The sequence below is a fragment of the Globicephala melas genome, chromosome X (assembly GCF_963455315.2).
Source record: "Globicephala melas chromosome X, mGloMel1.2, whole genome shotgun sequence".
NCBI classification, from domain to species: domain Eukaryota; kingdom Metazoa; phylum Chordata; class Mammalia; order Artiodactyla; family Delphinidae; genus Globicephala; species Globicephala melas.
Window position 1 is genome coordinate 36536853 of NC_083335.1, and position 144179 is coordinate 36681031.

Consider the following 144179-nt stretch of genomic DNA (forward strand, 5'->3'; position numbering starts at 1 on the left):
AATTCCAAATTTTTGTCTTTTATATTTTAACCCTCTTGCCTTTGGGCTATAGTTCCTAGTCGCTTTGCTAGCTGCCACCCTTGACTGGCCTGCTTCGCTTCACATTGCATGCCCCCTTTAGTAACTCTGATTAAAGTATGTCCAAGCCCAGCTCGGGGGTGGGGGTGGGGGTGGGGGTGGATCTCCTAACCCTCCCAGGCTCCTCCTACAGGCCAGATGTTTAACAGCAAGTCAGCTTACATCTGGCCCTATCCTGACTTTAACCACTAGGTTCCAGCACTGGGATTTTCTTTGTTCTTCCTTAATTCCCACCTTCTGGCCCAATCACTGAAACTGAATGTGCCGTGTTTCCTTGGGCCTTATACTTTCATTCTTTAGTCTTCCTGACTGTATCTTCCTCCTGAAACCAAAGTCTTCATGATTGGATCTCGATTTCCAGATGCTCCGGATCCTCCCTGCCCAAATCTCTACCCACTACATAATTAATTTCCCCTAAGTCATTTAGACAATTCCAGTAACCCATGACCTTTTTCCTTTTAATCTTCCCCCAATTCAAACTCCAGTGAGAGACAATCAAGAACTCATGAATACATATATATTTATTTAATTCATAATATAGCATTTTGAATGGGCTGGGATATTTTTTTTAGAGGGATGAGGCTGTGTAATCCACAGATGCTCAGATTTCTGTCACTAGGAGAGACACTATTGGTCCAGAGCTCCCAGTACAAACAAGCCTGGGATAAAATATTTGATAAAAAATAGTCCAATAATAGTCTAATAAATATTCTAGCTGAGAACAACAACATAGCATATGTCTGAAGCTGGCAGACCAGACTGTAAAAGGCAGTTTCACCTGATCTAATGGCGGTCAACCTGGCCAACCTGTAATACACAAAGTACAGCCCAATGGCTCTGAGGCTGCAGTTGGCTTCAGGAATTAAAATAAGTGTGGAAGTAGTTCTCATCTGTCAGCCTCACATTCTCCATTCTGTAGAAGAAAGGGTATCAAATATTTGCACTTATCAAAAAGTCCATCTGTGGATTGCTCCAACCAGGTAGTCATATATAAATATGTAAACCATGGAAGCTTAGAAAATTCACCTAGCGTATTTTAGCCGAAAAGAACATAGAAGTGATTTTGCTGCAATTTGAAATTCACTGCATCCAAAGTTTACACAATGGAATTGTATGATAAAAATACATACAGATGCAGTTACTCTTACTTACAAGTAGCCAGAACTCCAATGTGGCATTAAAATTTCTTTCATATTCTCAAAACATGTTTAACTTTATTGTTGATTATTTTTGTGCTTTCTTCAATAAGACGATATAAAAAGTGAAAATAAGCATAAATTGCAGACAGAAAGAATAATGTGCTGGCAGAAAGGATTGTACGAGAACAGACTGAGGAGAGCAACAGTGAAAACTTATGGAGTCTCCTTCCTTGAAGATGTTAAATACAGGTCCTATTCCCTTTGTCCAACTGGGTTTAGCTAGAGGTAGTCAATGACTTCTCTTAAGGTACCTGGCATTGACAGTATTCTATGAAAGTCTTAAGTTTACTGAAGTATCTGGGACTCACCACACCCCCACTGAATACTTTGCCACCATGTTTTTTCTTGGAAAGCACTTTTAATTATTCGGCTCAGAAACTTCATTGCTTACCCCAAACCCAGTTTATTTTCCTACTTTATTCAGTAGACTTAGCTCTGAGTGATTTTGGGCTATGACCAAAACTGAAATCCACATTCAAAGTTTGAAAAGACTGAAAGGTTATGGAAAAGAATGGTGCCACATGCTCCAGACAATTCCCCAAGTCAACTGCCAAAAGAGCTTTTGAGGAAGACAATACTCACTTATATGTATGAGTCCTAGGACATTTGCAAAATAATATCAATACAGCCCAAATGGAGAAGAGGCCAAGCATTTCTGCCCAGAAAACAACAAACACCAATATGGATATCAGAGTACAACAGGGAAACTTTGATTATTCATTTGTTCACTCATACATTCATGCAATTAACATTAGCCAGGCAACTACTCTCTGTTCCACACCCTGTGTCAGGTGTTGAAAATACAACAACAAAACCAAAAGACACAGTCTTTGCCCTCAAGGTATTCACAGTCTAGTGGGGAAGACGATTCTTATATGTTAAACCTTTGTGTGCATCAGAATTACCTGGGGGAGCTTGTTAAAAATGTAAAATTCCACTTATGTGCCCAGACGTTTTAATTAAGATCGAGGGTGAGGTCTAGGAATCAATTGTTTTAACAAACACCAAAAATGATTCTAACAGGTGGTCTGAGGACCACACTTTGAAAAACACTGCTATACAATGTGATTATTGCTGAGAGGGGGTAGTGCTCAGGGTGCCATGGGAGCTGGAGAACATAATCCAGCCTAGGGGTTCAGGAGTTAATCTAGTCTAGTGGGGTAGAGGTGGGGAAAGCAAGTCCAGGCTAGAGTCAAAAGTAGGGTGGAGAAACTGAAGCTTTGTCTCAGGTCAGTAAAATCTAAAAGGCACAAAAATGAATGGCATGGGAGTCCCAAGGCCAAGGTAAAGAAAATCGGACTGGGGTGAAGGTGGAGTGTTCTGCACTTACAGCATTTTCACACTATTCCCTTAATTTAAGAACAATTCCTACTGTTTACTCTGGGCATCAAAATTGTTACTAACATCTCTATTCCAGGCCCAGAGAACAACTTGTGAAAATCGTTAAGTTTGGCTAGAGTAATCAGTGTGAGGGGGAAGGTGGCAAAAGATGAAGCTGGGAAAGCAAATAGGGACTTGAAAAGCCAAAGTGGGTAAGTAACTGGGACTTTCTACTGAATGCTATGGGAGCCAGTGAAAGATTTTATGAAGGGGTTAAAATCATCTGTTTTGTTTAAGAATTTGGAGATAGGCTCTAGAGGAGAGACTTAGAGTAACTTAGAAATGAAAGACATCCATTTTAAAGCACTGCTACACTGTACTGGGCCTGGGGCTGAGCGGAGGAGATTAATATTTGTTGCATACTTAACTAAATGCCATGCTTAATGGTTAAGTATGCCATACTAATGCCATACTTAACTAAATGCCGGGTGTGTGCTAAGCAGTTTCAATGTGCTATCTTCTTTTCATCTTTGCAACAGCCTTGTGAGGTAGGTATTATTGTACAGAAGAGGAAACAGCGGCTCAGAGAAGTGAAGTACTTGCCCTGGGTCACACAGCTAGTAAATGGCAGAGGAAATAGATTATTTTAGTCTGAAGGCTATGATGAGCTTTCCATCACTGCAAGCTATTTCCCAGCACTGCTGAATCTTACCGAGGTTGCTCATTTCCTGATTAGCAGTAAGTACGTAGGGTTTTTAAAACCAAAAAACCTTACTTTGCCACTAGATGGGTAAGTTTGAGCCTGCCATCTGTAGCTGCATCAGTCTTGCTTTCCATGTTAGGTGTACAAACAATACGAAACTGTTCCTTAGGGGATCTGTATAGATACTTTGTCTCTCCTACAGAATAATAAGCCATTTGACAGCAGGGGCTGTGGATTACCAATAGGTCAGCTTCAGCGTGGTACCTGGCATCTAATAGTTGGTTGAATGAATTAATGAATGAACGTCCACCAAAGGCTGTGGAAAGGAAGAGGGGGAGAAGTTTTGGCATTGTTTCAAGGCTCCGATCTGGGGACTTGTTACAACTAACACGTTGTTCAACAACAATATTTTCACGACTCCCAATTAGTAGACTCCTTAAAGCCGGCTCAGCTCCTGAAAGGAGAAAGCTCTGGTGCTGACACTCCCAATCCCAGCAGCGGAACTGACAGAAGCACAGACCATAAAGCTTGATTCCCTTCCACGATAGTGATTAAGGACTGGGTTGAAGCTTACATCCGCATTTGCCATGAAGGGTTGGCTAAGCAAATGAATAGTGTAAATAAGATTGCGGGAAGAATGATTATTTAACCTGTTTAAGAAAACAAACTATTCTCAGGCATTCTTAAGCACTTCAGAAGTGTTTTATCTGAAAATATAAGTACATTTATATGTAAATAGTTGTTGCATCTACAACACTCCATTCTTACTGAGTAAGTAAATAAAGAAGGTTCCTAAAGAACCTCCATTATGCAAGTCTTTTTTAAAGCCTAATTCTAGTAACTGTATGTACTTGAGAGTAAGAAAACTGTACTTCTTTGAAATATTCTGTGACAGAATTTTCAAGAATTCGGACAAACCTCCTCCATTAGGTAGCATCGATGAAACTGTGCTACATATAACAGATCTACCTGGATCAATTTCCTATCCAGCAATAGCATCTCTTGTGCAGTCTTGTCTCCCTATCTCTCCTGATCCAACCTAGAGCTCTTCCCACCATCTATGTCATTATTGCATGTGCATGTGTGTGTGTGACGGGAGGGAGGAAGGGAGGGATGAATGGAGGGGGGGAGAAATGTTGACTGATTTTGATGTTCCCTTTAGGGGACAAAAATGGATGGTATAATTTATTTTCCCTTCCAGTATATTTCTCACGCAAATGACTAAATTAAAAAGTTTATTATGTATATATAATTATAAAATGAATATATAATATATATTATTTATTCATTTTATATATATATTATATATACACAGACATGTTTTCTTCATAATAAACCATTGATTGTAGGTTTTCTCATAAAAAGCTACATATAATATGGGATCATTTGACACTTTAAAATTCTACTTGGCCTAATTGGCCAGTACTAGCAAGGCTGACACACCCCTGCTCTCCAGCTGGCTAGCCCCTTGTGCAGAGCATCTTTCTACATTATTTACCTAGAATGACCCTAATCCCTTCCAATATCATTTATACTCCTAAATCACTGGGAATTTTAATTTTAATTTTAATTCTCCAATGACAAGAGAAGCATTCTTCAAATTTCTTCTCCAATGGCTTGAACCCAGACTACTCAGATAATTTGTTCTGAGAAACTCAATACATTAATTCAAATACAAGCTTTAATGCACAAAAATTAAATCTATAATATCTAGTTATTTTGGATGCTTCAAATGAACTTTATTTTTGTATCTTGTATATTGGACACTAACTGAGGTTTAGGAGGGGAAGAACTGCTGAACTGGAGAGCCAGTGAATTATACGCTCTCTTGAAATTTAATGGCAAGCTTTCATCCCAGAAACATAAGGGGATTCTTGAGGCCTGCAGTTGCATTCCTGCCGCTCGGGGTAATCAATAAAATCTGGGGCAGGCAAGCCAGACAGGATCATCAGGGATTTGTTCCAGATTGTGAATGTTGGACAAACTGGAAGAATGAAGGTCACATCAAAAGTATGAAGATGGAGAGAGTTAGCTGGGTCATAGAAAGACAGCATGTTGTTGTCATAATCCAGAAGGACACCCAGACGCTTCAACTGTGGTGGCACATCCACCAGCATTTCCTTGTTGTTATGTCTGACTACGAAGTTACTATTGCATCGAGAGAAGACCCATGAGGAGGCGTTCTTGCCAATCCATTCATTCTTGGGAGCTGATTTGTAGGCAATGCCAATTGCATACCTGTGAGACAGTAGAAAGGAGAAAGAAATAAACATTTATTAATGATCTGAGTTATGCTAGACACCATACAGAATATCTAAGAAATAGAATACATGTTTCTTCTTTAAATAGTTTACATTTAGATCCATAATACTGACAGCACTAGAGTTTGTTTTTGTTTTTTTGTTGTTTTTTTTTTGCGGTACGCGGGCCTCTCACTGTTGTGGCCTCTCCCGTTGCGGAGCACAGGCTCCGGACGCGCAGGCTCAGCGGCCATGGCTCACGGGCCCAGCCGCTCCGCGGCATGTGGGATCTTCCCGGACCGGGGTACGAACCCGTGTCCCCTGCATCGGCAGGCGGACTCTCAACCACTGCGCCACCAGGGAAGCCCATCACTAGAGCCTTAAAAATAGTTAGCAATTAGAGTGCTGTAATTTTCAACTCCTAGCTCAGTATATTTTCCCTAATTTTATTTTTTAAAAACGCAAATTTTTCTAGCAGTGGTTTCCATCACATGCCTTTTAACCTTGACTTACTGGTATTACGTTTGTGCTATAGAACTGAATCTCCCAGGGACCTAACAACAGGGGAGAGAGGAGAAAAGAAAAGTGGGATCCACTTACCACGTTGAGGAACCCATGACCACCTCCCAGTAGTGGCAGCCACTGTCAATGAATATATTTCCTGCTGCCCCATAGCATCCTGTGCCACTAAACCTCTCTGGGGTATGGCTCTTCTTCAGAGAGCTTTCATCCTTCTCCATCTGCAGTCCATCATTGGAGATCTTCAACTTCTTGTGAGTCATTTTGGGATCCAGTTTAAAGGGTTGGCCTGAAAAAAGTAGAAAAAAGAAAATGCATGAGGAAGTATTTAAGAATTCTATCTTTGTCCTCCAGGACCATCACTATCAGAGGAGCCTCGACAAGATAATCATTCTTGAGTCAGTGAAAGTTGACTGGTGTTTGGATTATATTAAGGAAACAGGCCAGAAGCCACTGTTTTCAATAAAATAAAAATAAGCTGTGCCCCCTTCACAGACTATCAAGTTAAAAGGGGGCTCTCGGGCTTCCCTGGTGGCGCAGTGGTTGAGAGCCTGCCTGCCGATGCAGGGGACACGGGTTATGGCCCCGGTCCGGGAAGATCCCACATGCCGCGGAGCGGCTGGGCCCGTGAGCCATGGCCGCTGAGCCTACGTGTCCGGAGCCTGTGCTCCACAACGGGAGAGGCCACAACAGTGAGAGGCCCGCGTACCGCAAAAAAAAAAAACAAAAAAAAGGGGGGGTGCTCTCAGGGTCTCATGTCCTCAAATAAGTTTTGCACTTTGCTTTATTTCAGTGGGTGGTTTGGGCTTTGAGTAGATTTTAGGGGAAGGAGTATTTGAGGTGAGACAAAGTGAGGGAATAGACGAGATAACTGCTGCTTGGTGGCAGAACAAATAAACCTGAGAATAACTCAACTACGGGACAAATTGTTTGCCCTCTAACTACTGGGATGTAAATAACACATAATTAGGTAACTTTGTTAGAGTGACTTTTGCATCATCAATAATTAGAAAAAATATTTGTTGTGCAGGATCATTCCCAACAAATTACTCCTTACAGTCCTAGACAGAACCAGTTAGTTACTAGAAGCCAACAGCTGGGTATGGCAATACCAACGCCTCTGGCAGACACTGTTGGCGAACGTAACACCCACCCCCTACTTTTTCTCTCTTACCCACTTTTACTGTAGAGGTCAGAAAAGCTAAACACTCAAGCTCCTAGCCTCCCTCGCTGCTAGGGTTGACTAAGAAGATGGAAGCAGAAGTCAGAGAGGATGGAGGAAACTTCTAGGAAAGTGTCTGCTTTCTTGATGAAAGGGACAGCCATCACGTGTACCAACACTTTCCCCCTTCTTTCTATCTTGAAAGGAAATATGACGTCTAGAGGTTGCAGTGGTCATGTTGTGACCATGTGGCAATAAGCCAACACACAAAAGGAGAAGGGTGCCTGGGTCTCTTACGACATCACAGAACTGCTGCACCATCCCTGAACCGCCTAAACTTCGAGCTTCTTGCTATGCGAAAGAGAGAGAAAAACACTATTTGTTTAAGCTGCTAAAAAATACTATTTGTTAAGCTAAATTAGTTGGATTTTTCTGTCACTTTTAGTCAAAAGCATTCCTAGCAGGTATGGCTTCTCAGCAGGAGGATTTTACCAGATTATCACAAACAGTACTCTTTTACTCAATTGTCCCCAAAGCATGGAGGCAGAGTGCAGAGAAAAACTCTTCACTAACATCCTCCCACGCCACCAGCTGTTTTATGTGTATCTCTGTGTCCACATACCTCCCAAGGACACAAATAACCCCCCTGCCCAAAGCACAGACTCCAACAGTACAGCTCCTCTACCCAGTGCCACTGCCCTCTTACACTGCTGTGGGTGCCAGTGTCAGGCTAAGTGTACTTGCTGGCACTGAGGGCAAAACTGCTCTCTCCTTTTGGAATCACCACAACGTACTGTTTGTTTTGAGTCGGGTAGGCTCACTGTTCCGGCTGCCTGCTTGGTTTATGGCTTTAACAATGAAGATGTAGCGTGTCCCACTCTGAAGTCCGTGAACTGTGTAATGGTTCTGTTTGATGTTGGGCACAATCATCCAGCTATCCACGGAATTATACAGGCCTGTAACGTGGGGAAAGGAAGGATGTTAAGGTCATAGAGGTAGGATGATGAGAAGCACACTGAAAATTCATCATAAGCCCCCCCCAAAAGTGAATTTCATTTTGTTTTCTTTTGAATCGTGGAAGACATAGTGAGATGAACCTCCTCTGCTTCTTTTCTCCCACGGAGCTAAGCTTACGCCAGGCTCCTTGCTTCTGGTAACTGAATGTAACCACTAGTGAAAGTTAGGTTACTCCGATTTGCTGCCAAATAATACAGGAAAACGTCTATACAAAATCACAGAATCATCTCTTTTATGGAGTCTCTAGGTCTTTATCCCAAAGGTCCAATCCTCTGAGATCTGAGTCTGACCTCGAATGGGTGGAGCAGAGCACAGTAACATGGAATCTCAGAGCCAAAATGACAACTAGGCACTATATTTCCCTCATTTTACAAATAGGAAACAGACAGAGAGAAGAAAAGTGACTTGCCCAAGGCCACAGATAGCTGGGGATGGTGCTGAGAGTAGAACTCTGGTCTCTTTAATCCTAGTCCAGGGTTCTCTCCACTACATCGCAATTCATGGAGCAAACAGTAATGTTCCTTAGTCTCTGCAAGGTAGCGAAGCTTTCAGGGCTTATGATTCAACTCTCCCACACCATCCTCACCCTTACTTCCAATCTTGGTGGACTCCAAGGTGTCATAGGGAAGCCAAGGAGATGACATAACAGTCAAAGCAGAATATCATCTCCTCACTTGACACTACCCAGTTCTACCCCTTCCTGGTTCTGATTCCAATACTCATTTGAGGTTGGGTGGTCCAGGAACACATTGTTGTCTGGAATCTCCTTCCCTCCCAAGTAGGGAAAGGGATCAGAGATCTAGGTTTCTGCTTTTGAAACTCTTTAGACCATAAACATTGACTTAAACAGAGAAAATGTACATAATTAAAAACATGTATTTGGCTAACTTTTAGTAAAAGAGGGATCAACATTCTAGCCTGTGAATTTAGGCTTATCTCTTCTGTTATCTGCTTTTCAGTCAGGTTACCACTTTTTAACCATAATTCTACCAGAGGATAGAAAAGAAAGGGCAGGGAAAATGAGTGGTGAATTTAGTCATTTCTATGCAGCTCTAGCAAAGGATTTAGTGAGGTTAAAAACTGGAAATAATAGTAAGTGATTTGAAAGAGATATGATCAGAAGGGTTTTATAATTAATTTGGGGAGCAGTAGAAGAAGTCTAAATTAAAACTAGAAAAAAGAAGCATAATGGGGTGCAAACAGATATGCTATAGAAAGAAGAATAATCGGTGGCGATGTTCAGTGATTCGCATGAAAAGACACAAGGATAAGGGCAAGGAAAAATGTTTGAGGGCTTGGCTGCCTATGTATCAATGCACAGTATGAATCATAAACTACACATTAAATTTTACTACTAAGAGGGAAATATATGATCTTCCAGATATACTGCTAACAATACAAAACCAAAACTAACTTCATAATGAAGTACTATGCAGCTATAAAAAAGAAGGTGGAAGATCTCTATGAACTGATAACGGAGTGATTTCCAAGATATACTGTTAATTTAAAAAAGAAAATTGCAAAAGAGTTTATGTAGTATGCTACCTTTTTTTTTTTTGCGAGAAAGAAAGGCAAATAAGAAAACATACATATATTTGCTTAGATTTACAAAACAATAATAGCAACAAGAAGGAAAAACCAGAAAATAATGAAGCTGGTTGCCTACAGGGGATGGAGGTGGGGGAAGAAAATGAAAAGGATACAGGAGAGAATGACACTTCTCTGAGTACACCTTTTTTGTATAGTTTTCCCTTTTGGAAACATGGTTGTTTTACAAGTTCAAAAAATTTAAATGCTGTCAATATGAATGGGAAGAGTGGGGTCTAAAACTGAAGGCAAACTGAAACAAATGAAGCCACCTGCATTTCAAATGTAAACAATCACAGCAAAGGGCAAGAGGAGAACTGTAAGCAAATCCTCACTATTGTTTGTGTTTGCAGCGGGATGGGCAACGCCATCCTGAAACTATTTCTGATGTGTTATTGAGCAAATGAGTATCCGTGTCGATGTTGCTGGGACCAGGCTTCTCATTGTGGAAGTAGGAACATACAAATATGAAATGGGGGAAGGTAAGAAAGAACCTGTGGGGATGGACTGGAATTGGAGATATTGGTATAAACTCATGATTTCTAAAATATGTATTTGTATGTGCATACATATTGCACATATGTTAAGTATGTGTGTACATATATTATGTGTGAATATGTATATGTACATGGGTGTATGTGTGTACTTCTAGTACCCAGGTTTTGGTCTATAATAACATTCTCCTACTAAAAGGGACCAGCGTTCCTTGGAAAAATGGCTGACTTCAGGGCTGGGGCAGGATATGGTCAAAATGAGCGTACAACCTTTTGTTGTGCTGAAAAGTAAGGAAGCACTGGAGAAAATGATGGAAGACTATAAGGACCCAGGAGTCAGCTTAAAAGGCTCCCACTGGCTAAATTTGGGCAATCTGAGCACCAAAATAAATAAGGGCAGTAAAGAATTATAAACCATCGAAAAAAGAGAATTCATAAGTCCATACTGAGAAGTAAAAAAAATAAATAAACAAATGAAGGATGAGTCTCTTGCTTACAGTAGAATGCAGAGTGGCAACTTGTAAATGTGGAAGTGGATGCTCAGTTGGAAAATCATTATTTTGCCATCATCAGAGTAAAGATTGGATCAGGTGAGAATTATTGATTGATGCTAAAACAGGGATGGGGTGGGATGGGTTTGATGAGGAAGCAGGATATTTTCATGGTCTTAAAGTATCATGGCACAGATTGCTTATTAGTTGCAAAAGGAAAAATAGTAACTATGCAAAGAAGAAATCAGGCAACACCTTTGATCAAGTGATCAAAATGAGCATCACCAATGAAGGGCAAGTACACATCGTGTGTCTCCAGTTGTGATGTCCCAAGGAGAACACGTCTCTTATGTAGCCTTCCAGCCATAAATGTGTAATCTGAATATAATCGTGAGGAAACATCAGACAAACTCAAAATAAGGAACAGCATAATAAACAAATTAAAAGGGCACTTTAAAAAATATCTATGTATGGGCTTCCCTGGTGGCGCAGTAGTTGAGAGTCTGCCTGCCGATGCAGGCGACACGGGTTCGTGCCCTGGTCCGGGAGGATCCCACATGCCACGGAGCGGCTGGGCCCGTGAGCCATGGTTGCTGAGCCTGCGCGTCCGGAGCCTGTACTGCGCAACGGGAGAGGCCGCGGCAGTGAGAGGCCCACATACCACACACACACACACAAAATATATATATATATATCAATGTCATTAAAGACAAAGAAAGGCTGAGAAAATGTTCCAGATTAAAGGATGCTAGAAATATGACAATTAAGTCCAATGCCTGATCCTAGACTATATAGGACAACATTGGGTCCTTAATATGTCATAAAGTATATTATTGGGTCAACCGTCAAGATTGGAATATGAATGGTGGATTAGTTAAAAGTACTGCATCAACGTCATACCTCTTAAAGTTGATAACTGTACTGTGGATACATAAGAGAATTTCTTTATTCTTAGGAAACACACACTGAAGAATTTAGGGGTGAAAGGCCATGATGTATGCCAGTTACTCTCAAATGGTTCAGAAAAAATGGACAGAAACAGAATGTTAGCAAATGATAAAGGAAATGGGATAAAACATTAACAATAGGTGAATCTGGGTAAAGAGTATATGGGCATTCTTTGTGCTGGTCTTGCAAGTTTTCTGTAATTTTGAAATCATTTCTAAATTTTAAAAAGGTAAATATATGATCCTCTGGGTATCACTGAGACTTAATGAGATGGGATTTATCATTGAATTATGGTAATGGAAGTATAAACCGTGTTCAAAATGGAAAGACCACAATATGGAAATTCATGAACCTGAGTGTAAATGTGTGTGGAGAGCATTTGCATGAGAATGAAAATGAGGGGAAATAGAAGTTACATCTTTGTGGCAGTATGTTACAGACTGCCTGGCCAGGGAGAGTTATAGCCAGTGCTTTCATAATACAAAACGCAAAGCTGAAACAGAGGAAAGATATACAGTAATGGGGAAGACCATTATCTAAACATCTGTTGGAATTCTCATTCAGCTAACAGCATCATCTGAAACATTATTGGCTTGTGACAATTTCAAATCTTACATAAAGTGGGGAGAAAGTTTAAAATAAAGGAGGAAAGTTGAAAAAATAAGGAGAAGTACTTCTCCAGACAAAATTCTAACCAGCAAGGAAGAAATTTCTGGTTAAAGAAAATGTGGAGTTTGACTATTTTAAGATTCTTCATGTAAGTGGTATCATGTAGTATTTGTCCTTCTGTGTCTGGTTTATTTCACTTAGCATAATGCCCTCCAGGTTCATCCATGTTATTGCATGTGGCAGGATTTCCTTCTTTTTAAAGGCTTAATAATATTCCATTTTATGTATATACCACATTTTCTTTATCCATTTCTTTATCCATGTCATCTGTTGATGGACAACTTTTTGTATGTCAATTATACCTCAATAAAGTGGTTTTAAAAAAGAGAAAATATAGGAAAACCTCAAGGGAAAGTAGCTCTCACAACCAGGGTTCAGTCAACAGTGGCAGGCCAGACCAGCATGTAGGACTGGAATCTTCATGAATATTTTTTACTAGTAAAATAGTTTCAACTTATCTGCCCATTGCCATCCAAAATTTTGCTTCAGGGCTCTGCCTTTGTTCCTGTCCTATTCTACTTTTCTATCAATGGTCGAAGGAGGAAGACATAGAAGGCACGCTGGAAGGGAAAGTAAATATATTGAAAGGCAGAAACTACATACAAAGGAATTTTGGTAGGCTGGAATAAGGAGTCAGAACTAACCAGATAAAATGTCATAGGAATAAATTCAAGATGTTGTATTTCAGTTTAGAAATTCAATTGTATAGGAATAGGATTTGGAATGCCTGGGGATTTCAGCTGACTATATGCTCAGTCAACACAACAGTCAACATGGCTGCTGGAAAAAAGGTACAGGACAAGGGGGCATCAGCTAACACACAAGAGCAATAATACAGCTATCCTCAGTGGACTAGGAAGAATTGGTAGCTGGTTTAATTCAAGGAGCATTAACCTTGAAGTCTGACAGGCTTGGGTTCAGATAATGACTCCATCAGTTTGTAGCTCTGTGACCTTGGACAACTCATTTAACTTGAGCCTCAGTTTCTATGTCTATAAAATAGAATTACTATCATCTACTTCATAAGGCTAAGGGAGAAGTTATGAGGACCAAATGACATAACATATATGGGAGTGTTTGTAAATGGAAAAGCATAATACGTATCCAAATTGTTATTATTCACTAGGAGGAAGTCTTAGGCCTTTTATAAGGAAGCACTAACAATTATTTATAGCTGCACAACAATTGAATGGGCTGTTTTGCTAGAATTCAGCTGCCCATCACTGGAAATGTTTGAGCAGAGACAGGACAATCACCTACAGGGTTTCTGGCAGAAGGCAAGAAGATTTGACAAGATGACGTCTGAGGTCCCTTCCAATTCTAAGATGCTATGGTCCTATCACTATTAAGAATTATCCTCTAAGCTTTTCTTTACAAAGGACTATGTACCCTTGAAAACAGAGGTGACAGCCTTTTGATCTTTGTCACTTCTTAGACTTATTCTCAACTCCCAGGAGACCACTGCTCTCCCCATATCAGGAAAGAGAAGCACAGTTACTGGCTTTAAGACTTTCCCGAGCAGGAAAGACAACTGCAAACAAGTATGTTGGGGAGGCCTTAGCGCTTTTCGACTTCACAACCTGAAGAAACACCCAGGAAAGCAGCTACCAGGGCCAAGTGGCTTAGGATGGAGCTGCACGAGGCAAGTGTTTTTTAGAGTTTGAGCCCAAATGTCCTCTCACCTCCCCATCCCATCATGTGGCCCTAAATTGTCACAAGATGGGAAAAGGAAGCCTATTGGGACGGTTTCGTTGGAAAAACTCCTCTCATGCGGGTCTGTGAAGTCAGACACAGAAGCACAAACACAAAGTAAAAAGAAAATACTAATCTGCAGCTATGCAGATGCAACCTTAGGGTGCAAATCAGTTCCAATCTTGAGTCCACTTTTAATTCTGCTTTCATTTCCATTTTCCCCAGCACATTGAGGGGAACTTGCAGCTCTAGTTAAGATCCTACTGCCTTGTCTTGCTCCAATTCATCAGAAGGTGAAACCATAACATGTAGGCTAAATGACTGTTTTGCGAACGTCTTTCATTTGATGGCCCACTGATGGGCCATTTTATATTTGGTGTAATTCTTGGAGGAAAGGGAGAAGGGGTAGAGGGAAGAGTGACAGAGGCAGGAGGCTTGTCACTTCACTTATTCACTGATACAAATAGGTGTGGTAAAGGAAGTGGTAGTCTTTGAATGTAATGTATTTTACCATGATAATGAAGTGGAAGAAGAGTCAAGGAGAGAGATGTTCACACACAAAGAATCAGCAATGATGGTGGCTTAGCTACTCAGGAATGAATTCTGAGCTGTGTTCTGATTTGGGAGAGTGGAGTGACATGGATTAACTGAGGAAAAGCTAAGGATTACATAAACAAATGGGAGTGGCCCCAGTGACTGCCCAGCAAGGAAATACACAACTTGCTTGTCACCCATCAGTAAGGTCTTTGCAATGCCCTGGGGGAGCTTGCACTGTCTACAAAACACTATACTAAACAACCTAACATGTCTTACAAACACTTGCCTCGTGGCGCCCCGGCCAATCTTGAGCAGCTTACTGCTTCCTTACATTTCCTTATCTCTGGCCACAGGCCCCAACTACACCATGACTTACTGATGAAGTTAGCCTGGCCAGTGAATATGGTGTACTGAAGCTCATAGGAGCTGATGCTGAACTCATCATCCGAGATCCAGTGGACTGTAATGGTGTCATGGGAAGCAGTACAGAGTTCCTCTCGGATAGATGGTGGGTTTGGGGCTGTAAGGAAAGGTGGAAAAGAAGGTAAGGCAAGCATACTCTCTGTTCTGGAATTTTACAATCGTTACTCTTGCTGCCCAACCCAACATCTCATGGAAAGGTGGTTTTCTAATAAGAAGCTTTAGATTGCATGTACCATACAACCTGAATCCAAGTGCTGAAACCTCAAGTTCCCCCAAACCACTTTTGCTTCAATGGTAAAGCTATTTTAGGCAAAGATCTAAGGCTAAGTTATTGAGATGATTGATTGCCCATCGTCTACTCTGCCTGCACTAACACATATGTAGATATTAGAGCAAAGTGGTCACATGTTTCCTTATTACATGACCTTTGACCTCTTTCTTTTTTTTCAAAGTAAATTGTATTATATATTTTTGGCAGTATTAATAGGGGTTAATTGTGCAAATTAATATGAGTTCCCTCATCTGTAAAATGGGGATGATAATTACCTCACAGATTCGTTGTAAGGATCATGATATAAAATTAATATATAGTGTCTGGTATAAAGTAGATGTTCAATAAATGACAACTATTTTAACATAGTAACAAAGATAACTACAAACACAAAGTTATTGTGTGTGTATATTTTTCTCATGGAATGATCATTCAACAATCCTGAAGGTAGTCAGTATTTTTAACAGATTGGTTGTTTCCCTCATCTTCTAAAATTCTCTGCAACTCAGATATTTTTCTTCCTAATCTGCTAATCCCTAAATTTCCTTAAAATCATTTGGGTGGTACCTATATCCATGTGAGACATTCTCTAATATTCTTTAATTACCACCCGAGTTCTACCCCTTATAACAAGTGACATTATATTACTGACAGGCTCATAAGGAGAAAACCATCAGCAACTTCTTGTTTTTTACCTTTAAGTAAGGATGGTATGTATACCCATTCTGTCCCCGGAGACACTGACAACTCATTTCTCTTTTCTGTTACATGAACTAAAATATATTCTATGTAAAAAGATACATGTATCATTTTAAAGATTATAAAAGCATTTTCATGATCAATATTGCCCTTTACAGATTATTTTAAAGTCAAAGCACACCAAAAGAAAAGGACTAAAATGGAAAGGAAAGCACAGTATTTTCACACCTGTTAAATAATCTAGCCCCTCCAGCAGTTTCTTTTCTCTGGAAAAATCTAAAGCAAAGTTTTCAAAGGCATCATTAAAATTGATGTCTGGAATCAGAACTTGAGAAGATGCAGTTGCCATAGCGACCCTGGAAGAGAGAAAAGTACATCAATATACATCAAAATAGGTTTGCAACCTTTATCCAATGTTTGATTTCTGGTTAAACAAGGTGAAAATAAATGACTGCTAGAGCTTGATTCATTTAGTGAAAAATATCATATCTGTGCTTTTCCAATGGAAACCATTTAAATTTTAATCATCAGGAACCAATTAAGGGTTATACCATATTTATTCACATATGTTCACCCCTCAAACACACTCCCCCATCCTGTCTTAATTAGGAGAAGTAAATACAGGATTCTTTCCCCTCTGCATCATTTTCCATCTGGCAGGCAGCATCAAAACTAGACCTCTGAAGGCTTGGTAAGAGCAGTTTGAGAGAATTTTTTCTCCCCCTCTATTTTTTTAATGCTAATCAACAAGCCAGCATGCTGGGGCTTGGTTAAAACCTTCCCTTAAATCCTGTACTTTGTTTGACCTTTGACAACATTTACATTTAATTTTATTATTCTCTAATTGTATAATGCTATGCTAGTTTTATCTCCCCAACTAATTCTAAGAGTCTCAAGAGGAGGATCCATATTTTGTACCTCTTATAATCTTCCATGGTCCCTAACACAGTGTTGGACACATAATGAATAAATAATTGTTGAATGAATAACTGAATGACTAACAACAACACAAATGCTAACCTTATTGAGCATTTAGTACATGTAAGACACCACGCATGCACTCTACATACATTAAGTTACTCCTTACTATCGCCCTGCGTAGCAAAGGTTATTTCCATTTTGTAAATGAGACATAGAAAGGTTAAGGAACTTGCTCAAGGTCACACAAGGATCAGAAAAAAATATATAACTGAACCCATGTTCATTGGATTCTAAACTTTATACCCTTAACCATGTAGACTGTTCCTGTTTTTTAAAAAAATAAGGTATATTTTTACATACTTCAGCAATTCTAAACCATTGTTCCACATCAGATTTATCTCTGAGCTTTGATCAAAATATGCATGTTTAGGTCCTGTGCCAGACCTGAATCGGAGCCAATGAAGATCCTTGAGCATGCAAATAACAGGATGGAAAGAAACATTAACTTGGCAACAATATGCATGTTAGAGTGGAGAGAAGAGGCATTGAATGCAGGAAGAGCAGAGAGGAAACTTGTATGGTGAACTAGTTGTAAGGGGATGAGGAGTTAAACAAATACATATCCTTATGCATGGATACCCTGTTACACATCTACCTACAATAGCTTTTGGCTGTTTCTGGAAATTGCGATGTTTCAGGAATAAAATTCAGGTCAGGATAAACAAATGAAAGACTAATACAATGAGAGCCACTGAAGCTTTTGAGGCAAAGGAGTGATGTGCTCAAATTTATGTTTCAAGGACAACACTCCAGGGCTTCCCTGGTAGCGCAGTGGTTAAGAATCCGCCTGCCAACGCAGGGGACACAGGTTCGAGCCCTGGTCCAGGAAGATCCCACACGCCTCAGAGCAACTAAGCCCGTGTGCCACAACTACTGGGCCCGCGTGCCACGACTACGGAAGCCCATGCGCCTAGAGCCCATGCTCCACAACAAAAGAAGCCACCGCAATGAGAAGCCCGTGCACCACAACGAAGAGTAGCCCCCGCTCGCCGCAACTAAAGAAAGCCTGCGCACAGCAACGAAGACCCAAGGCAGTCAAAAAATAAAAAATATTTTTTAAAATAAATTAAAAAAATAAGAACAATACTCCAGCTGCAGTGGATGGACTGGAAGGGGTCAAAACTAGAGGCGGATCAGATTTTAAGGTGTCTGGGAATGAGCAGAAAGTAAAGTGGTGACAGGAGAAGTGCAGACAAATAAAACAGAAAGTTAATTCATAACACATGAAAATAGCCAACAAATATATTAAAAAGCCCAACTACAGGAAAAATCAAAGAAATGTAAATTAAAATGAGATAGCGTTTATGATTATAAAGACATCATAGGAGCTTTTTATGTCTATATTAAATAATGCCTACATGTTTTTATTAGGACTGAAAATGATTCAAATTTTGGAGGCCAAATTTAGCATTACATATCAAAATAGCTTAAAATGTAAATATTCTCTGACATCACAGTTCTACTTCATAAAATGTTTTTGATCTGTGATTTTGGTTTTAATTCTTAAGACTTATGATCACATAATGTACAAAATTTGTGCTGATGGTATATCTCCTCTATTTTAATCCTTCTAATGAGTTGGGAAAAGCACCATTACCAATCACACATATACAGTAGTTCTTCAGTTGTATGTGTTTTTGGATAGCTGTTTAAAAGACAATCCTGAATTATAACTTGGTCTGACTTAGTGAAGAATTCCCCAGCAAAATTTGCTACTGTATCTTGTCATGCTGAATTTTAAAAACATCCGACCTTATAGATTATCTATAAAAATGTGAGAAGTGGGCTTCCCTGGTGGCGCAGTGGTTGAGAATCTGCCTGCCAATGCAGGGGACACGGGTTCGAGCCCTGGTCTGGGAAGATCCCACATGCCGCGGAGCAACTAGGCCCGTGAGCCACAACTACTGAGCCTGCGCATCTGGAGCCTGTGCTCCTCAACAAGAGAGGCCGCGACAGTGAGAGGCCCGCACGCCACGATGAAGAGTGGCCCCCGCTCGCTGCAATTGGAGAAAGCCCTCGCACAGAAACGAAGACCCAACACAGCCAAAAATAAATAAATAAATTTATTTTTTTAAAATGTGAGAAGTATTAAATACTCTTTATTTGGCATTATACCTAAACCAGACTAAAATGCCTTTCATTAAGTAAAAGGCAACATTTTAGATACAGAGAATTTTGATTAAATTGGCACAGTTAAGACCAAAAAGAGAAAGTGGACATTGCCAGCTTATCATTAGTCCTGGCCTTAACGGGCTAATGAACACACCCTGAAGCACAGGTGAGCCTTACTCTGTTCAATGAGACAGTGAAGGGATCTTCTCAGTATTTAAATATATTAATACCACCAGTTATATAAACCTAAATATAAACACAGTCTCCTATAGGTTTTGAGATGGCATTCACCACCTCTGTGCAAAGTTGAACATTATTAATCAAGTCCAATCATATCTTTTTTTAAATAAATTTATTTTTGCGTTGGGTCTTCGTTGCTGTACGAGGGCTTTCTCTCTAGTTGTGGTGAGCGGGGGCTACTCTTCATTTCAGTGCGCGGGTTTCTCATTGTGGTGGCTTCCCTTGTTGCGGAGCACGGGCTCTAGGCATGTGGGCTTCAGTAGTTGTGGCTCACGGGCTCTACAGTGCAGGCTCAGTAGTTGTGGCGCACGGGCTTAGTTGCTCCGCGGCATGTGGGATCTTCCCGGACCAGGGATCGAACCCTTGTCCCCTGCATTGGCAGGTGGATTCTTAACCACTGTGCCACCAGGGAAGTCCCCCAATCATATCTATAGAAGGGGAAAATAGTGATGGCACTTGCTGAACTGGAATTACTATCAAAATTCAGAAAGCTGATCATACTCATTTATCCACAAGCCAATCTTCTTTAAGTCATGACTATCCAACAGAAATATCCTATCAGCCATTCATGATCTGAATTCTGGTGTATGAGATCAATTTAAATATGGTACACATAAAAAAGTCATGAGCTATTTCTGTTTTGTAGTAAATAAGGCAGTGGCCAAATATTACTCACTAGTAGCTTTTTTTTTTTTTTTTTTTTCGGTACTCAGGCCTCTCATTGTTGTGGCCTCTCCCATTGCAGAGCACAGGCTCCGGACACGCAGGCTCAGCGGCCATGGCTCACGGGCCTAGCCGCTCCGCGACATGTGGGATCTTCCCAGACCGGGGCACGAACCTGCGTCCCCTGCATCGGCAGGCGGACTCTCAACCACTGCGCCACCAGGGAAGCCCTTGGGTTGACCTTTTAAAAAATATTCTTGCCCTTCTCAACATCAGCCATTTTAAAATACGTTTTTTCATCACACGCTACACAGAGGTTCCCACTTGCAAACAAGACGTCCCGTTCACTAAGTACTTCATAAATTTTTTACTAAAGAAGTAACTAAGACATATGCAAAGATAACAACTATAAGAGCACTCAACACACTGTATGTAACCTAGTTGTCTAACAATGGGGACTGAGCTAAGTAATGTGTCATACATCAAAAGATGAAACACTATAAGGTCACTGGAAATCAGGTTATAAAAAAATATCCAATGCCAGGGGAAAGTTCGTGATATGTTACGTTTCAAACATAGGGTAAAATGCAGTATATACGACATGACCTTATGTTTGTGAGGTATATATATATATATATATATATATATATATATATATATATATATACACACACACACACACACACACACACTCCCAAATGTTAACAGTGGCTGGAAGGTTAAGGATGAGATAAAGATGACATTGACATATACATAAGTGTTTGTGTCTGTGTGTGTGTCTGTGTTTCTGTATTTAAGCAAAACACAACATTAGCTATCTCTCAAGGCTCTGATCTCTATTAGGGATAATATATAATAAGTGCCATTTGTAAGGGGGAAGGAATAACTCTCCCAGTTAAAATTTCATTTTAACTGAAGTCTCGGTTCTTAATACATTACAATGAATAATTGTGAGAAAGAATTTCAGACCCTATGAGAGACCAGTGAGAAAGATATTTAGGTTGCACAGATGATTCTCAAGCCATACCACATAGTTAGCCATCTATTCTTCCTACCACATAGGCTATACATGAGCCCATGAAAAGAAGATTTAGATATAGAGAGTTGGGAATCATCGACAGCTAGATGGTAACCGAAGCCCTAGGTGCTACAAGTCTGCAACAGGGAGAATGTGTACTGAGAAAAGAGAATAGCTTAAGACAGAATCACAAAGAACAACAGCATAAAGGAATAGGTCAAGGAATAGTTGCTCACAAAGGCAAATGAAACCAGACAGGCAGGAAGAAAACCAGGAGCTTTCTCAAGTTAACGGCAGAGAAATTTCAAGTAACAATGGTCAGTAGGGACAAATGCTACTGAGAGACCAAGTAAGATGAAACAGTAAGATAAAACAAAGGAATGTCGATTACAATTTAGCACCAAGGTATTCATTTGGTGACCTTGGAAAGAATACTTTCAATAGTGTGGTAGTGGCACAAGACATTTCAGAGAGTTGAAGAGTGAGTGGACATGATTACATACAGTGGTTTAAATATATGTTTTATCTCTGCTCTCGTGAAATCCCACTGAAATGACAAAGAAAAAAAATCATAAACCCACAAAGACAAAGAGAATGGAAAAAGAGATGCAAGTAAGATATTGTCAACAAATGTCTGGAAATTAGAAAGGGATGGATGAGTGGTAACCAACAACAGAGCAGAGAAAGCTGAATTGGGAAGCCAAAAACATGAAGCTGATTTATTGCCACAGACAGTTGAAAGTTTGCATGAGGAACAGCAAGACCACCAGATCCACTCAACCACAGACCACCCCTCTCTCATCTTGACGCCATACTAAAACCAGTCTTAAAACCCTTTCCCTGCTTGGCTCCTAGAATAATGGCAGCCAGACTTGTACCCTTCATCCCCCTCCAGAAGCAGGAGATTGGTGGATTCCTTCCACGGGTAACTGACGCAAGAGAAAACACCTACAGACGGGTCCACTCAATAAAAATCTGGCATTCCGGACTTCCCTGGTGGTGCAGTGGTTGAGAATCCTCCGGCCAATGCAGGGGACACGGGTTCCATCTCTGGTCCAGGAAGATCCCACATGCCGCAGAGCAACTAAGCCCGTGGCCACAACTACTGAGCCTGTACTCTAGAGCCCATGAACCACAACTACTGAGCCTGCGTGCCACAGTTACTGAAGCCTGCGCGCCTAGAGCCCGTGCTCTGCAACAAGAGAAGCCACCGCAATGAGAAACACGGGCACCGCAACGAAGAGTAGCCCCCGCTCGCCTCAACTAGAGAAAGCCCGCGCGCAGCAACGAAGACCCAACGCAGTCAAAAATAAAAATAAATAAATTTTTAAAAAAATCTAGCATTCCGCCTTATAATCCTATAGCAAAGTTCACCAAGCAACAAACTGTTCCCACCCCCTCAGATCTTCCAGTCACCTTTTAGTCTTAAATTCAAACAGGCCGTGAAAAGCTCCCCAAACATTTAGGGAAAGACAGAAACTAACAGAGAAAAGGAACGTGGAGGAAACCAACACAATGCAGTTTAGAAGAAAACTTTTTTAGTGATCCTTAATATCATCAGGAAGATAAATAGTTTGTATTCATAAAGCAAGGACGGAGTGCTAAAAAAGAAGCAAAGATCAAGAAAGAGCTCTTATAAATAAAAATATAAATACTTAAATTAAAATTTTAATAGAAGGATTGGATGAAAAATTAAGGAAACATCTTAGATCAAGAAGATAAAGTCATGGAAAGTGGGAGATAAAAGATTTTTTAAAATTAGAGGGAAAATCAAGAGTGTCCAAAATCTGGCTAATTAGAGTCCCAGAAAGAGAGAGGAGAGAAGGGGAGGAAGTCCTTAGCAAATAAAAGACAGTTTCCCAGAACTAAAAGTCAGTAGTCTTTAGATTGGAAAGACTGACTTAGTGCCCAACAAAAATGAATAATAAAAGACCCACACCAAGGCATATCTTGGTGAAATTTCAGAAAAAAGTAGATTAAAGATAAGACCTTCAAAGCTTCAGATTTTAAAATATAGGTCACATTCAAAAGATCAGGAATCAAAATAGCAGTGGAAGTTAGGAGACAATAGAGCCATGCCTTCAAAATTATAAGGAAAATTTATTTCCAACCTATCAAATTAGAAAATAAATTTAAAATATTATTTAAACAAAAAATTCTCAAAATTTTATTTACCTTGTACTCTTTCTTAGGAAGCTGTGGGAAAATTTGTTCCAGCAAAAATTAAGGGAATAAAATGGTACATGAAGGGGGAATCAGGTGGAGCCCGATGGAGTCCCTAATTAAGAACACAGAGCTGTGAATCCAACGAGACTAAGTTGGTTGGAGTTCACAGGGCAGAGTACTAGAGAGGAGAAAGCTGCACAGAGAGAATTCTGGGACCTTCAGAGGGTTTGCCTCTAGTATTCAATAAAATACTGATTAACACATGCATATAAGGAAACTGCCCAATGCTAGAGAAAGAGTCACCCAAAAAGATTAGAGGGAACAAACCCTAATGCTCACACAGGGCCAGGAATAGTGTATGTTCCCACCAGCCAGACCAGAAAATCTCATGATTCATGGGGGACCTGGTAGCGTACTCAGAAGGGTCTTGCCTCAGTAGTGGGGAAAAATTTCCCCTGGACTAAACACTGCTTTGATCACACCTAACAAATCTTAAAAGCAAGACCTGAAAGGAACAAGCTATTTTCAAGTAACTTAACTGTGTCCCAGAACAAAGTTTAGGAATACAAAAATATATAGTGCCCAATAAGATAAAATTCACATTGTCTGACATCCAATAAGAAATAACCAGACATGCAAAGAAGCAAGAAAATAAAGCCCATAATAAGGAGAAAAAAAGCAACTAGTTGAAACTGACCCAGATATTAGAATTAGACATTAAAGCAATTATTATAACTGTATTCCATATATTCAAAAAGCTAGAGAACCCTGCTACCTTCCTGCTCATGCTCAGCAAATGACTTTGCCTCCTATTTTACAAAGAGAGGGGTAGGTATGAAACGATAAATTCCTCAATTTCTCATACCAAACTGCTGGGCATACTGACATCCACATCCATTACTTCCGTCTTCCTTCTGGTTAAATGGAAGAGATGTCCCTTCATTTGTGCTTTGGCCACATACCTTCTTTTCTCCATAGCTTCAGTTTTGCCCCATCTCTAGCTGACCTGTATCCACTTTTTTTAAATTAATTAATTTATTTTTGGCTGTGCTGGGTCTCCATTGCTGCGCAGGCTTTCTCTAGTTGTGGTGTGCAGGGACTACTCTTCGTTGCAGTGCGCAGGCTTCTCATTGCAGTGGCTTCTCTTGTTGTGGAGCACTGGCTCTAGGCGTGAGGTCTTCAGTAGCTGTGGCGCACAAGCTCAGTAGTTGTGGCGCATGGGCTTAGTTGCTCCGCAGCATGTGGGATCTTCCCGGGACTAGGGATCGAACCCTTGTCCCCTGCATTGGCAGGCAGATTCTTAATCACTGCACCATCAGGGAAGTCTGACCTACATCCACTTTTAAACTCACTCACATCTCTCCTATCTAAAAAAATAATACCCACAACTTTCCTCTACCGCATAGTCATTCTAGCTACTGCCATATCTCTCTCCTTCTCTTCATAGCAAACTTCTTGAAAGAATTTTCATTTCTTCGCCTCTAATTTACTCTTCTTAAACATTTGAAAGTTATTTATATTAACATAATACTTGTACCTAATTAAATAGTCAAATGTTGCTAATAGTTATACTGCAAGAAGTAACAACCTCCTCTCATCCCCAATTTCTGCTCTCCAATAATAATAGTATTGAGCATTTACTTTGTGTGGGGCATTATTCTGAGCCTTTATAAGTACTAACTCATTTAACCCTCACAAAAACTTTATGAGATAGACACTATTATCATTCCCATTTTGCAAATGAGAGAATGAGAATGAAGCTCAGAGAGGTTATATGACTTCCCTAAGAGCGACCAACTAGTTTAGGGTCAGAGGCAGGATTCAAATCTAGGGAGTCTAGTGCTATAGTCTAGACTAGAAGGGCATCCACCTATCTATGTGGCCAGAAGTTTCTCTGCTCCTACGCCAACACCAACATAGAAAGCTCCAGCCCTGAGTGGGCAGCAGAGAGCCATGGCATCACTAGGGCACATGGCTGGCTGTGCATTAGAAGAACCAGTAGGCTACAGAGATAGAGAGACGGGTGCCAGAAATCCACAGGGCAATGTACCACACTGAGGCTTAGTAACTAGCCAGCCGGTAAAATCTTCAGGTGGTAGCGGCTACGTATTGATACACGCCTGAACAGAATTAAGTGACTTTAAGCTGGCCCCTTTTCATAAGAGGAAGCACTGCTGCAAGAACATAAGGAACTCACCTCTCAGCAATATTTTTTGCAGACTGGAGAAACCGCGCCTGGTCATTTTCTTTCAGGATATGCTCAGCTTGGTTGATGAGGACCGTTGAGCGTTCGAGACACTGGCGGCAATTAGCAACCTGCTGTGCCAACTTTCTCAGTTTCATAACCTTAAAGAATTAGCAAAAGAAAAATAAGATAACACATCCAGTGGTTAATTAAAAATGATAAAACAACATGAAGGAGATCTGCTGCAGTGATTCTAAAAATAAGACCTATTAACATCCCATGGTCCCTGTACTAAGCACTCACCTTGTCACCCTACCCACCATGTGTGTTTTGTCAACCCCTCCTACCACCTACGGCCCGCTTACTTACCCTGCAACACAGTCATATACTCCAGGTTACCTACCTCCTCTTTTTATTGATCACATTAATTATTTTTATTATAAAAGCAATGTGTGGTCATTACAGAAAATTTAGAAAATAAAAAGAAACCCTACCACCCGGAGATCACCATTGTTGACACTTTATTGTCACATACATGTTTAATAAAAAGCACCTCCTTTTTCTTTATGAGTATCTACATTTCTATGTATATATTTCTCTAAGCATCTTTAAGCATACCTATGTGTTCACAGATCTGTGTTCTCGGACACTTCAGTTCCTGTGTTAGTTGGAACCACCCAGCACGGCACAAAGTAATGGCTATCACTCCAGGCTCTCATAACTTCTCACACTGTACACACAGCATGAGCTCACAATCACTATACTGACCAGCAGACCAGCAAGCGTAAAACCATAGAGCTGCATAGAGGCTCACACCTGAGCTTCTTGACCACGATTCTTCAGTTCCCATGCTAAAAGCCTGGAAGTCTTCTCTCTCTCTCCTTCATCTTTTATATCTAATCAGTCGATGATTCCCATCATTTCCTTGCTAGCAATGCCTGCTACGCTCTTCCCTTCCATTTGTGCTACCACTTCCCTGGTTAGGCCTTCATCAACTCATGCCAAGAATCATTCCATAAGCCTCATAACATGCTTGCCTGACTTCCGTATCATCCCATTCTGATCTACACTGCACACTTCTGCCGTATCTATCAGTCTTCTCCCTTCCTAAGAAACTAGGATGATTTCCTAATGCCTTTCAGATCAAGCCCAAAGTCCTTACAATGGCAGTCATGATCCTTCTGTAATTCTGGTCCACATTTCTACCATTACTTTGTATTCTTTTTGTATTGACTTATACCATACACACAGTAAAGCACCCAAATCTGAGTGTACAACTCCATGATTTTTTGCATATACACACACCCATGTAACTACCAACCAGGTCATGATATAGAACGTTTCCAACACCCCAGAACTGCCATCATTTTGACTGAATTCATAGCACTAGGCCAAAATATTGCTTCTTCTTTGCCCATCTCCCTAAAACCTCATTTCTTCTTGCTTTCATGATCCAAGTTCAAACTGGAACCATCGGTTTGAAGCTTGGACATTTGTAAAGTCAACTCGGCCTTGGCCTCACTGAACTGCTGTGCTTTACCTTTGTCTCTTTGATTTTGACAGCAATCATTTGCTTCCTCTGCTGGATGATCTCTACCAATTCGTCACATTCTTCCATAAGTTTTGCCTCATGCATAGCAGTATTCACCTGCCAAGAAAGTCCAGAGTGTTACACAGTGATTTCTGCCTTTGTCCACTGCAGGCTCTCAAAGGTTCGGACTGATAGCGAAACATGCATAACTTCTTCCATACCTCCCTCATAAGATCCACTCCTAGAAGAAGGGTAGAGATGATGATATTAATGATGCAAGGGCATTGAAGCACCACAGATAGGAAGCTCTCCGGCCTCTGGTAGATCATGATGGTTAATGGAGGCTGGGCAGAAGGACAGATGAGATGGGGGCATATTATTCCCACTGTGAAATTCCCTTTACTCCAGCACCCTGTCCTCCTACTGTTCTTTTGGAAAGAGGGTAAGGAGATTTAAGTACATCAGGGAAAGAGGACCCCTCTCCACAGGCACAAGAATATTAAGATAACATTACAACAACATATTTGTATCATCCTAACAAAAGTGTTTTCAGTTTTCCTTGTTCCTTTCTAAAATATAGAAAATGTTTCCATTTTAAAATATATGAATGCATAGCTATATCTTCACATTAAATATATGATTGTGTAGATATATTTTCACATAGTTGTCATCATGTCTTAGTAGATATTTCTCACTTTGGCTGTCCAGTATCTGAATACCTTTCCTACTTGGGGATACTGGCTATATCAAAATATCTTTACTGTCAAGTCAGGGTAGGGGGTGAAAAAAAAGCCACCATTCTTCATTGTCTTCCCATGTACTGACTTGTCCCTCTGCCCATCTCTATTACTGTTGACATTAGATGATGTGAAGTCCCCAGCTGGGCTAAAATGAGGGCAGAGGATCTTTGGGCTGCCTAAGTGTAAAAGGAAAGGAAGGGGAAAGGAACTTACTTCTTTTAAGCATTTAATGTGTCAATTACTTTATATTGATAGATAAATTATTTCTTATAATTATCAGAACCACTTTATAATATAGGAGCTATTCTTATTTCCATTTCACAGATGTGAAAACTGAGGCTAAGAGAATTTCAGCAACTTGCTCAAGATTGCACAGCTGGGACGTGGTGAGACCAGTATTCAAACCAAGACGTGTCAAGGGAAACCCCTTGGCTGGCGAGGTGGGCGGACAAGGTTCAGTTCCATTTCAGCAGCAGTCACACAGGGAAGCACAATCATTCCAAGAGTCTATTCAAGGATCACTCGAGTAGAGCTCTAAAAAGCCGAGGAATAGACAATGGGTTACTTGAGAGCACCAAAACTCAAGTGGCCAGATGTGCTTCATTAGCAAGGTAGGGCTGCATTTCCAATTGCTAGCCCTCTTCAAAGGGCTCCTTTACATACGCCCAAGCCCAGCAAAATACCTGTCGCTGGACCCTGCTGCCTCCTCTCTCACCCTCTAAGGTCCCTGCTGGTCAATTTTCTGTTTCTTACCTAACTGAAATAAAATATGCTTGCCGAATTTCAACCTTGTTGTTTTATTTCCACTTTCCAAGGGGCAAATGCCACAATGAGAGCTTCCATTTGTCCTGAATGAACAGTCCCACTCAGGCCATTCTAGTTTGTCTTCTCAGACTCCTCACTCTCTCCCTAAATTGGATCTACCTTTCCAAAGCAGATAATATCACCCTCTCAAAGAACTCCCACTCATGTGAGAATAAGAGATTCATCTAGTGCTCCCTGGATCTGTGCTTAGACTATCTGGAGACTTAGTTCCCATTTATAGTTTCCTCTTGAGGCTGCTGATGGTATAGTACACAGTGGTATGGTGCCTTGTTTCTTATAATTCAGCCCTTGGACTAAGCTTGACATAACACTCACTACATGCCAGGCATTGCCCTAATCAGTTTATAGACTAGCTCTCTCAATCATCAAAACAACCGTATGAAGGACGTAACATTAGCCCCATTTTACAGATGAGGAAACCTGAGCACAGAGAGACTAAGTGACTTGCTCAAGGCCACACGCCTAGTAAGTGGCAGAGATGGGATGTGAACCCACGGAGTCTGACTTTAAGAGTCCACACCTTTAACCATCACACTAAACTGCCTCTCCAGTGTAGTGTAACAGAATCCTGTCTTCAGTTCCTGACTATCATTACCTCTTCTGCACCATTCATCTTTATTTTGTCATCCCATTCTGTTTAGTCTTTTCAGACTACCTGTTGTTCCCCTAGAAGGCCATGCACAACCATGTCTTGTGCCTTTGCTCAAGACTCTCCTTTCACTTGGAAAGTCACTTCATTATTTGTTTGTTGAACAAAGTTCTACTTATCTTTCCAAGCCCAGCTCAAAGATCGTCACTTCTGAAACTTTTTCTCATCTGCTTGGATACAGTTGGTTCCCTATTTATATTCCCATAGTACTTTATATATAATTCTATTATACCATTTACTACGTTACAGGAATTTATTAGTTTGTCTTCCCTGATCAAACGTGAGTTCCGGAGGCCAGGGGCTGTGTCGTATTTGATGATATCTCCAGCACAGTGACTGACATGTGGTCTGTGTTCAGTAAATATATGTTGCATTGAATTGAACGGGGGGCAGTATCTCACTGCTTGCCAGACATGTCCACTTGGTTACTCAAGTTACCCTAAACTCAGTATCTCTAAAAACAAACTCATCACTTTCCCTCTAAATCCAGCTTCCACCTCTGATTTCCTCTTTTTGGTTATTTCTACTATCATTATTGCACTTGCTCAGGTTCAGTTACCTACTTCTCCCTCATCCCCCACATAAATTCACAGCAGTCCTGCCAGAGTCCTACCCTCCTTTTCTTTTCAATCTCACTAAAGTTCTTCTCGTAATACAATGAGGCTCTGGGCCAAGGAAACAATAAATTGAAGCCCTTATCATCTTTTTGGACTATTATTGTAAAAGCCTCATTAATTCATCCCCCTGCCTCTAGAATCTTTCCTTTGTAACCGCCCCCCGTAATCCACCCTACACCCTGAAACCAGGGAAAATCATCACCATCTTCATCATCAACCATGTATTAATCATCTCTTGTGTGCAATGCATTATGCTCAGGCCCTGCCCTCAATAAATGTATAGTACAAAGGGTGATAAGGGCTTCAGCTTATTGGTTCCTTGGCCAATTTTATGGGGGAAAGCCTCATACATATAAAGCAAACAAGTCAAGTTAGCATAAGTGAAATATCAATGAGTGGTGAAGGCTACAATCTACAGAAATTGAAGGGAAAGATCACTCTCAGTGGGGAAGTGGAGAAAAGAAGCTTGAATGAAGTGGGACTTGAATTCAGCCTTGGAGATGGATAGGACTCAGATTTAAAAGGTGAGAAGGAGGGAAATTTTGAGCCAAGCGAATGAGATTGAACCCTACTCTTTAGACAATATGGTATCTTTGAAAATTTGGGAAGGGGGGGAGAGGGTAAGATGGTGGGAGAACGACTATAATTAAATTTTTTAAGAAGATGAACTGGGCTTAATGTGACTGGGGGTAATAGTAAGCATGGGGACAATTTAGGAGGCTATTGTGATGTGAACAGGGCCTAGCCGAGGAGGGTAACAGGAACTGAAAGGAACGGTCAAATACGAGACGCACCCCCTTGCTTGAAAATCTTCAATTAGACAGCAAGCTCCTTGAGGAAAGGTTTTATGACACTTTGTTTCTCCCATTGTAAGAGACACAATGCCTTAAACATAACAAACACATAAGAAACATTTACTGATGGATTTAGCAAAGTGAAAAATCAAAATAGGAATGGCAAACATTAGAAAATATACTATAGTAAATGCATTTTGTAGAGAAAATGTAGGTTGAGTGAGGGAGCTTGGGTGGGGTTTGGACAGTTGCATCAGGCAAGATAAAACAGCCAGATGCAACTAGTAGAGCAGAAAGTTGGCTGAAGAGGCAAAATCCCAAACTAAAGTTAAAGCAGTGACATTAAAATCTTTCCATGTCAAGAAGCAGCCCAAAAGAGCAGGGTCCTTAAGTGTTTTCTGAACAGGAAATACTCCAGGGAAAATCTGTCTTCATGATGTGAATAAAACATCTCAAATTGCTTGGAAGGCACTTGAAAGCCCTGGTATTTTCCATGTTTGCAGTTTTCTTTGAAAATGCAGTGAGGTATTTCACTTGCTTATTAACCGTCAGCTGAAAACAACTGGGGTTATATTGATAGGCATTCTTGGTCGGTTGATCTGTTGGTTGGTTCATTGGTTAGTTGGTTGGTGGTTTGTGGAAGACTCAAGCTTTTTATTTGAAGTTTGTTCTTTGGTTTAGATTAGTGGGTTTGCCTAAATGGCTTTATGTCTGTGGAAACATCTATCCTCCCTGAAAATACCATTACAGTAATCTTGGCAACCTATTTGTGTAAAGGAAGGGCAGTTTCTGATGTTTAAGACTGAGTCTGAGCACCAGTCTTCCAAGGCCTAAGCACTAGGGAACATGGGCCTTCCTGTTAAGCTCCAGATCTTTTCTGCTCTGTGCTCTCTTCTTTCCTCCCAAAGGCAGCAAGAATTTGACTCTCCTGTTTCTTTCCAACTGCCCACCCTACTCTATTTCCTGTAGTTCTTTCCTACCTCCCAGCCCAAAGATTAAACCCAGTCAGACCTAGTCTTCCCCAATTTCCATCCTTCTCTGACACAAAGACACACATTCTCTATTTGAAGGATTTTCTTGCTGGTCACTACAAGGAAATCAATACATAGGGGCTCACAAAAGCCACAAGTTGCCAAGGTTTAAGAGACTGCAAAGTTATGTTGGTCATTGTTCCTGTTCCCTATTGAAATGTAAATGGACTAACCTTTTACCCTTCCCTTCTTTTAGAGAGCTTATTTCATAGTTTCTTGGGAGATCTCCCACACACTCATTCTATAGGTCTTTTATCTCTGGGTTTTAAGTTCATCAGCCTTCCCTCCAGCCCACCCCCAGGAGAAACTTCACCACTCATACCTTCCCCTCAGCTCAGTCACGTCCATCAGTCCTGCAGAGCACCACACTGGAGTTCAGGAGGAACTGAGATTTCATGTTCAGGTGGAACAATATGTATGAAATAGTGGATGAGCCCTCTACCCAGACTCAAGTGCAATTTATTTACATGGTAATAGAACTCCTCCTCGGCATCTCCATCTTAGTGTACTCCACTCTAAAAGATCAATGCCAGCTTAGTTTATTTCCTGGACTTCCCTGGTGACGCAGTGGTTAAGAATCTGCCTGCCTATGCAGGGGACACGGGTTCAATGCCTGGTCCGGGAAGATCCCACATGCCGCGGAGCAACTAAGCCGGTGCGCCACAACTACTGAGCCTGCGCTCTAGAGCTGATGAGCCACAACTACTGAAGCCCATGTGCCACAGCTACTGAAGCCCACGCGCCTAGAGCCCGCGCTCTACAACGAGAGAAGCCACCGCAATGAGAAGCCCGTGCACCGCAACGAAGAGTAGCCCCCAGCAAAAAAAAAAAAAAAAAAAAAAAGAGTAGCCCCGGCTCGCCACAACTAGAGAAAGCCCGCACGAAGCAACGAAGACCCAGTGCAACCAAAAGTAAAATAAATAAATAAATGATTATTTCCTGAAACCTTCTGCCCAAATAGATCTTCCCCTTCCCCCTAGGAGATTTTGAAATGCCAGCATTAAAGATCATTTGGAAATGTTTTTATTTCAACAAACACTTATTGAGTGCCCACACCACATACAAGGGTTCCTGAGTGGGACCAAAATGATGAAAAAGACTCAGTTTCTGCCTTCAAGGCACTTATAGTCTAGTGCAAAAGATGAGTGTGAATTCAGCTAATTACAATTTAACGAATAGCAGAACAAGTAATAGAATACAAACACAGCTCTAGGAGAGCATAGAGAAGGGAAAATAATTTGGCCTGTCGAAAAGGACAATCAGGGGATTAGGGAAGGTTTCACGTAGCTGAGCTGGTCTTGAAGGATGAGGTTTATGGGGAGAGAATTCCAGGCAGAGAGAATACTATAAATAGCATGAGTGAAAACACAGGCAGGAAAGCAAAGAACGTGTTTGGGTAAAGCAGATCAGCCTGACAGATGCAAGGGAGGGAAATAAGGCTAGAAACGGAGACTGCAGATATATTATGGAAAGCTGCACTGTCATTTGGAGTCTTTGAACGTACCTGGATTAAATGTCTGGATCTTAATGCCATAGTAACACCTTAACCATCTTAGCTGAGAACAAGGTGGAGAGAAAAAGCAGGCATAGTATTCCAAGAAGTGGAAGGGCACAACACATTTCTCACTTCCCATTCTTGCCCAGGAGCACCCAGGTGACCACTGCCCCACCTTCTCAGACTCCAAAATGTCAGAGAAAAGAGGCTGAGGGCTTCATTCTACACGCAGCCACTTTCTGTGCAAAGGAGATGAGAAGGAAAAGTGAGAGGTAAATTGAACATCTGACGGATTATCAAGAAATTGTTACGAACAACTCTGTCACCTTGCTGAGCTGCAAAGAATTCATTACTCTCGTAACGATGCAGTCAAGAAAACACAATGTTCTCTCTGTTTCTATGAGTTCAGGGTTTTTTTTAGATTCCTTGATTATACTTAACAAGACTATATTGTATACTTGAAAGTTGCTATGAGAGTGGATCTTAAATATTCTCACCACACACACACAGGTAACTATGTAAGGTGAGGAATGTATTAATTAACCTTATTGTGGTAATCTTGTGATATATTAGCATATCAAATCATCGCATTGTACGCCTTAAACTTACACAATGTTTTCTGTCAGTTATATGTCAATGTTATATATTATATGTCAATTATATGTGAGATATGTCAATTAAAACACAATGTTATATGTCAATAAAGCTGGGGGGGGAAAAGAAACCATGATGTTTATGATACAGATGTTGCACTTACTGTGGCAGCATCTAAGCTAAGGTGTTGATCCAGATCACACTTTAAAGGACACCATCACACACACCACCACCTCCGCAGCCCTTCGTATAAGGAAGGTTCAAATGTATAACAGGAAGAGGAAGACGAGACCACCTTCTTTTTCATTTTCCAGAGCAAAACACTGCAACATTTCAAAGATGATTCTGCCAGCTTTACATAAAAATAACTAAATGAAGTAGGGCTGTTTTTATGAATTTTATCTGTTTCATTGGATTGGGAGGGAGGGGGTCACTTAACAGACTGAGGGACATGTAAAACTATTAATAGGATTTTGAGTCCCCTGTACTGGAGTAACTGCAGCTTAGGAGACAAAAAAATGAAGAATTCCTGAGGCATAGTTAAGCAACCTACTGCCTCAGTGCTTAAGTTTAATTTCTTGGCAGAGAAGTAGATGAGGGGTTGCAGGGTAGAGGTAGGTGGGGGATGGGCGTGGATCACTCCCATCTAGGATGTGGATCACACACACTAGAAAAGTAGTGTGGCTGAGGAGGTAGCAGCCAGGCCATCTCTTGAAGTGTAAGAACCCTAGCGTATTGGGCCCAGGGATCCATGCTGTGGGAGGCCTCGAGACACATGGACATCGACTGACAGACACGTTTCCTGTCAGCTTGTGGGTGCTTACGATGTGCTAGGTGCTGTTCTAATTGCTTCATATATTTTAACTCATTTACTTCTCCCACTGACCCTATGAAGTTGGCACTGTTGTTATCATTGCCATTTTACAAAAGAAACTGAGAAACGCAGAGGTTATGTAATTTGCCCAAAGGTCATACATATAACTAGTAAATGGCAGAGCCAGCATTTGCTCTCTGGCAGCCTGGCTCTTGTCTGTGATTTAACCAGCGTGCGTGCGTGCGTGCGTGCGTGCGTGTGTGTGTGTGCGTGCGTGTGTGTGTGTGCGTGCGCACGCGTGAGAGAGAGAGAGAAACAGAGACAATGTGTTCATAAACATACTTCTTTTCCTCTCAGAGTTGCCTCTCAAGATAATCACATTCCTTTGAGTTAACTATTACAAACATTTTGTGTAATTCCCTCCTGATTTTGAAAATAATATATAGTATAAAAATGCATATAATGTAACATTTAGAATATATAATGCACACACATGTGTATCAACACATACACGTATTCCATATTTATTTCACCCTGAGTTTAACTAACAAAAGTTTTGGCAACAGAGAGGACAATTTGCTCCACATACATGCCTTAGGAATGGCCCTGTGCCGTGCGGCAATTCTTTGTTGGCTTTGGAGTCCCTTCTCCTCAGGGATCAGACCCCCAAACCTTGGTAGCCTTAGGGTTAGTTACTTTCTCCCCCATATTCTCTTTCCACACAAGGTTGCTGTTTAGAACATGCAAGAAGTAGGAGAGGCATAATCTAGGTTTGCACCTGGGATTCTATATATATAGCTATAAATCCTATGTGAGGCAGAAACCTCCTTTCTGTCTCTTCAGAACCACCGAACTGTCAGATCTTAAAAAGACTGAAGAAATCATCAATTCCTAGCTCCTCACTTTACAGATAGAAATATGAGGCCTAGGGCTTCCCTGGTGGCGCAGTGGTTGAGAGTCCGCCTGCCGATGCAGGGGACACGGGTTCGTGCCCCGGTCCGGGAAGATCCCACATGCCGCAGAGCGGCTGGGTCCGTGAGCCATGGCCGCTGAGCCTGCGCGTCCGGAGCCTGTGCTCCGCAATGGGAGAGGCCACAACAGTGAGAGGCCCGCGTACCGCAAAAAAAAAAAAGAAAGAAAGAAAGAAATATGAGGCCTAGAGAGGAGAAGGGCTTACCCAACATCATATTACTGATCAATGACAGGGCAAGGCTGGAGCAAGATCCTTTAACTCCCCATCCAGTGTTCTTCCTACTCTACTGCTTGTTTTGTGAAGCACAGCACTTGCTTATAACCCCCTCTGAAGATATAAAACTCTCTAGATCTCACCCTTGTGTATTTACCCCAGAGATATGAACATGTATGTCTAAACACACAAAAAACTTGCATGAATGTTTATAACAGCTTTATTTGTATTAGCCAAAAACAACCGAAATGCTCTTCAGTGGAGGCATGAATAAACAAATTGTGGAACATCAACAATAAAATTTTTTAAAACTATTGATACACACAACTTAAATGTATCTCAGAGGCATTATGATGAGTGGCATAAGCAAATCATAATATGTCGCATAAAGTGTGATTCCATTTATATAATATTCTACAAGTTACATAGTGATGAAGAACAGATCAGTGGTTGCCAGGGGGCAGATGTGACGACAAAGAGTGTGCACCTCATAGGTTTTTGGGGGTGATGAAACTGTATTGTTCTGATGATAGTGGTGATTACACGAATCTATACATGGGATAAAATTCATGGAAATACACATACTCCCCCGGCCCCCAAAGTTTGAGTACATGTAAAAACTGGTGAAATTTGAATGAGGTCTGTAGTTTGCTTAGTAGAATATTGTACCAATGACAATATCCTAATTGCGATAGTTACATGGTTATGAAAGATGTTAACACTGGGGAAGAGGAGATGAATGGTATGTTGGAACTCTATTATTTTAGTAAATTCTTTTCTTTAATTTTTTAAATTTTTTTTTTATTTTTAAATTGCTAGATTTTAATGATCTTTTACAGTTCCCTTTTTGATACAGGAACTTACTTATTTTAACATATCTTATTGGAGTACAATTGCTTTACAATGGTGTGTTAGTTTCTGCTGTATAACAAAGTGAATCAGTTATACATATACATACGTTCCCATATCTCTTCCTTCCTGCATCTCCCTCCCTCCCTCCCACCCTCCCTATCCCACCCCTCTAGGCGGTCACAAAGCACTGAGGTGATCTCCCTGTGCCATGCGGCTGCTTCCCACTAGCTATCTATTTTACATCTGGTAGTGTATATATGTCAATGCTACTCTCTCACTTTGTCCCAGCTTACCCTCCCCCACCCCGTGTTCTCAAGCCCATTCTCTATGTCTGCGTCTTTATTCCTGTCCTGCCCCTAGGTTCATCAGAACCATTTTTTTTTTAGATTCCATATATATATGTGTTAGCATACGGTATTTGTTTTTCTCTTTCTGACTTCACTCTGTATGACAGACTCTAGGTCCATCCACCTCACTACAAATAACTCAATTTCGTTTCTTTTTATGGCTGAGTAATATTCCATTGTATATATGTGCCACATCTTCTTTATCCATTCATCTGTCGATGGACACTTAGGTTTATTTTAGCAACTTCTATATGAGCTTAAACTTATTTCAAAATTTAAAAGAAAAAAAAATTTAAAAGAAAAAGAAAGAAAGAAAACTCTAGATGTCCCACAATGATTTAGGCAGGTCTGGTGAACCAACATTTATGTATTTTTCTGAAGTTATAACTAATATGTCTTCAGGCCTTTGCTCAAATGGCATCTCATCTCATACTCCACTTCGCACCCTGGTTTATATTTATCCATAACACTTATAACCTCTCATAAAAATATATTTGTTTATTGTGTGTCTCCCCCAACTAGAATGTAAGCTTCTTAAAGTTAAGGACTTTGTTTTGTTCACTACACCTAGAATAATGCCTGGCACACTGTGGGTACTCAACAAATATCTGTTGAATTAATGAATGAATGTGAGTATTTTGGCCCTGAAATAAAGGACAAATGCAAAACTGTATACTAGATTACATTTCTTCATTACATGAGACAAGTTTCCCTTAACGTTTTCTTTTTACATAATTACTCAAAATGGTAATTTTGTTCTATCATTTACATATTGTTTGCTGCATTATGGAAGATTTGGAAAGATATCGGAATAACAACCTGGGTGCTAGGAGATCACATACTCTGAAATGGTTCTTCACCCAATGTTAAAAGAAAGAAAAAGTTACCTCCTCTGGATAATCGGCTGTGCTTTACTCACCTTATGATGCATAAAAGATTATACTTACAACAGTCAGCCACCAGAGGGTACTGTTTATTCAGTTATCCTTTCTCAATACCTATTGTGTACCAAGCCATGTGCTGGGTATAAAAAAGTTGATAGGACACAGTACCCGCTCTCAGAGTTTGCAGTCTGGTGGGGAGACAGATCAGTACATAGAAGTGCTATGACAGAAGCATGCATAGGGTGTTCCAGGTACACGGGGTAAGGAGAGAGAGAGAAGTACAGAGCATGTGTGATGGCTTCCTGGAGGAGGTGATGCCTGAGCTGAGTCTTAAAAGACAAGTAGTAGTCAGTCAGGAGAAAAGGGGAGGAGTGGAAGTTCTGTGAGGGCAGGGGCCATGTTCACACTGTGTTCCCAATGCCCGGCCCAAGGCAGAAATATGCTTAAATATCTGTGGAATGAATGAACAAATTATAAAGTGCAGGTAGTAAAAAGCACATGCTAGAGGTAGGTAGGGTCCAGATCATGATAGGTCTTATAAATCTTTATCTTAATGGTGATGGAGAACCATTGAAGGGTTTGTGGTAGGGGAGTGACATGTGGGCTTTGCATTTTAAAAAGATCATTCCCACAACAATGTGGAAGATGGATTAGAGGGGGACAGCATGAGTCAGAGAGACCAGTTAGGAATTGCGGTTTCCAAAATGAATATGGCGTGGTCATGGCCACTGCCTTTAAGAAGCTTATAGTCCAATGAAGGACACAAAACAGAATCAGGTAATTCTAATACAGCGAAGCAGGCAGTGTAACGTGATGCACTGGCCACTCTGGCCAAGGTCATGCAGCTAGTGGGCGGCGGCGGAGCCAGTATCAGAAACCAGGTTTCCTGATTCCGAGTCTAGGGCTTTTCCCCAAGTCCTCCTTTTAACTACCTTTCACAACCACAGAACTATGTAAGAGAAAGAGAGCAGGGCGAGCCAATGAAAGATTATGCCTTCTTTAGCCTCAGACTAGACCGTGGGGAGCACTTAGCCCTACTTTGTACTCAAGTCTGACATAAGCATCCCTCCCCAAGACCTTTGTTTCTGGGAGTTGGCTTTGGTATCCTGATACTTCCTATATACATACAGAACAAGGAATCTACTGCTAGAGCCAAGGAAATTCACACTCTGACAGCTAAGGTCAGGGAAGCCATAATTCTGAGAAATAAGTCATTCTTTATGAGACAGGGGACTTCAGATGACAAAAGGAAAAAAAACACTGGATCCATGTTCAGAAAAGGAAGATGGTCACTAGAAAGAGCAAGGGCCCCAGTGGAAGAGTGAAAAGAGCTGAAGAAGAGCCTATATTGCTTTCTAAGCTGCGGAGGGTGGAGGAGTTGGGGGGTAGGGAAAGAAGACAGAGAAGCACCAGGAAAGAGCCTCAGGACACGGACCTGAAAAATTCTGTACGAGAGCATCAGTGAAAAAGGAGACCCCAGAAAAAAGTCCAGTTCTGTGAGTAGGTAACAAAGATGCCTTGAGAACGTATTTCCAGGGGTCCTGACTGCCTCATGAGCCAGGACAGAGACCAGAGCTAAGGAGTTTCTATGTAGGAAAGCGCAAGGAGATAAAGGGGTCCTGAGGAGAGCTCTTGGTCAGGCTATCTTGGTGGGGATGGGGTTGGGGATGGAGAGAGACTGAGAGAGAGCGTGCGCGCGCCCACACACACACATACACACTCACACACACACACACACACACACACACACACACACACACGGGCACTCGCTGGGAAGGATCCCTGGGTGTCCTGGGGTAGGGGTTTATCTTTACTGAACCAAAAGCCAAACTGAAATTTGTTAAAAGAATGGGCTTTGAAGTCAGACCTGAAGTTAGCCTCAGGTTAGCCTCCTAGCTCTGTCTGGTCTTGGGCAAGCAGCCTAAATTTCCTATTCTGTAAATTAGGATGATACTAGTATCTAGCCTCATAGGGTTTTGTACATGCTTATTAGATTAAGCAACAGAAATAAAGCACCTAATACATTTTCTGATATATAATAGGTAGTCAAATAGTTGTTGTTGTTGTTGTTTTACTACTACTGCTCTGATGATGGTGATGACTGTGACTACTATTGCTAAAACCACTATATCTTCTAGGGTTTTCTGCCGAACAAACAAGCAAGCACTGTTTTATCATCTGGTTTATTTTTATTCAGTTTCTGCATATTTTTTGCTTTCTGGAACATACTGGGTCACGATTTGCTTTTCTCTGAGATTACCATGTCCCTTTTCTTATTCTTCTTCCCACACCTAAGCATCTAGATCTCATGCCCAAATGTAGTTACCTCCACACTGGTGGACAGAGTTCACCCTGCATCTGAAGATAAAATGGTCTCTCTTCCTACCAGGAGCCAGACCATCACCTTCCCCCTCCATTCAGAGCAGAAGGCTGATGCCAGAAAGGAGATCAAGTGCTGATTTCTGACAAAACACTGATTACATTTCACATCTTTGGCTGGGAAGGAATTTGGCTGGCTCAAGCTTGTTATTCTCTGTTTTTCTGCTCTGGGCTCCCTCATAATTAACACAATTCCCCAGGCTCAGAGCCCAAAAGATATTAGGGTGGGTCTCGAAGAAATAGGGGTGTAAGCAAGAAAGTTAACACATTCGCTCACTTACAAAAATATAATACCGTAATTACATTCTGTTTCAGTTTCCTCTGTGGTGCTCCCTAAGGGAGAGGACCCCATCTGTCCTGTACTCTGAGCTCCAAGCATAGTAGAGCACTATACCTTGGAGGCTCATTAAAATACTTGTTAATGCATTGATGAATATGCACCTTCCCACACACAATCCCTGCTCTACAGAGCAGGGATTCACCAGTTAGCCTGCCTGTGGTATTGATGAGGAAAGATGAGAGGCAGTTGTCAAAAATATGAACAGAAAGTATGGTATTATGCAAGTATTACTGGAAACAGCGATGGCCCTAGGTTACATCTAGGGACTCTATCCTGTTGGGCATTGCCTTATGGTGAAAAGCCCCTGAGGCTCACATATGTGTGAGTGTTTGCATATGTGCTTGTGTGTGTATAATTCCTGTTATTCATAATCTCTCTCCACCTTCACTAGGACAAAGCAGGTAGGTCTGTGTCCCCCAACCTCACACTTGCTCAGACAAAAGGCTACCTTTTGGGAGCTTCTTTTCCCTTATAAGTCTGCCCTTGATGTTGCCCTTAACCTGATTCACCCATACATAAATAGTGACGGTATAAGGGGGCACAGAATGTGATTTACTTTGGGTCTTTACTTTCCGCCTAGGGCTCAGGGCTCAGTTTCTCACTTTGGGAAATCCAGTAGCTCCTAGAGAAAATACAAAGAAAAGGAGAAGCAAGAAGGACTTGCTGGGAAATTCCAAAGAGCTGATCATCTTAATACAATGTTACTATAACCAAGGAAATCATTAGTTACAGTTGTGTAGTTAATATAGCTGTGTAGTTGTTTTGGTTTAGACTAGAGACTGCTTTCAGGTATATTTGATCTCTACATTTGATCTTCATAACAACCTTACAAGATTGCTAGGGCAGGCATTACTGTCTGCATTTTATAGATGAGGACACTGAGATCCAGAGAGGTAAAGTGAGTTATCAAAGTCATATAAACTACGAAGCAATGGAATTACAACCCAAATTAGGTTTTCTAATTTCAAAGCCAGGGCTCCTTCAGATTCCCCGTGTTTCATTCTAACCATCAAAGAAATCCTGCTCTTTGATCACTCTCTTTGTAGCTATAACTAGAGAGAAAAAGCACCCTTCCTCTTTTTCTTTTTGAGGGTTTTCATGTGCTAAGGTGCCATTTCTTCTCAGCACCTTTTTCTCCCGGGAGGCAAAAAGTAGACTGGAAAAAGCTCTGGATTTAAAGTCAAGCAGGTCTGAGTCTGAATTCTAGCTTTAACACTTATAAGCTGAGTGACCTCAGACAAGTTACTTAACATCTCTGAGCCCATCTTTCCAGCAAGTAAAACAGAAGCACTGTCACCTATCCCACGGATTGTTCTAAAAACCAAATGAGAAAATAGAGATAACAGCCTTAGCACAGAACCCGGAACATAGCAGGAGTTAAATAAATATTAATTCCCTTTCCCACTCCTCCCACACCCCTACTTGCTACTCTAGACTGGAAATATGCAGTACTTCTTTCCCAGAACGCTGAAATTCAGTCTTAGGTTTATGACTATACTTATTTATATTACTGTAAAAATAGGATGACTGGCATTTCAACTCGTGATGGCTTATCATTTACAGCTGATATTTCTGTAATCTTTTGTTGGTTACTTGAGATAGTTTTGGAATTCAAAACATGTAGGTGTGTATGGTGCACATATGAATGTGTTCCCAAATCATTTAAAGGCTTCAATTATTACTCGGAAGTTACTTCCATTCTCTCATTCTTCTTAATCTCATCTAGAACCTAAAGGGCTGGGTTGGCCTTATTTGAACAATGAACTAACTTATTCAGTTACTTCTAAGATCCCTTAGAGTTCAAATCTCACATCTCCAGCACCAGATTCCAACTGCATTTTCTAAGGAAGGATGCATCCACAAGCAGCCAATTCTTGTGGTCTGTCTTTAGATAGTAATGTGGTTTACTTCTTGCACCTGGATCTTTCCCTGTTGTCACATTCACCTCACTGAGGAGCTTCAAACAATGTGACCAAAAAAAAGGAAGATAAAGTGGGCATGGGAGAAAACTGGGCTAGTCCCGAGAGGGGGGATATAGGACTTTGATAGAAATGGATTCAGCAGACAGAAAATAAGCTAGGCTGTGACTCTGACTGGAGAGAGGGTAGGGAAGATTAAAATGTTTTCCTTATTCATTTTAGCATTGTTTTACTGGTTGCAATGAACATACATCACTATTACCATTGTAAACATTTTATTATGAAATTTTCTAAGCATATTTAAAGCTAGGCATCCTCTAGATAAAAACCTCATGTACCCACCCCCCAGCTGCAAAAGCCATCAACGTTTTGTTATACTTGTTTGATTTATTTCCCTTTTTTGCTGGAGTATTTTAAAGCAAATCTACGACATTATATTATTCTACCCTTTAAATACTTCAGTTTGCATCTCAAAAATAAAAGGATATTTTATTGCACAATCACAATGACTAAAATAATTCCTTAATATCATTCATCTAGTGCTTGTTCCATATTTAAATTTTCCCAATTATGTAAAAAACATGATTTTACAGTTGATTTCTTTGAATCAGATACTTTACGAAGAGGAATTTAATACCGATTTTTCAAAGGACATGTATATTTCTAATGAATAATTAAATACTGCTGTTTCATGGTGTAAAAAAATGGAAGACCCCATCAGTACCATGCACTCTTTCCACTTAAATTATTGACCCTTAAAATTCTGTTTTCAGAAATGTATGTATTTTTTGAAAATGCAAATCTCTGTACAGCAGTTTTCATGCATTAAGAAAGCATTGTGGAAGAACTCAGACATGGCAAGAGATCAGAAGAAGTAATTCCTGGGGGCCCAACAGTGATACATCAGAAATACATCTACACGTGGAACAACTCCTACAAAACACCTACTGAATGCTGGCAGAAGACCTCTGACCTCCCAAAAGGCAAGAAACTCCCCGCGTACCTGGGTAGGGCAAAAGAAAAAAGAATAAACAGAGAAAAAAGAATAGGGACGGGACCTGCACCAGTGGGAGGGAGCCATGAAGGAGGAAAGGTTTCCACACACTAGAAGCCCCTTCGCGGGCGGAGACTGCGGGTGATGGAGGAGGTAAGCTTCAGAGCCACGGAGGAGAGCACAGCAACAGGGGTGCAGAGGGCAAAGCGGAGAGATTCCCGCACAGAGGATCGATGCTGACCGGCCCTCACCAGCCCGAGAGGCTTGTCTGCTCGCCCGCCAGGGCGGGCGGGGCTGGGAGCTGAGGCTCGGGCTTCGGTTGGAGCACAGGGAGAGGACTGGGGTTGGTGGCTTGAACACAGACTGCAGGGAGTTAGTGTGCCACGGCTGGCCGGGAGGGAGTACGGGGAAAAGTCTGGACCTGCCGAAGAGGCAAGGGACTTTTTCTTCCCTCTTTGTTTCCTGGTGCGCGAGGAGCGAGGATTAAGAGCGCTGCTTAAAGGAGCTCCAGAGACAGGCGCGAGCCGCGGCTGTCAGCGTGGACCCCAGAGATGGGCATGAGATGCTAAGGCTGCTGCTGCCGCCACCAAGAAGCCTGTGTGCGAGCACAGGTCACCGTCCACACCTCCCCTCAGCGAGCCTGTGCAGCCCACCACTGCCAGGGTCCCATGATCCAGGGACAACTTCCCAGGGAGAACGCACAGCGCGCCTCAGGCTGGTGCAACGTCCCGCTGGCATCTGCCACCGCAGGCTCACCCCGCACTCCGTGCCCCTCCCTCCCCCCGCGGCCTGAGTGAGCCAGAGCCCCCGAATCAGCGGCTCCTTTAACCCCGTCCTGTCTGAGCAAAGAACAGACGCCCTCCGGCGACCTACATGCAGAGGCGGGGCCAAATCCAAAGCTGAACCCCGAGAGCTGTGCGAACAAAGAAGAGAAAGGCAAATCTCTCCCAGCAGCCTCAGAAGCAGCGGATTAAAGCTCCACAATCAACTTGATGTACCTGCATCTGTGGAAAACCTGAATAGACAATGAATCATCCCAAATTGAGGAGGTGGACTTTGAGAGCAAGATTTATTATTTTTTCCCCTTTTTCTGTTTTTGTGAGTGTGTATGTGTATGCTTCTGTGTGAGATTTTTGTCTGTATAGCTTTGCTTTCACCATTTGTCCTAGGGTTCTATCTATCCTTTTTTTTTTTTTTACTTTTTAAAAAAATTTTTTCCTTAATAATTATTTTTTATTTTATTTTATTTTATCCTCTTTCTTTCTTTCCTCCTTTCTTTCCCTCCCTCCCTCCCTCCCTCCCTTCCTTCCTTTCTTTCTTTCTACTTTTTCTCCCTTTTATTCTGAGCCGTGTGTATGAAAGGCTCTTGGTGATGCAGCCAGGAGTCAGTGCTTTGCCTCTGAGGTGGGAGAGCCAACTTCAGGACACTGGTCCACAAGAGACCTTCCAGCTCCACGTAATATCAAACGGCGAAAATCTCCCAGAGATATCCATCTCAACACCAAGCTTCACTCAACGACCAGCAAGCTACAGTGCTGGACACCCTATGCCAAACAACTAGCAAGACAGGAACACAACCCCACCCATTAGCAGAGAGGCTGCCTAAAATCATAATAAGTCGACAAACACCCCAAAACACACCACCAGATGTGGACCTGCCCACCAGAAAGACAAGATCCAGCCTCATCCACTAGAACATAGGCACTAGTCGCCTCCACCAGGAAGCCTACACAACCCACTGAACCAACTTCAGCCACTGGGGACAGACACCAAAAACAACGGGAACTATGAACCTGCAGCCTGCAAAAAGGAGTAAGATAAGAAAAATGAGAAGACAGAAAAACACACAGCAGATGAAGGAGCAAGATAAAAACCCATCAGACCTAACAAATGAAGAGGAAATAGGCAGTCTACCTGAAAAAGAATTCAGAATAGTAATAGTAAAGATGATCCAAAATCATGGAAATAGAATAGAGAAAATGCAAGAAACATTTAACAAGGACCTAGAAGAACTAAAGATGAAACAAGCAACGATGAACAACATAAAAAATGAAATTAAAAATACTCTAGAAGGGATCAATAGCAGAATAACTGAGGCAGAAGAACAGATAAGTGACCTGGAAGATAAAATAGTGGAAATAACTACTGCAGAGCAGAATAAAGAAAAAAGAATGAAAAGAACTGAGAACAGTCTCAGAGACCTCTGGGACAACATTAAACACACCAACATTCGAATTATAGGGGTCCCAGAAGAAGAAGAGAAAAGAAAGGGACTGAGAAAATATTTGAAGAGATTATAGTTGAAAACTTCCCTAATATGGGAAAGGAAATAGTTAATCAAGTCCAGGAAGCACAGAGAGTCCCATACAGGATAAATCCAAGGAGAAACACGCCAAGACACATATTAATCAAACTGTCAAAAATTAAATACAAAGAAAACATATTAAAAGCAGCAAGGGAAAAACAACAAATAACACACGAGGGACTCCCCATAAGGTTAACAGCTGATCTTTCAGCAGAAACTCTGCAAGCCAGAAGGGACTGGCAGGACATATTTAAAGTGATGAAGGAGAAAACCCTACAACCAAGATGACTCTACCCAGCAAGGATCTCATTCAGATTTGATGGAGAAATTAAAACCTTTACAGACAAGCAAAAGCTGAGAGAGTTCAGCACCACCAAACCAGCTTTACAACAACTGCTAAAGGAACTTCTCTAGGCAAGAAACACAAGAGAAGGAAAAGACCTATAATAACAAACCCAAAACAATTAAGAAAATGGGAATAGGAACATACATATCGATAATTACCTTAAATGTAAATGGACTAAATGCTCGCAGCAAAAGACACAGACTGGCTGAACGGATACAAAAACAAGACCCATATATATGCTGTCTACAAGAGACGCACTTCAGACCTAGAGACACATACAGACTGAAAGTAAGGGGATGGAATGGAAAAAGATATTCCATGCACATGGAAACCAAAAGAAAGCTGGAGTAGCAATTCTCATATCAGACAAAACAGACTTTAAAATAAAGACCATAAGAAGAGACAGAGAAGGACACTACATAATGATCAAGGGATCGATCCAAGAAGAAGATATAACAATTGTAAATATTTATGCACCCAACATAGGAGCACCTCAATACATAAGGCAAATACTAACAGCCATAAAAGGGGAAATCGACAGTAACACATTCATAGAAAGGGACTTTAACAGCCCACTTTCACCAATGGACAGATCATCCAAAATGAAAATAAATAAGGAAACACAAGCTTTAAATGATACATTAAACAAGATGGACTTAATTGATATTTATAGGACATTGCATCCAAAAACAACGAATACACATTTTTCTCAAGTGCTCTTGGAACATTCTCCAGGATAGATCATATCTTGGGTCACAAATCAAGCCTGGGTAAATATAAGAAAATTGAACTTGTATCAAGTAACTTTTCCGACCACAACACTATGAGACGAGATATCAATTACAGTAAAAGATCTGTAAAAAATACAAACACATGGAGGCTAAACAATACATTATTCAATAACGAAGTGATCACTGAAGAAATCAAAGAGGAAATCAAAACATACCTAGAAACAAATGACAATAGAGACACGACGACCCAAAACCTATGGGATGCAGCAAAAGCAGTTCTAAGACGGAAGTTTATAGCAATACAATCCTACCTTAAGAAACAGGAAACATCTCGAATAAACAACCTAACCTTGCACCTAAAGCAATTAGAGAAAGAACAAAAAAACCCCAAAGTTAGCAGAAGGAAAGAAATCATAAAGATCAGATCAGAAATAAATGAAAAAGAAATGAAGGAAACAACAGCAAATATCAATAAAAGTAAAAGCTGGTTTTTGAGAAGATAAACAAAATTGACAAACCATTAGCCAGACTCATCAAGAAAAAAAGGGAGAAGACTCAAATCAATAGAATTAGAAATGAAAAAGAAGTAACAACTGACCCTGCAGAAACACAAAAGATCATGAGAGATTACTACAAGCAACTCTATGCCAATAAAATGGACAACCTGGAAGAAATGGACAAATTCTTAGAAAGGCACAACCTACCAAGACTGAATCAGGAAGAAATAGAAAATATGAACAGACCAATCACAAGCACTGAAATTGAAACTGTGATTAAAACTCTTCCAACAAACAAAAGCCCAGGACCAGATGGCTTCACAGGCGAATTCTATCAAACATTCAGAGAAGAGCTAACACCTATCCTTCTCAAACTCTTCCAAAATATAGCAGAGGGAGGAACACTCCCAAACTCATTCTACGAGGCCACCATCACCCTGATACCAAAACCAGACAAGGATGTCACAAAGAAAGAAAACTACAGGCCAATATCACTGATGAACATAGATGCAAAAATCCTCAACAAAATAGTAGCAAACAGAATCCAACAATGAATTTGGTAAAGTAGCAGGATACAAAATTAATGCAAAATTAATGCACAGAAATCTCTGGCATTCCTATACACTAATGATGAAAAATCTGAAAGTGAAATCAAGAAAACACTCCCATTAACCACTGCAACACAAAGAATAAAATATCTAGGAATAACCCTACCTAAGGAGACAAAAGACCTGTATGCAGAAAATTATAAGACACTGATGAAAGAAGTCAAAAATGATACAAATAGATGGAGAGATATACCATGTTCTTAGATTGGAAGAATCAACATTGTGAAAATGACTCTATTACCCAAAGCAATCTACAGATTCAATGCAATCCCTATCAAACTACCACTGGCATTTTTCACAGAACTAGAACAAAAAATTTCACAATTTGTATGGAAACACAAAAGACCCTGAATAGCCAAAGCAATCTTGAGAACAAAAAACGGAGCTGGAGGAATCAGGCTCCCTGACTTCAGACTATACTACAAAAGCTACAGTAATCAAGACAGTATGGTACTGGCACAAAAACAGAAGATAGATCAACGGAACAGGATAGAAAGCTCAGAGATAAACCCACGCATATATGGTCACCTTATCTTTGATAAAGGAGGCAGGAATGTACAGTGGAGAAAGGACAGCCTCTTCAGTAAGTCGTGCTGGGAAAACTGGACAGGTACATGTAAAAGTATGAGATTAGATCACTCCCTAACACCATACACAAAAATAAGCTCAAAATGGATTAAAGAGCTAAATGTAAGGCCAGAAACTATCAAACTCTTAGAGGAAAACATAGGCAGAACACTCTATGACATAAATCACAGCAAGATCCTTTTCGACCCACCTCCTAGACAAATGGAAATAAAAACAAAAATAAACAAATGGGACCTAATGAAACTTCAAAGCAAAGGAAACCATAAGAAGACCAAAAGACAACCCTCAGAATGGGAGAAAATATTTGCAAATGAAGCAACTGACAAAGGATTAATCTCCAAAATTTACAAGCAGCTCATGCAGCTCAATAACAAAAAAACAAACAACCCAATCCAAAAATGGGCAGGAGACCTAAATAGACATTTCTCCAAAGAAGATATACAGACTGCCAACAAACATGTGAAAGAATGTTCAACATCATTAATCATTCAAGAAATGCAAATCATCTCACACCGGTCAGAATGGCCATCATCAAAAAATCTAGAAACAATAAATGCTGGAGAGGGTGTGGAGAAAAGGGAACACTCTTGCACTGCTGGTGGGAATGTGAATTGGACAGCCACTATGGAGAACAGTATGGAGGTTCCTTAAAAAACTACCAATAGAACTACCATATAACCCAACAATCCCACTACTGGGCATATACCCTGAGAAAACCATAATTCAGAAAGAATCATGTACCAAAATGTTCATTGCAGCTCTATTTACAATAGGCAGGAGATGGAAGCAACCTAAGTGTCCATCATCAGATGAATGGATAAAGAAGATGTGGCACATATATACAATGGAATATTACTCAGCCATAAAAAGAAATGAAATTGAGTTATTTGTAGTGAGGTGGATGGACCTAGAGTCTATCATACAGAGTGAAGTAAGTCAGAAAGAGAAAGACAAATACCATATGCTAACACATATATATGGAATCTAAGAAAAAAAATGTCATGAAGAACCTAGGGGTAAGACAGGAATAAAGACACAGACCTACTGGAGCACAGACTTGAAGATATGGGGAGGGGGAAGGGTGAGCTGTGACAAAGCGAGAGAGAGGCATGGACATATATACACTACCAAACGTAAAATAGATAGCTAGTGGGAAGCAGCCGCATAGCACAGGGATATCAGCTCAGTGCTTTGTGACCGCCTGGAGGGGTGGGATAGGGAGGGTGGGAGGGAGGGAGACGCAAGAGGGAAGAGATATCGGAACATATGTATATGTATAGCTGATTCACTTTGTTATAAAGCAGAAACTAACACACCATTGTAAAGCAATTATACTCCAGTAAAGATGTAAAAATAAATAAATAAATAAAAGAAAGCATTGTGAATTTCAGTGTTCCAGAAAACAAGTTTTGAAAGATATTGGAGAGAAGAAAAAGTCATCACTGGGCAGAACAAAGAGAGTGAGGAAGCTGGGGGATGCGGGGGTGGCAGGAATTGTGAAGAAAACTACTTAAGGACCAACATTGGGATATTTAATTGCTTACTCACAACTGCTTTTGATTTCTCTGACCTCGTTCTGTATGGAAACAACCCAAACCCCAGAGACTCAACAGTCTTCCTTGCAACAGGAGTTAGTAGGCCTATTGGATGACATGTCAATTTTGTCAGCCCTAACCCTAATCCTGTGGGAGCTCCTGCTCTTAACTACTGCTTGGCATCCAATGATTCTTCTCTTATAAAGAAGACCGAAAAGGCTAGGTGGAGTTGACTGAATTCAGTAGCATTCTGTAACAGTATGGTAGAGGAAAACACAGGAAAGCCCCATATGCTCCCTTGTACATTTCTGGTGGGAGTGTAAACTGCCTTGGTGAACAGAGAATGTTGACAATATGTATTAATAACTTTAAAGATGCGCCTTTCCTTTAAACTGTCAGAAAAAAAACCTGTCAGTTGCACTTCTAGGAAACAAATATTCTTAAAAATAGGAGAAATGAAAAGGGGAAAATATACAGTTACAGTGTGAAGCAGACAGATGAAATAAGTAGGTTTCAGACTAAAAAATAATCAATGACATAGAGAATATGGGAAAAAAATATCAGTAAAACAATGTGGGCTACCCTGTTTACACAGTGGTTAAGAGTCCGCCCACCAATGCAGGGGACATGGATTTGAGCCGTGGTCCGGGAAGATCCCACATGCCACGGAGCAACTAAACCTGTGTTCCACAACTACTGAGCTTGCGCTCTAGAGCCCACGAGCGACAACTACTGAGCCCACATGCTGCAACTGCTGAAGTCCGCATGCCTAGGGCCCATGCTCTACAACAAGAGAAGCCACAGCAATGAGAAGCCCGCGCTCCACAATGAAGAGTAGCCCCTGCTAGCTGCAACTAGAGGAAGTCTGTGTGCAGCAACGAAGACCCAACACAGCCAAAAATAAATAAAATTAATTAATTAATTAATTTTAAAAAAAGTTACATGTAGATCTTTGCACCCTACAGAAAATATACATTCTTCTCTTCTATTCATGGAACATTTACAATTCATCATGTTCTTCACCACAAAGAACAACATAATACAGATACATTTTTAAAAGATTTTATAGTCTACCTTCTCTGATTATAATCCTGTAAAATAAGAAGAAAATAACAAGAATATGAATTCCTGAATCTTTAAATACTTGGAAATTAAGAAACATATACCTAAACAATTTTGGAATCAAAGAGGAAATTAAAACTGAAATTCTTGATTTTATAGAAAAGAATGAAAAGGCACACAGTAACAAAATCTACAGGGTACGCTTAAAGCTCTACTCAGGAAAATGCATAAAGATGAAAAATAAATGAATTAATTTTTCAAGTTAACAAACTGTTCAAGGACAATAAAATAAACTAAAAGGACACAGAAGGAAGGATTTCATTTTTGAAAAGTTAAATTAATGAAATCAAAATGAAACTATCATGGATAAAGAAGATGTGGCACATATATACAATGGAATATCACTCAGCCATAAAAAGGAACGAAATTGAGTCATTTGTTGAGATGTGGATGGATCTAGAGCCTGTCATACAGAGTGAAGTAAGTCAGAAAGAGAAAAACAAATATCATATATTAACACATGTATGTGGAACCTATAAAAATGGTACAGATGAATCGGTTTGCAGGGCAGAACTTGAGACACAGATGTAGAGAACAAACGTATGGACACCACGGGGGGAAAATCGCAGTGGGGTGGGGATGGTGGTGTGGTGAATTGGGCGATTGGGATGGACATGTATATACTAATGTGTATAAAATTGATGACTAATAAGAGCCTGCAGTATAAAAAAAAACATAAAACCAACTAATACTAAACTTTCTTTGGATTATTTGTATGGAAATATGTTAATATAAATGTTTCAGACATTACATGAAATTTCTAAAAATCTTATATGTTCTGGTATAATGTTATAAGTCATAATTCTAGTTATTACTTTAAAATGTATATCTCAGAAATAACTAAATTTCCTTGTCAATTGCATTATTATTAACTTTCATCAAATTGTTAACCATGGTCATTTTTAAGTCTTATGTCATTTACAGACAGTTCTGGGTGTACTGTGATGCTTTTGCAAAAATGTTCCTATAAAAGGGTTTCATCTTCAAGGAATTCATGGAAAAGACTCTGACAAGTACAGGTTTCTGGTAACTGACTATACTGCTGAACTGAACGAATAAGCATTTTCAGAACTCTAATGGAAAACTGATGAATTCATAAAAGTGCTAACAAAAGATCAAGAAGAAAAAAATTAATTACATGGTACTGAGTGAACTGATGAGGATGATTATAATTTTTGTGACTTTCTGTTTGAATAAAAAAAAGTCCCACAAGGACTCAGAGGCAAAAAACACACAAATCAATTTTCACTGCAAAGTAAAGGAGCGGTTACAGTGGAGGATTACTGGACTGAATGTCAATATTATTACATAGTATGAGTGTGTTTCGTGTTTGGTAATTGCAATCATTGTTGCTTTTGTTGTGGTCAACCATTTACAATGCTTGGTGTCAGTTTATATATGTCTTGTAAAAATAAAATACAGTGTGTGTGTGTGTGAAAAAAAATGGGGAAACTGAGAAAAAAATAAATTACAAAAAAAAAAAAGAAAGACACATGCACCCCAATGTTCATTGCAGCACTATTTACAATAGCCAGGTCATGGAAGCAACCTAAATGCCCATCGACAGACGAATGGATAAAGAAGATGTGGTATATATATACAATAGAATACTACTCAGCCATGAAAAGGAATGAAATTGGGTCATTTGTAGAGACATGGATGGACCTAGAGTCTGTCTCACAGAGTGAAGTAAGTCAGAAAGAGAAAAACAAATATCGTATATTAATGCATATATGTGGAATCTAGAAAAATGGTACCAATGAACCTGTTTGCAAGGCAGAAATAGAGACTCAGATGTAGAGAACAAACATATGGTCACCAAGGGGGGAAAGCGGGGGGAGAGGGTGGCAGTGGTGGGATGAATCGGGAGTTTGGGATTGACATATATACACTAATGTGTATAAAATAGATAACTAATAAGAACTTGATGTATAAAAAATAAATAAAATAGGGCTTCCCTGGTGGCGCAGTGGTTGAGAGTCTGCCTGCTGATGCAGGGGACACGGGTTCGTGCCCCGGTCCGGGAAGATCCCACATGCCGCGGAGCGACTGGGTCCGTGAGCCATGGCCGCTGAGTCTGCGCGTCCAGAGCCTGTGCTCCACAACGGAAGAGGCCACAACAGTGAGAGGCCCACGTACCGCAAAAAAAAAAAAAAAAAAAAAAAAAAAAAAAAAAAAAATTAAATAAATAAAATAAAACTTAAAAGAAAAAAAAAGTGGGTTCTTTGAAAATCCTGATTAAGGAAAAAGAGAGAAAGCAAAGCCAAACAAAAAAGAAAACACAGGGCTTCCCTGGTGGCGCAGTGGTTGAGAGTCCGCCTGCCAATGCAGGGGACACGGGTTCGTGCCCCGGTCCGGGAAGATCCCACATGCCGCGGAGCGGCTGGGCCCGTGCGCCATGGCCGCTGAGCCTGTGCGTCCGGAGCCGGTGCTCCGCAACGGGAGAGGCCACAACAGTGAGAGGCCCGCATACCGCAAAAAAAAAAAAAAAAAAAAAACAGTGGAAAAGGAGATATACTCATTGATACAGACAATAGTATGCTGGTAAACATTTAACAATCGGCTCTCAAAAAACCCTCTATTTGTAGTGCTTGCTGATTTTCATGGTGTAAAAACTCCCACCATGGTGGATTTTAAGTTACCAATGTGTACTCACTTAACCCAGAAATGTGCGCAACTGGCTAGCTAACTGCAGCATACCACTAGATGGATATAAAAGTAATTACAAGGGAATATTACATGCAACCTACAGCATACAGTTGAAAAATCTATTAAATACTACCAAATTTTACCCATGAAGAAGTAAAAAAACCTAGAGAGACTGATAACTTTAGGCCAGACTGGAATTAAAGATGTGTAATTATTTTTTTTAAGACTCCAGGTTCAGATGGTTTCAGAACTGGGTTCCACAAACACTTTAGAAAACAGATCATTCCCATGCTGCTTAAACTATGAAGACCACAGAGAAAGATAAAAAGATCCCAATTGCATTTAGTGAATCTAGTATAACCAAAATACCAGAAATCTAAAAAAGGTACCAGAAATAATAAGACAATAGATTGATTTCACTTCTGAATATATATGGAAAGACTCTACATAAAATAGAAAATGAAATCCAGAAGGGTTACAAAAGAATGAAACACTATAATCCAACAGGGTTTATTCCAGAAATAAAAGAATTATTCAACATTAGAAATATATATCAACATACAGGATTATACTGATACATTCTTAAAGGTTTCTAAACAAAATTCAGCAGGCAATCCAAATAAAAACTATACATAAAGGACAACTTTTAAATATAATAAAGAAAGCAAATAACAACATGATAGTCAATGGTGGAAATGCTAAGGTCTGTCCCAGAACATGAACAAAGCAAAGCTGTTTGATATCACCACTATTATTCAACAGTGTTTTTAATGTTTTAGCTGAGGCAAAAGAAAATAAGAAAATTAAATAATTGATACAAATATTGGTGAAAAAAGAGATTTAAGTGCTTCAAATAAACCTAAGAGACTCTAGCTTTTTAAAAAATTCTAAAAATATTACTTTGATAAGATTATTACATATAAGAAAAGACATAAAATCAAGAGTTTCCTCCACATGCTATTTTAAATGGAAATAGAAAAGCAATCCACTCACAACATGGAAAAGACCATAAGATATCTAAGGATCAATTTAACAAGAAAGGTGTACCTATTTGAAGAATACAATAAAATACTAAAGAGAAGTTCCCAAAAATAAAACCTAAAAAACTGCAGGGATATACTATGATTCTGTTTGGGATGATTTAACACCATTTCTTCCCAATGTAATAAGATAACCACAATCCAAATTAAGTATATTCAGTAACTAGATAAAAATATTCTAAAGTTCATATGGAGAACAAAATATCCAAGAATAGCAAGAAAATTATGACAAAGAAATACAAGATATTACCAAATATTAAAAGTTACCATACAGATAACATGATACTCTACAGAGAGAATCCTAAAGATGCTACCAAAAAACTACTAGAGCTAATCAATGAATTTGGTAAAGTAGCAGGATACAAAATTAATGCACAGAAATCTCTTGCATTCCTATATACTAATGGTGAAAAATCTGAAAGAGAAATTAAGGAAACACTCCCATTTTACGATTGAAACAAAAAGAATAAAATACCTAGGAATAAACCTACCTAAGGAGGTAAAGACCTGCACTCAGAAAACTATAAGGCACTGATGTAAGAAATCAAAGATGATACAAACAGATGGAGAGATATGCCATGTTCTTGGATTGGAAGAATCAACATTGTGAAAATGACTATACTGCCCAAAGCAATCTACAGATTCAATGCAATCCCTATCAAACTACCAATGGCATTTTTCACAGAACTAGAACAAAAAATTTCACAATTTTTATGGAAACACAAAAGACCCCAAATAGCCAAAGCAATCTTGAGAAAGAAAAACAGAGCTGCAGGAATCAGGCTCCCTGACTTAAGACTATACTACAAAGCTACAGTAATGAAGGCAGTATGGTACTGGCACAAAAACAGAAATATAGATCAATGGAACAGGATAGAAAGCCCAGAGATAAACCCACACACATATGGTCACCTTATCTTTGATAAAGGAGGCAGAAATGTACAGTGGAGAAAAGACAGGCTCTTCAATAAGTGGTGCTGGGAAAACTAGGCAATTACATGTAAAAGAATGAAATTAGAACACTCCTTAACACCATACACAAAAATAAACTCAAAATGGATTAAAGACCTAAATGTAAGGCCAGACACTATAAAAGTCTTAGAGGAAAGCATAGGCAGAACACTCTATGACATAAATCACAGCAAGATCCTTTGTGATCCACCTCCTAGAGAAATGGAAATAAAAACAAAAATAAACAAATGGGACCTAATGAAACTTCAAAGCTTTTGCACAGTAAAGGAAACCATAAACAAGTCTGAAAGACAGCCCTCAGAATGGGAGAAAATATTTGCAAATGAAGCCACTGACAAGGACTAATCTCCAAAATTTATAAGAAGCTCATGCAGCTCAATAACAAAAAACAAACCACCCAATCCAAAAATGGGCAGAAGACCTAAATAGACATTTCTCCAAAGAAGATATATAAACAGCCAACAAACACATGAAAGAATGCTCAACATCACTAATCATTAGAGAAATGCAAATCAAAACTACAATGAGATATCATCTCACACCGGTCAGAATGGCCACCATCAAAAAATCTAGAAACAATAAATGCTGGAGAGGGTGTGGAGAAAAGGGAAGCCTCCTGCACTGTTGGTGGGAATGTAAATTGATACAGCCACTATGGAGAACAGTATGGAGGTTCCTTAAAAAACTAAAAATAGAATTACCATATGACCCAGCAATCCCACTACTGGGAATATACCCTGAGAAAACCATAATTCAAAAAGAGTCATGTACCACAATGTTCATTGCAGCTCTATTTACAATAGCCAGGACATGGAAGCAACCTAAGTGTCCATCGACAGATGAATGGATAACGAAGATGTGGCACATATATACAATGGAATATTACTCAGCCATAAAAAGAAATGAAACTGAGTTATTTGTAGTGAGGTGGATGGACCTAGAGACTGTCATACAGAGTGAAGTAAGTCAGAAAGAGAAAAAACAAATACTGTATGCTAACACATATATACATGGAATCTAAAAAAAAAAAAAAAGATTCTGAAGAACCTAGGGGCAGGACAGGAATAAAGATGCAGACATAGAGAATGTACTTGAGGACACGGGAGGGGGAAGTGTAAGCTGGGACGAAGTGAGAGAGTGGCATGGACATATATACACTGATATATACATATATATACATATATACACTAGATAGCTAGTGGGAAGCAGCTGCATAGCACAGGGAGACCAGCTCGGTGCTTTGTGACCACCTAGAGGGGTGGGATAGGGAGGGTGGGAGGGAGACGCAAGAGGGAGGAGATATGAGGATATATGTATATGTATAGCTGATTCACTTTGTTATACAGCAGAAACTAACACACCATTGTAAAGCAATTATACTCCAATAAAGATGTTTAAAAAAAAGTTACCATGAAGCCACCATGATCAAAATAGTACGGTATTGGCATAAGAATGGAAAATTAAATCATTAGAACAGAGTAGAGTCTAGAATAGGTACAAGTACATATGGAAACCCAATATATGGCAATGGGAAAAGGACTGTTGTGTGAATAAATGGTCTTGGCATAGGAGTTATTTATCTGGAAGAAAACAAAACTACATATCCTAAGATAAATTTCAAAACTTTGTACCCTAAAATAAATTCCAGGTATACTAAAGGCTTGAAATACAGAAAAGAAAACCACTGAAAATATGAAAACAATGTTTAAGGAGGGGAGACCTTCCTCCACAAGCCAGAAAAACTAAAAGACATAGGAAAATACAGATAAATGACAAACCAGGAAAAAAATCACAACATGAGACGATAAAAGGTTAACATCACTAATATAATAATACAATATTGGATATCTCCAATATTAGTGATATTAACCTTTTATCTGTTGTATACACACACACACACACACACACACACACACACACACATCTCCATCCTTCTTCTCACCTAAGCAACATTTTGATTCTTGTGGGTTTAAGTGCGACCTATATGCTGATCACACAAGCATAGATTGATTCCCCTTTAAATTCGTGGTGTCCAGCTTCAAACAGGCTCTCAACGTTTCCTACTAATCCTATATTAGTGATTCTCTTGACAGCTCTCTCCACCTCTCCACAGTAGCTTATTCAAATCTCCACAGTCCTCAAAGCTCCAAAGCCACCACCTCCCTTCTCACTCATAATATTCAATAAAATCATAGCAAATGATTTTACTTCTTTCTTCACAAAGAAAATAGTACTCATTCCAGAAAATTCCCTCAAATTCTCAAAACAAACAAATAAACAAACATACTTGCATCCTCAGCCATCCTGCCCTTTTCTAGCATTATAAAAAAGTGGTGTCTCTCTTCCTCTAGAAAGTTCATCCCTCTACCTGTGCTCTGCAACTCATCCTCTCCTGCCCTCTTGGGGTCCTCACTTAATCAATCTTCCCTTCTCTCTCCTTCATTCAACCTCTCTCTGTCAACTGGTTCCTGGATCCCATTGACATTTAAAGATATTTAAGTCTCTCCTATAGTTTAAAAAAATCATCCATTTACTTCTTCTGGAAATGCTCTCTTCCCTTGGCTTCCATGACACTAACTCTCCTAGTTTTCCTTCTGATCACTCTAACTCCTTTGCCTGAACCTTAAATGCCAGTATTCCAAGAATTCTATCACCCTCAGTCTTTCGTGATCTTATCCATTTTCTAAAAAAATTTATTTATTTATTTATTTATTTTTGGCTGTGTTGGGTCTTTGTTGCTGTGCGCTGGCTTTCTCTAGTTGTGGCGAGTGGGGGCTACTCTTCATTGCAGTGCACGGGCTTCTCATTGTCGTGGCTTCTCTTGTTGCGGAGCACAGGCTCTAGGTGTGCGGGCTTCAGTAGCTGTGGCACGTGGGCTCAGTAGCTGTGGAGCACGAGCTTAGTTGCTCTGCGGCATGTGGGATCTTCCCTGGCCAGGGCTCGAACCTGTGTCCCTTGCATTGGCAGGCAGATTCTTAACCACTGCGCCACCAGGGAAGCCCAACCTTATCCAGTTTTAAGGCCTCAATACCACCTATATGCCAGTGCCTTGCTTATCTTTTTTTAAAAAAAGCTTTATTTGGGACTTCCCTGGTGATCCAGTGGTTAAGACTCTGTGCTTCCAATGCAGGGGGTGCAGGTTCAATCCCTGGTCAGGGAACTAAGATCCCACATGCTGCGTGGCGTGGCAAAAAAAAAAAAAAAAAGGAGCTTTATTGAGATACAATTTACATACCTAAAATTCATCTATTTTAAGTGGAGAATTCAATGATTTTTTTCATATATTTTTTTCAGATTATTTTCCATTATAGGTATTATAAGATACTGAATATTGTTCCCTGTGTTATGTAGCAAATCCTTGTTGCTTATCTATTTTATACGTAGTAGTGTATATCTGTTAATCCCACACTCCTAATTTATCCCTCTCCCCACTTTTCCCCTTTGGTAACCATAAGTTTGTATTCTAAGTCTGTGAGTCTGTTTCTATTTTGTATATTCATTTGTATTATTTTTTAGATTCCACATGTAAGTGACATCATATGATATTTGTCTTTCTCTGTCTGACTTACTTGACTTAGTTTGATAACCTCTAGGTCCAACCATGTTGGTGCAAATGGCATTATTTCATTCTTTTTTATGGCTGAGTAATATTTCATTGTATATATGTACCACATCTTCTTTATCCATTCATCTGTTGGTGGACACTTAGGTTGCTTCCATGTCTTGGCTATTGTAAATAGTGCTGCTAGAGAATTCAATGAGTTTTTATTAATTTACAGAACTGTGCAACCATTACCACAATCCAATTTTAGAATAATTCTGTCACCCCAAAAAGATCCCTATTTGCCTCACTTATCTTTCTCTCTATCCTAAATCTCCCTCCTGAAATTTAGACCCATATATCTAACTGTTTACTGGACACTTTAATTTGTATAACCACAGGAACCATAAAATCAGTGTTTCCAAAACTGAACTCATCTCCTTCCCCCACACTTTTCCATTAAATCTGATTCTTCTCTAATACTCCCTAAATGAATGAATGGCATCACCAGCCCCTCAGAAATCCTGGGCATTGTTCTTAACTTCTCTTTCTCATCCTCCACATCCAATTAATCATTAAATCCCATATATTTTACCTCCTAAATATAATTTGAACCTATCCCTTTCTATCCTTTATTATTACTTCACTAGTTCTGTCCACTAGAATCTCTTTCTTAATCTATCCAGCCATCCAACAAATAGGCATTGAGTGCCTAATACATATGTACCAGGCACTATGCTACAATAGTCATCTAACTGGTCCCTCTGTCTCTGGTCTGTATCTTCCCAATACAAAGTGTGTTCTTAATCCAGCAGTTAGGCAGCATAATCTTTTAAAAAAACACACTCCTCCCAGGCTTAAAACGGCTTCGTTCTAATTTTCAACTGGCCTCCCTCTGACCTCGGGATGAATTACAAACTTCTTAACATGGCTCTTAAGGTCCTTTTTGATCAGGTCCTTCCTTGCCTCTCTAAGTCTCAGGTTTTATTACTCCCCTTGGATAAGTCACTTAGTTATCTGAGTTTCCTTATCTTTTGGGGATAATAATAATAATGCTTATCTCAGAGGTAGCTGAGAGTATTAAATGAGATAATATGTGTAAAGCACTTAGCACAATACCTGGCACACTTTTTTTTTTTTTTTTTTTTTTTGCAGTACGCGGGCCTCTCACTGTTGTGGCCTGTTGCGGAGCACAGGCTCCGGACCATGGCTCACGGGCCCACCTGCTCCACGGCATGTGGGATCTTCCTGGACTGGGGCACGAACCCGTGTCCCCTGCATCGGCAGGCAGACTCTCAATCACTGCGCCACCAGGGAAGCCCCCTGGCACATTTTAAGTATCAACAAATGTTAGCTATTGATGAGAGTGATGATAATGTCAGCCTTCTTTGATCTCCCTCTCCTCTGAACTCCTATAGCCCTCATCACACAATTGAGGACCCAATTATTTTATATTGTTTACCATTGCTTATACTGTTAGTTCTTGTTTCCCCAACTAGACTATAATGTCCTTGAAGAGAAGGATAGTGACTTACATACCTGCTCTAGTCCCCCGTAGTACTTAGCACAATGCTAAGCACTGAGTGGAGTTTAATAAATACCTTTTGATAAAGGTTCACATAGGAAAAGTGACAGAAGTTTTACTGACTCTCTATAAGGGTAGTTATTTTTTTAAAAGGAAGGCCATAAATAGTAAACGCTAATATCCTGGGAACACCATTTGCTTTTACCGCCTGGGCTAACGATGTGTCACTGTGTTACCAGCTGTACAGTAGGTTAGCATTAAGCATGGTGCTGTAGGTCAGTGGGTTTTTTTTCAGATGGTTTGCTGCCAATATCCTGTTATTGACAGAAATGGAATGCGAAAGCATGAAGATGTTTAATTCTACTCCCCGGCCTGCAGACAATATGCAATTTGCCTACTCACCTGTGAGATCAGATTCTTTTTAAATAAAATGTTCTATCTGTGCTACCAATATAATATAAATTCCACTTCATTCGAAAGCCAATGGAATCCTCCTAAAATAGTTTGGATTTCTTGGCTGATGACTCGGTGGCAATCAGAAGCCCAGAATAGCCCCAGGAGGCTAGAAGATTCAGAGCTCTTCAGATCCTAGAACACGTCACAGATTTGGCAAGAATTTCGTTGTTATGTGCACTATATACTAAACTGGCATCTTATGATTGTTTCCCCCTTCCTTTTCACATACTTTCTCACAGTGTACCATTGTGATCCCTTCCTGCCTGGTCTTCTCGCCCTCTTCTCTAATCCTCCTCCTGTCCTGTGCTTGCCCCTCCACCTGAGATGTTTCAAAGAAGACGTCTTTGTGCACTCGTAAGCCTGCCATTGTGTGCCAATGCGTGACTACCTGTATATAGATTGGGAGTGGAGGAGCTAAAGGCAGAAGTGTGTGATTCTATGTGACATGGACTCCCATTGGTACAATGCAATCTTTTGGCTAAAGTTTTATTGGTTTAGAAATTATTCCAAAGCCAATGATTGTCTCATGCTTTTGATGTTACTAGAAGAAAGTGGAACAGGCCTGGGATATGGAGGAAAAGAGGGCTGAAAAACTGCTCTGAACACAAGAGACAATGTTTCCAATCAGAGGAAACAAAAGACAACCTCCGCTAGTTGTTTCCCAGTTTCTTCCCCTATATGGGGAAAATTCCGAGGGTTTGGAAAGAACCCTTTGAGGGGAAAAAAAACAGATGTCAAAGCAGTCCTCACAACCCAGTTTAATGTTTAATTAATTAAACACTAATTCTCTCACTAGACATGTTCTTCTTTCCACATATATCCTCTTTACAATATACCCCCTACACACACACACACACACACACACACACACACACACACACACGACATGAACGCTCAGTCAGCCATGTATGAAATAGAGAGATGCATAGCATATGCAAGGGTGCTAAGATGCATGTTCTATAGGAAGCTTATCACCACAAAGAAGGGCATGCCTAAACACTGCTCCAGATACACATCATGTCCTTCCCACATGGACACACATTCACATAACACACCAAGACTGGTTATATAGACAGACGTCTGTCCTTACCCAGATCATAGGCACAGTAATCAGCAACTTGGAAGGCACTGCACATAGAGCCATTAAGTGATCTGGTTAGCTTTGCCTTTCACTTTTAATACAGCATAGTGATTAAGAGCATGAATTCTAGAGCCTAACTGGATACAAACCCTCACTCTGCCACTTACTCCCTGTGTGACTTTGTACAAATTAGTTACCTGCCCTGTGCCTCAGGTTCCCCGTCTGTAAAATGAGAATAATAATAATACTTATCTCATAGGGTTATTGTAAAGATTAAATGAATCTTATAAAGAGCATATAAAGCTCTTAGGAGTAATGAGTTCCTAGAACTGCCTGAGATGGGGTAAACTTAGATTCGAGATATGATGTAGGTGAGAGGAGAGGTAGTGGGAATGGGCTGAGATGTGGAATTCTCTTTCTGTCCTGAGGTGGTAAATAGCTGATTCCGTGGGTGTACATGCACTTCTCAATAATCATTCCATCAAAGGACATGGGCCCACTGTTAATAGTAACAATGTATCTGGACCACTACCTAATACCATACACAAAAATTAACTCAAAATAGATTAAATATTTGAACATAACACCCCAAACCATAAAGCTCCTAGAAGAAAACATAGGCAGTAAGAACCTTGTGGAGAAAACCCCTGTGTACTTTTGGTGGGAATGTAAATTGGTGCAGCTGCTATGTAAAACAGTATGGAGGTTCCTCAAGAAATTAAAAATAGAACTACCATATATGATCCAGCAACTCCACTTCCAAGTATTTACCCCAAGAAAATGAAAACACTAATTGAAAAATACGCACCCCCGGGTCCATTGTAGCATTATTTACAATAGCTAAGACATGGAAACAATCGAAGCGTTCATCAGTGGATGAACGGATAAAGAAATTGCGATATACTTCTATAATGGAATATTATTCAGTCATAAAAAAAGAACGAAATCTTGCCATTTGTGACAATATGGATGGCCCTCAAGGGCATTATACTAACTGAAATAAGTCAGGCAGAGAAAGACAGATACTGTATGACCTCTCTTATATGTGGAATCTAAAAAAAATTTTTTTTAATTAAAAAAAATAAGCTCATGCATCTCAATAACAAAAAAACAAACAACCCCATCCACAAATGGGCAGAAGACCTAAATAGACATTTCTCCAAAGAAGACATACAGATGGCTAAGAAGCACATGAAAGAATGCTCAACATCATTAATCATTAGAGAAATGCAAATCAAAACTACGACGAGATATCATCTCACACCGGTCAGAATGGCCATCATCAAAAAATCTACAAACAATAAATTCTAGAGAGGTTGTGGAGAAAAGGAACACTCTTGCACTGCTGGTGGGAATGTGAATTGGTACAGCCACTATGGAGAACAGTATGGAGGTTCCTTAAAAAACTAAAAATAGAACTACCATATGACCCAGCAATCCCACTACTGGGCATATACCCTGAGAAAACCATAATTCAAAAGGTCACATGTACCCCAGTGTTCATTGCACCACTATTTACAATAGCCAGGACATGGAAACAACCAAAATGTCCATCGACAGGTAAATGGATAAAGAAGATGTGGCACATATATACAATGGAATATTACTCAGCCATAAAAAGGAATGAAATTGGGCCATTTGTAGGGATATGGATTGACCTAGAGGCTGTCATACAGAGTGAAGTAAGTCAGAAAGAGAAAAACAAATACCGTGTGCTAACACATATATATGGAATTTAAGAAAAAAAATGTCATGAAGAACCTAGGGGTAAGACAGGAATAAAGACACAGACCTACTAGAGAATGGACTTGAGGATATGGGGAGGGGGAGGGGGAAGGGTAAGCTGTGACAAAGCGAGAGAGAGGCATTGACATATATACACTACCAAATGTAAGGTAGATAGCTAGTGGGAAGCAGCCGCATAGCACAGGGAGATCAGCTCGGTGCTTTGTGACCGCCTGGAGGGGTGGGATAGGGAGGGTGGGAGGGAGGGAGACGCAAGAGGGAAGAAATATGGGAACATGTGTATATGTATAACTGATTCACTTTGTTATAAAGCAGAAACTAACACACCATTGTAAAGCAATTATACTCCAATAAAGATGTAAAAAATATTAAAAAAAAATAAGCTCATAGATACAAAACAAATTGGTGGTTGCCAGAGGTGAGGCATGGGGGTGGGATGGGAGAAATGGGTGAACTGTTTCTATTTTTTTTAAATAAATTGAATTTTTAAAAATAGTAACAATATATGCACTTTTTCTGAGGAGATCCATATATTTGCAGTCACTGTGGTATTATATTTATTAGTTATAGTCAAAGTATGATAAGATTAAGGACACTTTTTGAGAGTAAATCTTTACTGCCAAACTCTTTTGTAATAATTAAGAAAATCTGTGTCGCATGGAGACAACAGTCATGCCCTAGGATGACCCAGCAAGACAGTCTCAGGAAGGAAGTGTGGGTCCCACAGTAAACTGACCGCATGACCATGGTCAGTATCGATACCTGGAGCTGCCCACTCTGTGTTCAACCCCTGACTTGGGTCTCATGGCCCAAAAATAATCTGAGCAAGTAAGTGCCTTAACTGTAGGCACTACTGCTTCCTTCTGCCAACTCCAGCAGCCATTCTCCCTCTGCTTCCTAACCCCACGAAGGGCTGTTAGGATAGAGAGCCACTCTGGGCTATCAAATACAGGTACATAAGAGGCTTACCATGGAGTCAGGAATGCCAAGGCCCCCAGTAGATCATCTATTCTTCTGGAGCTGTTTAATGAAGGGAGGAAAATCAGTGGACATCCTAAGCCGTCTCCTTTCTATCTGAACACAAGTGAATCCGTGGCAAGTAAACAAATAGTGCAGCGGAAAGAACATGGACTTCAGAGTCAGAGAGATGCAAGACAGAGCCCGAGCTTACTCTATGTGTGACCTTGAATAAGTCATCTAATTTCTCTCACTCTCAGGTTCCTCATTTGTAAAATGGGGATATCACCAACATTATCACAGGGTCGTCATAAACACTGAGATTAGAAACAAGAATGCCTCTAGCACAAAGACCAGCACATATGATTCAAATACGATTCTCTCCCACTCCCAATCTCTGCTTACCATATCATACAGCTGGACTCTTCTAGACAGGAAGAGACAGAAAGGGCGTTTCAAGGGCTGTGTGCATGTCTGTTATAGTGGTAGTCATTTCCATTTTAGGGTTTTTTTTGGTCTTTGTTTTGTTTTATTTGTTTGGTATTTTGGATGGGTTGATGGCAAGAGAGATTGGAGGTAGGGGTGGAACTGGAAACATTTAAAGGTACAGGGTAGGCTTGATAGGGCTTTAACTGGAATTATTAGAATTCCACCAACTTTCCAAGAGCACATTGGAAATGGGGAACTTGGGTGGATTGTGCAAAGAGCGGAGGAAGCAGAAGAGTCCAACATTAGTCAAGTGTTCTGGTCATTTAACATAGAATTTGAACACTGAGAAACGGGAACTGGAGGAAGAAGGCAGCAGATGGGGAATGGAGCTATAAAATGAGCTTCACTGCACTGAAAAAAAAAAAGGGCAAAAACAGAACAAGAGTGCATGCCTGTATGAACTGTTCTGACTATGAAAACATGGCCACACTGGAAAGTTTATATGCCCTATAGATATGGGGGAGGAGGGGAGGGAAAACAATGTTCATCCTAACTCATTTTATCCTTACAACCCTGTCATGTGTCCATATGCTCCAAATGTTTCAAATGCAACCTTTAATGTCCTCAAAAATTTTATTTCACTGGAATATATCAAGAATTGTCATAGAGTTTTTTGAAAAAGAATCAAGCACATTAGGTATCTGGAAAATTATAAAGCACTTTCTTTGCTAGTATAAAAATAGGCTATGCCCACACTTCAGATTGCACAGTTGACTTAGGTTTTTCATCTATATTAAATATTAATTGCCATATACTTAATAAGATTGAATATAATACTCTGAATTAGTCATTTCAGTAGTATAAATGCAGAGACTGACTAGGTCACTATGTACTTATTTCCCATTGTTCATGAAAACCATTTTCTCCACCCATAATTCCACACTGGTTTCAAAATAGCTATTTCATTTTCACCAGGCACTGGTAGCCCAAATCGTCCTCAGGAGCTTAGTATTAAGTCTGCTGCTCTTGCTCTTCCATCTCCCACAAAAATACAGAACATTCTGGCTAATAAACATTTTAAAATCCCAAATAAATATTGAATCGCTATGCTGTGCAACTGGAACTAACAGTTGCTGTGCAACTGGAACTAACTCTCTGTTTTTAAAACCACTAGAGGTGAAAGCATCTGTCCCTCCCCAAAACTTTTCTTTTGCCTTTGCTTTGGGGCAGTAATCAAGAGGAATTTGGGCAGGATAACAGGCAAGTTTACTTAAGTAAAGAAGGGCAGTGAATTTTTCCATACTAAATAAAATTTGTTTAATTCAGTAACTGAAAACCGGCAGCTTATTGAACATAATAACCCTTTTTAGTGTACCACCTTTGCACAGTTGTTGGTGGGTGATTAAATAGGGCCATATGGCTGAGATTTCCAACATTTTTAGTGCTGTAATTTCATTACCACTCGCCCTTCCCAAGGAAAGTTCTGGTTCATGTGTTAAATTTAAGATTGATTGTGAGCACTGGGGACTGACTGTTTTCCCCACCCTCAGAAATAACGATGATCCTCCAGAAGTCCTGAGGTTAGGGCTAGGAATCTCTGGCAAAGGTGAGGTGCCCAGAAATACTGCTAGTACTACTAGTACGATTAATACTAACAACCGCTCCTATTGTCACTGCTGCTGCTGCTGCTACTGCTACTACCATTTATTGAGCCTTGACTATCTGCCAATTACAGTAGCAAGTGTTTTACATGTACTACCTTTCCCTTCAAAATATGATTAGTCTAAGTGTCATAGATAATGAAACTGAGGCTCAGAGAAGTTATGTGTGTGTCCAAGGTTACACAGCTAGTATGCCCAACTCCAAAGCTACCACATCACATTGCATCCCAGAACCTACACACTTTCTAGGAGGAGTGAATTGTAGAAACTGAGGCTTGGAGCTGGGCAGGAGGGCCCAGGATTGGAAAGATGGCTGGAAGCCAAGTCAGGATGGGAAATGAAGTATGTGTGGTCAGAGTCAGTGGATCTAGTGACTCCTACTGTTAGCTACCCAGTAACAAAATAAACAACTAGAATATTGTACGAGTGTTTGTGAGTCTGATTGTTTTGCACTTCAAAAGGATAATAACTACCACTCTATTTCCCTCTTCACTTTCACGATCAAACTTCTCACAGCGTGCATTTCCTTGCAACTTACTTTCTCTTTGACCTCTCTGACTCTATCCTCACCTTTCCACTGAACCTTCTCCCTCAAAGGTCATTAATGATATCTTCCTGTATAATGGTGCTGCTCCAATGGACTCTATCAAAAGTTCCACACCTTGAAGGCCTCTCTTCCTTTGCTATTTTCAGCCTCTGTTTTGTCAGTTTTCTTCCTCCCTTCTGCTCCATCTGTTTCTCTTTTGCTTTCTTCCAGAATTCACACCCATATATCATTCTCCTTACTGACTACAAGCCATCCTCATGATGAGTCAGGAACCACTGGTGGTAAACAAGGGACATCCAAGTGATGTGTACCTTGGCCTTGCAAAAGGAAGTATAATGGGGTGGTTAGGGGCAGAGGCTCTGGAGCTAAAGTGCCTGAGTTCAAATCCCCACTCTGTTACCTACTAGCAGCATGACCTTGGCAAATCACTTCAATCTCTCTGTATCTCAATGTCTTTATCTGTAAAGCAAGAATAATAAGTGTTTACTTCATAGTGTTGTGAGGATTAAATGAGTTAACACATATAAAGTGATTACCTGCAATATATGAAAAATCTTCATTAAGTGTCACTTATTATTATAGTCTTTACAGAGGTAATTTCTAAAATGTTGACTATTCCCACAAATGAAAAATTTCCTCCTGATATTTAATTTTTTAAACACACGCCAACCCTCAGTAATCTCATAAAAAGCTCCACAGTCTTTCCATTTATTTTTGTAAATTCAGTTTGTTTTTGTATTCTGAGTGACAAACAATTGGATTTCTGTGCCCTAGGCTTTCTTCTCATTGTACATTGTACATTCTCCGTGGCTTTCAGTGCCACTTAGATGACTCCCAAGTCTTTATCCCTTTCCCAGACCTCTCTCCTGACCTCCAGATCCAGCCAGCTGTCCAATAGGCATTTCCTACAAGACTCTCTGACTGACAGCACAACAAACCTCACATGTCTAAAAAGAACTCTGGGGAGACTGGTTCAAAATGGTGGCGTAGAAGGATGTGTTCTCAATCCCTCTTGTGAGAGCACCGGAATCACAGCTAACTGCTGAACAATCATCAACAGGAAGACACTGGAACTCACCAAAAAAGATACACCACATCCAAAGACAAAGGAGAAGCCACAATGAGATGGCAGGAGGGGCACAATCACAATGAAATCAAATCCCATAACCACTGGGTGGGTGACTCACAAACTGGAGAACAATTATACCACAGAAGTCCACCCACTGGAGTGAAGGTTCTGATCCCCACGTCACGTCAGGCTTCCCAACCTGGGAGTCCGGCAACGGGAGGGGGAATTCCCAGAGAACCAGACTTTGAAGGCTAGTGGGATTTGACTGCAGGACTTCGACAGGACTGGGGGAAACTCCACTCTTGGAGGGCACACACAAAGTAGTGTGCACATCAGGACCCAGGGGGAAGGAGCAGTGACCCCATAGGAGACTGAACCAGACCTACCTGCTAGTGTTGGGGGGTCTCCTGCAGAGGCGGGGGATGGCTGTGTCTCACCATGAGGACAAGGACACTGGCAGCAGAAGTTCTGGGAAGTACTCCTTGGTGTGAACCCTCCTGGAGTCCGCCATTATCCCCACCAAAGAGACTGTAGCCTCCAGTGCTGGGTCGCCTCAGGCCAAACAACCAAGAGGGAGGGAACTCAGCTCCACCCACCAGCAGACAAGCAACAAGCATATTAAACTTTTACTGAGCTCTGCCCACCAGAGCAACACCCAACTCTACCCACCATCGGTCCCTCCCATCAGGAAGCTTTCACAAGCCTCTTAGACAGCCTCATCCACCAGAGGGCAGACAGCAGAAGCAAGAAGAACTACAACCCTGCAGCCTGTGGAACGAAAACCACATTCACAGAAAGATAGACAAGATGAAAAGGCAGAGGATTATGTACCAGATGAAGGAACAAGATAAAAACCCAGAAAAACAACTAAATGAAGTGGAGATAGGCAACCTTCCAGAAAAGAATTCAGAATAATGATAGTAAAGCTGATCCAGGACCTCGGAAAAAGAATGGAGGCAAAGATCAAGAAGATGCAAGAAATGTTTAACAAAGACCTAGAAGAATTAAAGAACAAACAAACAGAGATGAATGCAATAACTGAAATGAAAAATACACTAGAAGGAATCAATAGCAGAATGACTGAGTCAGAAGAATGGATAAGTGACCTGGAAGACAGAATGGTGGAATTCACTGCTGCTGAACAGAATAAAGAAAAAAGATGAAAAGAAATGAAGACAGCCTAAGAGACCTCTGGGACAACATTAAACGCAACAACATTCACATTATACGGGTCCCAGAAGGAGAAGAGAGAGAGAAAGGACCAGAGAAAATATGTGAAGAGATTGTAGTCAAAAACTTCCCTAACATGGGAAAGGAAATAGCCACCCAAGTCCAGGAAGTGCAGAGAGTCCCAGGCAGGATAAACTCAAGGAGAAACACACCAAGACACATAGTAATCAAATTGACAAAAATTAAAGACAAAGAAAAATTATGAAAAGCAACAAGGGAAAAACGACAAATAACATACAAGGGAACTCCCATAAGGTTAACAGCTGATTTATCAGCAGGAACTCTACAAGTCAGAGGGAGTGGCACAAAATGTTTAAAGTGATGAAAGGGAAGAACCTACAACCAAGATTACTCTACCCGGCAAGGATCTCATTAAGATTTGACAGTAATCAAAAGCTTTACAGACAAGTAAAAGCGAAGAGAATTCAGCACCACCAAACCACCCCTACAACAAATGCTAAAGGAACTTCTCTAAGTGGAAAACACAAGAGAAGAAAAGGACCTACAAAAACAAATCCAAAACAATTAAGAAAATGGTAATAGTAACTTACATATCGATAATTACCTTAAATGTGAATAGATTAAATGCTCCAATCAAAAGACACAGCTTGCTGAATGGATACCAAAAGAAGACCCATATATATGCTGTCTACAAAAGACCCAATTCAGACCTAAGGACACACAAAGACTGAAAGTGAGGGGATGGAAAAAGATATTCCATGCAAATGGAAATCAAAAGAAAGCTGGAGTAGCAATACTTGTATCAGATAAAATAGAATTTAAAATAAATAATGTTATAAGAGACAAGGAAGGACACTACATAATTATCAAGGGATCAATCCAAGAAGAGGATAATAACAATTATAAATACACACGCACCCAATGTAAGAGCTCCTTAATACATAAGGCAACTGCTAACATCTATAAAAGAGGAAATCAACAGTAACACAATAATAGTGGGGGACTTTAACAGCTCACATACACCAATGGACAGATCATCCAGACAGAAAATTAATAAGAAAACACAAGCTTTAAATGACACAACAGACCAAATAGATTTAATTGATATTTATAGGACATTCCATCGGAAAACAGCAGATTACATTCTCTTCTCAAGTGCACACGGAACATTCTCCAGGATAGATCACATCTTGGGTCACAAATCAAGCCTCAGGAAATTTAAGAAAACTGAAATCATATCAAGCATCTTTTCCTACCACAACACTATGAGATTAGAAATCAATTACAGGGAAAAAAACGTAAAAAACACAAAACACATGGAGGCTAAACAATATGTTACTGAATAATCAACAGATCACTGAAGAAATCAAAGAGGGAATCAAAAACTGCCTGGACACAAATGACAATGAAAACATGACAATCCAAAACCTCTGGGATGCAGCAAAAGCAGTTCTAAGAGAGAAGTTTATAGCAATACAATCCTACCTCAAGAAACAAGAAAAATCTCAAATAAGCAATCTAACCTCACACCTAAATGAACTAGAGAAAAGAACAAACAAAACCCAAAGTTAGTAGAAGGAAAGAAATCATAAAGATCAGAGCAGAAATAAATGAAATAGAAACAAAGAAAACAATATCAAAGACCAATAAAACTAAAAGCTGGTTCTTTGAGAAGATAAACAAAACTGACAAACCTTTAGCCAGACTCATCAAGAAAAAGAGGGAGAGGACTCAAATCAATAAAATTGGAAATAAGAAAGGAGAAGTTACAACTGACACCGCAGAAATACAGAGCACCTTAAGAGACTACTACAAGCAACTCTATGCCAATAAAATGGACAACCTGGAAGAAATGGACAAATTCTTAGAAAGGTATAAACTTTCAAGACTGAACCAGGAAGAAACAGAAAATATGAACAGACCAATCACAGGTAATGAAATTGAAACTGTGATTTAAAATCTTCCAACAAACAAAAGTCCAGGACCAGATGGCTTCACAGGTGAATTCTAACAAACATTTAGAGAAGAGCTAACACCCATCCTTCTCAAACTCTTCCAAAAATTTGCAGAGGAAGGAACACTCCCAAACTCGTTCTATGAGGCCACCATCACCCTGATACCAAAACCAGACAAAGATACTACAAAAAAAGAAGATTACACACCAATATCACTGATAGATATAGATGCAAAAATCCTCAACAAAGGGCTTCCCTGGTGGCACAGTGGTTGAGAGTCCGCCTGCTGATGCAGGGGACATGGGTTCGTGCCCTGGTCTGGGAAGATCCCGCGTGCCGCAGAGCGGCTGGGCCCGTGAGCCAAGGCCGCTGAGCCTGCACGTCCGTAGCCTGTGCTCCACAATGGGAGAGGCCACAACAGTGAGAGGCCCACGTACTGAAAAAAAAAATCCTCAACAAAATACTAGCAAACAGAATCCAACAACACATTAAAAGGATCATACACCACGATCAAGTGGGACTTATCCCAGGGATGCAAGGATTCTTCAATATACACAAATCAATCAATGTGATACACCATATTAACAAACTGAAGAATAAAAACCATATGATCATCTCAATAGATGCAGAAAAAACTTTTGACAAAATTAAACACGTATGTATGATAAAAAACTCTCCAGAAAGTGGGCATAGAGGGGACCTATGCCATATACGACATAATAAAGGCCATACATGATAAACCCACAGCAAACATCATTCTCAATGGTGAAAAACTGAAAGCATTTCCTCTAAGATCAGGAACAAGACAAAGATGTCCACTCTCACCACTATTATTCGCCATAGTTTTGCAAGTCCTAGCCATGGCAACCAGAGAAGGAAAAGATATAAAAGGTATACAAATTAGAAAAGAAGAAGCAAAACTGTCACTGTTTGCAGATGACATGATACTATACATAGAGATGCCACCAGAAAACATTCTAAAGATGCCACCAGAAAACTACTAGAGCTAATCAATGAATCTGGTAAAGTTGCAGGATACAAAATTAATGCACAGAAATTTCTTGCATTCCTATACACTAACAATGAAAGATCAGAAAGAGAAATTAAGGAAACAATCTCATTCACCATTGCAACAAAAAGAATAAAATACCTGGGAATAAACCTACCTAAGGAGGTAAAACACCTGTACTCAGAAAACTATAAGACACTGATGAAAGGAGTCAAAGAGATGGAGAGATATACCATGTTCTTGGATTGGAAGAATCAACATTGTGAAAATGACTATACTACCCAAAGCAATCTACAGATTCAATGCAATCCCGATCAAATTACCAATGGCATTTTTTACAGAACTAGAACAAAAAACCTTAACATTTGTATGGAGACACAAAAGACCCCGAATGGCCAAAGGAATCTTGAGGGGAAAAAACGGAGCTGGAGGAATCAGACTCCCTGACTTCAGACTATACTACAAAGCTAGAGTAATCAAGACAGTATTGTACTGGCACAAAACCAGAAATACAGATCAATGGAACAGGATAGAAAGCCCAGAGATAAACCCACACACCTAGGGTCAACTAATCTATGACAAAGGAGGCAAGGATATACGATGGAGAAAAGACAGGCTCTTCAATAAGTGGTGCTGGGAAAACTGGACAGCTACACGTAAAAGAATGAAATTAGAACACTCCCTAACACCATACACAAAAATAAACTCAAAATGGATTAGAGACCTAAATGTAAGACCGGACACTATAAAACTCTTAGAGGAAAACATAGGAAGAACACTCTTTGACATAAATCACAGCAAGATCTTTTTTGATCCACCTCCTAGAGTAATGGAAATAAAAACCCAAATAAACAAATGGGACCTAATGAAACTTCAAAGCTTTTGCACAGCAAAGGAAACCATAAACAAGATGAAAAGACAACCCTCAGAATGGGAGAAAATATTTGCAAACGAATCGACGGACAAAGGATTAGTCTCCAAAATATATAAAGAGCTCAGGCAGCTCAATATTAAAGAAACAAACAACCCAATCCAAAAATGGGCAGAAGACCTAAATAGACATTTCTCCAAAGAAGACATAAAAATGGCCAAGAAGCACATGAAAAGCTGCTCAACATCACTAATTAGTAGAGAAACACAAATCAAAACTACAATGAGGTATCACCTCACACCAGTCAGAACGGGCATCATCAGAAAATCTACAAACAACAAATGCTGGAGAGGGTGTGGAGAAAAGGGAACCCTCTTGCACTGTTGGTGGGAATGTAAAGTGATACAGCCACTGTGGAGAACAGTATGGAGGTTCCTTAAGAAACTAAAAACAGAACTACCATATGACCCAGCAATCCCAGTCCTGGGCATATACCCAGAGAAAACCATAATTCAAAAAGACACATGCACCCCAGTATTCATTGCAGCACTATTTACAATAGCCAGGACATGGAAGCAACCTAAATGCCCATCAACAAATGAATGGATAAAGAAGATGTGGTATGTATATACCATGGAATATTACTCAACCATAAAAAGGAACGAAATTGGGTCGTTTGTAGAGAGACGTGGATTCACTTGGATACTGTCATACAGAGTGAAGTAAGTCAGAAAGAGAAAAACAAATATTGTATATTAATGCATATATGTGGAATCTAGAAAAATGGTACAGATGAACCAGTTTGCAAGGCCGAAATAGAGACACAGATGTAGAGAACAAACGTATGGACACCAAGGGGGGAGGGAAGCAGTGGGGTGGGGGGGATGAAATGGAAGATTGGGATTGACTTATATATACTAATATGTATAAAATAGATAACTAATAAGAACCTGCTGTATTAAAAAATAAAATAAAATTCAAAAAAAATGTTAAAATTTAAAAAATAAAAAGAACTCCATCTATTTCCTAACCTAGTTAAAGGAAACACGTCCATTCAGTTACCCAAGCCAGAAACCTATAGATCACCCTACTATTCTCTCATCTCTCTACCCACTGCATCTAACTGACCACCAAGTCATATTGATTCTACCTACTACAAATGTGTTTTGAATTTATCCCCTGCTCCCTAGCCCTACTGCCATTGCCTTAGGTTGGGCTTTCATCTCTGCATGGATCAGGAAAAGCCACCGAACTGGTCTCTTTACCTTCAGTTTTGACCCCTGATCCTTGCTCCATCCTGCATACTACAGCCAGAGCAATCCTAAAATGAAGACCTTATCCAGTTATTCACCTACTTTAAATCCTTCCATGGGTCCCTAGAGTGTTCAGGACAAAGTCCAAACACCTATGCATGGCATACAAGGCCCTTCACTATCCAGGCCCTAGCTACTTCTCCACACTCACCTCTTGCAATGATGTCACATCTCACATTCTGGCTGAACCAAACTTCTGTGATTTCCTGAACACCTCTATGCTGTTTACCCTTCTATGTTCCCACATGGTGCTCCCTTTGCTCCCTTTTCTCATTTTTTGGGCAAAATTCTACTCTTATTTCAAGACAATTTGATTTTTATTTCCATTTTGCAGTCCTTCCTAAGTCCCTCAGGCAGACTTAGTTGTTTCTTTCTCTATGCTAGCTTGTCATCTTGCACTTACCTTCATTACAGTAATCATCACTTCACATTATATTTGACATTTTACCTGTTAAGCAAGTTCCTTGAGGTCAGGGACCATTTGCTATTTATCTCTATATACCCAGTGTATACCTAGTGCATAGTGTACCACTTTGCCCATACAATTTGCTCATTTTCACCTCCATTAATATCACTGCTCTCTGTCTCAGCAGAGGGAGGAATTTATTTTTCTTCCTGCAACATTTGGCTAAAATGCATTTTATCCATTAAATTTTCCCTAATCACACTTACTTCAGTCTAATCATTCCTTCATTTTATCATGTCCTCCGTGCTTGCAGAAGAGTCCTCCAACAAACATATTTGTGCTTTAATGATTTAGATTCTATTATTGCTTCTAGCCCGACCACTCTAAAACATTTCAGGATCATCTGCTGAAGTCATCCATAGTGGTGTGTTTTTTTAACTAATTTCTATTAAGACACTTATTTTTATGCTTGGAGAAGTAGTCAGACATTGAGTCTTGCTCTTCCCAAACCAAATACCATTTCAATGAGCAACATGAGCAGAAAGGGGAGAACTCCAAGCCACCTACGGTTTGAGCTCTAAGACTTCTGAAAGTTACTGGAGCAAAGCCCTGGTGGCAAGATGAAAAGCTGAAATTCCCCAAACTAAGGGAAGCCTTTCCCTCTCTTCCAGCTCATCTCCTTTCTTTTTTCATTCTCTTAATGCTAAACAGCCATGCCACCCAGCCCCTTAAAAGGCTTGAGAAGAGCCAGAAAGAAATCAATCTGCCCATGGAGCTTCTGGGATGGACCAACCCATTTGTCCTGCAGCAGTTCTGGAGGGGAGGAAAACAGATGGCACACGAAATAGCCAGGACAATGCTTTAATGTGCTCCATGCCCTAAAAGTTAACAAGAAGACTAAAAAAGTAAACACAGAAGGGCTATACTACATTCATCTGTGCTCCCTGTACTGCACGCTGTGTTATAAATACTCCTCTTTCTCTCTCGATACTGGGTTGTCCCTAGCTAGACTAATAAAAGTTTCTGGAGGTCATCAAAAAAATATGTTTCTTTTGTAACCCCCAAATGACCTACCACACTGAGTACATCGCGTTTGCTCAAGAAATGTTGTTGCCTGACTGATTACTAAGTATTTAACCATTTTTCTTCCCCTCAATATTTTCCGGAATGCTTATTTATTCACAAAACCATGCAGACTTGGAAGCCAAGAGGAACTATTCATCTGTTGGTATACATTTTCCCTTGGCTATGCATTAAACAGAGATTTCCTTTGGAAATGTAAACAAAGGATGCCTGATGAGACCGGACAAAGAACTATATATAGAGATCAAGTGGCCAGAGTAGCAAGGTCAGAGCATGCCCTTCCTTAACCAGATTAAAGGAGTCTTGGGCCTGCCTCTCCCTCCTTCCCATGTTCTCCAGCCCCGACAGAAAATATTTTCCAGCTGCCTATCCACTGAATTCTGAAAGCTGGGCAGTGACTCTAACAGGCTGCATTACCAAAGAATTCAGCTAACAAATCTGTGGTGATCCTAATCTCTGTTTCTGTAATAATAGGAAGACTGCAGCTTTGTTTACTTTCTGAGGAGAATAGAGAACAGGGAGAAAGAACCAGGAGAGGGAGGCAGTATTTATGGCTCTTTTATGAAAAGTCAATCTGTGACAAAAACATTTGCAGACAATCAGGAAGGGGAACAGGTTTGGCAGGAAAATAGCCTATTCTAGTTTTCTCAGAAGGGCCTTAGCTGGTATCCTCCACCCCCGCCCGATGTGAAATGCCTGGTTTACACTGTGAATATAGTCATTCCCAATAGACAAATCTGGATTAGATAAAATGAAAAAAATTCAAACCACCCCTTAATGTCTGGCTTACATGAAAGTATCCTACTATTTATTTCATTTTATAAAGTATTTGTAAGCATTTATGAAGTCTCAAATCTCTTCTTTAACTGCATTTCTAATCCCAGGGCTTGTCTTGAAGCCTTCTGGACACACAGGCTCTGTGCTGAACGAACATAATAAGTACCCTGGATGCACCCTATTATTATGGGGAAGTTAGGGCACACCCCTAACCTTTCAGAAGGGATGATGTCATAGAGCACAGCCATGGCCTTCCATAAACCATCCTGTAGGGCCCCTGTCAAAGACAGAATCCTAAACTGAATAAGACCATGAAGTTAACTCCCAAAATACACTCTCGCCCTTGACATGTAATGCAGTATCTCAAGATTCTTTCCCAATTCTCAGTTAACATTTCAATTCCATTGTCTGTATTTCTTGCACATGTGTATCCACATCAGGGTGGATTTGTATAACATGTAAGCCCCCAGAGGGTAAATACTGTGTCTATGCTGTTTTCTTTGTACCTGGTACAGTGCTATGCATAAGTAAGTATTAATAAAAGGTGACCTTTTGTGTACCAGAGCAGACGATTGGCCGAGGATTAGTAAGCATCCCGAGGGAGTCTCTTAAACCCTTCCTTTGCTGGTTGCCATGGGGCTACTTTTCCCACCTACTTTGCTTACATTTGGCACCACTAGTGTTATCTCCTGAAGGCTCAAGAAGGAATACTAACTTCAGAAAGGCACTGTGAAAACATCACCTATAACCTGGAGGACCAGGATGAGTCCTCCTCCACTAACACAATGATGCACTATTTTATGAGACTAGCTCCTTGCCACTTGAAAAGAGTAGGGCCCTGAATCATAAAGGTTTGATTGGTGCGATGGGCTGGGAAAGGTTGGAACAGGGCTATGTTTGGGTGAGGCTGGCCAGAGTGATAAACTCCCTGGGCGGGGGCGGTGCAGGGGGGTGGAATGATAAAATGTTAGAGAGGTGCTAAAGTGAGTAAGCAATGAAAATAAACTGCTTACTTTGCTAATTTGACTACAACTTGCTCTCTACTTAAATAACTTTTTGATGAGAATGAGGAAGTGATGATTACAATTTCTAACCACATTTTATTCACTATGAGATGTTGCCCCACCCTCAATCATGTAAATTCTAAACCAAGGGATTTCTTATCTTGTCTCCTGCTCACAATACTTCCTTGTCTCTTCACCAGTGTGGGTTTCTTATACTGTAATCTAACAGCATAATCAGAAGCTTTGATAGAGTAGAACATAAAGGGAATCTGAATAGTTGAAAACCACTCTAAAATGCCTTGTTTTGCTTCTCCCCTCTTGGAAAGGATGAGACCGAAGAGAAAAAGAAAAGAATAAAGAAAGCAACCATTCATAGAATCACGACTTGAGAAATCTGGAAGTGACACTGAAGGTCATGTATTCAGTTCAATCCCTCATTTTATAGGTAAGGACACTGAAGTTGAGAGGCTAGATGACTTACTCAAGTTCATACTACCGGTTAATGACAGAGTCAAGTTCAGAAACCAACTTTCCAACTTACATTCCAGCATTCTTTCTTTCCATTCCTTATGCTTCTTCCTAAATTCCCCACCCCATTCCATAATCTCACACCTGAGTTTAACTGGTATCCTGTGTACTCTACCTATAGCACCAGTCTCTTCCACAAATGGAGTGCCCAGCAGGGATTAAATTGCTATGGTATGCTCATCATACAACAAAAATCTACTTTAAGAAACCCAATACTTTAAGATATTCAAACAATCAGGAGTGGTTACTTATATAAGAAGATTATTTGCCTTATAAGAAAACTCTCCACATTCTCTTAAATAGGACTCCCCAGGAGGTATTAAGAGATGAGATCTTAATAAAATTATTTTATTGCTTAAAATAAAATAAACTTGAACCATTACATTTTCTGTCATACAAGTAAGATTAGAACTAGACTATCAGGTTTATAAACAGAAACATTTTTATCCAACCACTGCCCATGAGGAGTCCTGTATAATATTTTACCCGACCCTGTTTACACTTTAAGCCCTACCTACCATCACCTCTTCAACAAAAGCAACACAAAACCAAATGCTATGGCTGAAGTTTCACACTCTTGCAAAAAAGAGAGAAATAACATCTTTGTTTTATTATGTCCACTTATGAAGAGGTCGACTCCTCTTGTAGGCTCTGTTCTGAGATCTGATGTAGATAATCTCATATGGTACAACACTTGATAATTCACAGATAACTCTAACACAGATACCATTTGTTGATGACAAGAATAAGTGGAAAGGCGACGAGTGAGGACCAGGTAAGGTGCATGGGGAAGAAGGGAGGAGAGGTTAGGAAGAGGAGAAGCAGTTCTGATGATATTCTTATAGAAACAATATTGCACTGAACAAACCTCGCTCTACCCTGAGGACCTGGGGTTCCCAACTTCCCTTACTCCCTAGCAATCTTTTTAAAGAGCTAGGATGTTCAGTCTGATGAAGAAAGAAACACACTTCATGTTGGATTCTCACACCACCTGCTACTGGAAAAGGAGAAGGGATTGCCCCTGGGACTGATGTCTCTCCAACCCACCACCACCACTTATTATTATTTTTTAAACAATAGCTATCTGCCACTTTTCTTGGAACAGGCATCCTAAAGGAATGAGACTTCTTACAATGATCATTCAGCCCTTCACTCCAAATGTCCGAGCTACACTCTGACAAAACAAGTCCCCCCAAAAGGATCGCCTGATCCAGGTTCTTCGAAAGAATGACAGATGTTTCTGTTACATACCTCAACCTGCTGGCAGATCTGTATTAGCTTGGCCATTTGATTTTCTAGTTCACTGTTGCGCTTAACCAGGTTGGTGAGGTTCATCTCCAGAGTTTGCTGCCATCGCAGAGTATGAAGCCAGAGGGAAACGGGGAAGAGGGGAAAAAAGAAGACATGTTCAATGAGTTTGAGACCCAGTATCACGTGGAAATCAGTCAGTCAGTAAACAAATATTTCAAAGATTCGTTGCACATGGGCCAAGCACTGTTCTAGGTGCAAGTAATGATGCTGTACATTTGCTCCAGACTGTCATTATTGGGGAAAAAATGACATTCATGACTTTGTGAATGTAGGAATTTAATAACATTAAAGCAACTTTATGTTTTCTATAATATTTTTTAACTTTTAAAAGTACTTCATAGGGGCTTCCCTGGTGGCGCAGTGGTTGAGAGTCCGCCTGCCGATGCAGGGGACACGGGTTTGTGCCCCGGTCCGGGAGGATCCCACATGCCGCGGAGCGGCTGGGCCCGTGAGCCATGGCCGCTGGGCCTGCGCGTCCGGAGCCTGTGCTCCGCAACGGGAGAGGCCACAACACTGAGAGGCCCGCGTACCGCCAAAAAAAAAAAAAAGTATTTCATAGTCAATATCTCATTTTGCCCTCATAGTAATCCTGTGACATAGGGAGAACAGATTTTATTCTCTCTTTTTTACAGATGAGTTGACTAAGAAAACTATAATTTATTGAGCAATTACTACTTGTCAGACACTATGCTAGGCAATTTCATACATATCATTTAATAATTATGACAGTCTATGAAGTAGGAGATGTCAGCATTTTACAGATGAGAGAACTGAGCTGCAGAGTGGGCTTAAAGTGTTTTGCACAGTCATATAACTAGTATGTAGCAAAGCTAGGACTGGAATCCAGGTCTCTAGTCTTCAGATACAGCTTTGCCCCAGTAGTCCATGATTTTTTTGCCTTTGTTGATAACACTTTATATTTATCAGTAGGTTCCTTCAGAAAAAAAGATGGCATTTTCAGTGTGGAATTTATCAAAATCTAGCGTTGTATCTCACAGCTTCCCTCCTTTGGCACTAAGCAATAGCCTACAGAAATGCCAGACTTCAAAATGCAAAGCCTAGCTGTATGTATCAAGACAGGACATCCATTGTTTACTGTTGTTTACTGGGACATAGATCCTTTTAGGGAAACATTAGCAGCGCTTTGCAAATCTGTTTATTATAACATAAGTTAAAACAGTACTAAGACCTCCTCGCATATTTTCAGTTGAGCAAGCTACTCTCTTACATTCCTCATGTGAACAAAATAGAATGTTATTCACTCTAGATTGGTAATGGGCTTTTTTTATTCCTCCTCATTTCCAAGTCTTCAGCTCTGACGGCTGCTTCTTCCAGGACCTGCCCCAATATCCACTCCTCTCTCACTCACCATCCCGACATCCCCACAAAGTCTGTTCCAAATGGAATACCCCAACTTCCTGGTCCTTATCCTGCTAGCACAGCATTCCTTCCCTTGGTTGTGTTCATTGCTTCATTGCTGTCTCCATGGTTCCTATGGTTCATAGCTGTTCAAAGTGCATGCTTTGGGCGGGGCGGGCAGGGGGGAGAGGGGGCAAGGGATAGTGGGAAGAAGGGGAGAGGACTCGTGTTGGCCCCTTTCTTCTCCGCTAGGTAGTTGTGGCTCCTTAGTACCCTTGGCACTGTCCCATGAATCCATCCCAGAGGAGTATTCCCACAGATATATGTATTTCTAGGACAGGCAGTCTGATCTCACTTGTTCTCAATCTGGATTATGAGAATCAGCTTAATCTCTGCTTCTGGCCAGATCTCGCTTGGTTTCTTTGGCTTTATGCCCATGGGAGTGATTTTTTCACCATTTATTCCATTTTTCTTGGCTTGGATACAGTGTCTCCCCTGGCCTTCTTCAACCCCACCACCATCTCAATCTGTGGTCTTCTCCTCAGCAAGGAAAAAGGGAGAGAAAAAGGAAAAACAAAGGGCCGCAATTGTTGATTTGGACATGAGTTCTAAGCTAAGTAGATGTCAGGGGGAAAAAAAAGAAATGGCAGTTCGGAGATTTAATACAAAAGGTATTTCATTTCTACTTAATACAAAAGGTATTGGGCACCTACTCTATTCAAGGTGGTTTGACTTCAGAGATAAAGAGGAGGTGAAATTATGCTGGGTCTTGAAGGATAAGCAGGATTTTAATAGACAGAGATGGAGGCAGGCAGGGCGTTCCAGGCACAGGGAGTAGCATGAGCAAAAGGGAATAAAGCATAGGACACATCCAGGGAACAGAGGTTAGTTTGACTAGAACAGAGGGTACAAGAAAATAGAGGGGCACAGGCTGGAAATGGAGACAGAGGCCCTGTTATGAAGGTCTTAAATGTCTAGGTGAGGAGTCTGTATCTATTTTTGAAAGCAGTAGGGGTTTACCAAAGGCTTTTGGATCGATCCCTTGATCATTATGTAGTGTCCTTCTTTGTCTCTTCTTATAGTCTTTATTTTAAAGTCTACTTTGTCTGATATGAGAATTGCTACTCCAGCTTTCTTTTGGTTTCCATTTGCATGGAATATCATTTTCCATCCCCTCACTTTCAGTCTGTATGTGTCTCTAGGTCTGAAGTGCGTCTCTTGTAGACAGCATATATATGGGTCTTGTTTTTGTATCCATTCAGCCAGTCTGTGTCTTTTGGTGGGAGCTTTTAGTCCATTTACATTTAAGGTAATTATCGATATGTATGTTCCTGTTCCCATTTTCTTCATTGTTTTGGGTTTGTTATTAGAGGTCTTTTCCTTCTCTTGTGTTTCTTGCCTAGAGAAGATCCTTTAGCATTTGTTGTAAAGCTGGTTTGGTGGTGCTGAACTCTCTCAGCTTTTGCTTGTCTGTAAAGGTTTTAATTTCTCCATCAAATCTGAATGAGATCCTTGCTGGGTAGAGTCATCTTGGTTGTAGGTTGTTTTGAGCAAGATTATGACATAATCAGGGCTGCATTTATGAGATCAACCTATGTGGGGCAGACTAAGACAGGAGAGCCTGGGGGCAGGGGCACTGGTTAGGAGGAGAGTGCAATATGCAAAGCAGTTGGTAATGCAGATCTAGGCCAAGCTAAGAGGATAATCGAGAGAAACACATTTCAAGAAAGGATTTGTCACTCTCAGATATGCAGAGAGCGCAAGAAATACGAGGCCTGAGTAAAGGCAGCTGGATTTGGTAATTAGAGGTCACTGGTGACCTTTGGAAAAGGAGTTTCAGTAGAGTTTTGGAAGCAAATGCCAAACTGTACAGGGTTAGTGAGTATGTCAATAGTGACGATGTGGAGGCTACAAGTCTGGAGTCCTCTTCAAAAATTCGAACGTAAGGTGAATATGATGGAGCTGTAGTTTGATGAAAAGGTCCAGCTCAAGTTAGAGAGTGGGCATGTGTAACGGGCCCAATCAGTTTGTGATTTCCTCCCGCAGAGTGGTCCAGATTCCTAGATCAGTGGAAATTCCATGTCTCACAAATGAGTTTATGGACATATTAGGTAAATATAATGTAGATTGAGGAACTCAGAGCAGATACGGTGTAAGAAATCTGTGTTTCAACTGTAATGTGTTTTCTTTCAAACATGGGATTCCAAGGGGAGAATGTTTTCTAACAAGTGTATGCAACCTGTTGCAACACTTGTCAGGAAACTGATATCTTATAAATAATTCATAATGCAGAGCAGGACTAAGATCCCTGCTCTGTGTTCCTCATTTGTGGCCCACAACTGAGACTCACAGCTTCTGTAAAGCCACTGAAAACAAAAATTAGGGCTGAACACATAATTTGGGGTCTGGTTAGACTACGGACCTTGGGTCTCCATCACAACATTATGGCAAATGGTTATTTTGCTCTGGCCCCCTAGCAATTTGCAGAATGCCAGCACATTTTAGCAATCCAGAACTAGAACTGACAAGATGACTCTAATTTCATCTTTACTTCATTAATATGAAAAGGCTTTGAAAAATAAATCTTTGGCTAATGAAAACACCATCTGTTGATGGCTTTTTGCCACTGTTTTCTTACATTACGAGACATAATTTGAGGGAAACACCGAACATTTACTTACTCACTTCCTATTCATTTACCAGGAATTAAAGCCGCCTCTCAAGCTGGAATTGATTCTCAATAATCAACATATGCAAAGGGTAGCAGAGAATTGAAGCAATTATGCAGTTGATTTCCTCACCCTTCCTTATCATGCTTAGCCCTGACGAATCATTTCGAACTAGAAATTCTGGGCCACTCTAGGTATGAATTTCATTGACTTGGCCAAGTAATTATCATGTCTATACGCAGACTAAGTAAACAAAAAGGATGTGTGTGTGTGTGTGTGTGTGTGTGTGTGTGTGCGCGCGCAAAATTTTATGTAAAACTAAACACGTCTCTTTGTTGTGTTGTTGTTGTGGCTGCTTGGTTGTGAAGAACCGGTTTGCTGTGTTCTTTCCTCATGCAGTCCACTTAGTGACTGAGCCAGGCTCCTTCTGCCCAAGCCTAGTTAGTGCAGCTTTCTCAGAACACTTGAACTGTGACAACGAGAGAGCCCAAGTGGCAGGGGAGATTGGAATGGAGATATCTGCCGGGAGGAAACTGGACAGGAGGCTGGCAGGGAGAGCAGGATGAAGCTCCCATTTCCTGCTGCAGGAGGTTAGCTCTGGGCCCTCCTGTGCTTCCCTGTGTGAAGGTTAGAGAAGCCATTTCAGCTATGAAACTGTGAGACCCTCCACACCTCCAGGTGGCTACATTGTTAGAGCTCTCACAAAACTGTACATGTGTCTAAACAGCACAAAGTGAGGGGAAGATTTGGCTGATTTGCATAATTGAGATTTTAAAAGGCCCAAGTTAGCTAAATTGGCAGTCTACACTGATTCCATTTTTATCCAAGTTCCACTTCATTTGTGTCATATAGACTTGGCCTGTTTGTGTTCTGTTATACCCTCCCCAAAGAGGAAAATGTTTTGCTATTTCTGAGAAAGCTAGGCACAGGCTATTTTTCTTCCAGACAGCTTCCCATAAAAAGAAATGGCTTCACTAACACTCTCAAATAATTGCTGGGGTTTTTTTTTTTTCCACTTCTTTAGACACAGGTTATTTCAGATAACTTTCTCATTGGCTCCCTGAAGAAAACTAGCTACATGTCCAAACACCAGCTCTTCACTGAAGCCAGAGAGTCCCCTTATGGCACACACTTGACTGTGTTCTTCATATGTCATGCTCCGGGAAGGCACATGCATTCACACATGTATGAGCACACTTACATACACCTACCTGACACAGCGAGTCTTGAAGCCTAAAAAGGGGTCAGAGCCTTCCTGTTTGTTCTATTGAAACATGTTTTATTGCCATTGAATGCCTATATTCTCTCTTACTTTCTACAAGGTACAAGGCGAACATTATCTAAAACTAGACAAGATCCCAACTGTTTTGATGTGGGAATTGAACCTTGAAGTTTTCGAAAAGAAGTGAAGGGAAGAAGGGCCAACCTACCCCAAACCCGAGCCTCCCCAATTGATAGAAGACAACTTCATCTTTAAAAATACTCGGATCCAGTGACCCCGTTACTATTCTTTAATAAGCTCTTTTTTGACATCTTGTCTATTCACTGATGTTCCCAGCTCTTCCAAAAGCCAGCAGCCAAAATCTTAGCACACTTTTGGGGTCACATTCTGCCTTCTTTTTTTAACTGCTTGTCTTAAAATACTTACTTTGCTTTTGCTTCAGTCTGTCACTTTATGTATCAATTACATATGGCCTTTCAACAGCAGAACACACCATCTGGTCCACAAACTGAAGCCCACACCCTTATGCCTGAGTTTATTCTTTCCCCAAACATTTATTCGCTGTTGTATAGACACGGGCTATGTCCCAGAATGAGATGCAGGTGACATACTGGAGGTATGAGGTCTACTCTACCTGAGGTTTGCTGGGGATCACCAGACTGGTCTTCAAGCCAGGTGAAACAGGTGGCCAGCCCTCCTCTTCTCAGAAGGTTCTGAAATCATCCAGCAAAGACACACCCTCTCCCGGTCCCCTTATCAGAAATGTTACACAAACAATCCCACATTCTTTTCTTTTCCCTCTGTTCAGTTGCATAGCATGGTTAAATCTCTAGCTTAAATGTATAAATTATTATTTGGACCTTCGAAAAGAAAACCTATACTAAAAACCTAAATCCAGTGTTCATTTTGATAATATTGAGCTGAAACCACTCTACTTTCCCGGAGGCCTCCATATTGTATTCCACTTGCACGATTACTCTTCGGTTCCTGCCTCTCATACACATCCTCCGCTTTCTCCTTCACTTGCCCTTCCTCTGTGTCTACCTTCTAGACCAGGAGTGTGCTGCAAGGCTCACTCCTCAGCCTTCATTCAGCTCCCTACTGCCTGGCTCTTCCTCCACGCTGAAGACCCTCAAACCTATGTTTCTTGCCCTGATCCTTCGGCCACCACAAAGGTCTGAATTTCAACCCCTTCTGGAACACTTGCCCTTTCAGTTCTGAGAGTGCCCCATGCTCTATCTCCACCAGATATTTGAACAAACTATTTTCTCTGGACTAGAACACTCCCTGTCCCTGACCCCATCCCTGTCCCCCAACTAGGAGGGACACCTAAAGTCTCTAACGCCACCCAAAGTCTCTTCTGATGCCCCTCCTATGAGCTCTCTCTCTCTCTCTCTCTCACACACACACACACACACACACACACACATGCCCCGTGCCTCCACTGCCACAGGACTCACCACACTGTCTTGTAACTGTGTCCTCATTCGTCTGCCTCTGCACACTACGCTGACACCTCCACCAGGGCTGGGATGTGCTGTCTTTTTCACTGGAACCGCAACCCCTTTTCTAGTGCTTGGCACCTCCAGACTCGTCTGAAGTCATCGCCCCAAACTGCTAGTCCCTTCCTAATTTCTCTATTTCTGTAACCGATACCACCATTCTTCAAGACATCTCCTCCTCAAAAATCATTTTTTAATTCTTTCTCTCCATCATCTATAACCACTACAGTCGTTCTCCAAGTCCTGTCAATTCTTTCTTCACAGTCTCTCTCCAGTTGGCCCTCTTCTCCAAGGAATTCATTTATGATTCCCTGCTTTTGAGCCCAATGACTTCCTTTCACTGACCCTTCCTCTGTGCTTCAGAGAACCCTGTGCAAACCTCTGCCATGGCACTTACCATACTGAATTCGAAGATGTTCTTACCTATCTCCCTTACTGAGCTTTGAGCTCAGTAAGGCGGGCACTGTGCCTTAGTTCCTGTGTCCCCAGCTCCTACTACAATGACTTGAACAATTTAAGTGTTTAATAAACAAAGTGCATGTTCATTAATTGTTTTTTAAATGAATGAATGAGCCCCTGGCCTAACACCCTGGGGCTACAGTTTAACTTCTTGTCTGGTCCATCTTCAGGGGAGATAAAGAACAAGAGAGTACCTCATTATATCAACCCTTTATGAACTTGAGTGTCATTATCACATTTTCCCCTTTAAACCTCACTTCTTTGGGTTCAATAATTCTTGTTTCCTTAATCTTTCTTCACCTATATTATATTTCTGTAACATGTTCTCTTGCCCAATAATAACAGACAGGATTTTCATCCACCCAAGAACAATCTCTGAGTCAGTGTTTTGTAAGCTGTTCTCAGACTGATGATTGTTAGCTCTTTCAGATGTTGATGAGGAGGAGACTTGGGACAAAAGAAATAAAAGAAAAACAGAAAGATAAGAACACAGGTAGTTGGAGTATCCACTAGCTAAACTTGCTCTCAAACCTAAGAAACAATAGAAAACATCTTCCAACACAGAGTCCTGTTAATACTATGTGAGAGTAGAGCCAGAGAATCAATATAATTATTGGAGGGGGGAAAGGGGGGTTCAAATGAGTCTTAGCACACAGTTCGAGTAGAAATGGAATAATATGCATTTTTTACCCTCTCACACACATACAAAACATGTACAGATTTATACATATTATAAGTAACGGGGAGCAAGTCTTGGACAATTAAGAGACCACAGAGAAGCAAGATCTACAAGCAAGAATGATTATACGATTGTTGAGCTGAAGGCTGGTTTTGCTGAAAAACCCCATGACAGATATTACACCCACCCCATGCACACATGTCCACCACCATACCTTAGAGAGTCCAAATCTAGACACAAATGCTTTGCTCTTATATTTAGCTACTGTGATTCAGTACCTAAGTGAGTGAAAGTGAGAAACAACTTTTTCTGTTCCCTCAGCTATGGTAACCCACCCTGGCCTCCACTGAAGATTTGTCTCATCATGAGGCTCATTTATTAGGGAGATCCCTAGTCTCAGGATAGGTTCTCCTGAAGTCCTAACTCTCCCTAGGGTGACCACAGAAAACTTGCCCTACACTCATGGCCCCCTCACACCCAAGTTATCCACAGATAAGCCCACAGAAGACTAACACAGGCACTCTCTCCTCCTCACACACAGTGACACACATTTATAGGTACACAGAGACACACACAGATTAAATTCTCAGCCGCTCACCCATGCAGAAATACACACACTCGTATATAATGGCACATACAGATGTATGCAAACATGCCCTCTCAACCCAGTCTCTCATAAAGATATTTCTCCTTCCTTCTCTTATACTCATATTCATACCGGTTCAGAAACAGTCAAATGTCCATTGGTAGATAAGTTGAGAGGGTATCTGTTTTGGCAGACAGGAGTGGGTGAGTAGACAAGCAACTGGGAGAAGGGTGGTGGCTGAGTGAGAATGGGTGGGTAGATGATAGAGTGACTGAGTAGGAAGAAGGACAAGTGACCAACTATGATAAGATTCTAGAATATCATATTTTCCAAACTTTTGACTCTCGTTGTGGTTTTCCTTTGAATATTCTCCAAGTTTCATATCCCCCTTCTCTTTGGCAATCTTTAGCTCTCTCTGTCTCAGTCTCTCTTTGTGTGTGTGGTGTGTGTATTTTACTTTCCCATAACAAAAAGCTTACTCTAATACCAGGTTATATTTTATAACAACAAGACCCCTGATAGGTAAATGTAACTACATTTAAAAATTATTTGTAGGACTTCCCTGGTGGTCCAGGGATTAAGAATCCACCTGCCGGGCTTCCCTGGTGGCACAGTGGTTGAGAGTCCGCCTGCCGATGCAGAGGACACGGGTTCGTGCCCCAGGCCGGGAAGACCCCACATGCCGCGGAGCGGCTGGGCCCGTAAGCCATGGCCGCTGAGCCTGCGCGTCCGGAGCCTGTGCTCCGCAACGGGAGAGGCCACAGCAGTGAGAGGCCCGCGTACTGCAAAAAAAAAAAAAAAAAAAAAAGAATCCACCTGCCAATGCAGGGGACATGGGTTCAATCCCTGGTTGGGGAACTAAGATCCCACGTGTCGCGGGGCAACTAAGCCCGAGCCACAACTACTGAGCCCGTGTGCTCTAGAGCCTGCGCGCCACAACTAGAGAAGCCTACACGCCACAATGAAGAGCCCACGCACCACAAGGAAGAGCCGGCACGCAGCAATGAAAGATCCTGCATGCCACAGTGAGATCGCACGTGTCGCAACTAAGATCCAATGCAGCCAAAGAAAGAAAGAAAGAAAGAAAGATTTTAAAAAAAAGAAACAGACATTTCCAATATCTTAAAAAAAAGAATTATTTGTAGTAATGAATTTGTGGAAATGTAATGAGATAAAGAAAATGTACTTGTTTATTCCTTTCAGGAAATTCCTCTATTCCCCCTGGTTTTCATCAGCTATATTTTTGGCAGGCTGTGGGCATGGAAATGTGAAGCCATCACTCTCAAAGAGAATTACAATAATCACATCTGATTTATACAGATGTCACCATGGGGTTAGGCAGTTGGAAAATCCAGCAATCAAAATGGATAGGCACCTAAAATTAAGGACATGTCGTACTTTTGCTAACACTGTGGTTTTGAACATTATCAGTAGTTCACAGGAGATTTTTCTCCCCAGACTTCTAAGGTATTCATAATGGTAAGACAGCTTTATATCTTATGAGTATGGAAACAAGCTATAGATGCTGGTATACTTACTGCAAATCCATTACAAAGATTTAATTCACTTGGATTTCTTGAGCATATACTATGTGTGCTAGACACTAAGGAAGACATTGGAGAAATAAAAGACATTGTGCCTGGCCCCCAGGGGTATGTTGGAGCGGCCTTGTGGGATTTTAATTGAGCACTAAAGAATAGGTAGGATTCCTAAGCAGGCCAAGAGAACAGTATGAGTGAAAGTTAAGAGTCAGGAAAGAGAGTAGTATGTTTAGCAGACAGTTAGGTTAGACTGGACAGGTGAAGGTAACATGTTTGAGAGTGGCAGGAAGAAAAGACAGCTGGGCAAGCATGAGAACCAAGTTGTACAGAACTTGGAATATTGAGTTGAGTCACCAATAGAGAGTCACCCAAATTTGACCTCTTTTATAAAGCCACATTTATTAATACAATAATATCAGTCTTTTCTAAGGGGAGGAAGTCATGTGACAATGAAAACTCTAAAATGTGAAGCACTAGAAACGCAACACAGATCATGAACTAAGATATATATTGGAAGTAGTAAATGAAAAGTGATAGAGAAAATAGTTACTCTGATAGGCCTTACAACTGTAATAACTGTCATAAACACAATTATTCTTTCAAATTGAAGAACCACTGGTAGCCTTCTGAAGGATATTTAGGTAAACTGGACTATTAACTAAGGATAATAAACTATACTAGGTATCCCAAACCCTCTAGTCCATTTAGAGTACATGTTAAGATGACAGGCTGGCTTCTGGTTATTCTGACCTTTCATCTATAATGTAATGATCTGTTTATTCTTTACTGAACAAATAAATATTAGAGACCACTAATCCTAATCAGGGATTAGTAAAAAAAAAAAAGTGTAGTTATAAACGCCAACAACGAGTCTCCAGAACAAAAAAGTACAAACAAACACTGTATCAGTCACTGGCCAGAAAGTCAAAGCCCTTTCCCTACTCCTGTAGGACTCCCGTGCTCCTCTCAGGGCCAGGGGAGTATACTCAAGGCCATCTCCCCTATAGCTTCTGACAGCTGGCTTTCTCCTTTCTCCTTGGGGAAGAATCAAGCAGATTAAGGGGATAATCCTAAATGCTTTCCTAAATTAAAATTAACTCAAAGAAGTGAGGATATGTGACACTAAAAGTCAGACTTCCTCTCTGCTTAATGTGGAGAACTAATATCCTTTTATACTTGGCACCAAACCAAAGTGACTCCTACCCCACTCCATCCCCCTCTCACACAAGCAGCACCTCCCTCTCCCCCCTCAAAGCCCAAGATGTTCCAGACAACATAACAAACCACACGGTTGGGAATGATTCATATGTTTCCACTCTCCGTCCAAAAATGAGCAAAGAAGTTTCCACTTAATTTATAATCTGAATTTTCTGCACATTTCCTAAAAACTTAAAGGGGAACGATTCAAAACTTGGCCTCTCTTTCTCCAAAAATTACTGATTAGTTACAGAGTAAAGGATCTTTTGGTAAAATACTTTTGTGTTCCATCTATCCCTGGAGACAAGGACTATAGCTGCACGATGCCAAATATCTAATCAATCATCCAATGTTTTCATGTTTTCGGATGTTTTCAAAAAGCTGGTGCTCTGTAGATACAGGCTTATTCTATCCAGTCTTTTGTTATCTCAACAGTACATATGGATACAGATTTTTCTGTTTGGAATATTTCTCAAGGCCAATGCCTTATTATAGTTCCAACACCTGCAAATATTTGGCAAGAGATTGTTCTACCTCTCCATGTCCCCCACTCTTCCTGCACCCCGCCCCCAACTCTTGCCATTAAAAAACTCTAAGTTTATACTATGTCTTTTCCTTGACTCTGTTAACCGTTTATCTGTGACCCATGAAATGTGCAGTTGCTGGAGCATAAAAGTAAGTTTCAAATCACATTTCATAGGGAAAATTTAGGTCCAAAACAAAGTGACAGCAGGCTGCAATAGAAAGGTACTTAATTCAACTCAGCTCTAGAAGCTGAGTTCCAGTTCCAGTTCTGGGACTTTGACCAAATTGCTTAACCTCTCAAAGCCTCCATTTATACCACTTTAAGGCATAGGGCTTCAACTAGACCAAGTCCAAGGCCTACCATCTTAGGAGTCTAAGAATTGCAGCCACTAGATGACATGATACTATACATAGAGAATCCTAAAGACTCTACCAGAAAACTACTACAGCTAATCAATGAATTTGGTAAAGTAGCAGGATACAAAATTAATGCACAGAAATCTCTGGCATTCCGATACACTAATGGTGAAAAATCTGAAAGAGAAATTAAGGAAACACTCCCATTTTACGATTGCAACAAAAAGAATAAAATACCTAGGAATAAACCTACCTAAGGAGGTAAAAGACCTGCACTCAGAAAACTATAAGACACTGATGTAAGAAATCAAAGATGACACAAACAGATGGAGAGATATGCCATGTTCTTGGATTGGAAGAATCAACATTGTGAAAATGACTATACTACCCAAAGCAATCTACAGATTCAATGCAATCCCTACCAAACTACCAATGGCATTTTTCACAGAACTAGAACAAAAAATTTCACAATTTGTATGGAAACACAAAAGACCCTGAATAGCCAAAGCGATCTTGAGAAAGAAAAATGGAGCTGGAGGAATCAGGCTCCTGGATTTCAGACTATACTACAAAGCTACAGTAATGAAGACAGTATGGTACTGGCACAAAAACAGAAATATAGATCAATGGAACAGGATGGAAAGCCCAGAGATAAACCCACACACCTAGGGACAACTAATCTATGACAAAGGAGGCAAGGATATACAATGGAGAAAAGACAGGCTCTTCAATAAGTGGTGCTGGGAAAACTGGACAGGTACATTTAAAAGTATGAGATTAGAACACTCCCTAACACCATACACAAAAATAAACTCCAAATGGATTAAAGACCTAAATGTAAGGCCGGACACTATAAAACTCTTAGAGGGAAACATAGGAAGAGAACTCCATGACATAAATCACAGCAAGGTCCTTTTTGACCCACCTCCTAGAGAAATGGAAATAAAAACAAAAATAAACAAATGGGACCTAATGAAACTTCAAAGCTTTGGCACAGCAAAGGAAACCATAAACAAGACCAAAAGACAACACTCAGAATGGGAGAAAATATTTGCAGATGAAGCAACTGACAAAGGATTAATCTCCAAAATATATAAGCAGCTCATGCAGCTCAATATAAAAAAAAAAACAAACAACCCAATCCAAAAATGGGCAGAGACCTAAATAGACATTTCTCCAAAGAAGATATACAGATTGCCAACAAACACATGAAAGAATGCTCAACATCACTAATCATTAGAGAAATGCAAATCAAAGCTACAATGAGGTATCACCTCACACCAGTCAGAATGGCCATCATCAAAAAATCTACAAACAAATGCTGGAGAGGTTGTGGAGAAAAGGGAACCCTCTTGCACTGTTGGTAGGAATGTAAATTGATACAGTAACTATGGAGAACAGTATGGAGGTTCCTTAAAATCTAAAAATAGAACTATCATATGACCCAGCAATCCCACTACTGGGCATATACTGTGAGAAAACCATAATTCAAAAAGAGTCATGTACCACAATGTTCACTGCAGCTCTATTTACAATAGCCAAGACATGGAAGCAACCTAAGTGTCCATTGACAGATGAATGCATAAAGAAGATGTGGCACATATATACAGTGGAATATTACTCAGCCATAAAAAGAGACGAAACTGAGTTGTTTGTAGTGAGATGGATGGACCTAGAGTCTGTCATACAGAGTGAAGTAAGTCAGAAAGAGAAAAACAAATACTGTATGCTAACACATATATATGGAATCTAAAAAAAAATGGTTATGAAGAACCTAGGGGCAGGACAGGAATCAAGATGCAGATGTAGAGAACGGACTTGAGGACACGGGGAGGGGGAAGGGTAAGCTGGGATGAAGTGAGAGAGTGGCATGGACATATATACACTACCAAATGTAAAATAGATAGCTAGTGGGAAGCAGCTGCATAGCACAGGGAGACCAGCTCGGTGCTTTGTGACCACCTAGAGGGGTGGGATAGGGAGGGTAGGAGGGAGACGCAAGAGGGAGGGGATATGGGGATATATGTATATGTATAGCTGATTCACTTCGTTAAAAAGCAGAAACTAACACACCATTGTAAAGCAATTATACTCCAATAAAGATGTTAAAGAAATAAATAAAAATTAAAAATGAGAAAAAAAAAGAATTGCAGCCACTGAGATTGTTGCTCTCTGCAGTCTTGATATGAATGAGAATATCACCCTTAGTGAAATCAACAAACATTAAACTTTGTACAAATTTATAAATATTAAATGTAAATAAAAAATCAAAAACAGCACAAACCATTGTCAATGTCACTCTCAATATTGTTTTTTCAATAAATTACAGAAGGGAAAATGTATCCTATTCTGAGTATTACTACCCTCACCAACATCATAATTTTTACATATGTTACAATGACTTTTCCATAGCATGGCAAGAGGAAGATCTCCACTCTTTTATTGCCTTCCTTCCATCCCATCTGGGTCTTCCTTCCAGCTTGGCTTATATATCTAGGCCTGATTTTGGAGTGGTAATCTTATTATTCAGTTAAACATTTTATTTTTCTGGAATTTCTGTTAAGTAGCTTCTTAAGAGAAATCAAGCCACGTAGCAGACAGGCAATGGGACTAAAACAATTTTGCTGGATCTGACATTTGTTAACATCAACGTGAGGTAGTAGTGCTTTAAAAAAAATAGGCACTTAGACTTGCATATAAATACTATGCTGGCACAACAACTTCAGAAAACTCTGGCAACCGAACAGGAACTTCCCAGGCAGAGACTGCAAACAAGCACTTCAAAACCAACACTGGCACAAAATATGATACTGGATTAAATATTTATTGCCTTCAGTTTAAATTTTTAGTTCAGGTATTTGATTATCCCTCCTAACTTCGTGGTACACTGAAGTCCCTTTTTTGGCTGTTTGTTTTGTTTTGCTCTGTTTTTTAAGGCAGGTTTAGAATTAGCCCCCTCTTAAGGGCTTAGTGGCAATTTGTAGTGGCCAGTACCAAAACTTTGCTTATTTAGTGTACTGAGTGTGCAAACACATACACTACTGTCCTCCACAAAAACCTCTCACCTACATAGATACACTCAGACACCTCCACCCACACATACCGGAGACACACCCAACCTTCCCATAGCTATACGCATATATATGCAAATCAGCACATATGCTAATTGTAATACACCTACACGGGTACTCACATACTTAAAAGAAGAGGTAGAAAGATCACGGCAAAGATATATAGGGTACAATATATCACTGTCAGAGGAGAGAGGCTGCTGTTTCTCTGGCCGTACTATTAGTATGAGCCATAGGCTAATTCCCCCAGAACTGGCCAGAGGTGAACGAACGCAAACAGGTTTGTGCAACAGATGAAACAGGTTCCAGTGAGAGCCTGCAGGCGAGGAGGCTATTTGTCACGAGAAGAATTTGGAGTTAATTCACTTGTCATATAGAAAAAGTGACCTGGTTTATTAAGGAACTTGCTAACTGTATAACTGTGTATAAAGAGACAAAGTCGTGTAAGGGGTATCTCCCAGATCCCTTACCTTGAGCTTCTCAAACCGATCATTCAGGGACGCGACCTGATGGTCTCGGTGACGCCCCACCAGTTTGCATAAGGCACAGATCAATTGGTCATCAGATACACAATACATGTTCACTTTCTCATTCTCATGGTCCAGGCAGGTGATCCCTCGAAGATGTGTGTCCGGCACTGGTTCCACCAGGCGGTGGCTGGTGAAAGGTTTCTTATTGGGGTGCGTGGCCCGCAGGCAACGGTCACAGTAGGAGACCTCGCAGGTGATGCATGTTTTCACTGCATCCCTTGGCGGGTCCTGCTCACAAAACTGGCAAGCAATTCGCTCACTAGACATGGCGCTGCTGGGCCTGTAAGTCCTCTCCCGGCGACTCTCACTTGGGGAATTGGGTCCACTGACGGAAGCCTTCTGGAAGCGGTCAATAATGTTCTGCAGAGTCACATTCCTCTTGAGGCCGTCCAGGCCCCGGTGGTTCAGTGAGATAACATACCTGCACGTAGGACACTGGAAAGCAGTAATGGGTTCAACGGATTCACCAGAGCTGCAGCTCGAGACCAAGATGCGATGGGCACAGCTGAAGCAGAGGCTGTGAGCACAAGGGAGCAGAAGGGGGTCTTCAAACAACTCTAGGCAGATTGGACAGGTCAATTCAGACTCCAGTGTTTCCATCTTTAGTGAAAATAATCCTGCTGAGGCATTAAGAACCGCAGAGGCTGGGCTTTCACCTGCAAGGAACACGAAGCAAGAGTCATTAAGCATTTCCAAAGGAAACGTGGATGTAGCATAATTACACACTAACCAATGGAGGTTTTACAGGCTGGATTCCCCAGGGATGCTGAAGCAATAAGAAAGTGAGCTGGGAATTAATCAAAAAGCCATTCTCCCCCTTTAAACCTTGTTTTTGACAAATGCGTGGGTTTATTTTCCTGCACTAATAAACAGAAACTAGAGGCCATCTCTGAATCCCGGTTTACTGACTCACATTCCTGTTCCAACTCACCACACTGGTGCGGATCAGTCTCTCACACACCCTCTCCACTGACATCTCTTGTCCTGGACTATGATGCACCTGAGGCCCTGCCAAATTCTCAGTCTCCATTCTCCAATATTGTTCTCTATTTTACTTCCAGTTAAAATACAGAGGCTGCTCCTATTTCACATCTAGTGGAAGGAAAACAAGGCCATATTTGAAACTAACTCTCTAGTTCTTGAAATGATCCCATTCTCAGAGCCTGCATAAAAAGAGAAGAGAGAGCTTTAGAAAAATGTAGTTCTCAGCACAGGATAATAAGTTCTTCAGATGTGTGAACTTGAATTACTTCCTGTTACCACACATGGAAATTTCTGTTCCATCCTATTTCTAGTAAACTGAGTTACTAGAGACAAATAGGAAAAATATTAAAATATAAAAAGTATAAAATATATTTTGTTGGTTTAAAGTGTTAATCTTATTTATAGGAAAGAGAAAGGCATCTTTTGCTTTTGAATAACTTTTGTTCATCATCTCACTATCACCGGAGACTCTCATCAGGGCTTGAAAGTTTGATTCCGCCACTGGTATTTGTTCAGGTTTTGTCATCTGTCAGAGATATCTGCATAGCCCTCTCACAGGAAACTTAAATACTGAGTACAATTATACATTGTGCATAAGTACAATAGATGTATCCCTAAAAGCTGTTTCTAAATCAAACCTTTTAAGTGCACTTAACTAACTAGCTATTTAATGGAAATCTATAGGAAATTGGACTGTAAAAGTGAAGAATCTTTTTGTAAAATGGTCACTCTCAGTTGGTTTGATAAGTTTGATGTTTGTATAACCACTTTTTTTAAAAGTGAGGTGTGTGGTGTTCTTATTTTACAATTTACAAGAGCTTGGAAATTGTTGGCTAGTATTTTGTAGTTTATAACATCTATCAGCATTCACCTATAGAGATGAAAAAGTAAAACAATTAAAATGTACATATATCATAGAATCTTAGAATTGGAAGAGACTTTAGAGATGATAGATTCCAACTTCCACTCAAAGCAGGAATATTGCCTTTGGTAGTTCCATTGGTCAAATTCAACATGTCCATAAATGAACTTGCTATTCTTCCCTGCCCCCCAAAACAAAACACCTGCTCCTCTTCCAATTTTCCCTATCTGTTGAATGTCACCATCCAAGCCTAGAAACCTAGGAGTTCTCTCACTGAACATGTTTATCACTTCAACCACTTGGTGGCTTCCAGAACATTCTGTTTTATTTCATTTACACATCTGTGTCTCCAGCTAACCCTCCTTGCTCCTTGAGGGCATCAACTATTTCATATTTTTATTCATAGTACAGTGCCTCACACTCACAGAGTATTTAAAAATTGTTAAATGAAGGATCCCTTCAAGTAGAGGAAGTTAAAAAGGGGCCTAGCATTTATTGAGTACCTCCTGTATTCTGAGTGCCATGTTAAGAACTTTACACACAATATTTCATTAAATTCTATCAGGAAGGCTGTACGGAAGGTGCTAATACTATATGCATATTATGGTTGGGAAACTGGGGCTCAGTGTTATTAAGTAAATGAACCAGGAACACACACACCCAGAGCACTGGGGCAGTCTAATGCCAAGGCCTGTGCTCTTTCCCACACACCTTTATTTCAATCATCTCACCTCCTTCACTTGACAAATATCTTGACTATTTTACAAGAGGGCTTATAGACACCATGTTTCCACTTCTATTTGTGTCTCTCTGTGTCCCTCTGAGTTTCTCTGAATCTGCCTCTCACTCCTAGTCCCTTTCAGAATCATACCTCTTTCTTCTAGGCCCATCTCCACCTTACTCTGCATTTCTATTACTGCCTCTTCCAGAACTGCAGGTCTGCATTCCTCAGTGTCTGTGTTGGAAGCTACCTGGGAGAATCGAGTAAGGCCTCCTGCCAAAATTATAGTTGGTCAAGATGCATTGCTGATAGACCTGCCTCTGTGTTGTAACCTTTACAAAAACAATTAGAGTACCACAACTCTTCTAAATCTTAGGATCACGCCATATTAATTCTTCTGTACAGAGGAAAAGCTCTGTGAATTTTCCTGCAGTCCTAAAAGTTGTTCCTGACTACGTGAGACACTTGAACCTCACTATGAAACTAAGCTTAGGAAAGCATGCTATGGGTCAGGATTGCCTTGGATAAGGTCAAAATAGGATTTTTAACCAGGGATTCCTGAAACTTCTAGAAATGTTTAAAGGATGCTGTATGTATATCATATATACACTTTCACGGGGAGAGGGTTGTCCATAGCATTCAAAATGTTCTCAAAAGAGTCCTTGGCAGAAAAAAAGCCAAACATCAGTGCTTTAAAATAACTACCTTAACTGATTTCGGCTGTATAGAGAATAATATAAGATGGTTACACTCTGTTCCTTATGGTAAGTAACTTTTTCTATTATACTGTTTCTATTCTGTTTTATTTTACAATTTCGGGGAACTGAGTATTTTTGCAACTTCTCCAAACATCTGTTCATCTCATCTCTCATTTATGAGGCCACCTTGTTCTGGTCACTCCTAATATTTCAGCATCCTTTCAACCTATCTCCCATTTTCCCTACCTCCCTGATTACCTAAGCACATTTCCCCTTTAAATTTATTGTGCTTTTGCCATGTGCCAGGCACAACAACCCTCTAAAAGGCAGGTACTATTTTACAACAACAAAAAAGGTAATGTGTTCAGGGTCACACTTGTTTGCAAGTAGCAAAGTTAAGATTCAAAACCAGATAAAACTGAGAGTCCAAAAATAAACTCCTATATTTATGGTCAACTGACTTTTGATAAGGGTTCCAAAACCATCCAACAGGGAAATAATAATCTTTTTGACAAGTGGTTCTGGGATAACCGGATGCCCACATGCAAAAGGATGAAGTTACAGCCCTACCTCACACTATACATAAAAATTTACTCAAAATGGATCCACAATCTAAATGTAAGCACAGAAACTATAAAACTCTTAGAAGGAAACGTAAGTGTAAATCTTCATGAACTTAGGTTAAGCAAGGGTTTCTTAGATGACACCAAATGCACAAGTAACTGAAGAAAAAAAATAAATTGGACTTCATCAAAATTTAAAACTTCTGTACTATAAATGACACCATCAAAAAAGTGAAAAGACAACTCACAGAATAGGAAAAATATCTGCAGATCATACATGTGATACAGGTCAAGTATCTAGAAATACACAGAACTCTTACAGCTCAACAATAAAAAGGCAAAAAAATATTTTAAATGGCAAAGGATCTGAATAGACATTTCTCCAAAGAAGATATGCAAATGATCAGTAAGCATATGAAAATGTACTCAACATCATTGGCCATTAGGGAAATACAAATCAAAACCACATTGAGATACCACTTTACACTCACTAGGATACCTATAATATTACTTCACACACACTAGGATGGCCATAATTTAAAAACATAGCAAATGTCAGCCAGGATATAGAGAAATTGGGACCCTCATACATTGCTGGTGGGAATGTAAAATGATGCAGCTGCTTTGGGAAATAGTTTGGCAGTTCCTCAAAATGTTAAATGTAGAGTTACCATATGATCCAGAAGAACTGAAGATATGCTCACTCAAAAACTTGTACACAAATGTTCATAGCAGCATTATTCACAATAACCAAATGGTGGAAACAATCCAAATGTCCCTCAACTTATGAACAGATAAACAAATGTGGTATGTCCATACAACAGAATATAATTTAGCAAGAAAAAGGAATGAGGTACTGATACATGCTACGACATGGATAATCTTTGAAAACATTATGCTAAGTAAAAGAAGCTAGTCACAAAAGGTCACAGATTATATGATTCCCTTTATAGGAAATGCCCAGAATAGGCAAACCCATAAGAACAGAAAGTAGATTAGTGTTTGTCAAGGGCCTGGGTCGGGGGGCATGGGGGTAGAGGGAATGGAGAGTGGCTGCTAATGGTATGGGTTTTCTCTTGACGATGATGAAAATGTCTAGGATTTAGCAGTGATGATTGCACAGCTTTGTGAATATACTAAAACCCACTGAATTGTACACTTTAAAATGGTGAATATTATGGTATATGGATTTTACCTTAATTTTTAAAACAGATTCAAACCCACAATCCAGAGTGTGAACAAACACCTAACCACTATTCCATACTGTCAACTATGTAATTATGTACTATTTCTAAACTCTACTGAATTGCTTACTCCTTTCAATTGCTCTTCTAGGTTAGTGATTCCCTGTCTAGGTTTTGCAATACCTGGGACATCTCTAATGATCAATGGGTGTCAGAAAATTATCAGCTCCCAATTTTTTATTCATTTAAAAATGATAAGACTCCTAAAAAATATTTGACTCCTAGATCACAAAATACCTTTAGGAAGTACAGGAGGAAGTGGTAGGACAAAAAATAAAACAATGGCAGTGCTGCAACTTCAAAAAGCTTGTGAATCATTAATCTATGCAGAATTAGAGAATACACTAAGGATAAAGACAGGATGTAAACCTGGTAGAGTGTCACTGAATGACAGGCAATCATGAAGCTTTTGCCAGAAAACACAATGGTTTGCCATAAAAATGCACTGATGAAATGCCTAGGCGGGCAGACCAAATGCCATGTTAAGAAACAAATGCCCACATCCACATCCACTGATTTGTTCCCTTCCATATCATTTAGTTACTGCTGTGTAGTCAAATAAGGATGCTTATGTATTTGCCCTTGTTCTAGTATAAAACTGTTTCTGTATGGCTTATCGTCACCCTGCATCCCCCTTCAGGCTGAGACTCCTGAAAAAAAAGTTGATGAGAATAAACTTTAAGAAGGTATCATTAAGACTGTGTGAGTAGATAGAAATACAAAGGAGGAGTTTTCAATGCAGACGATTAAAATAAAAATAATACATTCTGCACTTACAAAATGAAAGATTGATTTCAGCATTGCCCTTCAAATCCAAAATTCGGTTAACTCTGATCAGAGAGAGAAGTCATGATCTGCACTTGGCAGAATGCTATTATTTCAAGTGTTATTTGAACATAATTAAATGTCTACTTATTTCAACAGCTTATATTCCATCTAGTGTTCATCTTCCAGATCCACGGAACACGGGTCTGGGCTCTCATTACCTCCCTGAGGAGCCACAGTCTCCCTTTCTTCACAGAAAGACCATGAGTATAAAACCCAACCTGACCCCTGGGCTGTACAATGAGGATTCAGCTGGCTTGTAGAATTTACATTCTTCAGGATATTAACAGTAATGTCCCATGAGCTCTTCCTAAAAACACCAGAAACTGCCTCTCTGCCTTGGAGGATGAGCAAATGAGTCCTGGCTTAGTCTGATGTTCCCTTAACTGTAAAATGTCATTCAAGTTGGACTAGAATCACCAGACAATCTCTTTAACATGTGTTCCAGCTCTGACATCCTATTATTACAGAGCTCTTGCTATCTGTTACCACATAGGAAAGACACCTTGGATTACTGAAAACCAGCTCCTCAAGACACAAGTCTTATTTATTAGTGTGACTAGAAAGGCTGACAGGGCTTCCCTGGTGGCGCAGTGGTTGAGAATCCGCCTGCCGATGCAGGGGACACGGGTTTGTGCCCTGGTCCGGGAAGATCCCACGTGCCGCGGAGCGGCTGGGCCCCTGAGCCATGGCCGCTGAGCCTGTGCGTCCGGAGCCTGTGCTCCGCAACGGGAAAGGCCACAACAGTGAGAGGCCCGCATACCAAAAAATAAAAAGAAAAAGAAAAAGAAAAGAAAGGCTGACAAGAATGGGCATCATCATGAAAGGAACTGGAAATAAACAAAATGCATTACTTACCCTTGGCTAAGCCAAGGTGCCCAAGGACAGTGGCTGGTTTTGCCTGTTGTACTTCAAAGAAGATATAATGGGTGTTCCAGGGAACAACTAAAGGTGAGGAGAGTCCCATGGGAGTACAAACTAATGACAACACCTTTTGGAAGAAAAGGAAGACAACCAAATCCTAGAATACTATTAGTAGGAAAAGACCTCTTTAATTTCAGAAATGATCATTTGGGAACATAAAAGGCAACCAACGCATAGAATTCTCACCCTAAAAAGATAGACTGAAAATAGAAACCCAGAAAAAAGAGGCTAGGCGGTCAGTAAGCATAATTAATAATAACAGTCACCTTACATTTGTGTACCAGTTTTACACTTTTCAAATGGTTCCAAAGCCACTATCTCATTTGATCCTCACAACAGAGCCTGGTTGTCGTCCTAGCTCTAAACTGAATTAGCTGAGTGATCCCAGGTAAGACATTTAAACTGTTTGGGCCACAGCCTCCTCATCTGTCAAATGAAAAATACCTGCCCTACCCATCTCACAGGCTCTTGTGAGGATCAGATGAGAATAAAATAAAATTATTAGCTTGCTTTAAAAATACAGATATTCTCAACACACATTCACAGATGACAGATACAGAGCAAGTTATTAAGGAAATAGCACATGTTTGGAAATTCACCCCAAATGCATGGTTGACATAACGGAGGACAATTACACTCCCCCACAAGTTTTCCGGAGGGCCATGAGTCTTCTTGTGGTATTTATTATGCTCATATGTCTCCCCTGTTAAACTGGAGTCCCCCGCAAAGGGAAGAACTGTCTCTCTTCTTTTTTCTTAAGCTTTTATCACACACAGGGTGAGCTCAGGACTGGAGGTTGATTACAGACTGACAGCACCAGAGCCAGTTCCTGTCTAATAGGTTATTAAAGCCTACTTAATATTTTACAGTACATGGATTTAATGATTTTTTTTAATGACTTGAGACCTATACTTTTTTTTAAAGATGGTTTTGATGTGAACCATTTTTAAAGTCTTTATTGAATTTGTTGCAATGCTGCTTCTGTTCCATGTCTTGGCCTTTTGGCCCCAAGGCATGTGGGATCCCAGCTCCCCCACCAGGGATCCAACCCATACCCCCTGCATTGGAAGGCGAAGTTTCAACCAGGGAAGTTCCTTAATGATCTTTTTTTTTTAATAATTAGCTCCTAAATCCAGCCATTGGCTATTTTATACAATATAGTCATCATAAACATTAAAAGGAATATCACAATAGCAGAACTAAAAGTCCTAGATCTGCTACAAACACAATAGATTAATCTAAGTAACCAAGAAATAGATTTACCAAGGTAACACATGATAATTGTCACAAATCATTAAGTATAATTCATAACACCTTTATCTTAATGCCAATTACACTAGCAGTTTCCAGATTGGAGAACAAACTTAATTTACCTACTGCTACCAGCACAGCTTTCCATCTATTCTAGGACTGCTTTTCCCAATCTGTTACCCAATAAAATATTTGTAAATTTTTTAATGTTCAGTGCCCCCCCCCCCCAAAATGGGCAGTCATCTCTACTTCTACAGAATAAAACTGGCAATATATGTATGTAGGGCATGCTGTTGAGTGTTAGGCTGAGAGGACCCCAAGTTCAGGTCAGAGACAAGGGACAGAGAACAGAAGCCTATTTGAAATCAAGCTTCTACTCCCCTGGGAACCACATGGATCTTAGCAACACTGAACAAAGGGCTATAGACAAAGCGATGGAGGATTCTGGACCGTAAACCATTTTTCTATCTCTGGGCTGTATACATTCAGACATGTCACTGTCCTGCATTAGCACTGTCTACCATGCCCATACATTATACCCCTAACTTGGAAAACTGTAAATACCGGGATTTTCTGTTTCAGGAGGATTTTAGGTTATATAATGAATTTGTTATCAGATCTTCTGGTCTCTGTAAGAGGAAGATTCAGAGACTGGGGATGCTGTTCATCAACTAGAGGAGTCTGACCTGCAGGAAAGAGTCTGAGACAAAGCCCAAGGTCAGGCAGTCAGAGCTCTGCAGGGAGAAAAGAACCCAAGTAGAACAAGTCTTCCTAAGGATACTTTGCTAACCCACTTAGGCAGAACCAACACCCTTATTATGTATTCAGTTGAACCCAACACAGAGAAGGGAGTAGTGGATGTTGGCACATTACTCAAAATCCCTCCACCACCCATACTTTAACCATCTAGTAGTCTTAGCAGCTTACAGGATTTCTAAGGGCAATGCAGGAGCTGGGAGACTGTCAAAAAGAATATGTCTGGCTGTGATCATGGAGAAGGGGAAGATGGAAAAAGAGAAACTGTAGAAAGAGCCACAAACCTCCAGTGCCCACAGAAGACTCTTAGCAGAGTTTTAATTCATGAAAATGGAGACAGAAACATATATTGATCCTTGGAAGAGAAGGGAAATAAAAAGAGGGCTAGCAGCCCGTACAGAGGGGATCATTGGAGTTGGAACTTCTTGTCTCAACACCACTCATCTGGTCTTCTCACATGTTAGCATGATCCAACACACTGGTTGAGAAACACTTTTCTAGTCTATTTTTCACACTGCTCAGTGATGAACACAATGTTTGTTGAGAGACCTGAAATACAGACATTAGCACAACACCACCTTGGTACCCAAATTTCATTCATCAAAAAGTGAACAACTGTGAACTCTCCTGAACTGTCGTATATCCGGTATCAACATGTTACATGTCATATCTTGGTGATGCAATGCTCTAAGTCAAGGCACTCAGCCTAAGTAAGGAGGTGCTTCACAAACACAGTACCACATGTTCCCCTTTTGCACAGAAGAGAAGACCACAAACTTAATGCTAACTGGAAATGGAACACCCCCTGGCCTCCACTAGCAGCAGAGGACCATGGCCTAACAGCTAGGGACTTACCAAGACCCACAGAGACTGAATGACACACACACACAAGGCCAAGCAGGTACCTCTGAGAACAGCCATTTGAGACACGTTCTGTGCCTCCGCCCTGTCTTCACCTCCTTTTTAGGGCTGTCTGTCCCTGTTGGGAAAGAGAGAACCTGAGTACTAAGGGACAGAGTCAAGGGAGGACATTCTCTCCTCTTCACCAAGTAGCAAAGACATACTCCTTCTGCAGTTTCCTTCTCAACTGTCATGGTGTCAGCAGATTTCATGGGAGGAGGGATGAGGGAATGGACAGGCTCACTACCCACAGCAATTTTTGGACGCTATTATGAGACTCCACTGGCACTGCTTTAGGATATACAAGTTTGAGCAAGTTGCCCTGCACTTAGAGGAGGGATTAACTAAACCAATTTCACCTAAATCAGTTTGCACTGTTCAGATGATATGTTCATGAAGCAAGCAAGTCATTCTGATTTGCGGCAGTACTTCCCCGGGGGGTGGCCTTGCAAGGTACAACATGCTAGATGAGGAGTCTAGTAGTCACGAAAGTGAATGGGAGGGAAACAATTGCTCCTTCATGTCCCTATAGCCTCTACCCCAGCCCTGCACAGCCCCTCCCTGGCCTAATCCCGGAGCTGCAAGTAAGGAGGTAGGCCTTAAACAAGCAGGAGGCCAAGATACAAGGCCAAGGCTGCGGCCTTAGACCAGTCAACAGAGGATTCTGCACGCTGTAGGTGCTTTTAATAAATATTATTGACTCACCACTGCTAGATGCTAATCATGCTCAGGTAGCCATGACTAAAATTATTTATGCCACTTTTCAGTAGAAATTAACTATCTGACCCCATATGGGCTAAAAATTAGTGAGGTTATGTTTTCAAATGAGTCTGACTCAGATTGTCAGGTTGGAGTACATTAGATATGATTCAAGCCTTAGTGTAAAATAATCGCCAATTACTCTGTATGCCTACTTTTATGTATGTTTTCATTCAGTTGCATGTGCACGAGAGTAAAAAAAAAAGAAACAGACTTAGGACCAAAGTAGAGTGATATATTTGCCTCCCAAGGGGATTAATAATGGCAAGTGAGGGTTCCCAGTAAACTAGGGTTGCTACTTACACCCAATCTATTACCCCAATAAAAGGTAAATGAAGAACTTTCTTCGAAAAGTATAGTGCTGAGAGTTTATAGAACCCTTTCATCTTCAAAGGGCCATGCCAAGACTCACAATAGCCAGTACACAATATGATGCCTTTCATACAAGTGAAAGGTCACAGGAATGTCCTAAGGCCACAAAGCCAATGCAACATCAGATTTGGGAATGAACTCTCTGATCTTCTTGGCTCCTAGACTTGTATTTCAAGCACATAAATCAAGGTGTGAGGAACAATCAGGAGAAATCTAATTTACATTATATATCTGCATTAAGTTAATTGATTGGGCAGGAATACAGAAAAATAGCAAAGACTCTTCCCCCACCCAGGGCAGTGATCAGTGGAGAGAAGTGAAAAGGGGCATGTGAGGGTTAGGGGTAACCAGCCCGGGTAGAGTACAGAGGGAGTCTCCCTATTCAGCATTTCCCTTCTTTTGGACCATTGCCAGAGAACCGATTAGAGTACTGGGAGGGAACAGAATGGGGTTAAAGGCAGACCTCTTGGCCCAATTTGAGAATCTGAAGAATCAACTCACACACAGTAGTACTTGTCTATTTACATAGCCTCTAATATATTCCTTTATAAGGGCTCCTCTTCACAAACAACCATCACCATGCACCCTCCCCACACTCAGAAACCCTCAAAAAGGCAAAGTGGTTCACAAGCCAGAGGCTGCATGGCTGGGAGGCTGGGAGTGCACAGATTGATGGGGAGGAGTCCAGGGGACGGGTGGTTGGTGAGAGATTCGGGTGGGCAGGTAGATGTGTGACGACCACGCAGGAAGAAGGCGAGTGAGCGTGAAGGCGGGTAGGGGAGTGTGGAAGAGAGAAAGTGAAGAACCTAAGGACCCCAGGATCCCAATTTCCTGCTCCGAGAAGAAACACCTCCAAGAAATGCGCTGCATACGAAATGCTAAGTAACCTAATCCTTATCACCGAAAATGTTTCTGTAAATCTACTCCGCCGTTATTTACTTAATTCTTACGAGCCAGGAATGGAAAAACCCCACCTCTCCCGGGTTCAGTCGCAGCCTGTCCTGGGCACCTATAAGTTTTCCCTCTCCCCCACTGAGCTGCTTTCACAGCTAGGCCAGAAATAAGGAACCACCCAGACGGAGACTCGAGGATCGCTCCTCCGGCAGCAAAGGGATTAAGTTTCGCCGGGCCTTCCTGCGGGCAGGCTGTCCGCAGCAACCGGCTGCCGCAGCAGCCACCGCCGGGCGGCCGAGGGGCGCCGCCCGGGCCGAGGAGGCTGCCGGCCGCGGGAGCGTGGGAAGGCGGCGGTGCCCTTTCCCAGACTAGCACCCAGGCTCCAGGAGAGCCGCTCGAGGGGCCGCACCCGGCCCCACCGGGCTGCGCGGGAGGCCGTGGACCCGCCCCCGCCCCGCATCGCAGAGTGCAAACTCCGTCCCAGGAGGGCAGCGACGGGTGCCCGGGCCCCAGCGGCGCAACGGGAAGCCAGGGCCGGGCCGGGGCGCCCTCCGTCGCCGCCGCCACCTCGAGCCTCGCGGGCCCCGTCATCACGCCCCGCCGAGCCCCGGAGCAGCCTTCTGCCCGCGCCGGGCCCCGGCCGCACCTGAGACGCGGCCCGAGCCGGGGCCGAGCCCTGCGCCTGCGGTGGCGCTCGGCCCCCAGGGCCGCGGCGAGGGGGCGCGTTTTACCCAGAGCATTCCCGGCTGCCGGCCATGTCCTCGGCGCGCCCGAGGGCGCCGGGTGCTCGCCTGCCTCCTGCGCGAACTGGCTCGGGCTCCGGCGCGAGCTCCCCGGCCGCCGCCGCCGCCGCTGCCGCCGTTGCCGTCGCCGCTCTAGGCCGCCGCCCGCCTTCGCCGCCGCCGCCGCGCAGCAGCCGGGATCTGCCCGCCCGCGCGCCCCGCCGGGGACAGCACGGCGGCCGCCAAGCTACCGCGGCTGGGTCTCCCGAGCCAAACTTAGAGTTTTCGCTCCTCAGTCCAGGGGCAGCACCATGACACCGCGGCAGCACCACACTGTCATTTCCGCCGCCGCAGAAGGAGGGGAAAAAAAGGCAATCCTGACGAAAAGGGGGATGGGGTGGGGGCGAACCGGGCTGGGACTGCCGCCCCGAGGGAGCTCTGGGAAGGGCCCGGCAGCACGGTGCTCGGCCACCTTCCCCGGCTCACCTTCCGCCGCCCCCGCCGCTCCCAGCTCCCCCTGCCCCTCCTCTGGAGGCGCGTTTACATGTTTTCTCCCCTGGCAGGAGTGACCGGAGAAACCTGAGCGAGCAAAGGCAGCGGGTGGGTGGGGTTCGGGCTACTACTGTACCTACCAGCTGATTCCAGCAGCCTTTTCTCCAGCGCCCTGTCATCTTGAAGGAAGACACACGGAGAGGGGCCCGAACGGGTGTGTGTGAGAGTGTGTGTGTGTGTGTGTGTGTGTGTGTGTGTGTGTGTGTGTGTGTAAGTAAGAGAGAGAGAGCGAGAGCAGAATGTGTGTGAAATGCAGAAGGAAGGCTCTGGCCAAACTCTTCTCCCAGCCGCCAAGCCCCTGGTCCCACAAACCCCCAGATTAGAACAACGAAAAGGCGGTTGCAACCGGCAGTGAGAAAAGAGTGCCTAGGTCCACCGCACAGGTCCTCGGGCGAAGCTGCTCTATGCAAAGTTAACTACAGAGTAAAACAAAAATAGTGGAGGAGACAGAAAAGGGCAGACAATTGAAGGAAACCCAACCCCTCTTTCTTTTTACAAAGGGAGAATGGCTGTGTTTTATTGGCCTTGGGCAGAAGTTGTGGGGATGGATTAAAGCCACCAAAATTTAAAAACAAAACAAAAAAAAATGGGAGAGAGAATACGGCTTCATTTACACATTCAAATCCTTGATGGACAAGAGGGTCGTTAATAAGAGGACAATGGGACAGATGCCAGCCATACAGGTATTCAATGTCCCTAATAAGCTAATTGGTCCATCTGGAACCCAGAAGCGCTCATTGGTCTGGAGTAAGCCCTTGGGCTGACCTGTCATTGTCTCAGAGACCACTGCCCCACTCACGAGGAGGGTGGGAGAGAGAAGGAGGAGGCCCCAGAGGAGATTCTGGAAGGGGAGAAAAAGGGGAGATGAAAGGGAAAGAAGTGAGAAAATGGGAGGAAACAACCCCCTCTCACACAGGCCTGGCATTACCTTCCATGGGAATGATTCCAGAAAAATTAAGGTAATTCTGGGTGTATCCCATCAGAGAACCAATAGTAATTAGCCAACACCCCTGTAAAACAATGTGCTAGGACTTCCCTGGTGGTGCAGTGGTTAAGAATCTGCCTGACAATGCAGGAGACAAGGGGTTCGAGCCCTGGTCCGGGAAGATCTCACATGCCGCGGAGCAACTAAGTCTGTGCGCCACAACTACTGAGCCTGCACTCTAGAGCCCGCGAGCCTGTGCTCGGCAACAAGAGAAGCCACGGCAATGAGAAGCCTGCGTACCACAACGAAGACCCAAGGCAGCCAAAAATAAATAAATAAATTTATTTAAAAACAAAACAAAACAATGTGCTAGAGAGTACTGAGGTGGAAAGGAAGGCAAAAATCACAACCAAGCTATCCTGATGAAAGTCTGGCCCTGAGAGAAGTAAAAGAGTCACACCAAAAGCACAGGCGAAATAGACAAGTGGGACTACATCGAACTTAATTTCTGTGCAACAGGAGAATCAACAGTGAAAAGTCAAGAAAGGAGAGAAAATATTTGCAAACCATGTATCTGATAAGGGGTTAATATGTAAAGAACCCCTACAACCCAATAACAAAATAAATAACACGATTAAAAAATGGGCAAAGGGGCTTCCCTGGTGGTGCAGTGGTTGAGAGTCCGCCTGCCGATGCAGGGGCCACGAGTTCGTGCCCCGGTCCGGGAAGATCCCACATGCCGCGGAGTGGCTGGGCCCGTGAGCCATGGCCACTGAGCCTGCGCGTCGGGAGCCTGTGCTCCGCAAAGGGAGAGGCCACAGCAGTGAGAGGCTCGCATACCGCTATAAATAAATAAATAAATAAAATTTAAAAATGGGCAAAGGACTTGAATAGACATTTCTCCAAAGAAGATATACAAATGGCTAACAAGCATATGAAAAGATGCTCAACATCACTATTCATCAGGGAAATGCAAACTAAAACCACAATAAGATATCATCTCACACCTGTTAGTCTGACCAGTATTAAAAAAACAAAAAACAAAATAGTAAGTGTTGGTGAGGATGTGGAGAAATTGGAACACTGTACACAGTTGGTGGGAATGTAAAATGGTGCAACTGCTATGGAAAACAGTAAGGAGGTTCCTCAAAAAATTAAAAATAGAACTACCATATGATACAGCGATCCCACTTCTGGAAATATATATGAAAGAATTGAAAGCAGACCCTCAAAGAGATATTTGCACCCCCATGTTCATTGCAGCATTATTCACAATAACAAGAATTAAAAGCAACCTAAATATCCATGGAGAGATGAATGGATAAAGAAAATGTGGCATATACATTCAGCGTATATGCACTGAATATGGCATATACATTCTGCCTTAGAAAAGAGGGAAATCCTATCATATGCTATGACATGGATGAACCTTGAGGATAAATATGCTAAGTGAAATAAGCCAGTCACAGAAGGACGAATATTGTATGATGCCACTTATAGGACGTACCAAAAGTAGTCAAACTCATAGAAACAGAAAGCAGAATGGTGCACGCTAGGGGCTGGAGGGAAGGGGAGGGAAGGAGTTGTTTTGTGGATGTAGAGTTTCAGTCATGCAGGACTGGGGTGAGGGGCTCTGGGGAATCTGTTGCACGACAATGTGCATGTGGGTGACAATATGGTATTGTACACTTGGAAATTGTTAGGAGGGTGAATTTTATGTTATATGCTTTTTGCCACAATAAAAAATTAATTAAAAAAAATTGAGTCAGAAATAAAATGATCCTAGCATAACAGAAGTGTATGTATAAGAATTATATATATATGTATTATATATATTTATATATCGCAGATATTAAGTGAAAAGAGCAAGCTGTGTATGATTTGCTACTACTATGTAAAAAAGGGGGGAAGGTATATGTCTGTCCATGTGTGCTTGTATGCGCACAGACTCTTCAGTAAAGATACCTAAGAAACTGATTACCTGGTTCCCTGGGAGTCAAGCATAGGAGAAGAGGTATTTAACATTGTATTTGCCCTTTTGTATTGTTTGAATTTTTTTATAATGTTTGTGTATTACCTTTTCAAAAACAATTTTGCAAGAAAGAGGAGCATAGAGACAGAAAATAGAATAGAGGTTACCAGGGATTGAGGGGAGGGGAGAATGAGGGCATACTCTTTAATGGTTACAGAGTTTTTATTTTGGATGATGGAAAAAGTTCTGGAATTGAATAGTGGTGATGGTTAAACAACATTGTGAATGTACTTAATACCACTGAATTGTACATTCAAAATTGGTTAAAATGGTAAATTTTACGTTATGTACATTTTACCACAATAAAACAAATTTTAAAAAGAACAAGGAGGTATACAGAACAGGTAGAGCTTGTTGTATTTGTGTAAGAAAATAGATGTATGTATATGCCAGTAAATGCATAGAAAGTAACCTGGAAGCACAGTGTAAAATAGTGTGAGCCTAGAATTGTGGTGGATGTTGAGGGGATCGTTCAGGTTTTATTTTCAAGGTGGTTTTTAAAAAATATATTTATTTATTTATTTGGCTGTGCTGGGTCTTAGTTGCTGCACGTGGGATCTTTAGTTGCGGCATGCGAACTCTTAGTTGCCGCCTATGGGATCTGGTTCCCTGACCAGGAATCGAACCCAGGCCCCCTGCATTGGGAGCACGGAGTCTTAGCCACGGGACCACCAGGGAAGTCCCCAGGTTTGATTCTATGTATGTTATAACTGTTTGAATATTCTACAATGAGAATTTCTTTTGTAGTTAATTTTTTTTTAAGATATGTCTCCAAAAATCCCAAAGTTGAGTCAGAAGTCAATTGACGCCTGAGAATTCCTTAACCTCACTTGATATGATCCCTACAGAGAGCTGGAGAATTTTCTAAAATGTTAAGAAATGACCACTTTCATCATAGACACACCGGAAACAAGCTAGCTGGCTCTTGGCAGAACTGTCACTTAAAGGAGACTTGCTTTTAATGGCTTTTATTGTCCTTTAGAAACCACCCTTTCCTTTACTTTTTAGCAGTCTCCCCTCCGCCTGAGCTTCCAGTGCTTTCAAGCTATTCCCTGGCTTACCAGAGCTCTATACAGAGTGCCCCAAACCCATCTTCCCTCCCCGAGCAGCAGCCCATATTCTGGACCTTTCCTTTTCCTTCCTCAAAACTTAACACTGCTTCTGGGTTCCTTTCACAAAGGACCTTACTGATTAAGGATTTCAATCAACTAATTTGAACTAAATGTTAATAACTTCATTTGTCTCTGTAGATAATGTTTTAATTTTAACAGAGGGCTTCAATGTATTAACTCAAAGCAATGACGAATAGCGTGGGTGGATGGGGATGGGGTAGGGAGATTTTGCTAATCACATCACATAAGCAGCTGCTTTGAAAATATCCCCACTTTCAGTAGCTTTATGCAAATTATCGCTGTAAATGTATTAAAGTAAATGTTTTGTATTTGGCAGGAGATGCAAAATCAGCTGGGAGTATGGGGTGAAATTATTTGTTTATAATTATTTAATGGTTACCTTTGTATATAACATGTGTTGATCCTATTAGCAGAGTAAATCAGGCCCATGGCAAAAAAAAAAAGACGATTGACAGATTCAGCTTGAGGTGTTTAATTGAATTAATCTGAAGCAGACTCAGGACACCAGAGTCCGAGAGTATGAAAGGGACAGCTCATGGGCTCTTTTTTTCTAACTACAAATAGGGGGGCGGGGTAGGCAGGGGAACGCTCCAGATACTTTCTACAGAGAGAAGCACAGAACCCAGTCTGTTTCAGAAGGAAAAAAATCACAGAAGGGAGATTTTGTTGCACAAGAGCATTGTTGCTTCTGCAGAAGGGAACCTTCATGCTGCTCTCAAAAGAAGCAGCTAGTTGTCTGAAATCCAGAGGTTGACTGAAGTCTTTTCTAACCAGGGGGCTCTTAACAGGATGGTGAAAAGTACTTTGGCACGGGCTCATCAATAAGACATTGTTCTAAAACCAGTTGTGAACAGGCCATGTTCAAAATAAATACATTCCCAGTATGAAGAAATGGCATGCTCCTGGTATTTCTTATTCACTTTTGATCTATATTTTGGTATTGCTTTCATTAATTTTGTAATTTATCTGAATTATTGTGTTTGTTACAATGAACGCATCTGTTTGAAATCTATAGTACATTGGTAAATATTTCCCTAGAGCTTTCTTTTTTTTTTTAGAGCTTTCTTTTTTAAAGTTTTCTTTTTTAAAAATTTATTTTATTTATTTATTTTTGGCTGCGTTGGGTCTTCGTTGCTGCGCGTGGGCTTTCTCTACTTGCGGTGAGCAGGGGCTCCTCTTCGTTGCCGTGCGTGGGCTTCTCACTGCGGTGGCTTCTCTTGTTGCGGAGCACGGGCTCTAGGCACGCAGGCTTCAGTAGGTGTGACACATGGGCTCAGTAGTTGTGGCTCACGGGCTTCCTAGAGCTTTAATCTTTAGGGCCAAGCCTAAACCTTCTGGCTCACCGTGACTTCCTAACCAGCGCACCGGGTCACTTAGGGTCTAGTTTCTGTGACTTCACATCCTCCAGGTTTTTCTCCCATCTCACTGCCTCTTCCTCGGGATCTGTTGCTTCCTCCTCCTGCTCTTCAACCTCTAAAGGTTGGTGTGAGCCAAGCCTTGGTCCTTGGCTGTCTTCTCCACCTACAGCTACACTTCCTAGGTGACCTCTTCTAGTCCCGTGATTTAAGTACAATCCCCACTTTAGCTCTTCAGCTCAGACCTCTCCCCTGAGTCCAGACTTACATCTCCACCTGACTATTTCACATCTCCACCTGGATGCCTCACGGACAGCGCTAACTTAATGTGACCAAAAGAGACCTATCGATTTCTAGTCCTCCCCATCTCAGCAAATGGCACCCCACCCAACTGCTTAAACCAGATACTGGGATGTCATCCTTGATGCTCTCCCCTCCACAACACCCAATGTTCAATCCATCAAGTTTTAATTTGGGTCTCCCCTCTTCTACTTTTGCCCTCTTGCAATCAGTACTGCAATCAAAGTGATCTTTTAAAAATGGAAATCTGACCATTTTACTTTCTCCTCTCATGGCCATTAGAGTAAAATGCAAATTTCTTGACATGGTCTATAAGACTTGGCATTAGCTGGCCCCTGTCTACCTCTCCCACTCCATCCACTCTCACCCTTGCTCACTACAATCCAAACACACTAGCCTTCCGACACCCCTTGAACCACAAACTCTTGGCCATCCCCAAAACTTTGCAAGTTCTCTCCCTCTGCTGGAGTGCTCTTCCTTCCACTCTTCACATAGCTGTTCTAGTTCCTTCTTTCAGGTTATGCATCACATACTCGGAGAAGCCTTCCCTGGCTACCCCATCTAAAGTTACCCCTTCACATTACTCTCTGATATAACACCCTTCAGGGCACTTATCAGTAGCTAAAATTATCATATGTGTTTATTATATGTTCCCCGCCATGCACACGCGCATGCACGCATATATATTCCACGAGAACGAGAACCTTGTCTGTCTCCATCACTGGTGTATCTCCAACACCTAGAACAGGACCTAGCTCATAGTAGGTGCTAATATTTGCCGGATGGATGGCAAGAATCAGGAAAGAGTACAGTCCAGAGATAACTTTAATCACACTGATACAGATTTACCCCAACTTTCAATCTGCAATGAGAATATCACATGAAAAGGATCTTTTGGCAGAAATTTATAGCAGATTCACGCAGGGAGGCCAGATACATTTCTCAGTGCCTCAACTGCCTAAAAGCCAGAGATTTTCAAACTGACCCAAGAAACACTAGTGTCCCTTGGGGTACTAACTGGTGTTCTAAGAAAAATGAATTTGATCAAGTAAGTTTAGGAAATGTTGCACACTGAATCTCTCTCTCAGAGACTCACAGCACACATTAGCATATTAAGGCTTTAAGAAGTCCTGCCAGAAATAAAACCTATTTTAGCTTTGCTTAGCATTTACCGTATATATTTGACCGTGGAACTTTCATGTTCTACTCACTTATTAATATCTCACAGGATACTAGCATCTCTCAAAATACAGTTTTGGAAATACTGTCACAGATATAGACAAGTATAGATATGTATAGACAAACATATAGATATGTATATCTATAAATATATATATAATGGATATTAATCAGAGTTAACTTAAGATCCATGACAATAAATTCCAAGTCAAAAATATCAGTGAAATGAAGTTCAATGGGATTCAAGTTTAAAATAAAGCTGTGGTTGGAGATAGTGCTTACTGTTAGTATCGACTGGCCTGCGATATGTTAAGAGTGCTGCTCTAAATAAGTTCAAATCTTCTGGCCCAGATGAATTACTCCCTAGGCAATGAGAACCTGCAAGTACAATCGATGAACCACGGTTAGTGATCCTTGGAAAATCGTACACAAGGGAGAAGTACCAGTATCAGATCCTCAAAGACTGGAGATGAATGGCTTTCAAAAGGGGAAGGAAGGTGGATTCTGCAAACTACAGACCAGTGTGGACTTAATGTGGGTCTGAGGCAAGATTCATTATCATTCATTCCTCTTACCCATTCCAGTACTTCTTTCTGTTCCTTGAGCTCTCCAAGCTCATACCTGCCTAGGGCCTTTGCATTTGCTATTCCTTCTGCCTAGAGCAGGGGTGGGCAAACTTCTCTAAGGAGCCAAACAGTAAATATTTTTGGCTTTTGGGCCATATGGTCTCTGTCGCAACTACTCATCTCTGAGCAAAAGCAGCCACAGATAATATGTAAAGAATCAAACTTTATTTACAAAAACAGGCTATGGACCGGATTTGGCCCAAGGGCCATAGTTGGTCTACCTGGAGTGTACTTTGCCAGGATTGTTACACAGCTAATTCCTCTTTGTTCAGAATTCAACTCAAACATCCTTGTCTTAGAGTAAGACAATCCAATCTAAAGTAACTATGCATTTACTTGCTTTCAAATCTATTTTAATTATTTCCATTGCACTAATGCATATTTTCTTATTTATTGGCTTGTCCCCATGCCCCCATACACAGCAGAAAAACTAGCATTTATTGAGCTCTTATGCGCCTGACACTGTTCAAAGCATTTTACGTGTATTAGCTCTTTTAACCTTAATAATAACTTCCCGGCAATAATCCTTAGTCTCCCCATTTTACAGACGAAGAAACTAGGGCTGTGAGATTAAGTAATTTATCCATACTCATATAGTTTAGCAGGTGGTGATTCCAGGATTTAGACCCAGGCTCATAAGCATTATGCTATTGTGATATTGTGATTTATAATAAGAAATATATACTTGAATTTTGTTCCTGTTCCTGGCACAGAGCTCCTAAAACTCTTGGAATTTCCTAAGTGATGAGAGTGGGAAATGTGTTTTTGTTATGTTAATGAGGTGAATTTTGGACCACACCCAAGGTAGGATGCTGGTTGTCAGGGGACCTCCAGGGAGAGGAGGGGCTGGAGGTTGAGTCAATAGCCAATGGCCAATGATTTAATCAGTGATGCCTGTGTAATGAGGCCTCCATAAAAATCCAAAAGGACAGGGTTCGGAGAGCTTCCAGGTTGATGAACACATGTTGATGCTGGGAGATTGGGTACTCAGAAAGGGCTTGGAAATTCGGTGTCCCTTCCCATATACCTTGCCTATGCATCTCTTCCATCTGGCTGTTCCTAAAATTATATCTTTTAATAATAAACTGGTAGTCTAGTAAGTAAAATGTTTCTCTGAGTTCTGTGAGCCGCACTAGCAAATTAACTGAACTCAAGGAGGGGGTCGTTGGAACCTCAAATCTATAGCCAGTGGATCAGAAGCCCAGGCAACAATCTGATCTTGTGATTGGCATTTAAAGGTGTGGGGGTCTTATAGGACTGAGCCCTTAACCTGTGTGTTCTAACATTTATGTCCAGGTGGATAGTGTCAGAATTGAGTTGAATTGTAGGACACTCGGCTGGTGTGGGAAAATCGCTTGGTGGTATGGGGACAACCCCTGACACTCATCGGAATTGGAGTCAGAATCATAGCTATAGTGTATCTCAGTTACAAGCTCCACAAGAGAAGGGATTTTTTTCTGTCTAGTCTACTAATGATGAGCCTAGAACACAGCCTAGTGCAATGCCTGGCATAAGTTAAATGCTCAATAAATATATGTCCATTTAATAAAAATTCTAGAATGCTCAGATTATTAAAGGGAGATGTTTTCACTAAGAATAAGTCAAATTAACCTGATTTCCTTCTTTGATGAGGCTAATTGTTAGGAAGAATAAGCAAATGGAATCTTGGATTTCTTTGGATTTTAGCAAAGCATTAAATAAGTTCTTTCCTGGAATCCCTATTTTACTAGACCTTTCAGTGTCGTTTAACACTGCTGCTCATTTCTTTCTTTTTTGTGGTTTCCATGACACCACACTCTCCTTGTTCCCTTCACACCTCTATGACTATTCTTGCTTTTTCTTTCATGTGATCCCCCTCCTCCATCAACCCGTAGGTGTTGACCAGGATTTCATCCTGGGTCCTTGGTTCCTCCCACTTTCCAAATTCTCCCAGATGGTCCCATCCATCCTCATTGTTTTCATTTTTACCTTTGCTCTGATGACACCTAAATGTATAACTCCAGGCCAGAACTTTACTCCAAGTCTGAAAAATCCTGCAGGTACCTCAACTTGAACATGTCCAAAACCAAACTCAGTATCTCCTCCCCAGATCTATTTTTGTTCTTATATTCCCTGTCTCAACTGATGGCATCACCCAGTCCCTCCCACACCAGAAACCTGAAAGTCAGTTCTGCCTCCTCACTTCCTCTCACTCCCCCCATAGCTAAATCCTGACCCAATCTTTTTTTTTTAATATTTACTTATTTATTTATTTAGGCTGGGCTGGGTCTTGGTTGCAGCATGCAGGATCTTCTTTGCGGCATGTGGGATCTTTAGTTGTGGCATGCGGCTCTTAGTTGCAGCATGTGGACTTCTTAGTTGTGGCATGTGGACTCTTTGTTGTGGCATGCATGCGGGATCTAGTTCCCTGACCAGGGATCAAACCCAGGCCCCCTGCATTGGGAGCATGGAGTCTTACCCACTGGACCACCAGGGAAGTCCCCCCCAGCCAATCTCGATAATTTTCCTTCTCAAATATTTCTCACCTCATCACACACCTAGTAACTGTAACCAACTCTTAGTTGATCTCCCTGCCTCCAGTTTTGACCCTGTCCAACCCTTCGCACAGCCACCAGAATGAGCTTTTGAAATTGCAGATATGATCATGTAACACATCATTACCTGCAAGATGGAATCCAAGCTACGTCAGGGCCATAGAAATCTCAAACTTGCCAGCTTCATCTCCCACGCTACTGCCTCGCTCACAGCTAATGTCTCAACAATACCAAACTGCTTGCAACCTTGCAATTCTCCAAACACTTCTATGACTTTGCTCATGCTGCAGCCTCTGCTTTGATGCCCATCCTCTCTACTTCTCACTCCCCCTTTGCCTGGCAGACTTCTTCTCATTCTCTCAGACTCAGCCCCGGCATCATTTCCTAAAAGAAGGCTTCTTTAACATGTCCCATCCTGGGCTGGGTTAGATTTTCCTCTTCTGTGCTTCCAAAGCATCCTGCTTCTATCCCAGCACTAGTCCAGCCATATTTTTCTTGTCTGTTCACATGCCCGTATCCCTCATTAGACTATGAGTTTCCTGAGGGCAAGGACTATGCTTTATTCCAAATTGTATCCATCACACCATGTACAGTGCCTGGCACATAATAAGAATTCAATTAATATTTGATGAATCAACTATTTTATGGCCATAACATACTGTTGGCTCATTAGGTTGACTTATAACACCCTTAATTCTTTTCACACAAATAATTGTTACATAGTGTGGTAAGTGCAATGATAAAGGTAAAACAAAAGAACAGAAAAGGGACACCCAATTCAGCCTGAGATGAGGGGAGGTAGAGGAAATGATACGTCAAACCTAAGCTGCAGTGATAGAAATAGAGTATGTTGAACCGGGGAGGAGATAGTGTGGGTCTATTTGCATGGTCAAACTATGCCTGAACAACATTTCAATCAGTGGGCTCAGTTGGATTATTCAATAAATGGCAGTGGTTTGGAAAAAAATAAAGCCAAAGTTCAGGAATGGTTGAAGGAACAGGGAAGGTTTAACCAGGATAAGAGAAGACTCTAAGGGACTTGATTATTTTCTTCAAATATTTGAAGGGCTGTGTTATGGGTTGAATCGTGTCCCGCCCCCTCCACAAAAGGTATGTTGAAGTCCTAACCTCTGGAACATCAGAATGTGACCTTACTTTTGAATGAAGTCTTTGCAGATGCAATTCATTCAGATGAGGCATATTGGCATAGGGTCGGCCCTTAACCCAATATGACTGGCGTCCTTCTGAGAAGGAAATTCGGTCACAGACACAGAGGGAAGAAGGTCAGGTGAAGCAGGAGGCACAGATTGGAATTGTGGTGTCACAACCCAAAGAGCAGGAGCCCTCAGAAGCTGGAAGGGGCAAGAAAGGATTCTCCCCAGAGCCTTCAAATGAAACATAGCCCTGTCAACACCTTGATTTCAGACTTCTAGTCTCTAGAACTGAGACAATAAGTTTCTGTTTTAAGCCACCTGGTTTGTGGCACTTTGTTACGGCAGCCACAGGAAACTAATACAGGCTGTAACGGAGCAGAGGGAGCAGATTTGTTCCATGTAAGACCCAAATGGATGGAAGATACAGGGAGACAGCAATCTTCTTTATATTGAATGGAAACCTCATAGTCACACTATCGAAAAATAAAATGAGCTGCTGTGAGGGCTTCCCTGGTGGCACAGTGGTTGAGAGTCTGCCTGCCGATGCAGGGGACATGGGTTCGCGCCCCGGTCTGGGAGGATCCCACATGCCGCCGAGCGGCTGGGCCCGTGAGCCATGGCCGCTGAGCCTGCGCATCCGGAGCCTGTGCTCCGCAACGGGAGAGGCCACAACAGTGAGAGGCCCACACACCGCAAAAAAAAGAAATAATAATAAAAACGAACTGGGGTGAGAGCTGGTAAGCTTCTCATCACTGGAGGTCAAGGCTGGAGAGTTGTGTGATAGAAATGATAATAATGATGATGATGATAAGAATAAGAATAATACAACTTCCATTCTTACCCTGATTTGAACAAGCCAACTTCAAAAGACTGTTTTTGCTATAATTGGAGATATTTGAATGCTGATTGGATATTTGATCACATTAAGATTTTGGGGTTCAATTTTTAGGTGAAAATAATGGCATGATGGTTTTAATGAGAGAGAGAGGGCGATAAGGGTGGGGTGGGGACTGGTCTTTCAGAGATACACACTGAAGTGTGTCTAGGATTTGCTTTAAAATAATCCAGAGGAAGGAGACATGGGTTGGTGTACAGGTGAAACATGATTAGTCATATGGTGATAATTGTTGAAACTGGGTGATGGATACATGGAGATTCACTTATACTGTCCTCTTTACAGTGTGTGTGTTTGAAATTTTCCAAAATCAATTTTTTTTAAAACTACCGGCTACCATGTTCTGAGCACTTAAGATGGCCAGGAACCATGCTAAGTGTTTCTAAAGCATTATTTCATTTAATTTAATCATGGCACATAAAGACAAATACACAGCAACATTTCTGTATAGGAAGGCACAGTACTGTAAAGATGTTCTCTTCGAATGTGTCTGCATAATCAAGATGAAGAGAAAGTTCAATTGGTTTGGATTGCTTGAATTTTCAAAAGAATATATCTGTGTCAATTTGTATTCTTTAAAAAAAAATCTCCACGACAGCCCAATGAGGCATTATCATATCAATTTTATAAGTGAGGAAACTGAGGATCAGAAAAGTGAAGTAAATTGCCCAAGGTTGCATAACTACTACGTAGAAGAAGTAGGATTTGAACCCAGGTTTCTCTTGACTCCACCATTGTGTGCTTTTCATGCCCTTGCTATTCAAAGTGTGGCCTAAGGACCAGCCACATTGTATCATAGGAGAATTTCCTAGAAATACAGAGTCTCAGGCCCCCTACCCAGACCTACCGAGTAAAATTCCACTTTAAAGTTTAAGAAGAATTGTATATGCTATAATGCCATCCAGGGTATTTAAGCACCGGTAAGATGATTAGACCCAATCAAGGGTTCTAAACACTGGTTGCTCATCTGAACTAATTGAGGAAAATTTTAGAAATACTGATCTCAGATTATACTGTATTGTACCTCTTGGGTGGGGCATGAGAATCTGTATATTTACAGGCTCCCTCAGATGAGCTATCAGTGTTGGGAAGCACTGGAAAATGAAACCTATAAAGATCTTTTTCAACTCTTAGATTCTCTAACTCCTGATAAGCTTGTAGGAGAAAATGAAGAATTCAGTTCTGTGCGACTGTGGAAAATTACCTCTTCACTGAAGATAATCATTTAGAATGGACTTTAAGTTGTGTTCTAAGGAACTATAAGCTTCAAGGAGTGAAAATGGAGTCCAGGTGGACAGAATGAGAGAATTAGCAAATATATCAAAATACATGACAATTAATATATAAATCTGGGACTTCCCTGGTGGCACAGTGGTTAAGACTGTGGTCCCAATGCAGGGAGCCTGGGTTCAATCCCTAATTAGGGAACTAGATCCCACATGCATGCTGCAACTAAGAGTTCACATGCTGCAACTAAGGAGCTGGTGAGCCACAACTAAGGATCCCGTGAGTTGCAACTAAGACCAGCACAACCAAATAAATAAAATATTTTAAAAAACAATGTTTAAAAAAATATATATGTCATATTTTACTTCAAGGAATTATCAATGCATATACAATGAGACAAAATACAAGCCTGTGACTACAAAACAATTGGATTCGTTTTCATTGGTGCTTTATGTAAATCAAACTCATTATACTAGCGTTAATTTTTTCAGTGTGTGCTGAGTCCCTGTCCTCAAGGAGTCCACAGTCTAGTAGGGGAAAGATAAGTGAACAGACAATTACAATAAAGTGTGATAAAGCACTGACATACGATAAATACAAGCTGCTACAGAGCATGTAGGACGGGATCCTACTAAGCAGTGGAAGTGGGAGGAGGGCAGCCAGGGAAAGGTAAGTCTTGAAAGCAGAGTAGAGGGACTTCCCTGGCGGTCCAGTGGTTAAGACTTTGCTTTCCAATGCAGGAGGTGCGTGTTCAATCCCGGGTTGGGGAGCTAAGATCCCACATGCCTCGTGGCCAAAACACGGAAACATAAAACAGAAGCAATATTGTAACGAATTCAATAAAGACTTTAAAAAAGAAAACACTATGTCTTCTTTCGAAGGCAGAGTAGATGTTGTTCAGGGGAAGAAGGGCATTTCAGAAAGATGGCACAGTGGCACAGAGGCCAAAGGGAACATGGTAACTTCAATAAATGAATAATATCGTAGGCACACAGGACTTCCCTGGTGGCTCAGTGGTTAAGAATCTGCCTGCCAATGCAGGGGACACGGGTTCGAGCCCTGGACCAGGAAGGTCCCACGTGCTGTGGAGCAACTAAGCGCATGCGCTACAGCTACTGAGCCTGCGCTCTAGAGTCCATGAGCCACAACTACTGAGCCCACGTGCCACAACTACTGAAGCCCGCGCACCTACAGCCCATGCTCCGCAACAAGAGAAGCCACCGCAATGAGAAACCTGTGCACTGCAACAAAGAGTAGCCCCCGCTCACCACAACTAGAGAAAGCCCGCGTGTAGCAACGGAGACCCAACACAGCCCTAAATAAATAAATAAATAAATTTATTTTAAAAAAATATTGTAGGCACATAGGTTGAGGATGGAGCAGTATGAAAAGAAAAAGCTGGTGAGATAGTCCGAAGGCAGTTCATGAATGACATTCCAAGGAGTATGGACATTATCCAGAAGCTATGAGCAATCTTTGAATGGCTTTAAATAGAAGAATGCCATGATGAAATTTGCATTTTAGAAAAATTACTCAGGTAGCTGAAGTCATTCGAAGGGGTTGAGACAGAAGCAGAAGAGCTGTAGGGAAACCACTGCAATATGTGAAGCAAGAGATAACAAGGAGAGTGCACAAATGAAAGAGATTTAGAACTTTGTGACAAAATAAGTGAAGGAGAAAAAAGTCAGGTTTCTGGTTGGGTACTTGGAGACGGTGGTGTTACTATCCGGGACAGGGAATGCAGAAGGGGAAGCAGACGTTGGGTAGAAATGGGGATGGAGAATGTGGGGGAAGCATAATGAGATCAGTTTGGGACATGTTGAGTGTGAGGAGTGTAGGGAATAACTAGGTGGAATTGTTGAGTAGACAAATGGATATGTGGATGGGGAGCTCAGAAAAGAGATAAGGGCTGAATACACAGATGTGGAAATCATGAGTGTGCACAGTGGAATTATAAGAACACATACGTTCACCTAGGAAGAGGCTGCAAAATAAGGTGAGAGATGGGCTGAGGACAGAGTTTGGGGGATTCTCACTATTTAAGGAGTGACAGAGGAAGAGACCCCTGGAAGGAAGGAAAAAGAGCAGCCAAAGAGGTAGGAAAAGCAGGACAGTGTAGTAACAAGGAGGTAAGTGAATTGTTTTTTGTTGTTTTTTTTTTTTGTGGTACGTGGGCCTCTCACTGTTGTGGCCTCTCCAGCTGCAGAGCACAGGCTCCGGACGCGCAGGCTCAGCGGCCATGGCTCACGGGCCCAGCCGCTCCGCAGCATGTGGGATCTTCCCGGACCGGGGCACGAACCTGTGTCCCCTGCATCGGCAGGCGGACTCTCAACCACTGCGCCACCAGGGAAGCCCCAGTGAATTAGCTTTTTACTGCTACTGTACTGTATTCCTATTGTATTGTATTTCTATTTCTATTGCATTTGCTATCAAAGTGCCACAAACTTAGTGGCTTAGAACAATACAAATTTATTTTCTTATGCTTCTGGAGGTCAGAAATCTAAAATCAGTCTCACTGAGCTGAAGTCAAGGTGTCAATAGGACTGGTTCTTTTGGAGGCTCTAGGGAATAATCCATTTGCTTGCCTTTGCCAGCTGCTAGAGATCACCTGCATTCCTTTGCCTCATGGCCCCTTCTTTCATCTTCAAAGCCAGCAGCGTAATCTTGTCACATATCCTTCACGGTCTCTGCCTCTGATGTCATATCACCTTCTCTAACTTCTCTCCTTCCTCTCTCTTATAAAGACTCATCGGTGGATGCTAAAACTAGTGGGTGAAAGTTTGAGTAAAAAGATGTTTATATAGTCTCAAAGTGTTTCCTTACTAGATATCTATTAGTACAAGAGGGAAAAAATAATAACTTTGCAGCAGAGAAACCCAAGAAACAGAATCTGAACCAAGTGGTCAAAGTTAATATGGCCACTAACGGGACAAATCAGCATCATGTGCTTGCTGAGGACACAAGCCTTCTGTGATGCTCTTTCTAAAAGCACATAATCTGAACCTAATCATGAGGAAAATTCAGATACACTCAAACTGAAGGACATTCTACGAAATAGCTGGCCTGTACTCTTCAAAATTGTCAATGTCCTGAAACACAAGGACTGTAGAATTATTCCAGATTAAAGGAGACACGAAAGCTGAGTGCTACTCACGAACCAGGATTTTCTTCTGCTACAGAGGACACTGTTGGGACAATGCATTCAGTGAAATCTGAATTAGGAATTAGGTCTGTAGAGTTATTAATACTGTATCAATGTTAATTCCTGATTTTAATCATTGTGCTTGATATCCTTAATTAATAATAATCATTGTGCTAATAATATCCTTATTATTAGGAAAAACACTCTGAAATATATAAGGGTAGATGGCATCATGTCTGCAAATTACTCTCAAATGGTCCAGAACGTAAGTGTGTGCGTGTATGTGTGTGTGTGTATGTGTGTGTGTGGCGGTGGGGGCGGGGGACATGAAGAAGGAGAAGGAGAAGAAGAAGCGGGAGGGAGAAGAGGAGGAAACACATGTGGTAAAATGTTAACATTTGGGGCATCTGAGTGAAGGGCAAAATGGGATTTTTTTAAACTCTTCTTGCAAGTTTTCTGTGTCTGAAGTTATGTTCAAATAAAAAGCTAAAATTTCACAGAAGTGATTCTGAGATGAAGAAGTGGAGACAGCAACTTCTTCTCAACTAGTTTTACTTTACTTTCGACTTCTTTTAGCAAGTTTGCCTGTGGAGGCAAGTCCAGAGGGAGGACAGTGGTGGTAGTGGTTGCAGCTGCTGCTGTTGTTCAGATGGGACAGATTTGTGCCAGTTTATAGCCTCAGGGGAAACATCAAGTGGAAATAGGGTAAAGATACAGGAGAGAGGGGATATCGCTGGCATGGGGCACATTGGTGCAGTTCCACATCGTTGGAGCATTAGCCTTAGACAGGAGAGTAGATAGATTTGCACTTAAGAAGGAAGAAAACATGGTGGCGCAGTGGTTAAGAATCCACCTGCCAATGCGGGGGACACGGGTTCGAGCCCTGGTCCGGGAAGTTCCCACATGCCGCGGAGCAACGAAGCCCGTGCACCACAACTACTGAGCCTGCGCTCTGGAGCCTGTGAACGACGACTACGGAGCCCGTGCGCCTAGAGCCCGTGCTTCACAACAAGAGAAGCCACCGCAATGAGAAGCCCATGCACCACAACAAAGAGTAGCCCCTACTCGCCACAACTAGAGAAAGCATGCACGCAGCAAGGAAGACCCAACGCAGCCAAAAATAAATAAATAAAATTAATTAATTAATTTTAAAAAAAAGAAAGAAAGAAAACATGGGACTGTGCATACCTAGGTAAGTTTGTACGTAAGGAGTTGGTGAGAGAGATATCCTTCCTGATGGCCTATATTCTTTGTGAGTAGGAGGCAAAGTCATCTACGCAGTGCAAGGAGGAAAGTACATAGTATAGGGTCAAAATAGCTATTCTGAGGAATGGGAGAGGAAGCATTCAGTCTCTCTTGCCTTTCTTGACACCATTCTCCCATGATTTTCCCCCTAACTGCTTAGCCACTACTCATTCTGCTTAACTATCTGCTCCTCCTTTAGCTAATTTTAAAATATTGGTATTCTTCAGTGATCTGTCTTATACTCTCTTCTGTTTTTACTCTATGTTCTCTCAATGGGTGATCTCAGCCATTCCCATAGATTTAAATACCGTATTTTATTTTGATGACCCCCAAATTTAAATCTTTCAATCAGAGTTCTCCTCTGAGTTCCGGTTGTCCACTTGACACCTATATAAAGATATCTCACAAATATAGCACACTTTATGTATTCAAAACTGAAGTCTGGAGTCCCCTAATCATCTCCTTACGTTCAGTAGTGAGCACTACCATCAATCCTATTTCCTAAGCCAGAAATCGATGTGTCATCTTTGATTCTTCCTTTTCCCGTATCCTGTCCTCACTGCTCAGCAGGCTGTATCTTCAAAACATATCTTAAAGCTAGTCACACTTCTCCATCTTCATTGTCATCACTCTAAAGGGACTACTTTCCACTCAAGTCTGGATTGCAATAGGACCTAATTTCTCTACTTGCATTCTTGACCCCTCTAATCCATTCTCCCACAGCAGCAAAAGTGACCCTTTTAAAATGAAAGATCATGTCACTACACAGCTTAGAACCCTTTAGTTCACCTAGGGAAAAATACAAATTCTTTATCAACTGCTGGACCTTGTATAATCAAATCTCTGTCTGTTTCCCTGGAATCATCTCCCTTGTTTTAGCCCCCCTTGTCTTCTTTAAAAAGTGCTTGAAACACCTAAGCTCTCTTTCGAGACTGGGTTTTTGCACTCGCTTTTCCCTCTGCCTAGTATACTCTTACCACCATTCCTTTACACCCTTTATGTCTGAACTCAAATGCCATTTCCTTAGATACGCCTTCCCTGGCCAATCCTTCTAAATAAATTAGGTCCCTTATATTATTCTCCTTCTTAGCCTCTTGTTTGTTTACTTTGTAGAACTTACTATACTTTATAATTATTCTACTTACTTACCTTTTTTTGTCTGTCTCCTCTTTGGGCAGAGTTCAGTGGGGATGGCTCATCTCTGCTCCACATGGTATTGGATGGGGCAGCTTGACTAGGTCTGGCCCCACTCACAAGAATGGAGCCTTCGCGCTCGCTGTCAACTGGGGCACTTTAATTCTTCTTGTGGCCTGTTTCTACATCAAGAGAGCTTGGATTTCTCTATGTAGCAGCCACGTTCTAAGAGGGTAAAAACAGAAGCTGCAAAACCTCTTAAGGTCTAGCATAGATAATTTTACAAATCATTCCTGTTCCATTCTATTAGTCAAAGCAAGTTACAGGAGCAGCCCAGATTCAAGAAGAAGAGGGGAAACTCCACTTCTTGATAGGAGGAGTAGCAAAGTCACATTACAAAAAGGGCATGCTGCATGAGAGAGATTATTACAGTCATACAATCTACCACACTCAATTATCCAAATGGTTAGCTCCTTCACCTCTTAAAGATTTTTGATCAAGTGACACTTTCTGAGTGAGGCCTTTCCTGACCACTCTATATTAAATTGCAATCCTACCTGCTCATTCACTAAGTAGTGTTTTATTTTAACACCATAGTACTTATCACCAACCAACATATATATTGTATGTATTTATTATGTCTCCTCCTTTTAGAATACAAGATCCATGAAGGCAGGAATTTTTGTCCATCTTGTTCATTGTTGTATTCCCAGAACCTACAGACTTGCTGGCATATAGTAGGCACTCAATAATTATTTAATGAATATGAGTTCAAAAATAGTGAAACCAAAAAACAAAAACAAAAACATAGTGAAACCACAGTTTTTCAAAATAATTAGAAATCTACTATAAGACTATTAAAGAATTTATAACTCATTAGAAATTTATAACTCATTATAAAATGTTTTCCCTCCTTTTCATTTCCCTGATTTCTTGGTAAACCTTGAATAAGTTGTTATCTGCAGGTCTTATCTGCCCACCAGCAAAAGAACATACATAATAAAACAGTGAACTTTATTAGAGAAAAGCATGGATTATCTCAGTAAGGGAGTTTTGGGGGAATCCTATGAGATGAGATGTGAGATCCTATGAGGTGAGATACAAGGCCATTCTCAGTTCATTATTTTGTACCTTGTGCCCAATTTACACCCACTGGAGACAGCTAGTTAAAGTTCCAGGGGGATTTTTTTTTGGTCTGGAAAATTGGTGAAGATGAAAATCTCATTGTCCAGTTGCAAAAATAAAAAATCCAAGAGCCTCAAGAGGACAGAGAAAGTGTCTTTCAGGGAGGAAGTGATTCAAAGGTAGCATTATATATCATTTCCAGTTATCCCTAGATTGAGATCAGAAATTGGTCCAGTGCCCTATCCTTATCAGGACAAAGAGAATACAGGAACAAATCCAAATGTCTGACTAAATATATATCCCCCCTCCCCACAAAGGAAAGTGTTGGTGGTGCTAGCACCATAGAAAAACCCATCAAAGAAAACAAATTGAAAGAAGATGAATTGGGGGTGAAAGTAGGGTTGTAGGGAAGGTAAGTCTTATACAATAAATTTTTAATTGAAGAAGCCTTCAATATCACCAGGATATACACAGATAAAATAGCCTGTCTCCCCCTATATCTGCCCATATCCAACAAACTTTTTTTTTAATATATTTATTTATTTTTGGCTGCACTGGGTCTTCATTGCCGTGTGAGGGCTTTCTCTCTAGTTGTGGTGAGCGGGGGCTACTCTTAGTTGTAGTGCATGGGCTTCTCATTGCGGTGGTTTCTCTTGTTATGGAGCACGGTCTCTAGGTGCGTGGGCTTCAGTAGTTGTGGCATGAGGGCTCAGTAGTTGTGGCACACGGGCTTAGTTGCTCCGCGGCATGTGGGATCTTCCTGGACCAGGGATCAAACCCATGTCCCCTGCATTGGCAGGCGGATTCTTAACCACTGCGCCACCAGGGAAGCCCCCAACAAACTTTTTATTCAGTGTGATTTTTTAAACAGTTTTATTGAGACATGTCACATACCACACAATTCACCCATTTAAAGGCTTTAGTATATTCATAGAGTTGTGCAACCATCACTACAATCAGTGTGGAACATTTTCACTACCCCAAAAAGAAATCTCATACCAAATAGCAATCATTGCCCCACACCTCCCTGGATCCTGGCAACTATTAATCTGCTTTCTGTCTCTGTGGATTTACCTACAGTGGACATTTCATATAAGTGGTCCTTTTTGACTGGTGCCTCTCAGCATAATGTTTTCAAAGTTCATCCATATTATAGCATGTATCAGTACTTCATTTCTTTTCATGGCCAAATAATATTTTATTGCATGGATATACCACATTTTATCTATCCATTCATTAGTAGATGGACGGTTGAGTTGTTTCCACTTTTTGCCTCTAATAAATTATGGTGCTATGAACATATGTGTACAAGTTTTTTTGTGGGCATATGTTTTCATTTCTCTTGGGTATGTACCTAGGAGAAGAATTGCTGGGTCATTTGGCAACCCTTTGCTTAACATTTCAAGGTACTGCCAGACTATTTCCAAAGCAGCCATGCCAAGTCATATTCCCATCAGCAATGTATAAGTGTTCCTGTTTCTCTATATCCTCACCAACACTTGTTATTAGAATCTGACTTTTTGGTTATAGCCATCCTACTGTTTGTGAAGTAGCATCTCATTGTGGTTTTGGTTTGCATTTCCTTGATTGCTAAAGACACTGAGTATCTTTTCATGTGCTTATTGACCATAGGTATTTCTTCTTTGGAGAAATGTCTATTCAGATCCTTTGCCCATTTTTACTTAGGTTGTTTGTCTTTTTTTGTTGAATTGTAAGAATTCTTCATATATTCTAGATACAAGTTCCTTACCAGATATATGGTTTACAAAATGTTTCTCCCATTCTGTGGATTGTCTTTCTACTTTCTTGGTGCTGTCCTTTGAAGCACAAAATTTTAAATTTTTGTTGATATCCAATTATCTATTTCTTCTTTGGCTTTTGGTGCCATATCTAAGAAACCATTGCCTATCCCAAGGTCTTAAAGATTTATGTTTATGTTTTCTTCTAAGAGTTTTATAGTTTTAGCTCTTATCTTTAGTTATTTAATCCATTTTGAATTAATTTTTGTATATGCTGTGTGGTAGGTGTCCAGCCTTACTCTTTTGCATGTGGATATCCGTTTAAAGCTGTCCCAGTACCATTTGCTTTAAAGGCTATTCTTTCCCCATTGAATTGTGTTGGTACCCTTGTCAAAAATAATTTGGCTGTAAATGTGAGGGTTTACTTCTGGACTCCCAATTCTGTTCCATTGATCTATATGTCTATCCTTAGGCCAGTACACCACTGTCTTGTTTACAGTAGCTTTGTAGTATGTTTTGAAATCAGGAAGTGTGAGCCTTCCAACTTGGTTCTTCTTTTTCAAGATTGTTTTGGCTATTCTATTACATTTTCATATGAACTCTTGGATGAACCTGTCAACTTCTCAAAAAAAAAAAAAAGCCAGCTGGGATTTTGATAGGAATTGCACTGAAACAATTGATCAATTTGGGAGGTATTGTCCTCTTAACAATATTAATAAGTCTTCCAATCCATGAACATGGGATATATTTTTCCATTTCTTTAAGTTTTCTTCAATTTCAACAATATTTTGTAGTTTTCAGAGTATAAATTTGGCACTCTTGTTTTGCATTTTTTCCTAAGTATTTTATTCTTTTTGATGCTATTTTAAATGGAATTGCTTTCTTAATTTCATTTTGGACTTTTTATTGCTAGTTCATAGACGTGAAATTGATTTTTGTATATTGATTTTTATCTCCTGCAACTTTGCTGAATTATTAGCTCTAGTAGTTCTCTGTTTTGTGGACCCCTTAAGATTTTCTCTTGCAACCTGCAAGTAAAGATATTTTACTTATTCCTTTTAAATATGAATGTCTTTTATTTCATTTTCTTGCCTAATTATCTTAGCTTAAAACCTCCAGAACAATATTGAATAAAAGTCTATTGTTCCTGATCTTAGGGGGAAAGCTTTCAGTCTTTCATCATTGAGTATGTTAGCTGTGGGGTTTTCATAGATGTCCTTTATCAGAGTGAGGAAGTCCTGTTCTATTCCTACTATGTTGAGCATTTTTATCATGAAAAGCGTATTGAATTTTTTCAAATGTTTTCTCTGCATCTATTGAAGTTTGATCATGTGATTTTTATCCTTTATTCTGTTGATTTATTCAGCATGACTTTTTAATAAATTTATTTATTTTATTTTTAAATTTATTTTTGGCTGCATTGGGTCTTCGTTGCTGCACGCGGTGAAGTTGTGGCGAGCAGGGGCTACTCTTCGTTGTGGTGTGTGGGCTTCTCATTGCGGTGGCTTCTCTTGTTGTGGAGCACGGGCTCTAGGCATGCGAGCTTCAGTAGTTGTGGCAGCTGGGCTCAGTAGTTGTGGCTCACGGGCTCTAGAGCGCAGGCTCAGTAGTTGTGGCACACGGGCTTAGTTGCTCCATGGCATGTGGGATCTTCCTGGAGCAGGGCTTGAACCCGTGTCCCCTGCATTGACAGGTGGATTCTTAACCACTGTGCCACTAGGGAAGCCCCTATTCAGCATGATTTTAAAGAATATGTTATATTGTAAGAACTACTGGAGGAGTCCTCTAGCCATACAGTATGAAAGTTCCTTTAAAGTAACCAACAGTATGCTTCATAGGACATTGTTAAATCCTTAAAGACATCCTTGGGAGCAGGGTAAGTGGGTAGCCAATATGAAGAGTGGTTGGGAGATATGCCAAGGTACTCCTCCACAAACATCCTGTGATAAAAACAAAATTTTAATCACATGACTTGAAAAATCTCTTTTTATGTTTTAGGGAAGTTACAGAGAGGGGATGCTAAAAAGTTAGTAAACTCCATTGCTGTATGCAGAGTAAGCTAAATTGGCCAGAAATGCATGTCGGGTACTCCTGTTTCTCCCAGAGAGTAAAGATAAATATGGCTGGGTGGAGTCTGAGTGATCCTCCACGTCAAGGCCGAAAGGTGATCACACTTGAGAAGCTTGCTTGAGGGAGAGAGAGCTCAGATATGATGTAGTCAGTGGGATAATTTCCTGAGAAAGAGGAAACTCAACGAGAGGTTTCCACCTCCTGGCCTGACTGAAGATAAGGGAAAGAGATAATAGAGTACCTTGATTAAGGGCACCATCATTGACATGGATGCCTTGGTTTGAACCCCAGCTCTGCCACTTACTAGTTGATGCCCTTACCTCTCTGATCTTCAGTTTTCTCATCTATGTAAAGGGCACAGAGCTGTTAAGAATAAATGAAATTGTGTTTTAAAGCCTCTAGCAAATTTCCCGGAACATAATAGTTATAAAAATTGACATTCCCTTTCCTCCTCTACTCAGGAAAGAATGTTACTGAATGGAGAGGTTAACCTCAGGTCACAGGGTGAAGGAGTCAGGAGTAAGAAGGTGATTTTATCTAACTTTCCAGATGAAAGGTGATGAACCCTGCAGAGGTAAGTTTGGGGTCATGAGAGTGCAATTTAAATTCTTTGTACAAGAATGAAATTAAGAAAAAGTATTTGGTATCAGAGTACTTTCAGATGCATGTAAACAAGCTGTTTTACAGGATAAAATAATGTATTTTCTTACATAATAGGACATCCAGATGTAGTGTGTGCTACAAGGTTAGTTGATTCGGCAGCTGGATAATTTTGTGAAGGACACAGTTTCTTTGGTCCTTCTTCCCACCTTCTAAAGAGTCCAATTCATCCTAGGGATTTTTTCTCTTGTGGTTGTAAGAAGGCTGCTTGTAGCAATCATTTTACACATATTTATTCACATCCAGTGGGAAGGAGAGAGACAACCGCTCCTTCAAACGTAAATTAAAAATCTTTCATTTCTGTCTTACTGGGGACCCCACTGGTCATTGTCCACCTATGACCTTATTAATAACTAATCTCACGGGATTGTAAACCTCTGATTGGCTTAAGCGTGGATTCCTAAACCAATCACCAGCAAGAAAGAGGGAATTACCATAACTGATTCACACTACTGATAGTAGATAAGATTTCTGGGCCCCAGAAGGAACATGATCATGGCAATCAGCAATGGAAATGTAGTGTGAGGAGGAGACTTTAGTGATTTTTAAGCCACTAAGGCTTTTGGGGTTGTTTTTTACTGCAGCATAACCTAACCTATGTGATGTAACAATAGAAAATGTAAGTAAAGTGTTGTAAACTATATTGAGAGGATTGAGAGAAGAGAAGTGCCAGTGGGGGTGTAAGTGAGCTAAATTCTCATCTATGAAAGCAGGGAGTCAGTAGATGACATTTAAAATTAAAATAAACAGTATAAGCAGTCATGTTATTTAGAAATATGGAGGAAACTACCAGGAAAGAAACCAAAACAACCTGCTAAAATAATTGAAAGTTATTACCCAGGGAATAGGCCTGGGGTAGGAAGAGGTGGGGCAGGAGGATTTTTGCTTTCATTATAGACTCTTCTGGATTTTTTAATATTTTAAAATAATGTGCTTGTATTCTTTTAATAATTTTTTAAAGTTTTCCAATTCTTTGACTTTATTTTATGCAAAGTCTAAAACAATGATCATTTCAGGCCCTGGGAACATGGTCATAAAATCCAACTGACGCTTCCTGAAAGGGAAGTTGTGCTTTTCATGACTCATATCTAACGTACCTAATTTATTCCTGAAGAACACTTCACTTTTGACCATCTGATGATCAAACTGGTAATCTGACAACCAGCTTCAAAATTAAGACAAGAACAAGAGACTATTTTGGTTCGCACCATTTAATAACATTTCAGAGAGAAAGATACAGCAAAAGGGTTTCTGCCCAGCAAATAAAGTAATTTAGATTTGTTATGAAATGGGCTATTTGCTGGCCTGGTATTTTTCTTTAATATATTTTTTGAGGGGCTACAGTTGCAGGTTTTTCTCTGGTGGATTCCTCTCCTACCATGGACCTGAGGCTGTTTTCCAAAGCCTCCTCTTCACAAAATTCATCTTTTACCTGGCTCCCAGATTGGCCATGGCCATATTGTCTGCCCTCTCTAAAGCCTAGATCCCAAGCTATGTGGACAATATGGTCATCTAGGTGGGTCGCATTTAGGAATCGCATGGCATTTTTGGCATCAGCTCTGTTATGGTGTTCTACAAAACAGAAACCACGTGCCATTTTCTTTATTTTATCCAGGCCCATAAAAACATTCTTGACATCACCACATCTACTAAAGAGCTCAAATATTTGCTCTTCGGTTGTATGAAAGGAAAGATTCCCCACATACGGTGTGGAGCTTTCCATCAGTAATTTTTCACGCTCATTGTCATTGCTACTAAACAGCTGGCCCTGGTACTCGCTCAGCTCCAGGGAGGAGTCGCTGTACAGAATTCTCAGGTCCTTGGACATAGTGCCCGGTGGGTGCTGTGAGGGCAGCAGTTCCCGATCCAGCTTAGCAGCAGTATCACCACCAAAGAAACCCTAAATTGAATTTAACAAAAGTAAAGTTACAAGGAGGGAAACTGAAATACAAACCTGTGTATATTTAAGAGGTTTGTGCCCAGATGCATAGACATCTCAGCTCTTGACCATGAGGATCACATCAAGGCAAACCAAAAATAGAAAGTTCCAAAAGCCCCAGGAACATGGTCATAAAATCCAATTTTGCAAGTCTTCCTGAAAGGGAAGTTACGCTACCTTTGGTTGACTCAGATCTTACATACCTCATCTATTACCAAAGAACACATTTAATAACAGTATGCTCTCGGAAAATACGGCATAAAACAGTAAAATGGATCAAATTTTCATGGAGAATGAGCACTAGTATCATCCTGATCAAGGACTAGGCATCAGATAAAACACATACATAATCAGGGTCAAAGCGCAAATACAGTTGTGGCATACTCTTTTATGATTTAAAATAATAAATTTGTGATTCAAGTCTATAATATGGAAATCAATATATTGTGTTGTTAAGTTAGGCAGAATCCCTATGTACTATCAAGTACACAAGAAGCTCTATAAAAATAAGAACTCTCTGGCATCATAAATCTGACCTAAATTAAGATTAGATTTTACTAGCAATAATTCCACTCATCATCTTAGACTTTTATTTAATTATTTGAATATTCCAAGTCTACTTAAAAAACCTTCCCAGATAATTTTAATGAATGCCCTTTTCCCCCTTTACTAAATTTTCCTACTGTAGTCGGAGGCATTAAAAATGATTCAACTGCTTTTAGCTACACTTTTAAAAAATATGCATTAGTTCTCCCCCCTCCCCGACTCCTATTTTGCAATGGTTCCCAAATTTTAGTGTGAAAGAAATACCTGCAGAGCTAGACTGAAATGCAGCTTCTTGAAGCCCACCCTTAAGAGAATCTGACTCAGCAGATCTAGAGCAAGATCTGGGAACTGACATTTAACATTTAACCTGCACCCTTCGGTGATCCAGATGCAAGTAGTCCAAGGACCACACTTCTGAGAAACTCTTCTGAGGAAATGCATTCTCTTAACAAACCTATAATGAGCAATCTTTATTTGCCAGGCACTATGCTAAGTGCTATAAATGCAAAAATGAAAAAGATACAGTGAAAGTATGATTTTCAGAAATTATTGTATCCACAGCACCTAGCATGAACAATGACTTGCACATACAGTAGACATGCAATAAATATGTGTTGAATGATAGAACACATGAATTCAGAATTGACTGATGAAGCCAGACAAGTAAACAAGAAAACATGATATGGTGTGATCAATACTATTTTAGCAAAATACCTGGGGAAAGGGAGAAGGAAACTAACATTTATTGGGCATCTACTTTGCGATGGATATTTCGTGCACTTTCCATTACATCACACAGGAGGAGAAACAGTCCCAGTTCGGAGGCACCAGAGAAGGTGTCCAGAGGAAGGGCTGCGTGCACTGATTCTCAAATGACAAGGAGGGTGTGTGTGTGTGTGCGTGTGCGTGTGTGTGTGTGTGTGTGTGTTTGGGGGGAGGGTGTAGAAATTTAGGGAAAGAGCCAGATAGAGAAAACATGTGCAAGGGTAGAACACAAAGAAAAATAAAAGCATAGAAGCCGGAAATGGGAGCCTAAATAAAACCAGGTGCTGTACAATTCAAAGCAATGAAAATGGGGGGCCCTTCCTACTTAGTAGGAAGACCACTGCCCCAAAATCATCTTCCTGACAGCCTGTCAATGGTGTCTGAAAGTCTGCTGCTAGAAACTCATTACTTTGAGTCATTGACAAATTGCCCCGTTAAAAAACAAATATCCCTCCCAGACTTCATTTCCTTTTTTTTTTCCTTTTGTGACCTGGTTACTAGATTGGCAGATCAGAGAATGTGATAGCTATAGTGGATTTCATTTCATCCAGGCATTAGACAAAGTTTCCCATAATTTCATTGCAGACGAGATGGCAGAATATAGGCTGGGTGCTCCAGCTATTTGTTGAAATGAGTCTGTAACTGATTGAACAAACGAATGATTTGGTGTCAGACTAGAAGGGAAGTTCTAGGAGTGAGCCAAAAAGCTCTATTCTTGGCTGTGTCTTGTTCAGCTCATTTATAATTTTGGCTTCCTACAAATAAGAGCTTTTGAAATGGTCAGAGCAGTCCAAAGTTGGAATGGGCTGCCTTGGGGAGCAATGAACACTAGGCACCGAGGAGTTCAAGCCAGCCTTGGAGAACCCCTTGCCCGGTAGTCGGGCAATGTAGACACCCCTTTTAACCAGTGTAGTGTTATGAAGCAAGTATAAATTTTGAAGTCAAAAGACCTCAGTTCAGGGCTTCCCTGGTGGCGCAGTGGTTGAGAGTCCGCCTGCCGATGCGAGGGATGCGGGTTCGTGCCCTGGTCCGGGAGGATCCCACGTGCCGCGGAGCGGCTGGGCCCGTGAGCCATGGCTGCTGAGCCTGCGCGTCCGGAGCCTGTGCTCTGCAACGGGAGAGGCCACAACAGTGAGAGGCCCGCGTACCGCAAAAAAAAAAAAAAGACCTCAGTTCAAATCTCAGCTTTACCACTTATTAGCAACATGACCCTAGGCAAAGTACTTAACCACACTGATTTCAATCTCCTCATCTGTAAACGGGAGATAAAAACACGTACCTTGAAGCAAATGCTGTGACAAGGTCATAGGGGAAAACACCTTGCACAGTGCTTAACACACTGTAGGTGTTCAATAAACAGCAGGTACTAGACAAATTATTCCAATTCTGTGACCCAGAATAAGTACATATCAAATCTGCTGATGACACAGAGTTAGGAGGGACTTTGAACAGATCTGGGCAGTCTTGGATGATTGAACCCAAACTGACAAGGTGATGGATAGTACTTAGGGATAAATGTGAAGTAATACTTTTTAGATTCAACACAGGGCAAAAGGACAGAGTGAGGGAGATCTGGAAAGAGCACAGGCTTAAGAGTCCTGTTTTATAATTTTATAATCCCATAGTTCATTCATTTATTCACTCATTTCTTCATTTATTCAATAAACATTCTTGGAGCACTCTAGAGTCTAGGGAAATAAGAATGAGACGCATCCTCTACCCTGAAGGAGCTCACAACCTGGGGAGTCAGGCAACTTACAAGATAAATTCCAACACAATGTGATTATTCTACTTATAGGAGCACATACTAGGCCCAGAGGTAGCACAGAGAAGGGACAGAAAACTACAGAGGAGGAATACGAGGGGGGGACTTTCTAGGGGGACATGATCCCTGAGTCTGTTAAAAAATGATCACATTGTATTTATTTTTTGAATAACCGATTCAGATTTGTGGTACAAGATATACAAAAAGATGGGCAAAGCAAGTCTGCCTTCTGACACTGTGCCCCAGCCACCCCGTTCTCTGCAGAGGCAAATCACTGCCACTGGTTTCTTGTGTATCTATCCAGACACACATCAAGTCCAATTCTGAAAGGTGAATAAGGGTTTGGCTGGAAAACAAGGGGTCATTCTAAGCAGAAAGAACAGTGTGTACAAAGGCATGGAGGCATGGTGGGGTGTTCAGTTTGATACCATTTGGGCAAGAAGATAAGGAAAGGATTCTAGAAGATAAGACTAGAAGGGTAGCCAGGGTCAGGTTGTGAAAGACCTTGTAAGGCATGTGGAACAGTTTGGACTCTACCAGTAAGCAGTGGAGAGCCATGTTAGGGCTTGAAGCAGAGGAGTGATGTGATCTGATATGCGTTACAGAAAACTCATTCTAGTACCAATATGGAGAAAAGATTAAAGGGGAGTAGGCCCAGAGTCAGGGAGACCGTTTGGGAAGCTATTTTAGTAGTTTAAAAAAAAAAGAGATGATGGGGACTCTGGACTAATACAATGTAGTAATATAAAGAAAAGACATACCTGATAGACACTTAGAAGATAGACTTAACAGGTCTTGGTAACTAGTTGAATGAAGAGTCTAGGAAGACTCCCAACATTCAGGCCTGGACTACTGTGGATAAGGTTCTGAGTCACCAAAATGGTAGTTATGGGGTAGGTAGAGCAGGAGGAACAGATTTGAAAAGGAAGATGAATTTGTGACACACAGTTTGGTGTTGAGGTACCTGTGGCACATATGTCCCACATGTTTAGTTGCAATTGAGTATTCAGGCTTGAAGCTTACAAGAGAGGTCTGGGGCCATAGATATAGATTAGGGAGTCAACAGCACAGTCGATAAAACCACGGGGATGGATGAGATGATCTAAGGGAAAGGTGTAGAATGAGAAACATCCTGGGAAACACCAGCACTTAACGGGTGGCAGAAGAAGAGTCCACAAAGAAGCATATAAAGGAGTAACTAGAGAGGAATGAGGAGAATCAGGAGAGGAGCAGCATCACCAAAGCCAAGGAGTAGGCACTTTCAAGAGAGTCATTGCAGCTCTATTTACAATAGCCCGGAGATGGAAACAACCTAAGTGCCCATCATCGGATGAATGGATAAAGAAGATGTGGTACATATATACAATGGAATATTAGCCATAAAAAGAAATGAAATTGAGCTATTTGTAATGAGGTGGATAGACCTAGAGTCTGTCATACAGAGTGAAGTAGGTCAGAAAGAGAAAGACAAATACCGTATGCTAACACATATATATGGAATTTAAGGGAAAAAATGTCATGAAGAACCTAGGGGTAAGACAGGAATAAAGACACAGACCTACTGGAGAACGGACTTGAGGATATGGGGAGGGGGAAGGGTGAGCTGTGACAGGGCGAGAGAGAGTCATGGACATATGTACACTAACAAACGTAAGGTAGATAGCTAGTGGGAAGCAGCCGCATGGCACAGGGAGATCGGCTTGGTGCTTTGTGACCGCCTGGAGAGGTGGGATAGGGAGGGTGGGAGGGAGGGAAACGCAAGAGGGAAGACATATGGGAACATATGTATATGTATAACTGATTCACTTTGTTATAAAGCAGAAACTAACACACCATTGTAAAGCAATTATACCCCAATAAAGATGTTAAAAAAAAAAAGAGAGGCATGAGGACAGACGTGGAGCAACAATGAGATGTTAAATGCAGCAGAAAGACGTCCAGTAAAACAAAGGTCCAGTAAAACAAAGACTTAAAATTGTTCGTTGGATTTGGCAATCAGGATGTCATTGGTTTCCTTAACAAGAGCAGTTAACAGTGGTGTTCTGGGGTCAGAAAAGCCAGACTGGGGGGTGGAGGGAGGCGGGGCTGGCTTTTGAATGGGAGGTGAGGAAAAGGAGACAATAAGTGTAGACTACTCTTTTGAAAAGCTTCTATGATAGTGGGAGGAAAGAAATAGGGTGAGCACCAGTTAGGGATAGTGTCGAAGGAGAGTTCTGCTTGTTTGTTTCTCTTTGTTTAAAATTGAAGTATAGTTGATTCACAATGTTGTGTTACCGTCTGGTATACAGCAAAGTGATTCTGTGATACTGTGCTATACAGTAGGACCTTGCTGTGTATCTATTTTATATATAGTAGCTTGTACCTGTTAATCTCAAACTCTTAGTTTATCCCTCCCCCCTCCCTTTCCCCTTTGGTAACCATAAGTTTGTTTTCTACGTCTGTGAGTCTATTTCTGCTTTGTAACTGAGTTCATTTGTATCATTTTTTTAGATTCCACATATAAGTGATATCATATGATATTTGTCTTTCTCTGTCTGACTCACTTCACTGAGTATGATAATCTCTAGGTCCATGTTTGTTTCTTTTTTGAATAGGAGAAAGCTGAGCATATCTAAGGGCCAGAGTTGGGGAGACTATAAGTGAGGTACCAAGGTGCTCAGTAAGTGAGAGACCTGGAGGGCTGTAGATAACAGTAAGAAGGATTGGAAGAGGGTAACTATATCATTTCCTGGCTCCACGGGGTAAGAGAGAACAGAGAACTTCTGCCACTGAACCTGTGGAGAAGTTGCTTAGTAGATGTGAAGTATCCGACCCAAAGGACGTGCTCAATAAATGTGAAGAAGTGACTTCTTTTAATCCCACACAATAGTAAAATCGCATTAGAAGATCACAAGGTGGAACAGTCCTAATGTACTCAGCTCTGGTCAAACCAAACATGGAGCAGTACATCCATTCCTGGGCACCTTATTTTAAAGTGAACACTTACAAACTAGAGTGGATTGATTAGGAATTGGGCATGTTTAGTCTAGCAAAGAGATAGTTAACCTTTAAAGGAGGATATGACTGGCCTCATGATACATTTGAAGGGTTATTTCTGCTCCATATGGTAAAAGTAAGATTAATGGATAGAAGTTACAAGGAGAAGATTGCAAATCTTTTTCTGCACAGTTTTTCATGTGTCCAATGATGAAATGTGAACTCACCTAGTATATTAAAGTGGAGGCTGGATGAATACGTACCTGAAAAGGGAGTTAGAAAGGCTACTGTTAAAGAAGATGGAAAAGCAATGGAGTCGTTGCAGGCCACAGATCATCAAGTTGATTTGTAGACACTGTGAGAGACTATTTCCTACTTCATAAAGTAGAGCTTGGCTAGAATAGAAGGCTCTCCCTGACTCTCGCTAGTGGGGAAGAATGAGTCAGAGCATCTAAAAATAGAAGAAAAACTTGAAGAATGGCTCAAAATGATCACAATCAAAATCCTAAGGGGAGGGAGGAGAGAAGGTGGCAAGATAAAGCAAATAACCTTCCAGGAAACAAATTTTACTGGCTTTCTGGAATTAGCAGGAGAACTCTGCGAAGAACCTTTTCAATGGCTGCCTTAAATTAATGCTTGGTATTATTTCAACTATGCGGAAGAAATAAAGATTTGGACTCTTTAAAAAGCCAGGCTGTTTCCTGCTCCAGATGAAGGCAGTAGCTCTGAGAAAGGAAATTAGAAAGAGCTGGGACAGCAGTGTTACATGCCTCACCTTTATAAGACTGTTCCTGGGAAGACAGAGAAAGCTGAGAGCAGCTGTTGAAGCCTGGACCTCATGGCCAGAGATCTGGCTTGTGCCAAGAGAAAGTAATGCTTGATTGAGGCTGCTTAGGCCTCAGAGTGGTAGAAGATGCTCATATGTCTTTAACACTTGTATTTTAAAAAACAGTTGAGCATAAGCTGAAACAGACAGGCAGACCCAAAGCAGAGACGATGGCCTAGGACAGCCCACAGGAGAAAAGAGTGTAATAAGCGACTGTTCAGTATAGAAGCTGACCCCGATTAAATTAGTAGCAAGAAATTAATGATGCTTAATGGGTTTTGTTTGTTCGTTTATCATTTGCACTGTACGGCCTTGCAATTCAAAGTGTTGCCCGTGGAGCAACAGAAGCAGCATCGGGTGATTTGAACGCACAGTACAGGTTGAGAAGCACTGCTATACCTGGTTTCTTAGCTGAACTTTCGCCTAGCAAAACTCTCTCTCCCTTCTTCCTTCCTTTTCTCCCTCCTTCCACCTCTCTTGATTTCTCTGATTCTTGTTTACATTGTAAGCTAACAAACAACTCTAATTATGGCTGAGAGCCCTAAAAGTAGTGCTCATGATATGCCCAGATAAGGAAAAGAAAAGAGTAGCCAGGTAACATGCCGTAAAGCATGAGTTTGGGGAGTGGGAAACCACAGACTTGGTTTCCCATTGTACTGTGTGAATAACCTTCATCAAGCTTATAAACCTTTCTGAGCTTCAGTTCCCTCATCTGTAAAATAAAGGTCATTATAGTATTTGCCTCATAGTGCTTTTGTGAGGTTGAAATGAAGAGAAAGTATGTAAACTGTCTAGCATAGGGCCTGACACAGAGTAGGTGCTCAGTATATAGTACTCATTATTATTGAAAGCGATCCATTTCAAAGTGAAGTTAGAAATAACAAAGAACTAGTGTAGCCTTCCAAAGTCCCCTTGAGAGCCTCCATGAAAGCCCCATTTTCCTGACCCAATTCAACCTCCTTGATTCCAGCGCCAGCCAGCAGAGTCAGGCTAAAGCATTTCTTACTCCCTTGGACTATCTTCTTGTTTTTGCTGAATTACGAAGATTTTCTACTTTTTCATCGCAAATGGCCCACTGTTCTAGTACATTAAAGCTAAAAAATATCTTCTGTGGGCTGGCCTGGAAATGTAACTACCATGTATTAACAATTTTTTTCTCCTATGGAAAAACGCACGTCACCTTCCAAACGATTGACTTCAGAGTGAACTTTGAGATCTCAGCCTATGTACGTGTTGGAGGCTGCCTGTATGTCAACATATGGAATGGTGACAAAGGGCTAGATAAACCGACTCCAGAATTCTAGAGGTGGCTGAATGGTAAATGAGAAAGCTCCAAGGAACGGGAAGTAGGGTAAATAGATCAATCTGAGGGCACAGTATCAAGGTTTAGAAAGCTAATACAGGAAGGGAGATACACCTCAGGAAGGATATTAAAAACAGCAGCAAGAACAACACGAACCATTTTTCTACTATATTAGGTCAGGGGCCCCTAATCAGTAGCTTCGGATCTACAAACAATATAGAGGCCTTACAAGTTATCTCTGCGAGATGGTTACCCTCCTCCTGCATTGCTCTCTATAATTGGCCTTGATTCTCAGTTCAGAGAAGAAGACAGAAAACAGCATCCCCAACCTCCATCCTTCTCAACCCACACCCTGACAACCACCCCCCAGGTTTACTTGGCTTCCTTCTGCCCTTACCTCCTTCTTTCAAGAGGAGATCCAAGCTTCAGGAAAGTACAACACAGTTTTTCCTTACAAAGAGGGAGAAGACTACTGTTTTGGGTAAAATGAGATGACTGGTGAAAACAGGATTCCCAGGATGGAGAGAGGTGGAAAGCTAATAACAAAGGACCATGGAAAAAACAAAGGACTTTTGTGCCTTCTCACTGAAGTCCTTAGCAAG

General features: G+C 41.0%; 2 protein-coding genes across 7 annotated transcripts; both read right to left on the reverse strand.

Annotated features, from left to right (window-relative positions):
• Positions 1-616: 616 nt before the first annotated feature.
• MID2 (midline 2) lies at positions 617-109174 on the reverse strand. 6 transcript variants are annotated; one of them, XM_060292715.1, is made up of 11 exons: positions 109063-109174; positions 95896-96611; positions 80199-80294; positions 27167-27289; positions 26955-27062; positions 25427-25575; positions 16278-16405; positions 14943-15176; positions 8016-8177; positions 6141-6348; positions 617-5538 (listed from the first exon to the last, which is right to left on the reverse strand). In XM_060292715.1, the coding sequence occupies exons 2-11, from the start codon at positions 96553-96555 to the stop codon at positions 5136-5138; spliced, it is 2271 nt and encodes a 756-aa protein (XP_060148698.1). In that variant the 5' UTR covers positions 96556-96611; positions 109063-109174; the 3' UTR covers positions 617-5135. The 6 variants fall into 6 exon arrangements, with proteins under 6 accessions (XP_060148698.1, XP_069900820.1, XP_060148697.1 ...); XM_070044719.1 differs by lacking the exon at positions 109063-109174 and adding an exon at positions 108440-108565 and having other exon boundaries at positions 15033-15176; XM_060292714.1 differs by lacking the exon at positions 109063-109174 and adding an exon at positions 108440-108565.
• A 25601-nt stretch (positions 109175-134775) lies between these two features.
• Positions 134776-135285, reverse strand: NCBP2L (nuclear cap binding protein subunit 2 like). Its single transcript, XM_030835839.2, has one exon. It carries the CDS (start codon positions 135283-135285, stop codon positions 134776-134778), a length of 510 nt encoding a protein of 169 aa, XP_030691699.2.
• Positions 135286-144179: the final 8894 nt, after the last annotated feature.

Bases quoted from the DNA above. Each gene is read 5' to 3' on its own strand.
- NCBP2L (XM_030835839.2), bottom strand. From the start codon at position 135,285: ATGTCCAAGGACCTGAGAATTCTGTACAGCGACTCCTCCCTGGAGCTG.
- MID2 (XM_060292715.1), bottom strand. From the start codon at position 96,555: ATGGAAACACTGGAGTCTGAATTGACCTGTCCAATCTGCCTAGAGTTG. The intron at 27,063-27,166 runs GTATGGAAGAAG...CTTTCTTGGCAG, and splicing joins GAGTGGATCTTATGAGGGAG to GTGAATACTGCTATGCATGA. The intron at 15,177-16,277 runs GTGTGAAAATAC...CTTTCCTTACAG, and splicing joins GGGGCTAGATTATTTAACAG to CCCCAAACCCACCATCTATC.